Raw genomic sequence first — 115,672 nt, forward strand, 5'->3', positions numbered from 1 at the left:
AAATATTAACTTGTTACCTATCTGATGATGCACCCTCTGAATTTGTACAAAGATAGCTGTTAGTTGGGAAAGTTGAAAGAAGTTTTGAGTCCAATAGTGCTTTTCAATCTGACAGTAGGTTTTCAAAGCTCTGATTATTTGCAATCATACCATTGTGGAAAGGGAACTTCATGAGGACAGTGGTGATACCCAAGCAGGAAAAGCCCAAAGGGAACATCAGGCCAGTCATAAAACAAACTTGCATAGGAAAAAAGATTTAATAAAAGGTATTGAAAGAAGCCCCCTGGACAAAAGCCAAGTCATTAAGAAAGCTAGGGAAACAAGAAAAAGAAATCCCTTACAAACAAAAGGTCATGCCAAATCAGCAAAACAAATAGACAAAAGACACGAGCAGACAGGAGATTGCCAACAAACAAATATAAGAAAACATTAGGATGAAACTGATAATCCAATCAAACCACCCCACAGAGTTTACCCTCTGGCGGAAATGAAGACAACCCCCTGATAGGATTTAAAACATTAAGAAATACAAACACAAGCACTCACACACAAAAGGAGAAAAGGTATAAAAATCAGGAGTTTATTACACAAAGCTGGCTAGCCCCAGGAACGCAGACTTCTTGCTATCTCTTGCCTTCCTGAAAATTAAAGGAACCTGCTTTCCAAGTAGTTGTCTGTGTCCCAGCAGGAAAACTGAATCCTCAAAGGAAAGGCATTTTCCAGCCTTTCAACAATTGGCGACCATGAAGGTTTTCCAGCCAACCCTGCCACCGGACCGGGCCCGCAGATCCAAACCCAGCCGGCATGGACCTTCTTTGTCCAGGGAAAACATCCACGGACCCAGCCCGGAAGGCATAAGGGTAGTAAAGGGAGTCCTTGGGCTTTTCTGCTCAACAGCTACTTGAAAGCAGGTGAGTACCACTTCAAATTTATAATCTTACTAGGGAGGGGTGGAAGCGTGAGTGTACCAGGTGTGTGAGTGTGGGTTTTCTCTGCTGAAACAGTGGGACCTCACCTCCTCTGTGATTGCCAGCCACACCCCAGCCAGCTGCTAGCTCCAACAAGCCGTGACTGGCTGGATTTGGGAACGCAAGGGGTAATCACAGAGTGTGAGTCCTTCTGAAGGACGAAGAAAAACCGAGTGGGCTGAGAAAGGAACTGTTGTTGGGAAATAAATAGAAAGCAGAATAAATAGTCCCAGTGCATCCCGCAAGTAAAGCCCTGTGCATTTAGAAGGGGCCCGTACCGCTGCTGGCAAACAAAATTGGAAATAGTTTGCCTTACAAAGCAGAGCAGGTCCTTCCAGATCCCCACCTTTAAGGGAGATCTGAAAACTGACGGCGGAGTGTAGGAAGGGGCCCGCACCGTGCTGCTAGGGGGCAGACGGTCCTCCAAGATCCCGTTTTTAGGGGGTCTTAAAACTGACGGCGGAGTTTCCCTACGAGAAGGGGCCCGTACTCCGTGTGTAGGGAAACCGGAGTCCTTTCCAGACCTTTTGTCTGAAAACTGACGGCGGGAGCCCGGCTAAACCAAAGTAATCCCCACATCAGGTAGGGAATATGGGAAGTTGTAGCTCGAGGGCAATGGAAGAGACCCCCTTGGATAAATTACTTGAGGTTTGGGACGAAAGGCAAGTGCCTGTCCTAACCGGAATGAATAGAAAGGAAGTGAAAAGAATTTGCAAAGTGGGCTAGCAAAAAGTGGGCTTTATTGCGAGATGACATGGGTAGACAAATTTGGCCTGATAGTGGTACTTTAGATTATAAAACCCTGAAAGCACTTAGAACATGCATTAAGCCCAGCCAAATACCCTATTGGTACTGCTGGGCTGAAATTGTTAGGACCAAAGACCTGACTGAGAAAAATAAAAAAAAGAAAGAAAGAAAAGCCTGAAACCCATTTCAGGGAAGGGAATACTGAGGCACAGATTATGGCTCCCTTTTAAGCAAGCCAGTGCCAGGCAGAAATAGGGACAACTAGAATATGTTTTTACCCACACTCCCTTCTCTGCCTCTGACCTAGTCATCTGGAAAAAGGATACCCCAGCTTTCAGGGCTGATCCTCAAACAGTTATTAAAACCCTGAAATCTATCATAGACAGCTATAATCCATCCTGGGGTGACATGACTCAGCTGTTACAAGTCTTTCTAATGAAAGACGAACTATTAAAATTGTTTGGGGAAAAACAAAAACAGTCCAAATAGCCAAACCACCAACTATCCCTGGTCAGGCAGCCCCAGCCCACATCGCAGGGCCAATACATTGCCCTGACTGGGATTATAATGATACCAATCAATGGGACAAGTACACTAGAGCAAAAGATAATTTACTAGAAGCTCTAGAGGAAATAAGAAAAAAAACTTTTAAACTAGTCTGAATTTCAAAAAAAAAAAAAACACAAAGGGAAAAGGAAAATCCTGATGCCTTTTGGGTCCACTTGTCAGAAGCAGCTACTGCATATGCCCACCTATACCTTAGCTGCCTGAAGGACCAAAGGATTTTAGCTTTAACCTTCGTGGATCAGTCCACCTTAGATATTAAAGAACATTTCCACCGCTTCATCTCTAACTGCCCAACCCTTTAGACATAGCAGAGTTGCAAGAGGATTGCTAACTTTGTCTATGATCAAAGAGACAAATTGAAAGAGGAAGAGAAAGATAGAAAGAGATGAGTAGAAAGACAGGAAGACTTTAAAATGTTTGCTGTAATGAAACATGATGTCAGACAAACGCCAGGTAAAACCCCCTATAATTCAAAGAAATGCTAGCATTGCGATAAAGCAGGATGGTCACAAGGCAAATGTCAGCATTGTTATAGGTGCAGACAGGAAGGTCATTTCAGCAAGCAATGTAGGCAACACCCCCCCGCAACCGGTATCACCCACCACCTAGGAACATGAGGCCAGCCAATAATCCAGTCCATTACACTGAGCAACAAAGTTTCAGTCACCAGGCACCACCCAGTGCTCCCTTTCCTCCAATAAATAATAACAATAGACATCAATGGGAGCAAAGGAGAGAACAAGATTTACCCCCTTCTTGACTAGAACATGACAATGAAAGCACTGAATTCATGGCTACCTTTAACAGGCTGGCTATCCCCCTAAAAAATGGCCCAGAAGGGGAACCCATTGTAACCATTCTTATAGGAGGAAAGAAATACAATTGCTTAGTTGATACTGGAGCCACCTCCTCATTCCTGAACTACCATATAAAGCTTCAGTGGCTGAAGGGGCTCAGGATAGCATAATGGGAGGGGGAGGAATAATCCCTGTAGAATTTACCCACAATGTACCAGTAGAACAAGGACCTTTCACAATAGACCATGCATTTACTATTTGCTCCCAGTCCCCACTGTCTCTACTAGAAAGGGATCTCCTATGTAAAATGGGAGCTACCATAACATGTGAAAAACAGGGGCTGCAATTGGAAATCCCAGGAAAAGGCACACACAAGACAATCATGCTGATAACCAGCAAGACAGGGCTTCATGAAGATTTAAAAGCCTGCCACCCTCCTTATGAGGCTGGGATGCATCAGAAGTGGGGCTACTTAAAGGAGCCATGGAGAGAGCAAACAAAGAGGTGAAGACCCTACTGGGCAAACTCTGTCAGGAGACACACCTCTCCTGGCCACAAGTGCTCCCAATTGCCCTCTTTTATTTCAGAACCAGACCAAGACAAGATATAGGTATTCCCCCCCCCCCTTTGAGATCCTTTTTGGTCACACCCCCCCATACCCTACTAGGATCCTCATTCTCAGCCTAGATCCTCATTCCCTTTGCTTAGATAGGGGGATAGGGTTCTCTCTTCTTATCTTACAGCCCTGCAAAAGAGACTACAGACCCTCTGGACCCAGAGTGCGCTGACACAGACCTTACCCCTGGAAGAAGCCCTGCATCCATATGAGCCAGGAGATTGGGTGTGGATCAAGTTCTTCACCAGAACCTCCCTCTACAACCCAGGTGGAAAGGACCCTACCAAGTTTTACTGACTACACACACGCCATAAAGGTTTGCAGAATGAGACTTTTGGCTACATTGGACACATGCAAAGCCAGCAGTCATAGACCATAGCCAAACTCCACCACAATCAATCCCACCCATCAAACTCAAGAAAGATCGGGACACAGATCAATGGACGCTTGCAGCATTCTTCAACACTGTTGAACCACACCACTGTGAGGAACCAAGTGCAAAGGTTGCATTACACAAAACTGGACTCTCAGGTGCTGAGTTATAAACTTTTTTAAAAAAAATTTTTGCCTCACCTTCTCCATTTTTTCCTTTTTTTAAAACCTTTTTTCATCGTATTTTTTTTTTAACAAAAAGGACTTTAACCATACCTTACTCATAATTTTTTGATACTTGACCTTTTACAGTTTTTTACATTGCTATTAAAAAAAAGGGGGGGGGAGGAAGGGAAGAAAAGGAATCTAACAATGGGGAAAATGAAATGCAATATATTCTATGTATTATTATTATTTTCTGTAATAATTGTAACATTTGTAACACAAGAAACTGCGTTCCTGGAACCAAAGCTTATCCCAGAGAAAGGAAAACATATGGGAATGTTTAGCAAGAGAACTTTTGCTTAGCAGGAGGGAAATCAAAGGAAAGGCATTTTCCAGCCTTTCAATACCATAATACAGTAAAAATAAGAGGTTAGGGTTTTTTTTCCTTATCATGGGACTCATAATCAAAAAGGAGTCTAATTTCAAGCTTAGTCATGGAAGATAAATGTTATTGGTTGCTGTCATGCATCATTTGTAGTGGGATCTGAATAGAAGATATGTGACCATTGCTGTTCTCCTACACCATATCCACCTACCGGGAGGTATATACAGAAAGCTACAGAGATAACTTTGGGAAAGCTAGGCATAGTGACAGTTACATGGGTGGGTGGGGGAATCATATGTTAAGTCTGGGCTTCAACCAAACATGAGAAAGAACTCCTTGTTGATTCCTTACTAATTCCTTATAGTATAAAAAGGGAGGGAGGGAACAATTCAGTCATTCTTTCAAGGTTCTGATTCTGCAGTATAACCAACATCAATAATGTATATTCCAGTCAAATTTGTGAAATGTTTTCTGAGGTGCCTACACTGAAGGGCTGACAATGTGGCAGGAGGTAACTTAGGGGCTAATAGTTTCTGTGGGAGTTCCCCTTCTTCACTGTGGCTCATTTTTAGGGCCTTTCAGAAGCTAGCAAAAACCTTCCTCTTCTTGAGGACTGGAGGATTAGTTGCAGTGCCTATATTAAGACCATCATTATTATAATTATAATTGTTTATTCTTGCTTTGTTGTGCTTTTTATTATCTATAAACCATCTAGAGTCCTCACACTGGTGCAGGGATAAATCACATGAATAAATCTGAGCTGCGATGGCGCAGTGGTTAGAATGCAGTACTGCAGGCTATTTCTGCTGACTGCCAGCTGCCTGCACTTTGGCAGTTCAAATCTCACCAGGCTCAAGGTTGACTCTGCCTTCCGTCCTTTGATAAAATGAGGACTCAGATTGTTGGGGGCAGTATGATGACTCTGTAAAACTGCTTAGAGAAAGAGGGCTGTAAAGCACTGTGAAGTGGGATATAAGTCTTAATGCTATTGCTATTGTTCAGGTGTTTTGGGCCTCCATTATCATTGCAAGGCTATCATCAGATTTTATGGAGGTACACTGTAGCAGTCCTATTCAGATGGCTGATTAAGAAGAAGAAAATATAGAAAGGTCATATCTTGATAATGTATGACTGCTTCCCATCAGCTGCATGGACCTAACACCTCTGAATGTTAGGTGCTGAGCTTCTCATATTTCAGTGGCTATCACCTCCATAAGCATTTGGCTAGCAAGGAATGGGAGGGGAAAATCGAATAAGGTAAGTTTTTGGTATGATCCATCAAGGCTTTTCTTAAAATAAGTTTTGCATTAATGGACCATTCTTTATTTTGCCATTATTGATTTTGTTTGCAAAGCCACTTACGTTAATTTTTATTTCATTATGTATTGTTGGCTTCAATATTAAGCCCTTTGGCCATAGCAAAGATTAAACACTCAAATGTCAAACAATCTTTCACCACTGTCTTTTTGAAAACCTCAAACTTTTCCTAGAAGGGAAGGAGATCAGCATCAGCTTCCCATATGGGATCAGTTTATATCCACGGGCCAATTTTAAACCAGCTCTCACCACCCTTAAGTCATGCAGATGTGTGGAATTATCTTAGTTCCCAGTCAATACAATCACAGGTTACAGGAGCTATAGAACAACTTGAAGTCAACTTGTACTGTCAATATGAGATGCGACATTTTTGCCTTTGGCTATCTTTCTTCATTCTTTCCTTTCTCCTTCGGGTCAGTGCCAAAGCGTAAACTGCAAGCCCTTTGCACGGGGATTTTCCTTTTTCATATGTTCATTCAGCAAAAGGGTCATATATTGATGGTAATTAGTAAAAAAAAAAAACCTTCCCCAAACCATGTAAGAAATCTCACAAATGTACAGTAAATTCTAAACCTGAAACTAATTGACACCACCTACCAGCACCTTCATACATTCAGATTTTAAATACCATGAAGAAAAGCATTGGTCTCTGAGGAATTCTAGACTGGAGTAACCTTGAATAGCTGTTCTTCCATAATTGTAACCTGAAACTGCCCATTCAGGTTAAAAGAGAACCACTACAAAACAATTCCTTCAACTGTTATAAAGACAGCAAGTGTTTAATCTCTCTCTGCAAGATGATTAGGGTTTCTTTCCTAATTTATCTTCACTGGGTACTATTACTTACTGATCCCTAAGATAATATAATATGCTTAAAAGAGGAAAGTTTTCATCCTGCCATTGATAAAATCCATAGAACAAATAGTCTTATCTATTCTTTGAATTGAACCTGATGGAGGCAACAGTAACTATGTTCAAACATTGCAGAAAGACATTATATAGCTTGGTTGTGGCTCAGTGTAAATGTGAATGCAACCATTTTGGTTTATGGAGTGTGTTATATGATCATGTAAGTCATTCATCAAGCAATGATGTAGCTAACAATGCAGGGTATAACTTGAAGCCCCTCCCCAAAGCAGAATATTTTCAGAAGATTCTACTAAAATGTAATGTTTAATGAGAGAAAAAAAGAAAAATTATTAAATATATGGGAACAATTGATTACACTACATTTGATTAAATTATTTTTAATGTTGACCTTAGTTTTTGGAGTCTAATACTTGGACTGGAAAAAAGTTGTCTATCTGAGACTTCAGAATGCATACATTATTTCAAGTTCAGCTGCTATCACAGCCACCAGAGAGATTTCCTTGTGCATATTCTTCAGAAAACCCACTTAGAGCATATAAAAGAATGACCGTAAACAATCACCAGGGATTTGCATTACCTTCATTCCATGCCACAAAACTCTTTCTACTTCAAAACATATTTTTGCTTGATTTGATTGAATAAGTGATTACTATTTGCTGAACGTATTGCTTCTGAAAAAAAAAAAAAGTCACGGATCAGATATGTGGAAGACCAAAGCACTCTCTGTTTAGGTTCAGATAGGGCTGCTATTATCTGATCACCGTACAGAGTTCCTTCTTTGATTTCATACTGCACTGATTGAGTAATGGTAGCATTGTTTGGCATCTCAGGTTTCTGAAAACTATACCAGGCTTGTCACTGATGTCCCTTCAAGGCTTTAATATTGCATAGGGGTACAAATGAGTCATGAGTCGAAGCCCCATTCTGCCATTTGACCATAAATTATGCATTCGTTTTTTAGAATAGAATAGAATATAATTCTTTACTGGCCAAGTGTGATTGGACACACAAGGAATTTATCTTGGTGCAAATACTCTCAGTATACATCAAAGAAAAGATACATTCATCAAGAGTCAAGAATCATAAGGTACAATACTTAATGATAGTCATAGGGTACAATAAACAATCAAATCATACTAGGAAACAGTCAATATAAATTGTAAGAATACAAGTGACAAAGTTACAGTCATACAGTCACAACTGGGAGGAGTGATGAGAAGGAGTGATAAGGAGTGATGAGAAGATTAACAGTAATAGTAGTGCAGATTTTGTAATAGTTGAACAGCAGAGTGATGGCTTTCGGGGAAAAAAACTGTTTTTGTGTCTAGTGGTTCTGGGGTGCAGTGCTCTATAGCTGTGGTTGCCAACCGGTGGGCTGCAAGAAAATTTAGGTGGGCCGCAGAGAAATCTCACCCCCAGAGCACCCCCACAAAGCAATTAATCCAGGCTGCACAGAAACACAAGTCTGTGCCGCCCACATGGCCCACGGGAACCCTCCCCGCCCACTCACTCCTTACCTGGTAAACTTGCCTGCTAAATTGCTATTTTATCTTTTTCCGACCATCATCTGTTCTGCTGTGCCGGGAGATTTAGATTAGCTAGGAAGCAGGAAATGGTTGGATTTCTTGCTTTCTAGCTAGTCTTTTAGATCTTTGGCTCAGCACAGCCGAATCTCCCTTAGGACTGTTTGCTTGCAAGCAAATTTTATGTGACAGACTGAGCTAGCCAATGGCAGATAGATCTCTGAATGAATCTGTGATTCTGTGAGCAACTCAATCTGCCTGCTTTGCCTGATTTTGGGTAAAAGTTGCTCTTTTTTTTATAAAAAATTCAATATTTTTATAAATATTTATAATATTTACATACAAGCCATGCCCAGCCAGTCACATGACCACCAAGCCACACCCACAAATTAGGCCACACCCACAGAACTGGTTAGTGGTCCCTGGGATTTAAAATTATGAGTTTGGTGGTCCCTGAGGTCCAAAAGGTTGGCAACCCCTGCTCCATAGCATCATTTTGAGGGAAGGAGTTGAAACAGTTTATTTCCAGGATGTGAGGGGTCTGTGAATATTTTCACAGCCCTCTTTTTGACTCGTGCAGTATACAGGTCCTCGACTGAAGGCAGGTTGGTAGTAATTGATTTTTCTGTAGTCCTAATTATCCTCTGAAGTCTGTATCTGTCCTGTTGGGTTGCAGAATGAAACCAGACAGATGACCGACTCAATAATTCCTCTGTAGAACTGTATCAGCAGCTCCTTGGGCAGTTTGAGCTTTCTGAGTTGGCACAGAAAGAACATTCTTTGTTGTGCTTTTTTGATGACGTTTTTGATGTTAGGTGTCCATTTTAGGTCATGTGATATAATAGGACCTAGAAATCTGAAGGTCTCTACTGTTGATACTCTGTTGTCTAGTATTGTAAGATGTGGTAGTATGGGAGGTTTTTTTCTATAGTCTACCACCATTTCTACGGTTTTGAGTGTGTTCAGTTCCAGATTGTTCCGGTTACACCACGAGGCAAGTTGTATAACCTCCTGTCTTTTATATTATGAAATAAAATAAAGGGTACCAGTTTTGGAATCTACTGAATCATCTTTCTGTTATGTTAACACTATAGGAGTTGCAAATTATATATTTTAAAATTTCAAAGTTACTGTTTTTAAAGGATTTCAAATAAAGGAAAATTTATTTTTTCCTTGTAGATATTTTCCTCCAAATGTTTTAAGTTTTCTTATCTGTGGTGCCGCCGGCAGCTGGTGCAGACGGCAGCAGTATCGGACAGTGAGGACGAAAGGGAACCAGTCAGGGAATCTGGAGAGGACTTGGACAAGGGTCCTGCGTCTGATGCGGGGATGGGGCCAGGACCATCTGGGAGTGGGGTGCTGCCTTGGGAGCCTTCGGAATCTGGTAGCAGCGAAGCAGAGGATCCAGGGGAGCCTGTTCCCAGTGCGCATGTGCACAGAGGTGCTAGAAGGCGAGAGCAGCTGAAGCAGAAGGGGTGACTCGGGAGTAAGGCTGGGAAGTGATTGCCCCTCCCATAAGGGATAAAAGTCAGTCCTCAGTGATGAAAAGTTTTGCAGGAAGCAAAGCAGTTCAGTAATTTCCGAGTCCGTCCTGAAGCTCTGTACTATGGTTGGTTTTTTCTGGGTTTTGGGGTTGGTTTCTGTTAAGCCTTAATTGGACGTCTGTTTGTTGGCAGCATTCTACAGCACTGAAAAGCATGCTCTTATCTGGAAGAACTGTGTATAATTAGTTTTGGCTGGGAGTGCAAGTAATTCCCAGCGTCACATTAAAATAGGTTTTACTTTTAAAATCAGTTTGTGTTTTATTAAGTTTGGTGAAGCCTGGGTCAGAACATACATATATGTACGTATGTATACACACACACACATACACACACAGTGTTGTGGCTCCAATTCCCGAGCCTGTGCTGTCAGAGGAAGAGGACTTGGAAGATGAGGAGGAACTGGGAATGCCTTCCTCCCCAGGACCTTCCTCTCTGGCAATGCCTTCCTCCCTGATAATGCCTCAGGTTTCATCAGACAACTGAGAGGAACAGCCTGAGATTAATCAGGAGGAAGGCATATTGGAGCAGCTCCTGACAAGGAGTCAAGAGGAAGAATGTTGGCTTGATCCTAAGCAGCATCATAGGAAGAAACATGAGCAGCAACATAGGAGGCGTGGGAGGGTCAGAGAGTGAGCTGAGTCATTGAACCACACCCCACAGGGGATAAAAGTGGGTGTGTTGTCAGCTGGAACTTTGTACGGGACAAAGTTTAATCTTACTTCAGGTTTTCTTTGTGAATGATTTTTGTGGTCTGCCTTATAATTTTCTGTGAGTAGCTTTTTACTTGTTATCAGTTTGGACTTGGCAGGCAGAGCATGTTGGAATGCCAAGGACATTATCAGTTCCAAAGAATTAACTCTGTGAAGTCCGAGCCAGCTTGCCTGCCTGTGTTTGTGTGAGTTTGTACTCTTTCATCTTTTGGGAAAGAAAGGTGAGACAGAACACACAGGTCCATTGCAAAGAAAAAATGCCACAGTTCAGCCTGACATCAATACATGGGAAGATTCTGAAAAGATAATTAAGCAATGAATTTGCAAACACCTAGAGGCAAACCAAGTCATAACCAGAAACCAACAGGGGTTTGTTAAAAACAGATCATGCCAGACAAATAATTCTTTGGCAATGTAACAAAATTAGTGGAGCAACAAAATGCTGTGGATATAATTTAATTGGAGTTCAGTAAGGCATTTGACAAAGTAAACCACAACCTAATACTTGATAAGACAGGAAAATGTGGGTTAGACAGCATCACCACCAGATGGTGTCAGACCTGCCACAACTTAAACCTCTAAGTAAAAACAAAATCCTTTGCTCTATTTATTGAGAAAGGTATAGTTTATTTGAGATCCAGTGTATTGCAATAGTGTAAAGCTGGAACTGAAAATTGTGTGCCAAAATCCCTAAGTTCCAGTTTGTCCTTCTTTAACTATGTCTCATTGGCAACCCCAGTGTAATCATTTAGGCTCGGGCAAGATGTCGCCTAATGGTCAGTCCAAATGTAGGTATGTGATCTTGAAAAAGAGTCACCTCCAGCAACCACCCTTTGGCCAGCTGATCTCCTCCTCGGCCATACAAAACAAACAGGTGGAGAAAGAGAAGCCCAGCTGGCCAATTTGGGGAGGATTTCTGTGCTGCGAAAGAGGTGGCTACTGATCTCCGGCTTCACTCCACTTCTCCAACAGTCCGGTGCAGCCCTGTTGAATGCACCGGCTGTTCAGACTTGCTGGGCCCAGCAAATAGAACAGGGCATGCTTTTTTCAGTGTGGCTGCAATCCAGCAGCCGCACCGAAAAAAACACACAGCAGCTGCAGGCATCTCACAACGCGAAGTCCTGGGGCATGTGGTCACCTGCTGGCTGGCCAGGCCAGGTTGGAAGAGGCAATCCACCAGGAGAAGGAAGAAAGTGTGCTCCGGGAGGAAGGGTGCTGCGCAAGCATGTGGATGTTGAAGGATGACTTTAAGAGCATCCTCATGGAAGAAGCTGAGAACTGAGAGCAAACGTAGTGGTGACGGGGGTGACGGGCTGTGTGTCCCTCCACAAGGAGTGTGAAGGGAGGCAGACACCGTGCCTCTGAGGAAAAGAGGAGGTGCTGAAGCCCTGGCTTTCACCACGGAAGGACCCATCACATGCCCCTGTTGCACTCGCTGCTACTTTTTCCCTCGTTCTTGGCTTCTTCCGTGGGGGCGCTCTTAAAATCTATCTTTAAGAGCTGGAAGACGTTTCATTAGATCGGCGTCAACTCATCATTGGGAGAGGTGTAGCCCCTGAAGCCACACCCAACAAACAAGCCATGCTCAAGAACTGGTAGTAAAATATTTTGAATCCCACCACTGAACTGCACCTACATGGATGGAAGCATGCTGTCAAGTACCTCAATGCCTTAGGCCCTGTACTCTTCAATATTTTCATAAATGATTTAGAAAAAGGGATAGAAAAGGAACTCATCAAATTTGCAAACAACACCAAGCTCCACAGAAATAGCCATCACTTCAGAAGATAAGCTCAAGATATAGAGCAATCTCCACAGGCTTGAACACTGTGCCTATCTAATAAAATGAAATTCAATGATGAGAAGAGATAAATTCTACATTTAGACAAGAAAAACCAAATGTGCATGTATAGAATCAGTGGTACGTGGCTCAACAGTATGGTAATAACTGTGAGAATCTTGGACCACTTTGGTGGGAAGGTGTTCTGGGTGCCTTCAGCATTTAGTCATGCATGACCATGGAGACATCTTTGGATAGCACTGGCTCTTCGGCTTTGTAAGGGAGATGAGCACTGCCCCCTAGAGCCGGAAACAACTAGCACATATACGCGAGGGGAATCTTTACCTTTATAAAGTGATTTGGTTGGAGGGTTGTTTTTTTTTTTAGGGTAATGGATGTGAATATTGCCAAAAAACGTATGAGAGGAAGAAAGGATTTAGTTTGGTTGTGCTCTGGTGCATGGGTGTCAAACTTCCAGTGTCATGTTGCTGTCACGTGACATTTCATGACATTTTCCCCATTCACGGAACTGGGGTAGGTGTGTGATACATCCAGCCCATGGGCCATCAGTTTGACACCCCTGCTCTGATATATTGCGTGAACCCAGACACCATAATTGTGTGAACCCAGACACCATAATTTGTAATGCCTCACCTAGGTTGTAGTCAAACATATTCAGTAAGTCATTGTGAACAAACAATGTAATTGTCTGGCCTTGGACCAGAATTGCTTCTTTTAGACAACTGAATGTTTTATGGAGTCTTACACACACAATATGAGAGTTGTCCAATGTATATAAAATATATGTTATATATAATAGTACCAAAGGGACCTGATTTCTAATTTGTTAAATATACTACAAATTAACATGAGATATTGTAATTCTATAGCAATCACAAGGCTTATGACGAGCAAAACTACTAATACTTATTTCAAATGCTAACAATTCCTACCCACCCTTATATACTAATAAATATAGTGTTGGATGAGGTTCAGATTTTCCACTCAGAAAGACATTAATTTTATTTGTTATGCAAGAGAAATATGCCATTTTAATTCTTTAAAGAGAAAGCTCTCCAATACTAACCTATGACCTTACATATTTTTTTGCACTCATAAGTAAAAGCATTTTGTCCTGTTTTGAGAATTTCATCCAACGAGAAACTAGTGTACTTATTTTCTATTTTAAAATATTAGGTTATTCTTGACATACATGATATATTATGGACTTCTGGTAAGATATCTAAAAGAGATGCATAAAATGTTAAAAGATGATATAAGATTTAAATAGCATTGTACAAAATATTAAACTATCACTGAGGTAATTTTTTTCTACCTCACCCAACTATGAACCATAGACATCTGCACATCTACTTTTTCAGCTATTATTCCAAATGAATTAGGCAGCAATTATTGTTGTACCGCTTACTGGTCCTAATGCCACACCTAAATTGCAATGGTTTGCTATAAATGTACAAAACTCAACATCTCAGAACCAAAACTTTCTGGAGAATACTGCAATTAATATTTATTCTAGAACACATCACTCTGGCCATTCTGGATGCAGATCTATTTTTTTCTGGAGGTAAATTTTTCATAACAGGAAGTCATTTACAGTGCTTTTGTCCCAAAGGTGCTTTTTCAGAAGGGAACTGGACTTTCCTGTTTTTTCTTTTGAAGATGTTTTGCTTCTCATCCAAGAAGCTTCTTCAGCTCTGACAGGATAGTGGGGAATGGAAGGATTTATATTCCTTGCAGACAGCTAGTCATTTTCATCCTTTTAGAGGGTCATTGAAGCACTTGGGAGGTTTATCTCTGTCCTCAGAGTTACCTGAGTAGTGCTCCTGGTTCCTGTAGTCTGCAATTTTTCCTCTGGAAACCATTCCTCCTCCCACACCATTCCAAATTGTATAGCTAAAAGTCTGTAGAGATTCTGAATCATCCAGGTCATGGTTGTCAGTCTTCAAAAGAAAAAACAAGAAAGTCCAGTTGCCTCCTGAAAAAGCATATTTGGGACAACCATGATCTAGATTGAGAATCTCTACAGACTTTTAGCTATACAATTTCTACACACTTACAGTGTTTTAGATATTGTCAAGCCTGATAGGAGCACAGTGGCTTGTGTGGTTAGGACACTGGGCTGACAATGGAGACCCAGTTGCTGCCATGGGATGGTGTGAGCTCCTGTAACATGCTCAAGCTGCAGACTCAACAGTTTGAAAGCAGGCTCCTGTGATTAGATAAATGGTACCCTGTTTGTGGACAACTTAATGGCAACATGAAAGAAGCCCTCAATTGGAGACCCCCAGGCAATGGTGATGTCACTGTTCCATCCTTTCAACTTGGAAGAGCTTTGCCACTCCCAACACAACTGTAGTAGCTGTCTGGATGAATCACACAATTTCATTAGGATCCCAAGAGTGCTGTTTTCAGGATGGACTACAACCAGTATACAGCAAGCTACTTATTTTGAAAGATTATTTCCAGAAAATAATGTAATCATAGTTACAAGGCAGAAATAGGAACATTCTGGAAATAAAATGAAGTGTGTTAGTGTTCACTGGAATGTTCTTCTTCCCAAATGGTGAATTTTGCAGACAACTTGTCTCCACCAACAAGAAGCGGTTCTTATACTAATTTAAACAATGTACACATCAGCAATATGTACTTGACCTTGCTGCTTGGCTAAGTAAACCAGATAGATTTATTGTCAGGCTCTTGGCAGAAATAAAAGTAATTCTTACAAGCAAGGCTTTTACAGAGCCTTCTTTAACAGGATTTATTGAGAGGAAAAAAATAGGATTACAAGAATTTCATCAACCAAATTACTTCTAATTTAGAAAATAAGATATTTGCCAATGCATTAGGACAAAAATGTTTTTAGTTTCTTTCTATATGAATGGCTTTTGTGAATGAAAAAGGAGATAATTCTTTTCACTGATAATAGGAGTTTGCAGATAGCTATTCACAAAAACAGTCTCCTGTATCTTTATCCTCTAGTAATCAGCTGCAACTGAGATAAAGCTGGATAATAATCCTCAAAATGATCAGTTTTTACTACATCTAAAAATCCAAATCTAAATTACATTTAGGAATAGCTAGTAATAATATGATTAAATCTTGACTCATCACAGTGTGCAAAGCCTGTCCTTCTCTCCCTGCCATGGTTCAACAAAAAACATTTATCCGAAACTCCTATTTGCATTCCAACTACCACTGATGTTAATGCAAAAACGGTCTTAATAAGGATTAGATCAGAACCAGATAAGAATGGAATACAAACTTACTTTTTAAAATTCAGATGGCTTTTTAACTATTTTCATATTCGTAAGTGGCATTGCTCATAACAGTTTTTAAAAACTCACACAGAAAAAACTTGCCCAATACCCAATTATTATTGATGGAAATCAAACTGAACAAAATATAATTGCAGAATAGATACAGGGACAAACTAACTTCTTGAATACAGGACAATCCTAATCACCAACCATGGGGTTAATGCAGAGGTTGATTTCATTTGTTTATACTCAGCTGGCAACTGAATATTTTGCCACGTCCAATAAGCAGAGATTTGTGTGAAGAAAATTATATCATCTTAAAGAACTCTGACTTTGTACAATTGCTGTTGCTGGCACAAGGCAATGTTGTACAAAGACAAGTCATATGGTTTTGTTTATGTTTCAGTGTGAAGTCAGGACATTGAATGAACTATGCCATGGGTTGTGCAGTCTAGCTAGAGCAGCCTTCTCGGTGATGGGACTACAATTCGCAGAATTCCTATCCAATATGACTGAACATGTACAAGATTAAGATAATAGTAGTTTTGATCACTACATAGATCTGGACTATATGATTTCTCTTTGACTAAGTTATTCATATCTGATTTAGTAATTAAATTACTTGTTTTGTAGGAGCAGTTCAGGACACCCAGCCTAGACAGGTCTGTTTGACTGCACAATCACAACTCTGTGTGCAAAGGGAGGGCAGATCGTACATAAAACACTCATATGAAGCCTGAGGCAGTACTAACACATGTATATTTATGCATTTATCTCTTTTATGGTGTAGATTTCAAATAATTTAAGCATTTGCTTTGGCCTTCAGCTATCAATATAGAAAATGTTTCTAAAATTGGCATCCATTCAAGATATTATTTCAAGAGAATGAAATGTGAAAGATTTGTAATGAAATCAATATCAGTTGATAAGATGAATTTAAATAGAATTATTTTACTTATTATTTTTATATATTTTCTTTTTAAAATGTTGTGTGCATTTTTAAGAGAAAGTACCAAGCGAAATTTGGTTGATAAGAGTTATATGATATATAATAGATATTAGAAGCTGAATGTTATAATTGTATAATGTATAAATTAAATGCTTAATGAGATTTGAAAGGATAACAATGATAAGATATAAAGGTGACACACTCATTTTGGTAATTATAGGGGAAACCTTGCTTTTTAATGCCTGGAATCTTTTTTTTTTCCTTTTCCCTTTCGGGATGATGATGAAAAAAGAATGTATGAAATTGGAAACAGAAATTGTAAACAAGTATAAGTATAAAGATTAGGAAGATACCGAAATTTAGAAAAAGACATGTAATCAAATTAGAAAGGAATGAGACAATTATAAAATAAGGCCGAGGAAAGTAAGGGAAGGAAAAATTAATGAGAAATTGATAAAATAGTGATGAGATATGAAATTGAATACAAAAGATGAGTATATAAATGAGATTATATGTGTATGGAGATGTGATAACCTGGAATCATGCTGTTCTCTAAAAAAAGATGTCCTACTTTTATTATGTTTTGTAAAAACTCAAAAAAATTTTTTACCAAAAAAAAATTATTTCAAGAGCTTTATTTCTACGGAAAATGTTTTTTCTGCTTTTGGTTAACACTTTTTATGCTCTTAATTATTTTGAAATACTCACTAGTACAATAATAATTTTGAAGTAGAAAAGTGTTCATTAAAACATGCCCCTCAGATGATTGTCCAGTCTCTACCTGCACACATCCAGTGGAGGAAAGTTCCCCATCTTTTTAAATGGTTGGTCTTTCTGTTGAACTGCTCTGATTGGAAGTTTTATGCATGTACATATTACAGATAATCCTCAACTCACAACCATTCATTGAGTAATCATTCAAAGTTACAACTACACTGAAAAAAGTGACTTGTGACTGGTCCTCACACTTATGACCATTGCAGTATTCAGTCTCGTGATCAGAATTTGGGCATTTGGCAACTGGTATATATGGAAGATGCCAGCGTTGTAGGAACATGTGGAAGATGGAAGCATCCTAGGGACATTTACGATGTTCCCAACTGGCTTCTTACAAAGTCAACGAGGAAGTAGGATACCTTTAACAACAACCCTATGACTCACTTAACAACTTCACTACCTCTTAGGCAGTATGGAGGTTTGGGACTATATTTTTGAAAGATTCAAAAGTTGAGCAATGGGAATAATGGCTCAGATGGCATATGCACATACATATCATCATATCCTCAGGTTTCCCAAGGACAATCGAAGCAGAATGAATAAGTAAATAAGTTGGAAGTATATTCAGCAGAGACTTGCCAAACAGAATAAACAACTTTTGCATTTTCTTTTCTTACAAAAATAAAATGAAAGAAATAGCATATTTGCTTGTTTTAATAATTCTTCTGACTCATTTCCTTTAACCACCTCTCTTAAACCACTATCTGGTGCCAATGGAAAGTCTCTAATATACTTTCATGTGTAATTGTTACAAAATATTCCTTTGTGAAACACTGGTCTAAATGTTGTGATGACAGCTTTGTTTGTGTTTAACTGGTAGTCAAACTTCAGAACAAGTTGCACTAGTCAATCTCACCACAGTGCAGGAAAAGAGTTCTGGAAAATAATAAACAATCATCCAACTTTCATAGCCACAGAGGATGATAGAAAAAAACAATTGCTTGAACAATCCTAATTATATTGGTACATATTGGATCAATGCCAAATAAACCTATTTTGCCTAATGTCCCAAAGGTGCTTTTTTTTCCAAAAGGCAACTGGATTTTCTTGGGTTTTTTCTTTGAAAATCTTTCACTTCCCATTCAAGAAGCTTCTTCAGTTCAGAACTGAAGAAGCTTCTTGGATAAGAACTGAAACGTTTTCAAAGGAGCAAGAAAGTCCAGTTGCCTTTGAGACAACCATGACTTGGGTGATTGAGAATATCCATAGATATTTTGCTTAATACAATTTGGTACACAAACATGTTTATTTTCTTTTATATGTTTATTAAATTTAAACATGTTTATTTACTTTTATTTATTAAATTTATATGCTGCCCATTTCAGTCTGTAAAGCCACTGGGAAACTTATAATTAAAATCATAAACATTAAAAGCAATAAAAACATTAGAAAGAGATAAGTTCACTTCAATGGTGGCATCTTCTCTTTTAGTCCACCAGCCATCTCCATCATAGAGTGCCCCCATCAGGACCCCAACCCAACCAGCAGAACCAAGTTTTAATGCCTTTGCAAAAGGCCAAAGTGGGAAGCAGACCTCATTTTAGGCAGCAAGATATTCCAAAAAGTGGGGTCCATGGCAGAAAAGGCTACCCTAGATTTCAGCAGCTGAAACTCTTGACGGATGGCGACACCAGCATGCCTTCTGCTGGATTAAGTGCAGTAGGCTGATACCATTGAGGGGTGGGATGATAACATTGCTCAGCCACCAAAGGATTTATTACTTTTGTATGTAAACATTGCGATATGAAAATGGATTTTAAATGAGTTAACATTATCTAAAATCTGACTTAAAAGAGCCTTCCAAGCTGTAGAGAATCACCTTGTATTAGTAAAAGAGGTGGTTCAGCACAGCCTCTGCTTAGAGAGTACATCTTGCAAATATGCTAGCAATTACAAGTACTCAAAAGCACATTACATTTAGAATGAGGGTTGGCATCATTTTTCAACAACAGAGATAATGGCATTAGCTTGGTTAAGAAATCTTCATTATATGCAGCAAGAAGACATCTTATTTATTCACGTAATTTAAATCTTACTCAATTTATTTATTTGAAAGATTTGTGTGACCACCCATCTTAGTACACATCTAAAATGTGGCTCAAATTACATGAAACTCATGTGCAAAAAGTCTTGACTCTTTTTTTCTGAAGGAAGTAAATTTCTAATTTCAGGTGCTCTGTGTCTCAGGTATCTAGCACTAGTGAAACTCTTGTCACCAAGGCAAGCTGGACAGTGGAAAAATTGGAAAGATGATGAGCATTTAAAGTTGCACGGTATTAGCACAATGGTTTATTCCAAATAAACATGCTCATTCACATTTTCAAATAAAGGGTATTCTCATCACCTAAGATCTTTTTCAGCTGATGGTGGCAAGGAGTGAATTTGCAACTTCCTCAAAGGTGAAAAAAATATTTAATCATGTGGTATAGGTGCATTATGTCCCAACATGAAGAAAGAACATTTGCAGTAAGCCTTACTCTTAAGCAGTGGGAATAACTTTTGGAGGCCACTCTAATTAGGGAAGGTCAATCTAGGCCTTGCCATTCATGATTTCCTGCCCAGCTATACATAGATAGAATTCACTAGAACAAATCAAACTAGGATACAACATGAGTTTCATGTTTTAGGCTTATAACAGCATATTGTTGAATAATCATGTTGAATGTTCCATTCAGCCAACCATGATCTTTCCAAGCATGTTCCATTCCATTCTCTATTCAAGTTCTCTGCTTCTACATCTGAAGTAAAATATGTATTCATTGATACCTAAATATGATTCAATCTTCATTAAATCATTTTTTTTCTTTCACTGGTGCTTCTCTCTCCCAAATCCTCAGTAATTTGTGTAATTCTGCTAAGGGGTTCATATTGTACTGGTCAATTTTGCCCAGTTTAATCAATGCACCACACAGTAATTTTACACCAAATTTACTCTCAGTATTATGTGTCAGCTATTTTTAATCCAAGACTGCCTTGTAAACCAATATTGTGTTGACAACATTCAACTTATTAGGACGTATATGCATTGTACTGATACACACTTAGTTTACTCAGTATATGTGCTCAGGCTATCTCTATCTCTAATACAACCTTTTTTCTTTGTAGAAAAGAAATGTATGCAAGGGGCTGAATGTTCTCTTTCAGAGTTTATCTTTTGGACAGTCAGCATAATTATTCTGAAGGGTTTCTTTACAAATTTCCTATAATAACATGCTTCTAATGTTGTGATCTTTGAACACGTTACACAATGAAAGTCCTAATTCTAAAATTTGATAGCTGTTCTATGTATATTCATGAAGCAATCCTTCAGTGAGCTTGAAAAGAAACATTAAATAGGTCTTTACATCTCTGCTAGATTTAAACCCCCCTGCCCTCGACTAAGGATTAATAAGAGGATTGCTAGAATAAATTTGTCTCAGGAAAGACTTCCGCTTCTAGATAAGGGCTTTCTTTCTAATCAAAGAGGATCTAGAACAATCTTTCTGAAGCCAGTTCCCTCCAGATGTATTCACTATAATTTCCACAGTATTAGGTCCAAATAAGAGTCACATGGAGAACAGACTTCAAAAAATCAGTCATTCAAGACATGAGATGAGAACCTCGGAACAGGGATGGAGAAGTCTGGATCAATTTATACCATTGTGAGAGAGCATTGTAGATATAATTTTCCAGTGACTTACTTACATGTGTTTCTGTTGAGGCAATTTCTACATTTGGCAATGAATCATCACCTTGAGAAATCAAGACATGAAAAATAAAGAGACATATGTATCACAGACAAGATTATTAATGACTGTAAGCTGGTCAGATGACAGCCTGGAATGTATATGGATCAACACTATAGTTGTAGCTCTGGGTCATCTGAAGGAAAAGTCAAAAAGGTCAGGAAGCCAAGAATGACAATGCAGCTGAAGCCCCACCTTTGTGTACATGTGTGTGACATCAAATGCATATAGATATAAGGAAAGTTGACAGCTAAGATCAACATAATCACTTTTAAGACACCCCAAAAGATCATTTTTAGGGCAAGGTGTTTCAGAAAGGAGGAGTTTCATGGGACATGGAAGCTTACTGCAGTGGTTTGCCTCTGTGTGATGCCACCAATTAATCTGCAAGTAATACGTTCTACTGTCAAACTGCTCTTCCGGTTAGGAAAGTGTTTTTTTTTTAATTGGACTATGCCTTCAGTTTCAATTTGCTGAAGTTCATCTAGTCCAGCACCTCATTTAGGCAAATATTTAGGCACACAATAACTCTTTTTGGTGGTTTTTCCGAGAGTTGGTTGTCAGCAACAGGTAATCTAACTCAAATGCTCTCACAAACATGTACCATTCTGCTATAAAGCCACTGAAAATGGTTTACCAATAATGTATTAAATTAGCAATTGTAAAATTTCAACTTTAGAAATTTTCAGAATTTTAGTGAAAATCTCATGGATAGAGTATGGTAATCGTGCCCTTATTTAATTACAATATAGCTAAAGGATGCATGTATGTTCTTCCTTCCATTTACGCTGATCTCTCCAAAGACCTGCAGCCTCCTCTCCCACTCTTCAGTTCATTCCCAAAACAAGACACCTTGGGGGAATTCCTTCCAATGATTTTTTTTTTTAAAGTTGCAAAAAATCCTCCTCTTGCAGAAAAGGTGGTGTAAATGTCTTCTCAAAACATAGAATGGAAATCGGTCTAATAGCTCTTATTTTATGAACCATGAATAATTATGGCAATGTTTGTCATAAACTACTATCCACACCTCGGGAGTGGGGAGAGAAATGCATTAGAGACAAGGAGAAAAGTAACCACCGGATCTAATAGAGTGAATCAACATAGTATAATGGTTAAGGAGTTGGACCTAATTGGGTGACTCAATTTCTAGCCACCCTCCTCCACAGAACCTTCTTGACTTTTGGCCAGTCAGTCCCCTTCAGTTCAATATACGTCATAGCGGTGTTATTGTGGGAAAAGTATCTACCTATACGCTCTGAGCTCCTGAATGAAAGGCAGGATATAAATTGAATAAATAAATACTGGATTTCAAAATAATTATACCAAGGCAGTTTTTCTGAAGTTATGAAAATTAGGACTGCATTGGCTCTGTCCAGATTCAAGAATTCTTAGAGCTACAAAATGCATTGAGATGTGGTATTTATTTCATTATTAAGGTATATGTACAGGACTGTTGACTGTATCATGAGTACACGTGTATATAATGCCTTTTTTTCTTCACAAAGAATACCATTTTAACACCCAAATGAAAACTGAAAACAAATTATTAAACTGGCACGTACATAAGAAAAAGGCCACACGATTAATAAAAACCTATCTGAGTAATTTCCCTACTGTATGTATTAAAAACCCCTCTCACTAAAAAAGCAATCCCCCCACACACATGCACAAGCACACACACACACTTTCCCTAACTCACTAACTGAATAAGACAGTGAAGATCTCTGCCAACATGATTGTAACTCTCCACAATTGTGAGCAAATAATCAGTTGAAAAGAGGCTAAGGCCCATTGCAAAGGGCAATTCCTCTTTTGTTACTACCATTTAAGGTATGTGCCCATCAGTGTTCAGATCCACTGACTTCTTTTTATATCAGCTAGTTTTTATTCATGAAGTAGGTAACACAAGAATCTTCTCAACAGGATACTTATTAAGCCTGTATAAGGAAGAAACTAATAATAGCAGGCAAAGTGCATCCCCTTCAGATTACAGGTTAGCGGTCATGCATTGTCCTTCTATTACTGTTCTACTTTAGAATATATTCTCTTTTTAAGGTGCAGTGCCACCTTCTCAATGTGGATGTTTGTATCACAATTCTCCCATGTTTAGATGCATTATTTTATTTATTTATTTTAAATCCAGATAGTATTATTTTGAGGGTGAGTGGGAGTACTTCCGAAGTATAATGTTCAAAATCATAGAGTAATAAGCAAAATATACAGCAGGAAGTGAGAACTGGATGATTCAAAGAGCTATTATGATTGCAATAAAAAAATCCTTATAGATCTACTTGCTCACTCACCAAGAAGGATTTCTCACAGGCACTGCAGATGGATGAATTGCGATACCAGTCAAAACTAGTCTTATCTCAGGCTCCATAGTGATCTTCATAAAGAAATAATTCAGATAAAATGTTTTTTAAGTAGAACACAACTGAAGAAAGAAGGGAGGAAACTAAAGTGATTGGCTGGGTTATGTAATGCAACGACACTCCAATTCATCAGAAGCACTGAATCTTGGTTAGATGAGCTGCTCTAGCAGAAAGCTATGGTAAGAAGCTTTTAGATAACTTCAGTCCATCCCATTCTTTTAGTGACTGTCAACCCTGTATATGAAACATCACATGAAACTGGGTTTTTGTTGAAGTTCAACTAAGACTTGTATTACATCACAAGGGCAAAATTGTAATGAAGTGAGATGAAGATGATAACTGAAACTTCAAGCAGAACCACTTTACATAACTGGTTTTGCTACATGAATTACCTTAATCTACTTAATCTACTAGTGATCCCACATCATTTCAAAGATACAAATTGTGCTTTAGGAAACAAAGAAGAAGCAAGACTGCTGCTGTTATAGAGGAAGAAATGTGAACCCTGGGGAAAGGAAAAATTTCCAAACAAACTGTAATGCCTTTGACACAGGCCTTGTCATATATGAGAGCTAATAACGGGAGTATGCTGTCCGTGGCTGTGGTTGCAGCTGCTGTGGCTGTTGAGACAGCTGTTGTCCCTGCTGTTGCTGAAGCCGAATCTGCTGGGAGTATGGATCTTCAAGAGACTTAATCAATAGTGTGGTTTTTGGTCCTGTCTTCCATATAATGCCATTGAGATCTCGAACTGAGGACTCCACTGTGATGCTATGGGTGCCAACAACAATGAAGTTCAAGAGGAATTGTGTGCTGAAGTAATCATTGTGAGGCTCCACCATCTGTTCCATCTCATTAGTTAGGTTGTCGATGGGTATCTGTGGAAGAAAACAAGCACCAGGCAACCAAATGCTTAAAGAATAGTTGAGAGTTTCATGTTACTTACAAATACAGACTAGGTTTCCTGAAGGCACTGTTAACCAGAAGTGAATCAAATAAGCAACAAATACTCCCTATATATTTAGCGTGTCTAAACAAAATATATCAATTTATTCGGCTATTTTTCTAAGTTACAGTATTTCAAATTGCTGAGCTTTTCCTACGTCTTCTTGCCCACCCCTGGGAAACAGTCCTCTTTCACTTGGCTTGATTTGTTTCTTGGTGTCAGACAGCTGCACATTTTTAAGCTTGCTGGAATACTAGCAACTATTATCCATTGGTGTTCCTGTCAATGGAGCAACTGAAGACAAGGATTATCTTTCCAGGGATGTGATGCACATCATGGGAATATGAATTTAGCACCAGGATTAGCATCTGATTCAGGTGTCTCATTTTCAAAGGAACCAGAATCATCACAGAAGCTTGCACTCATGTTAAAGGACAAGAACATACTTGAAGTGTAAAAACTTCTTGCTGCCTAGTGGAGCGAAATTCTGTTCTAATTGTGCATGGGTTACAGGAAGCAGAAATGTTAACAGTTCATGCTGTCGTGGTTTTTTTTTTTTTACCTTGTACTCTTGTCCAGGTTTGCTCTGCAAGGTTGATGACACATTTAGACAGATGGATTGAATCTTTCGGAAAAGGCCTGGTTTGGAGCCATGTTGGACTACTCCCTCTATTTTTAATGCCAGTTGCTGGTTATTTTGAACCACAACGGGCTCAGCAGGGTTACGTGGAGATAGGGCAAGCTGAAATAGACAATATTTATATTGGTGATGCCCTATTTAAAAGAAACAGGAGATTCCAATGTGTCAAAACCTCAGCCAAATTTTCATTAGTGTCAGATATGCCATTACATCGCTTCAGCCCTGCTTCACTTGATGACAGCCTGCCATAAACTATGGGAAGGGGGGATAGAGGGATGGGGGGGTTGATAGGAACCAGAAGTGCCAACTGGAGGTAATGGTTGAACTATTCAAGGACACAGGCATGAGAAAGGAATGCTAACCCCCATCAAAGAGGCACCAAAATTTAGAACTGTTACCGAAAAAAACCTAATTTGAACCTCACTGAACACCCAACATGATGGCCAGGTGGGAGGCCCTATGAGAAGGGGAAAATATCAGGAATTCTCAGATCTGACTTTGTTTTGGCTGTAACCACTTGGCATTAGCAAAAGTATACCTTTCACTACAAATGGAGTTCTTTCCTAAATGCCCTATCTGGGACAGGTCTGACATTTAACCAGAATTTCAATAAATCTCTCTATTTCACTGAATATTATCTCAGCCCACACCAGTATGGGAAATAATGAGATCTGTAATCTAGCATGGCTGAGGAGTACTGAGTTGGAGAGATCTGCAATATTTCACATTACAGCTTCCAAAATTATATAATCTATTTCATGAACATTTTGTTGTACGTCCCTTTGGAAACTATTGTTCATACAGAAAGTATACTCTAATATGAGACAGAAAAGTACCTAGGACATTCAGCTTGGATGAGATAGGGAAGAGAAGGATCCTTCTATTAAATTTAACATTTTGCCCCACCCCAATTTTGCCAATTTAAAAAATATTTTTGTAGAAAGTAAGAACTTTAGGAACAGTATATGAGGTATATAAAAAGTATATAAAATAGATTCAAATTTCTATTTCCATAAGTAAAGTATATAATTATATCTTGCCTTGATTTTTTTACAGCTCAAGACACCATACATAATGCTCTGGCCTTCTCTTTTTGCCACAAAAACAATGGGTTGGACTGAGACAAGAGTGACCAATCAGCTTTCATGCCTGAGGAACAACTAGAACTCATAACTTCCTAGTCTAGCACCTTCACCATTACTCCATCTTGATTACCCCCCTCCCCTTTTTTTGGGACAGAAAACATATAATCTTAAGACAGATAAGCAACACAAACTTGTCAATTTCTATGCAGTGAGCAAAATAAAATTAAGTAAATCAATTGTCTTCTTCACACCCTCTCAAGAATTTAGCAAAGTTTTATGACATCGACATGGAAATTGTATGTGAATAGATTCTTTCCATAGTATATTAGTGTCGAATCATTTAAAAGCCCAGCACTACAAAGATGGTCAACTGATGGATCTCTTGTCCCCTAATCGCCATCAAACAAGCCTTCATGTGTGTGAAATCTGGTCTGTGCATATTTGAAGCTTTAAATATTAAGTGCAGCATCATGAAATAAAGCAGCTAGTCTGCTGTTCCTGCTCTGTATAAAAAGTACTTCAAGGATCTCAGCTGCAGGAAATACCTGTGCTCTTAAACATGACTCTTATAGCATTGTACACGGTTTTAAGTAAGCTTCCACAGTTGTCAAAAACCCTTAAGTTTTGATTCTGATAATCTTAAGTAAAGACACTCCAAGCAAATCTAAACTTACATGAACTCAACTGTTATTGACATAATCAACTGATTACCTGAAAGAGACCTCAAGATTTCCTTACTTTCTGCAAATAGTAACTTTTCTGCTTGCAACTGCATTCTGAATTATTTTCTTGAGAGATTTATCAGTTAAATTTTTGAGCAAGATGCAGCAGGGAAGAGCTACCCATTTAAAGGAATCAATCTGAGGAAAATTCTGAATTTTTCAGCACACTACTGGATTAATTTGTTTTGCATAATCTTTTCCGCTTATGCATTGATTTATTTTAATTTTGGTTCTTTTTACAGTACTGAAATATTTATGCCTAACTATCATGGTATTGCCTTTCAGGGAAAGCAACATAATGCAAATACATAAAATGAATAGGAAGTCAAAACCAATAAATAAATAAAGAGATAAAGAAAAAGAAAAGGAAACATGACTAACATTAGAGCACATAAATACTATTTATTATACCTCTCTATTATTTTCTATTATTGCAAACTCTCATTATTTCTACCAAATCCATATACTGTTTCATAAATCTTATCAATTCTATCCAACTTTCTCAATCCTCCTTTTTCTCTCAAACTATATAATTTTCCTTCGTGTATTTCCTTTGTAAATTGATCTTGTTCATTCTCTCTATATGACCATACCAACGCAATTTGCTATTTTCCTATTGCTTTTATATTCCATTTATATTCATTCCTCATCTATTCATTCCTGACCTAATCTCTATTTTACCACATATACTTCCAAGTAACTCATTCTAGTGCATACAACCTTTTTTGCAACCTTAAAATAAAATTAAAACATAAGAGAATATACCTTTTGCCTCCCAAACTAATTGACCAACCAACTTTATTATTCACTTTGATTAACAATGAGGTGTATGCAGATGTTTTATACACCATCTGCTATGAGCCACGAAGTTAGCCTAGAACCTTCTACATTTTGCCATTTACTTCTGAGTTTATCTATTTCATAAATTAAAGCAGTATGTAAAATGTACTGCAAGTATTCAAAAACCAAGCACATAGATCGTTTACACATACTCTTATGGGTATGGAAGATATCTATTAGATCTTTTGAATTCATGGGCGGTTGCTTTTAAATACATCACTAAAACATTCCTAAGATCTCATCCTCTATGCACACCAATCCATAGGCCAGTGACCTATTTATTGAAATTGTAGCAGAGCACAACATGAAATACTTCCTTGGGAAAGCAAATAATCTTTCTCTTGGGTCTACTGGCTGCTCATTTTCCTTAACCATCCTAATGAGACCTGTACACTGACACATTTCTCTCTCTACATATGCAAGCATCAGAGGTACCACAAAATTTAGAAAGAGAACGGAAATGTAGCATTTAAACTGGATGTTAACCTTTACTTATTTATTAGTATACCTTTCATTTAGGAGAAAGATTGCACTGTTTCTCAATAGAAATAACACACAAAAGTCAAATCACACAGAGTAATATTTCATTGTATAATCTTGATAAAATATAGCATGGAAAGTAAGCAGAGCATGACTTCAGGAATTCTTTCCAAACCTTTGACACTGTTTGTGTTTTATGTGTGTCCTGGGAGGCAAGGGCTGCATACTGCATATGCTGTGCTCTGGGTCATATGACCCAAACAGAGGAGATGCTGCTTAGGACGGAGCAGCTGCCAAGATTCCACATTGCTGGCCAACTGTTCCTTCCACAAGAATGCACTGTTGGAATTTTTCAATCATTTTTTCCCTGTAGCTCCTGGCCTGATCTGGCCCCATTTTCAGTATCAATCATTCTTTTGCCAGCTTTTCCCCACACCCATTTGGCCCTCTTTGGTTCAATATCCAAAGAGGTATTTTGTTGACAGACACAGAGTTCTAACCCCAGGTACTTTCTATGCAATCTCATGTAGGATTGGGGGAAAAAATAAATACCTAAATACATCTTTTGCATGTCATGTTTTTCATAGAGAAAGATATGCTCTCTCTGTGACAAAATTACAAGGTGACTAAGGTCTCTACCAAATGTGGAAAACAAGCGTGCATTGACATTAGGCAATAATTGGAAAACATTTTTGGTTATATAGTGTCCAGGTACTCTCCATCAATGAATGATTACCTTTAATGTATGATCCATTTATAGAGAACATATTTGTCTAGTAGCATGATTATTTTATAAGCAGGATATATGGTTAATAGACTAGAGGCATCCGACGCCATCTTATACCAAATGGATAATCAATAAAGCAACCATTAATATGAAGCAGCAAAATAAAGCAGTAAAAGAGACCACAAAAATTTAAAAGATCAACACAAACTATTGGAATCTGTCAAGCTTCCAAAAGATTGTCTAGCAGGCAGAAATCAAAATCATCTGAGAAATGTTGCCAGAAACTGGGTTACTAAAGGAGAAGGAAGGAAGGAAGGAAGATCATGATCCTGTCATTCTTAATTATACAGCAGTCACTAATGTCCCAAAGGTGCTTTTTTTCAAGAGGCAACTGAACTTTCTGATTTTTCTTTGAAGACCTTTCACTTCTCATTCAAGAAGCAAAATGTCTTCAAAGAAAAATCAGAAAGTTCAGTTGCCTCTTGAAAAAAAGCACTTTGGGGACAATCATGACCTGGATGACTGAGAATCTCCACAGATATTCAGTCATTACTGTATTCTATCATTCTTTCTGTGCATCTACTTTCTACTCCATCTCTTTCCTTCACAATAGTTTTCCTGCCATCATCAGCTTGGGGTGACAAAAACCCAGAGACAGAGAGAACCAAGGTAATTTTACAGTTTGGAGGAAGCAAAAACACAATCCTACTGGTGTCTTGCTTTCCCTCTGTTGGGCAGTGATTGAGATGGATTAGCCTTCTGAATTTGTCTTCTCTTAAAAACTGCTACTTATCCTGTGGGCTAAATTGTGAATATTGTATTTTGCATAGGCTTCATTCACAGTCTTTCTCTGCTGATTACTACCAGAGTTTTTTTTTAAAAGTAGGGCAACCCCTCTACTTAAAAAAAGAACAAATTAGAAAGGTGACCTAGACCTGAGATACTCATTCAAGCTAAAGAAACTAAATTGCAAAGTGCTACATTGCTCTATTTATGTAAGATAGTTTTATCTTGTTTTATTTCATCATATACAGTTTTTCAAATAAAAAATACGATAAAATGCATTAGCAAGCTAACGGAAGCAACAAAACAAAAACATCCCCAACATCAATACATTAAGAAAAGCACTACTTGTTTCAAAAGAAATATCTTTATTTGCTAGAAAATGTCTATTCCCATTAAGCCACAAGGCAACAATGAATTGTAACTGAGGCTCTTCATAAAACTGTCTCATAACACAAAACAGAAATCAGACACACTGATTTAGAATTATTTTTTAAATCAAAATCTTATTTCAGGTATGAATTGTAGTTCAAATATTTCAGTAAAAGTCTAATCTAAGATCATTAGTATATCAGAACTTAGGCAGCAATTGGCTGTCCCTACCTCACTCCAGCTACTTCTGCCTGTTTGTCTAGCAGTTATAAATAACATTTCTTCCCCTAAACTGCAATTATAACTAAATGCAAATATAGCTTACCTTAATGCTAGTTGATTGTAGCTTCTGGAAAAAATATCTCTGAAATGACAAGGGAACTTTCAGCAAGGCAATGACTGCACTGCATAAACAAGCGGTATGCTAGAACAAAAGAATGGCAAGTCTGATTAGAATTATTTGTTCTACAAAATGAATATAAAATATCATGAACAAACTCTGGGTGTTAGTACTTTAGTTCCTGGTGCTTAGGAAGCCAAGACACAACATACTGTCGATCCCAAAAGCTCCAGAGATAGGAAACTGGAAATGAAAGAAATCTGACACATTTCTCAGATTTAGAAATCCTAAGAACACCCTTGTCCCTGGGCACACAATGTTAACAGTCAGCATCAATTTGGTGCTTATCTTGATTTATTCTAATAATCCTCCAATTAGCAAAAATTATTTCCTTGTTTGGCTGGAAAATTATAGGAACTGGGGTCTAAAGCATGCCAGCAAGATGAACTGTGACTACTACCCTTGTTGGGTCAGATCCAAAGTCTAACTAATCTAGCATCCTGTTTGGTCAATCTGATGTCTTTAGGAAGTATGCAAACACATCTTGAGATAATGTCCTCCTTTCTGCTGTTCAGGTGTTACTGTAATATCAGTTTTTCTTCAGAAGTCTATGCCCTTTTCCATGAATATAAAAATTCAAATCTACCAGCACAACAGGTTTTAAAAAAATCCTCAATAACTATGCTGTCTTTTCCAAGGGATCAAATAAAAATGGCTTGAAAAACATCCAAACTCTTGGTTTTGTTCCAAGTATGGAAAATAGAGTAAACTCAATGCAATATTGATAGTTTGCCACTTTGTTTTTTGGAACAAATATAAATGGCACTGGTATTCATAGACGATTGAGCAGTAAAAGAAATACTAGACTGATTAAAAGCCATGCTGAAACCCAATCAGTATTACTGAATAAAGCAAAGACAGAATAATTATATAAGGTCTCTGGCATGAACTACAACTAAACCTTTTACACAATGCCCATCACAGCATGAGAGCTTGAAGTATAAAAAGTATTTTATAAAAGTATAAAATTCAGTTAATAATTCAACTTCTGGAAAACGAAATAAAATTAGGCAGAAAAGAGAAGCAGTCTTATTCCTATTTTTCTGTTGAAGAATATTTTGATTAAATATATGTAAATACACATAGAAAACCATATTTAGATTTTCAGTTTGGGGATTCTGTTCCTTATCTCGGGCCAACAGCTGGAGTGTATATTACTTGCCATGTAGGATACTGGTGCATATTTTCGGTTCAAGGCTTCTACTTCTTCCAACACACAACCAAACACAGACATCATTCTCCTTTCATATTCACTTGCAGCATGGGCCACTCCAGAAGAACCATATTCCTGAAAGCTGTTTTTTTTTAAAAAAGTAGATATTCAATGTGTAGTTATTTTATCTTTCCTGAAGAGCACTTTGTGTACAGGCAGTCTTCGACTTACAACAGTTCATTTAGTAATTGTTCAAAGTTACAACAGCACTGAGTGACTTACGACTATTTTTCTCACTGACGACTGCTGCAGCATCCCGATGGTCACGTCATCAAAATTAAGATGCTTGGCAACTGGCAGGTATTTATGATGGTTGCAGTGCCCCAAGGTCATGTGATCATTTTTTTGCAGCCTTCTGACAAGCAAAGTCAATGAGGAAGCCAGGTTCACTGAACAAACACAGTGATCCATTTAACAACTGTGGCAAGACATACAATGGGGCAAAATTCACTTAAGAACTGTCTCACTTAGCAACTGAAATTGTGGCACAATTGTGGTAAGTTGAGGACTACCTGTATTTACACATATTTGAAGCATCCTAGTTGAAAGGATTAACAGAATGAATAATATCAATTACATTTCTGATGTAAAATTAAACACAGAAAACACAATATACCAAGAGTAATATTCTTGGATAGTTTCTTGTATTTTCTTCAATACTGGAGACATTATGTTGCTTAAATCTTCATAATAGTTTCCTATTTCACAGTTAACACCTCTGTTTTACTGAACATTTAAATATTTCCAAACCATCTGGGGTATTTCTCCAAGTTCAGCCTTTTACATTATGAACTGAATAAGTCGTGACTGTTCTTAACTCACCCAGTTTTTAGGCTGAGCACTTAGATTCATATGGATTGATGAGGAAGCCTAACAGGACTAAATCAGCGCTGAATGAAAAGCCTCAAATGTGCTCCAGAATCTTTTCTAATATTGCAAATGTTCACTAGAAAATAATGGAAAAAGCAGTTCCTGAAGGAGGACATTAGAGCTGTGTTTTTCAACCCTGACAAATTTAACATATGTGGGGTTCAGTTCCCAAAATTCCCCAGTTGCTAAGGTTGAGAAACACTACACTACACTAGAGATAGGTTGCTCTTTAGATTCAAGCTGAAAAATTGCTTGTATATGTATAAACTTTGGAAAAAATAAGGCCCATGTCCACTCTAAAGCACCTGTGCAGCTTTAAATAAAAGTACAGCACACCCCCAGAAGAAATATTCATGTAAGACAGCTGTTTTCCATAAATGTACTTGAGGTCCCAGATTGTAGGGCGCAATATGCTGGCATTTATTAACCACTCAAAGTGCTGTAAAGCACCGTGGAGCAGTATATAAGTCTAAGTGCTATTGTTATTGCTACATTGCTTTCATAAAGAGTTCAAGAAGCAGCTGTTGAGTGCTCTTTTACAGAAACTTTGTATATCTTTTATTTTATAACAGATCTGCTCAGATGACCCCTTCCCCAATCTGCTCTTTCCGGACTTTAAATCCCATAATGCCCAGCCCACATATGGAGGGAACATGAATATTAGTGAAAAGATTAGCAAATAAAAGAAAGACAAAAGGCAATCTGAATTAGGTATACCTTGCAGATTCAGGATCTAAGATCAGAGCTTCAATTGCATGTGATATTAATAAGCAACTCTGCTGCTGCCTGAAGTAACGTTAAAGAATATTAACAAAGAAAAGTTGCAACATACGTTTTTTATATTGTCTTACGCATAAAAGGATTTGAATATGATGGGAAACTGGCATTTGTTACACATGCATAACATATCCTATAGCACTGAAAAATCAGTCTATTTATTTGAATGAGACACAAATATTCTTAAAACCTGGGGACATTTTTCTCTTGTAACAGTTCAACAAAACCTCAGAAGAAGTTGGCAGTTGGTGATACAAGACACAAAAGGCCTGAATGAACAGTTCACAGGATATGGCTAGCAGCCCAGGGCAGACATATGTGCAAGCAAGAGAGATCTATGCACAGTTGGAAGTTCATTTGTAGCAGCAGTTTCCCATTGCCAAAAGAATAAATGAACCAACTAAGAGTCTTAAATAACAAAGTGGAAGAAATGGGGAGAGTCCTGCTTTCCCAAAGCAAAATTAAACATATAATATTGCCATTTTTTTAAAAAAAAACTGTAATTTTACACTATTTCCCATTGGGTTAACAGAAAGCATATTTTGCATATACAAAATTTCCTTCTTAATTATTTGCATATGTAACTAAAGGAAAAAGAAACAAATCTCAGAACTAGGAAAGAAATATCTAGGGCTTGTGATATAGGGTAAAGACAACATGGGGGGTGGGGTGGGGAACCCCTTCAGAATAGTTCAGACTTCAGACATTACAATGGAACATTCTGAGTCTTTCATGTTTTGACTGAATCACATTCAAAACAATTTCGAGTATTGTTGTATAAAGTACAATAAAGGGAGCTCTTTCATGCTCTCTTACTTTTTGTCCTGGGGCTACAACAGTCCTGGTAGCTATGCTATGTTGTCTATCAACTTATGTGCAGAAAAACTATCTAGAAGGTGACTTTCTAAAATAATTCAACATTTAAAAAAATATCCAATCAAGCAATAACTTTTTCAGATTCCCATGCAACTGAGCCAGAAATTAAAGCAAGCAACAATAATGGATTCACCTTAACACAACTGCAATTTGCCCGTAACCTGTGTTCCACAACGCAGCAGCAATAGCAGCTCTGTTAATGGGCAATCCCAAAGCCTAATTTTTCACTTGGTAACTCGTCAACAAAACCCCCAATATATAAATGAAAAAAGCAGGACAGTTTTTCTATTTGGCAACTGGAAGAAAACATATGTACACTGTTTGATGTACCTGTACAAAATACATTTTTGCATTCAGCAACTTATCTCAAAAAGAAAGCATGATTCACAGAGAAGATATAGCAAAAGAAGCAAGGCATTACTATCTGTAAACTATTAACTTTCTAATATCAGTAATGGAATTTGTGTCTCAAGTTTTAATGGCTTTTGTACACTCCAACCTTTGGAGAAATGAGAACAACAATATGGAATGGAATGTCTTGCTTTGCTCCCAGCTCAAAACACAGCTTTGAAGTGCAAAGTATTTTGTTCTTGGGCAAAGAAGACACTTGATTTCACAATCCTACTTGTGATAATCAAATACAATCACTAATAGTAAGACAATACGGGATGGGCTACATTAAATGAGACAGAACTTAAATTAAATGGGACACCTTTACATTAAATTAAAAGGTGTACTTTCAGTCATTCTGGCAGGCCAACCATAATTATGCTTTGTTTTTAACTTTAAAAATGAACTTGTATGTGCAAGCTGTAATTATCTAAGAATTGCCTGCACAAATTTAGCTCTACCTAAGCCCCCATAATAGACTCAAGGAAGAGTCTTTGGGGGAAAAACATCCAAGCTCTAGTTGTTTAAGAAACAAGATATAAAATTCAAACAAGAATGGCTTCCATACATACAATACATTATAAGGCAAGGCAAATCCAAGCACTTAGGGTTTTAGGGGGTTAAATGTTTCTAAATATTGCAAGTTGATCAGGGTATAGTGAAGGGGGGAGTTAAGATAGCAAATACCTGTCTACATTTTTCAAGCATTCCTCTTTGTTCTTTTCTTTTAGTATTCATAAATAACAATACCACAGAGGGTCTAGTATTACATTCCAAGATTTAAACTTTTTTCATATTATAAGAAGCAGGATACAGTTCCACATTTCTCAGAGTTTCAGAGTCTGCATCAAAAGAAGACTGATAGAGATCGCCATATCTTGCTGCAAGGTTTCTGAATTCTTCCATGGAGAGTTTCATCTGCAGTAGCACCGAGTGGGGGCAGAACAGAAGAAGAGAAACAAAAGCAAGACACTGGCCATGACTGAACACAATACACAGAAAATTCAACTAAGAGGTTTATAGTATATTGGCCTGTCCTTTTTACTATGCTTATCTATTGCTTATTTTCACGTCCATTATCATAGCATCCCGACACCAAGTCCACCTATTCTTAGATCAAATGCCAGTCTCTGCTGCCGAGACTCCTAAACGCTATGCTAAAATTCTTTCGGTACTTGGCTCTAGTTCTCTTATAGATCCATATAAAATGTAGCAAGATGACGTTATTGGCAGCAGGATCAGACTCAAATCTCAATTCATACTTCTTCCTGTGGCTGAAAGCACCTTACTTTGCTGAAAGTAGCATTTGCCTTGTCCCCTTGTCCTGCGGTTAGTTTGCATATAAGATTTTCTCTTTGTTACAGACTCCACATGTTGCTTTCCTATTTCACATGTCTCCTCCCCTCATTTCAGATGAATAAATAGAAGGAACGGGACTTTTCATATTATGGAACAGCTTTTTTGTAGAGACCTGCTAAGCTACATGCATTATGGCCTTTAGAATAAGTTAGATGGAAACCAATGCAATCTACTGATTCCTGGTATCCAAGAAATGACAATTTTCTGATTATTTGCATGTTTGAATGCCCTAATGTTTCAGTGATATGTTAATATGCATATGTAAAACTATTATTAGGGATATTTCAGGAATCTAATGTTTCTGAACATAAAATAGTTGTTGATTTAAAATATCAGTATATCACTTTTCAGTAAATTCCAAAACAGTTTAATAATTATGTATATAACACCTACTTTGGATTCCATGCAACTTGAAAAATTAAACAAAATTAGATTACACAACTGACAAACAATTAGATTACAATTAGATCACAAAACTATAATGTTTTGGAGTGTTTTAAAAAGTAACTGCCAAAGAGATCCTGAGATGGCTAGAATTAACTTGCCTTCTACAGAAAAATGCACAAAGGGGGAAGAAATATTTTGTAGGAGTGCTCCAAATGTTGGACCTGTACCTGACAAGGTCATGCTTTTTATGGAGGTCATTCCAATTTCCATTTAAGGGGGAATATCCAGCAGGATTTCATTAAAGAGATCTTTAAGTGGTGGTGGAAGTAAAATCTAGTCTGAAACAATAATGCCTAAATAAAGATATGACAGCCCTTTTCACGTACCTCAAGAAGTGTGCCACAGAAAGCAACCATCAGTTTTCTGCTGTCAAAAGCATTGGATATAGAATATTGACCATAAGTTACAAGAAGGCAGATCTCAGTTGACATTAAGAAAAACTTGCAAACAACTGGAATTTTATTACAGAATTACTATAACTCTTTGGGGGCATCTGTCTTAAGATTCCCTTTTTGAGGATCGATTTCTATGACTGGAGAGAAGGTGATGAAGACTCAGACTCAATGAGTTGTGAAACTGGCAGTTACAGATTTGGAGAATGCCAGATCTTTATGGTGGTAGAGATGGATTGGAAAAGTGATAAGACTTTTATCCCTATTTTTCATTTTGCCTTGGTCAGAATGAGGCAAAGCAGGCCTCACAGAACATCTTGAATCCTCAATGTGTCACTTCCTTAGTATCAATAATGACAGCACAGAGACTTAAAAACTCTCTGTGGGCAGTGGAACACTTATTATTAGAGTGATGCATATATCTACCTATCTTGTAAATGTAACTCTTGATTGATCTCTTTAAAAGATATGGAAGCCACTATACAATTTCTGGGACATGGTAGGAAGGTTAAGGAAGTTACAATAGTTTTCATTAAGGCTTGGTCCAACCCGGTTGCTCACAAATTAAAAAGACAATTATGACAAGCCTCTTCAATAAACAAGTAGCAATGGTTAGGTAACTAGTAAAGTACTTTCAGCAAAGAAGAACACTGTTAGTACAAACTACAGGAAGAAAATTTGTTCCTACAATGCTACCACTTGTGAAGGAGACTCTTGGAGCCATTGGGCCAAAGATCAAGCAACTACAGTGGGAAGACAACTTTTCCTTATAAATCACTCAAGAAACCTAAAAAAAGATTTGAGAAAAAAAACAAAAAAAAACCACAAGAACAATCTATTGTAAGAAGCATGGTAACACTTTTGTGGTCTAAAATAAAGTTTAAGAGGTTTAGTGCAGGGGTGGGATTCTACCGGTTCCGTCCACTTCTATAGAACCAGTTGCTCTGAAAAGCAACAAACAGAGCGCATACATAGGACCGGTTCTATGTTTGCTGCTGTTTTGGCCCACCCGCCCACCTGGGCTCTTACCTGACCTTTATTGCCTGTGTTTTCAACCGCAGCTGCTTTGTGCGACATAGCTGCAGTTGAAAAAGCAGGAAAAAAGGACTTTTCCAACCGCTGCGCACTTGCACGCAGCGCTGCTCAGCTGTCTGGGCAGCTTAGCAGGTCGTAAATTGCACTTGCGCAACTTGCGTGAGTCGTGCGCGCGATGCAGAGCAACAGAACCAGTAGTTATGCCAGTTGGATCCCATCCCTGGTTTAGTGGGAACTATGGCTAGTGATGTGATACTTATGGGTGTAAAATTCCTAACAAACACAGGTAATCCTCATTTAGTAACTACAGATGGGACTGGCAACTTGCTTGTTAAGCAGTTGCTATGTAAAACTATGCTTCAGCTTTCCTTTGTCCTACATAATTTTAAAGATTGTAAATGTGAACATTGGTCATAAAGTTACTTTTTCATCACCGTTATAACTAAGAACAGTCATTAAACGGGGACTACCTGCAATTCTCTAGATTAAAAGGTTCAAAGGGGCCTTGCATAGATCATATGAGTAATCACAGAGAATCATGATAAAGAAGTATGTTCCCACAATAATAACACAGGTAGATCAGGTCACTTGCCTGGTTGGAAATACGACCACATCGCTGGAGATCACTGCCTGAAGTCATGGCAATTGTTGTGGCAATGGCAGGTGGGGGACTAGTCTTCAGGCTATTACAAGTGCAAATGAGCTGAGAAAAAGCCTGGAGAAGGTCAATGCGTAGTTTAACAAACCCACACTGAAAGCTCAAAGGGTTAAGTGGTGTGCTAGCAGCCTGGGAGGGAAAAAACACAATCAGGTAAAGGCATAACTTGGAGATTCATAATTTGAGTCCAAAGTAAGCAAGTTCATAACTAATAATCTAGTAAATAGTTGGAAATGATTTTCCAAAGAGGAAAGGAAGGCTTGTCTAGATGGTGAGTGTTAGGAATGATAGTCACCTAACAGTTGGGTTGGAAATATATAAACCAGGATAGACATAGACATTTAATACTGCATCTTTAAGGGAATGCTAAAATTGTAATTGGGTCTGGTTCCTCATAAGATGGAGCCAGAAACCTGGGTTGTTCTGTTGTTGTTAGTTGCTAGTTGCTAGATGTTCTGATGGTCGATGTTCTTGGTTCCTGCATTTTCCCTATGGACTGTTGCTGATCGTCGTTCTTATTGGATTGCTGTGAGTCTGTTTACTGAACTGTTTATGATACTGGACTTTTTGCAATGATGAACATCTTTTCATAACTTTGTTGATGTTGACTGCAACACTTTATTTGCCTAGTTTTTAAATATCCTCTTAAATATCCGCCTGCCAGTTGGGGACCCCTGAATATGATCACATTTTTATAGTTTCATCAAATAAAATGCTCTTACAAGGTTAATAAAGACTCAACCTGACACTTGTAAAAGCCTCGATTTTCATACATTCTTTCTATTCAAATTAGTACATTACGCAATTAAATACATTTTCTGCTCTATATAAACTGTTTCATTTCTGCTTAGCTCAGGTTGACAAATTGCCTTGTTCTGGTCAGAAATGACAATAGTACAACACAAGAATGAAGGAATTTAGCTAACCTAATAAGTAAGCCATTCTTTCCTTTCCATTACACCAAGTGACTTGCTTCAAAGACATAATTTCTACATCCAGAAAATCTGCAGAATATAGACAGCCTATGTTTGTAAGCTCAAAAGGAAATTCTACATGTAGTCCTTTACTTACAAACATTCACTTAATGGTAGTTTGGAGTTATGATAACATTTAAAAAAGTGATTTATGACTCATCCTTTAAGTTTTGACAGTCTTACCACCCCCTATGGTCATGTGATTGCAATTTGGGTACTTGGCAACTGGCTTGTATTTAAAAATGGCTCCAATGGCCTGTAGTCACATGATTGCAATATGCGACCTTCTCAGCCAGCCTTCACCAAGCAAAGTCAATGAGGAAAACCAGATTCACGTAATGACCATATGATTCATTTAAATACTGTGTGATTCACTTAAAGACTGTGATGATTTGCTTAATGACTGCTGTAAAAATAGTTGCAAAATTGAGCCTGGCCATGTGATGACACTTAACAACTATATCACTTAGATATCAAAATTCTGGTCCCAATTGTGATTGTAAGTTGAGGACTACCTCTAACACTTATATCTATAATATGGATTTCAATACTTAATCATCGTATCTGTATCTCATTTTTCTTTCAGGAAACTTAGAGCCCAGTAAAATAGGAAGATCGGAGTAAATTTGGGAATCAAACAATAGGCCCAACCTCAGAGGTAAGTCGGAATTTGACCACAGGGTTCTCTACTTCAAAATTTGGTGTTCTAATTTACACCAAATTGGTTGATGAGTCACTTTGTGAATGAAGCTTTAAAGATATTTTAAACCTCATCTTCATTTCTCTTCCTTATTTCAGCTTTACTAACGCATCTCAAGATGAACTCTAGGTCCCTTCCAGCTCTATTCAGATTGATTGATTGATTGACTGATTGATTATATGGCAAATATATTTCTGAGATGAATAATTATTCATGCCAAAGTATAATTCGGTTGCAAATCTTCTGCCTCATTATAATATATATAGCAGGCAAATTAAACTCTCTGTTTAAATGCTTCAGGAATGTGGAACATAGTTGTATTCCTGCAAAACATTTTTATTAATTAAAAAAATAAGCTTGTGGGAAGAAAGGTCTCTCTTTGCAGAAAGGAACTTTGGCACTTGACTGATTATACAAAGAATCAAAGATTGCTCAAGTTGCAATCAAAAATCTTAGTGTTCTACCTCTGCCTCCTCCATACTCACTCTTAGATGAAAAGTTAATGCATGTATCAAAGCAATTCATGGAGTGCTCACACCTACACTCTTACCAAGCAGTATTTTGTGTTGAAATTACTGTGGGAGTAAACTAGCTGTACAATAAATGAAGTTATTGAGAGACTAAACACTCCTCCCTTCCATATTGCCCACACTGCTAGTTCAATGAGAGAGACATCCTTGAGTTTGTTTCTGCAACAATAAAGAATTTTATTGCTAAAGGTGCAAAGAATTTTTTCCCTGTTCTTTTTTAAACAGTAGATGTATCGGGCCTTCAAATAATCCAGACATGGATTACAGTCTACAAAGAGGCTATCAGACTTCCTATTTGGCCAGCCCCTGGGCTACAGATAAAAAAAGAAGACCGCAGAAACAAAGAAAAGGATATATGAGACAGGATTTTCACATGCACCATTGGAACACTCCGCTAACTGTATTTGGTTCTCCTTCAGAAAGGGAGGAAGCTTATGGGAGCACCTGTCCAGGCCTGGGCCTACCAGAGATCCAGCTCCTAAATAAGAACGCACTGAGTCACTGCTGAAATCTCAGTTCCAGCCAAAACTTTTTCTGAACCATGAGATATAAACCTTCTATTGGTTTTCCAAGGACACCGAAGGCTATAGCTCAAAAGAGAAGAAATAAAAGATTGTTACAGGTAGTCCTCGACTTACGACTGAAACGAAGCCCAAAATTTCTGTTGCTAAGTGAGACATATAAGTAAGTGTTGCCCCATTGTATGACCTTTCTTGTCTCAGTTGTTAAGTGAATCACTGCAGTTCATAAATTAGTAACACAGCTGTTAAAGCGAACCTGGTTTCCCCATTGGCTTCCTTTGTCAGAAGTCCTCAAAAAGTGATCGCATGGCCTTGGGACGCTGCAATCGTCGGACATGTGAACCAGTTGTCAAGCAAATGAATTTTGATCACGTGTTCATGAGGATGCTTGCAAAGGGTGTGAAAAACGGTCATAAGCCACTTTTTTCAGTGCCCTTGTAACTTTGAACAGTCACTAAATGAATTGTTCTAAGCCAAGCTCTGCAAGAAGGGGAAAAAATACTGACCGTTAAAGAAGCTATTCCTTTATGATAAGATTTTAGTGACTCAGCGACGCAAGAAAGGGCAGAGCTGTAATCGTCCTCTTGAAGCCCGGTTAAGCACTGTTCTGCATGGGAGAACTCCTTCAGACTGTTCAGCCAGAAGTAGAAGTGTTCTGAAGCTACCTGAGTCAGCAGGCTTTGATAAAGCTCTTTGGCCATGCCATGGTTGCCCTGCAAAGGATAAACAGATACGATTTGCAGGAAGGCAGCAGAAAATTCTCTATACTTAAGCACAGGAGATAGCAATAAACATGTTATCTGAAGCAGCCTTGCAATAGATAACTCGAGTATACTCAAACTTGCTGGCAATCTTCCCTTCTGTCCTGTAATAGTGCCTGTGCTCAGTTTGTGAGTGTGTGTGTGTGTGTGTGTGTGTGTGTGTGTGTGTGTATGTATACACACCTACATTCCCATCAACAGCTGTCCAAATAGTATATACAGCACATGATACTGCACTGTGCTCTCAGTAACACCACGAACGTTGCATGAAAATAATTTGATTTGCCAAGACAATCAATTTTGACTAACTAGAATTTGTTACCAGAATTTAATCTGGCACATTTAAGCCAGAAGAGATTCTAGTTGCTTAAAAAGAAAAAAGATACATAATGTTGAATGAGGCTTACTTTCTTCCTTGAAGACTGTCTTCACTTTGGATCTGCTCCTGAACCCACTACTGAAACTGAATGCTAAGATTTCAGGAGAGGTCAAGAGGGAATCTCCTCAGGGAAGATTTAGAGTGCCAAATGTATCTTTTCCAGGATATACCTTATAAATTTATAATGTATACACAATACATACACACATAAAAATATATAAAAAGTTACATTACTTATAAACCTAATAAAAGCAGGGGGAAAACTCTAATAATCTGTTCACATCATTGTCTCACACTAATTAAAGTGAGAATATGACTTTCCTGATTCCATAATTACCAATTTGTTTCCAGCCATTGTTATGATTTGTAAAACATGACCAAAGATGGGATGTGGCTGTCTAAAAAAACCCAGGCTTGCTTTAGGCTTGCCATCATTAGAGGTATGGCTGATGGAAAAGTGAGATAAAATTGTTCTTCATGCTGTAGCTACTCCCAGGCTCTGAAGTCTCTTTCAGGCCAGTTCTCCCTTTGCTGCATTCCACCAACAGACAAAGACAATTTCTATTTAGGTCTCTAACACTTAGGTGGGTTTAACTGATAAAGTTGAGAACATGCGCAGAAATATTTGAAAGTGTGTTTATTGTACTTTCAATGACATTGATTTATATACTTGTTAGCCTACTGGGTGTCATCTATTGGGAGAAAGAAGGATTTACTTTATATAAATTATATTACATAAATTATTTGACATCTTCAAGTTTGTTTTAAATCCTTTTTCAAATAAAGAATACAGAGCCATGGTGGCACAGTGGTTAGAATGCAGTATTGCAGGCTAATTCTGCTGACTGCCAGCAGTTCGAGTCTTACATTAGTATATTAGTCTTACAATCCGTATATTAGGGGCAAAGTGCTGACTCTGTAAACCACTTAGAGATGGCTGTAAAGCTCTATGAAGTGGTATATAAGTCTAAGTGCTAACTGCTATTACTAAAGTTCATCAAAAACCCAACAATTTTACATGAGAAGAGTGGGACGGACACCTGCCTCTGCTATATGCATGCACTGTATCAGTGATGGCTAATCTTTTTGGCACCAAGTGCCCAAGGCGCGCAATCACACCCCCAAAATGCAAAACACGCAGGCCCCCACGCATGTGCCCAGCCCAACGTGCATGTGCAAGCCTTACGCATGCATGCACGTCCCCACACATGCATGTGCATCCCTATCCCGTGCATGCACCCCACTCCCTGCACATATTGCCCCCACATGCATGCGCACCCATCCCTCATGAATGCACCTTCCCCCTGTGCACGCATACCAGAGAACCGAAGGCCAGCTGGCCGGCGTGCACATGCATGTATGGCAGAGCTGAGCTGGGGTGACGGCTCGCATGCCCACAGAGAGGGCACCTCTGGCATGTCACCTCTGGGCACCTCTGGCATGTGTGCCATCGATTCGCCATCACGGCTCTATATGATTTCCTCTGAAAGCAATATTTCTATAAAGCATAGAAAAACAACACAAAAAGTTTCAGGTATTAAAAAAAACCCTAATTTATAACTATGGATCACATACCATTCTTGAAGCTTGCCTTGCTATCCTATAAGCTGTCCATCCATTTGAATCATTTTCAAGCTGTTGTTTGATAACAGCTTTCACTTCAGAAGATAATGTCTTCTGACTGGCAACAAATATCACAGTAGCAAGAGAAACCTAATGAGGAAAAAATAATCAAAAGCAGAAGGCTGAATAAAAAGTAATCCACACAACGGCTTGATAGAATGCTGAATTGGATGAACACCTGCAATTTGACTACGGGTAGACCTTGACTTACAACAATTGGGACCGGAACTTCAATTGTTAAACGAAGCAATCATTAAGTGAGTTGCACTCAATTTTACAACCTTCTGTGTTAAGTGAATCACAGTAGTTGTTAAATGAATCACATGGTTGTTAAGTGAATTTGTCACAATCATGTGACAACAGGACATGCAATTGGTTGTAAATCCAAGCCAACTGCCAAGTGCTCAAAGTGCAATCACATGACTGCAAGGGTTGTGTAATGGTCATAAGTGCGAGTTCAGATTTTAAGTCACTTTTTCCAAGGCCATTGTAACTTTGAATTACTATTAAACAAATGTTTATAAGTCAAAGACTACAACTAATGTAACACAAGGGTCCCCTACCCCTGGGCCACGGACCACTACCAGGCCGTCGCGTGAGCAGCAGGCTGGCATCCACATGCATGCTCGCGCAGGTCAACTTGCAGTTGAGCTGCATGTGCATGCACATGGGTGCTGGGCTATCGCTCGCGCAACTCAGTTCCCTTCTCCCGTCCCCAGCTGCACCGCTAAGCTGCACTGATACAACACATTTAGCATTTGCTATCCATTCATCCAGTAATGTTCTTTGCAACCTATGTTCATTTGCCACATACTAAACATCAAATTTATGATGGTTCATTTTTAAGCACTGAGGTAAAAGTTTCCAAAGGACACAGGAAAGAAAATCAGTTAAACTTGTTAACAAATATCTGTATATTTTAAAGTCAGGTACTACAACATGTTAAAAAGAGAATTGAAGAGTCAGCAACAGTGTTTTGAAGTTCTCACATTTTCCACTACATTTGCTAAGGCCTGCCAGGCCAACCATGTAAAATAGGTGCCATCTACTGGGCAGAACAAGAATTGGAAACAGTGATACTATTGCTTGTTTTAGTAAAAAGTTATACCGAAATGGGCTTTTATATTTCCATTGTTGGCTCAGTGAAAAAGTTCATGCAACTCTTATTTTCTACATGGGTATTGCTTTATACCTTCATTTTAAATGCTTTGCAGGATATTATTTTAAACTTTCCGAACACACTTTTTCACTTCTCATTTGCAATCACACCCTCAAGATTTTTTTTTTCTTACACTTTCTCAGACTTTTTTTTTTTTCACTGCTGATTTCTTCTTGGGCTCTTCATTTTGCTCTCTACTGCAGACCATAGGCAATCTTCCAATGATGGAGGCTACTCAGTATGTGAGGAGGATAGAGATAGAAATGGATGGGGCTATTTCACATATTTATTCATTTGAATTTATTAGCTATCCATATCCAATGGACATATATTGGCAAGGATGGGGTGTGTACGTCTCAGTTGTTTTTCGATGATGATTTACTTATGGGGATTGCATTATACATTTCATCTGCTTCGCCCCACTAAAATGAAGTAGTTTTCACTAATTACTGTCAAAGGAAGCATACCCAAAAGATGACTCAGTCTGAATCCAAACAGATTAATTTGTTACCCAGAAGAAATATTCTGAATCACAATTTCTTACCAAAAGCTCTTGCTGTTTATTGGCAGCAGAACAACCAATCACTTTATAGAGATTCATTAGGTCTCCCAGCATTCCATCTCCTAAGACTGGTAATTGCATGGCAATGGCTGCCAAACAATGGCATATGAGAATTTTCGCAGCATCCTGAGCACGAGGCAGCTGTGTCAACAAGGACTCCACAATGGATTGGCTCAGATGGGGGCGACTCTTGGCCAGCTTCACAATACAAGTGAGTACTATCTGTATAAAAACAAACACAAAATGGCACCTTTTCGGCTTTCATGATACCCTAGCTCGGGGGTGTCAAACTCAATTTCACTGAGGGCCGCATCAGAGTTGTGTTTCACCTTGGGGGACCACAATGGGTGTGGCCAGGGTGGGTGTGGCCAGCTCAACGACACTTGTTTCGGGGGTGCCTATAGTGGCCTGAGTGCTCTATCAACAAAAATGGGCTCCCGAGCTCCGTTTTCAGCTGCAACAGCCTCCTGCAACCTCTGCCAGTGAAAACGGAGTTCGGAAGGGCCACGTGGGAGGGTCCTTTGCTGCTTGCAAGTGGGCCCTTTGTGCAGATCTAAGCACCCCGTGGTCCAGACTTGGCCCATGGGCCTTGAGTTGGACACCCTGCCCTAGGTGTTTGTTTTAAAGATACTATCCACTGCAGGTAGTCCTCAACTTATGACCACTATTGAGCCTAACATGCTATGCGAAACCTATGTTAACGTTTTACAAGCTTTCTTGTCACAGTTGTTCAGTGAATCACTGAAGCTGACAAGTTAGTAACATAGTTGTTAAAGTGAATCTAGATTCCCCATTGACTTTCCTTGTCAGAAGTTCATAAAATGCGATCACATGACTCTGAGACATTGCAACCATCATAAATATGACCCAGTTGCCAAGCATCCGAATTTTGATCAGGTGACCATGGGGATGCTGCAATGGTTGTAAGCGTAAAAAATGGTCATAAGTCACTTTTTTCAGTGCTGCTATAACTTGAACAGTCATTAAATGAATGGTTTTAACTTGAGGACTACTATCCACAGTTTTTATAACACAAAATAATCTGAAGCAAACTGCTTAGTAATTCTTAGTATTTGGGAATCAATGTATCAATTTGGATCTAATTTTAAAACACAGGTTAGTGTTATGTTGATAGTTATAAATTGCTATTTTATCTTTTTTCACCTCTGGCTAGTCAAAAGGCAGAAGACTCCATATTTAATAGTTGGTATAATAGCAATGTCTCTGTAGGTATTAATAATAGGTAGGAATGCCTCTACAGACACTTCCTTGGATGTGCACAAACATATTTCCCATCTTTTTTTTTTAAAGATTCTTTGACATGGTCCTCTCATTTCTACCTCTTAAGTCTACCTGACATCAGCCCTTGATTACAGAGGCAGTGCAAGGCAAATGTTGTGGCAAAAGGAACTCAACATGTCTTCGCCTATCTAAGTTCCAAAAGGTAGAAAAGTTTACATTTTTTTATTTGGGCTAGGAGCGGGCCTGATCTGAAGGCTACTTCAAGGACAGAACTTATCAAATGATATGCCCTGACTTATTAAAGATCCATATCTGATATGGTTTCTTTGGCTTTCTCCTTTATATAGAACACAGACAATTCATCAAATTTTCTCTGAGCCCTTTTAAAGCTCTATATCCAAAACTTAACTTTTTACATTGGTTTTACATGTATTAACACAGAGAGAGAGAGAGAGAGAGAGAGAGAGAGAGAGAGAGAGAGAGAGAGAAAGACATACATATGTATATATAACATACATACATACATGCATACATACATACATATATATATAACAACTGAGGAGAGTACAATAAGAAAAATAAACCAGAAAGAGTAATAACACAGTAAAAACACAACAATTTCAAAATGGCAGATTCTACAATTCAGTGTCAACAGAATTACACTGATGTCAAACTACATGATCCCAAAATTTGGATGAAGAGCTAGAACACATCTTGGCATCAAAATAAAATCAATATTGGCATTAGCCAGAGCAACATCACTAATAAGGTTCTCTCTTGTGCTCTGCAAAATATGCTACTCCCATTAACAAGACCTGAAAAAGAATTTCCTTTGGCGATCAGGTTCAGCCTGTATAATGGAAAGACCACATCCTAATATAAAGGACTAAAAAAGCATTAACTGTTTTTTTTTATTTGAAAGCATACTGGGAATAAATGCAATTACTATATTTTCTTCCAAATAATAGTATCATTGCTTGTTCACTAACTTCACCTTTTGTGAATCCAGAACAGCCCCAAATACTAAATATTGTAGTAAAAAATCACAAAGACATCTAAAATAACAAATAACTATCAAAGTAACAGATAATCATAATAAAACAAATACAGAAAAACCCTCTTACATCAATTAGTATGAGAAACAATATAAAAAAACCTTACAATTTACCTTTAAGGTTGCTTTGGGAGATGAACTTGGTTCTTGGCTACAAAGAACAAGAAGAGATTCAAGGCCAAAGACTGCATCTTGCTCCAACGGCAAAAGTTCTAGGGAGAGACAGATTATCTTCAATCAATCTGAATAGAACTGGAAGGGACCTGGAGGTCTTCTATTCCATTTCTGATATATGGCTGTCCAATCTTTTCTTAAAAACCTCCAGTGATGAAGCATCTACAACTTCTGAAGGCAAGCTGTTCCACTGGTTGATTGTCTTCACTGTTAGGAAGTTTCACCTTAATTCTAGGTTGCTTCTCTTCTTGATTAATTTGTAGCCATTGTTTCTTGCCTTGCCTAAGTTGACTGCCTTTTCTTTGTGATGGCCCCTCAAATACTATCATGTCACCCCCTAGTCCATTTTTTCTTTAGACTAGATTATTCTCTAGATACTAATCATTCAAGTCACTATGATACACAGGACTACGGAAAATTACATTTACAATTATGTATATTTAAGGCTCTGCCCTGGAGTATAGAACTCTTATCACCGCAACAGAGCATAGCCAAAATTACTCCAAAAACAAATATATTCTAATCTTTCTAGACTTATTGGCATGTGTTTCCAGTGAAACACAAACAATTTAATCTGTAAGTGTTTTATTGCCTGGCATGCAGCCAAGGTGGTGTAATGAAAAAGGCTATAAGATTTGGTTAGGAACTGGAAAGCAACATTATTGTTTATAATTTCTTTTTCATCAAATTAGCAAAGAGGAAGAAGCAATAGAAAACAGTGGAACTTAGTGGAACATTTACACTGCACTCTCAAATGAGAACATGACATGCTATGCTGAGTGTCACGAACTGTTCTGCAAACCCTACTCCTTCTACACCTTTTGGGATTACCTTTTTCTTGACAAGAAGCAGCTATATTTGTCAGAACACGTACTCCATGTGCTGCAATATTCTGATTATTATGATAACAGCTTTCCTGGGCAAGCTTGACTAGATCAGATGACCTCGCTGTAGTAGCCTTCGTTCCTAGGTGGGAAAGGGTCATTTTTTAATCAGCATGGTACCATTTATTACACTTTTTCTACAGTTTTCAGAGGAAAGGGGAAATTAAGATGTTGGTCGTATTAATAGTAATGGCAAATCTCTAGGGATGAGTAGATGAAAGCATCCAAACTATAACAGTCTCTTGTCAACTGAGAAATGACATGAATCACAATTTTTCAGGGAATGAATGAGAAAAAAAACTGCAAGTGGATTTTCAAAAGTCGACAGGCAGTTGGCAGAGAGGATTTTCTGGGAAGATACAGAGTGAGTAAAAATAATGCTGATAAGTATCCCTGTGTAATGGTACAATTTTTTTTCTTCAAGATAAATTGACAAGAACTGTATTATTGAAATACAGTTATGTCAATCTCTCGGTCACTTATCATCATGTTTTCTGGACATATCCTAATCTCAACTAACTAAGCTTTCAGCTCTGCACGCTGATATGCCTGAACATTACTGGCATGCCAATAGCTATACATATATAAGAGACAGATAGATACACACTCATCCTTTGTGTGTTAGTATGTTGAATCTACACCTAAGTGGTGGAAGGTAGACAATAATATAGTGGCTGGCAGGATAATCTCTAGATTAAAAGTCTTAGCTTAATTGGGATAGCATGAAGTTACTTGGAGAAAAAGTGGACATTGCTTGTATTTGAGTATACCATTCAAAATCTGACAAAATTGGCAAGTATACTTATCAATGTTAGCAGCAAATACATGTCAAATGGATACAACTAAGGCTGGTAACCTACTCTTGATTACTGACATGTGGCTAAATTGGGGAAATGGAGCCGGAAAAAGTATTTTAAAGATTTGTTTGGGGACACACTGAACCTTGAATAATGAAAATAATGCTATAATTATTAATGTTCAAGAAAAAAAGAGATACAAATAAAATAATGCTTTGAGAATTTATGAAAATGCTAGGGGAGCAAGTATGGATGGTACAGCTGGAGAAATATTAAAATATGGATTTGGCTTGCTTATGGATTGGCTGTATAAGTGATGGGAATATGTGGAAGAAGTCTTATTCTAAGGCTGGCAATGGAGAGGATGTTAATTTTATTTTATTTTAATTTTTTTGTTCTCATAAACCCATCTATGGGGAACAGCTTGTAAAGAATGCGGGTTTGGTGAAATTCTGTGTGATTAGATACAAGAAATGCAGGGAAATTAATCTGTCCAAAGGACATATTTCAATATACCCATAGCTTTTGCTAAACGTTGTTGACTGTGGCAATTTCTAATAACAAACAGTGAACCAGAAATGTAATTGAAAATTTCACTCACGAACATGGCTGAAAACACTCCAGCAAGATTAAAATAAACTGGATACTTTTCAAGAAAAACAACTACTCACTAACAGTATTTTTTATGTTAATGCCATAAATAAACACATAAATAAGAACAGTACCCCAGGATTAGGCTGATGTAATCTATTCATACCTGGAGCAATGCTGAAGTACTGTTTGATGGCTATTGTATCTGACAGAGTAGAAAGTACAGATAGCATGCCTAGTTTCAAGCTGTCATAAGGAGTTTGAAGAGCACATTCACACAGGGCCTAAAAGACAGACAAGGAAAAAATGGTTTTAAAGAAAACAGATCTTACATCAAATCCCAAACAATTTACATACACCTATTTACCACCTGACAATTCATAGTTCAGTCAGTGAAGTACCTCTATTGACAAGCATTTTATTGGCCACCTTAAATAATACTTTGAGATCATACAACAACTGAGTGGTCAAAGCCCTTCCTGCACATTATAATTGGGTTTTGTAACAATTACCCTGTACACAAGGCAATATTGCAATGGCAGGCAAAAATGAACAGAGCAAGACAATATGGGTTTCTCTGTTAGGTACAAAGTGTTCTTCTCCATCTTGGTCTCCTCAATGGAATTGGATTACAATTCCTATTCCAAGCTATATTAGAAAAAACTGGCCTGCAGGGCACAGAGTTTTCAGCAAAAAACTCTCCATTTTCAAATCTGAACTCTGCAGAGGTACAAAGCCTATAGATGAAACTGTGCCAAGACATATGAAGGATGAAAGCAATCCACAAATAAATACCTCTTGACAGTTGCATTTTGGAGTATTTTAGGTGAACATCTGAATTTTTTTTAGTGCAAACATTTGTTTAGAAGTATTTAAAATAACCCCAATTAGGATTTTTTTAGGTGTAAAAATCCCTACACTTTTGTAAAACTCTGATGCTTTTTCATATTCTGCTGATCCAAATGCTATAGCATTAACTCCAACATCCTCATCTTAAATACTACATTTTATTGGACATTATTAATTATGACCCAACTTCTACAGTTTACCAAAAGAAGGACTCTATATCTTATTCTCCCTGTTCTCCAAATAAGTTAAAGTAAGATTTCCTTTTTCACCACACACAACTGGTCCATTCAGGTATGTATTTTTCCAACAATGGTCTCAGAAGTTCAAGAGAAGAGTTCCAACAATGGATTCCTACTTTCAAGACCAGAGCCTTCTACAATCTTGGAGTGGAAATAAGCCAATATAACCTAGAGTGCCTTATAGATTTTCCCAGGAACTTCAACCTTACAATATTTTTTAACGATCAGCTGGATATTTTTCATTTTTGCAGTAGCATTCACCTCTGCAGCCAAAATAAATCTCATGGGAAGTTTCAAGGTTTTTACTTATTTTATATCTTCCCTTCCCTTCCTTTTGCTTTTATATAAGCAAACCACATTGCAGATACTTTACTAGAGGGCTATAAATATTTAATAAATCTTCAATATAGTGACCAAAAGACAGAATTACTGAGCTGAGTTACTGAAATTAACAAAATGAAGATGGTATCAGATGGATGTGTTTTTTATAAAACTGATTATGATCTACAAAGTGATAACTAATGTTCCTCTTCAATATTTATTGTCATGAGAAATCAGCTGTCAGCTTTGTTCGAAGCATGCTTGCTTTAAAAATTGTAATCTAATTTGTAATCCTTTCCTGACAAAATTTTCCTATTTGGAAACTTAACACAATGGACTGGCAAAAAGTTCTTTTAAAAACAACCACAATTAAATGATACTGGTTAAGGAACAGATTCCAGAAATAATGAAAGCTTCTTTGATCTCCTATGTATGAATAATGGGAAATACTATTTTAAATAATTGACTTATAAAGGAGAAAAAGGGAAGGCAGTAAAGCACGTTAGGAAACCTTGCACTTTACTTCCAAGATATTCAACTATAGTTGCTTAACTATGGAAGAACAAGACAATGAAACACCGAGTTGAAATGCAATGTCAGGCAACACTTTAAAAAAAAGCAGGCCATATATGTCTTCTTAGTAGGCCAGTCATAACATTTCTAGTCATCCAAAATTTGTAACACCTAAATGTGCCGTATTGAGAATGGTTACATTATATATTTTTCACTAGTTAGGAGCAAAATATGATTAAATAAATGAGTCCTATGTTTTAATTTCAAATGCAGTGACTTAAATATACTACAGAAACTATTCAGCCTGCATAGGAAGTTTAAGCAGAAGTTAGTGGCAAATATCCTTCTCAGAAGGATATGTCCTATCCAGACACTTAAAACTTTCAGGTGCCACATCAAAGACACAAGGTCACCGGAGGAGTATATTATAAGGAAGATTAAAAATAACCATAAAATAATTCAGTCCAATCATAATTCTCTTGGTTACAAAATTCAATCCACGTATTTTAACAATGGCATGTTATCTCTTCATAATAACCCTTACTACTGGAAATAATTCTCACTTGTATACAAATTTAAGAATCACATATTAGGATCTGCATGACAAAGCGTTCCTTTTCACTGTTTTAACTGAACCAATTTACCTCCTCCATGATGCATTCTCTATTACGGTCTATTCCCCCTCCTGTTACAGGCCAGCAGGAATCCATTTTCTGTACTCCTGAGCTCACTCTTTAGACTGTTTCACTGGAATGCACCATTTCACCAGTTTTCTCTATAGCTTTTTATAGTTCTGCAAACCTGTGGATTCCTACTCCCACCTTCTGATTATGATTATCTAGTCTAGTGCACCGACACCTTTTTTTTCTTGTGGTTCTTACAGCTTGAGCTCAGAAAATATTATAAGCACGTTCCAGACTTAACAGTGTATAACAGATGAAAATCAAATCACTTCAGAGCATGTAAGATTTCAACTGAGAGGAAAGGAGCCATCAAATATTTCTACATAATAGTTCACAGAATAAAGAGCTGTTGTAGGAAAAAATAGGAGAATGAAGCATTATGTACATCAATTTGAATCATATGAAATAAAAGTGGAATAAAGGTTTAACAACTAAATAGCTATTTCCTTCAATAGGTAGTCACAACAGCCACAACTGGACCAATAATTGCACCATTAAGCAAAGAGGTTGCAAAGTAAAACGGGAACTGTGTTTATGAGCTTATTTCAGGTTTCCTTTGCTTTGCAGACCCATAAAAGTTGTAAATGAAAGGATTGGACACGAAGTTACTTCTTCATTCCTGCAGCACTTGCAAACAGTCACTAAATGAAGCAGTAACTAAATGAAGATTACTTTTAAGAAAAACAAGACTGAAAGCTAAGAGACCCTTGAAAGAGATAGGTGAAATAAAATAAGAGAGAGACAGTAAAGAGAAAAAAGGGAGAAAGGAAAGGAACAGGAGATGATTGATACACCGTATTTTTCGGACTATAAGAGGCCAAAAATGGGGTACGCAGAGGCAGCAATAGGTGATGGTGATCCCTGCAACCTGATGATCATCGGTATTCCGGGAGGTGGATCCAACCGCCAATCAGCTGCTTGTGCTAAATCAGGCTGTGCTGAAGCTGACCAGGCTGTTTGCTGTTTGCTGCAAGGAGGCAAATTGCTGGGAGGCAGAGGCAGATTTTTTTTTCTTGTTTTCCTCCCCAAAATTTAGGTGCATCTTATAGTTTGGAGCTTCTATTTCACCTATCCCTTTCAGGGGTCTCTTAGCTTTCAGTCTTGTTTTGCTTACAAGCAATCTTCATTTAGTTACTGCTTCATTTAGTAACTGTTTGCAGCAGAGGTGGTATTCAACGGGTTCTGATTGCTTCTGGAGAACCGGTAGCAGAAATTTTGAGTAGTTTGGAGAATCAGCAAATGCCACCTCTGACTGGAGATTTTTCAGTATCCTTTCCCTGCCACGCCCACCAAACCACGCCCACAGAACCGGTAGTAAAAAAATTTGAATCCCACCACTGGTTTGCAGGCAAATTGCTGGGAGGCCGAGGCTGAAGGGTGGGGGCCAGTGGGTAGGCAGGGCTTCGGCAACATTAGCTCTATAAGATGCACAGACATTTCCACCCACTTTTTTTTGGGGGGGGGGAGTGCGTCTTATACATTGAAAAATACCATACATATAAAAGAAAAAAAAGCACTGATATTCATTGTGAGAACAGTAAACTATCATTCCTTAAATAAGCATGGATTCTGAAACTTTTAACAGAGACAACCTATATCCACACTGATACTACTAAATGAGGTTGTACTGTTTATAAAAAAAATGGTTCTGTGAATGTGGCATAAAATATAGTATCCCTTCTATGCTTAACCTATTACATTACACAGAGAAAAATGATTAAGAAAAAATAGTCTGGATCCCTTTCAGTCAGGATTCAGACTTGGGTATGAGAGAGAAATGGCACTGGTCACACTTTTGGATGATCTCTGATGAGAGCAAGATGGGGGTTGTGCATTCATCTTGTCCTACTTGAGCTCTGGGGCTTTCAATATCACCGAAAGCCATGATAACCTTCCGGATTGGCTCAGAGGATTGGGGGGGGGGGGTGGCACTGTGTTGTGCTGGCTTGCCTCTTTTCTCTGAAGCCAATACCAGTTGATGGGGAAAGCGGCAGAAAGATCCTTTTCTCAGCCCCAACTATGTGGATTGCTGCAGGATTCAGTGCTCTCTCCACTCCTATTTAACACCTCCATGAGGCTACTGGGGGAGCTCATGTATTAAAGCTACCATTTTGGATGATGTCAGCAATATTTTAAACTCTATTTATTTAGCCTCCCCTCAAAAAAAAAACCTGTGCCACTTTTGATCAAATAAACTCACTGTCACTATATGCCATCACAGTGCTGAAGTTGTACCATGCAGGACCTCAGAACCTTATAAAATAATAGCTATGGATCAGCATAAAGAAAAAGAAAAGAAAACTCTTTTTTAAGAAAAGACCTACATCAAACATGAGCAAAGAAATAATACATGTCGAATATATTTGAATAGCAGGGTAAGCCAAAACACTATGCGCTGAAAGAACACACAGTTATTTCAAGATTTATATTGATTTGATATATTAAGCAAATCTTCATACACAATTCTATGCATATTTATTTATATGTAAGTCAAATCATTTCCTGCCCAATGCAAGGCCTTAGCAATGCAGCTTTTAATGATCAATCCCAAAGCAAGCACCTCAGCCTTACTAGATGGACCAGATAAAAAACACAATCAGATGAGCCAATTCTACTTTGTTGTAAAACTACATTATAGAAACTTGCAAGTCTGCAGGTATTTCTCCTGCTCCCAACCCCTTTACAGCCACAAAACTAGGGAGGGTCTCTTCTGAGCCTTCTGCTGTCCCACATTCTTGCAATGGGTTCAGCTGCCTTTTATTTGACCATTCCCTTGGCTGCCTCTCTTTGCCCTGTCTCCCAAGGTCATTCCCACATACCATTACAAAACATGATGCTGTTTGTATACCTCAATATTCTCATTGCTCCAAGTATGTGGAGTTTTTTTTGCAAGCAGCTTTAAATCTTGGATAGCAAGCCTCTTTACAGCCTCTCTTGGGTCATTCTTCATGTACTGCAGTAAGAGTTCTATCTGTTAAAAAAAGACTTTAAAATGAAATTTCATTTCATTGGATTTTTTAATAAAGTTGCAAGTACAAGGACGTTTCCCTTTCTTGAAACTCTCCATTATTATTATTATTTTAACTTTATAATGTTGTTTTACATTTTTTATTTTTTAAATGTAAAATTATTTGGTTTTTAATGTTTTATTTTACAGTGGTACTTATTAATTGGTTCCGGGAGGCGTGCTAAGTACTAAAAACAATGAATACCAAACAAAGCACATGACTTAACACATGACCCTTTGTTTCAGCTGGAAAGAGTAGCAAGTCACAAGGCAACCAACAGCGCCACATTCTAGTTTGCATGTCAAGTACCAAAAAAAATGGCAAGTACCAGGACAAAATGATTCTACAGAGAATCATTAAAACTGCCCAGAATATCATTGGGCTCCAGGTACCAGCCCTGTATGACATCTTTGCATCTCGCTGTTTGAGGAAGTTGCACAACATTCTCAGAGATTCTTCCCACCCTACTTACAATCTTTGTGAATTGTTGCCTTCTAGCAGAAGATACAGAACAATTAAAACTTGGATCACACATTTTCTGAACAGTTTTTATCCCAGAGCTATAATTGCACTTAACGATGAACTTAAGGACCACCACCAGTGAGCTGGTGGACAGTATTACTTGGTCTGTTGTGTGGATGCTTGTGTGTTTTTAGGGGGCAGGGAATTTTGGCAGGTGGGGGGGGTGTTTGGGGATTGTCATGAGTGTGCGTGTTGGGTCTGGTCTCTGGGTGTTATGTGAATTTCATTGTATGTCTACTATGTATATACATACAATGACAATAAAGAATTCAATTCAATTCAATTCAAAATGTTTCCATCAAAATGCATCGAATACCAAAATGAATGAGTTTTTACAATGGTTGAGTACCGATGTGCCATTGCATTGATTAAACTGTATGCCATCCAGAACCTTAAAATTTCTTCAACTTACCTATGATAAGTTCATTTATTTTGTACATCTAAACACTGTGTGCTTTCAAAAAAAAAAAACCCACTAAAAAAATAATGGGATTACCTGCTTGGGAATATCAACCAGAGAAGAGGCAGCAAGCAAGGTAAATGTATGCAAAGTCACAATGACCATCTTAGTAGATGGATAAGATGTCACCAATTGTTGGAGCAGCTGTCGTGCACTGGAAGCCAGGTTGGCATCATGGTGCATATGCTGCAGAATAGGGATCAGCTTCAGTTTCAAATCTACCGGAGTGGCTAAACCTGTTTAAAATAAAATAGCTTTTTGAATAAACCACAATCAAATTGGAGGGTACCTGTAGAAGTATTATAGGACATGCCAAAAATATTAAAAATGTGGGTAGCACTGCTATTACAGGATTGCAGCTACAGGGCAGACTATGCAGTTCAATTTTTCAGCCCACTGCTTCCACTGAAATTAGGACCGTAGGGGTGAAACAATAGGTTTCAAGGACATGGCCTACACTGTTGCTTGTATCAACAATGAACCATGTATACACGTTTTGATATATAAAGCAATAATAATGGGTAATATAAACACCTATTCTAAAATGAGTTGGCGGAGTCAGCCACTCAGAAAGCAATATGTTAGCATTAAAACAAAACATTCTATTTTCTATGCTCCCAAGAAATTCAAATGAGAAAGCATTCCTCCTTGGATGTCCTCAGGCTGTGTCTCTATTTAGATACAAGCTGAAATTACCACATTCCCACTGTAATCCAATAATTATTTTACTGATAAGCAAGTTAAGACACAAGCCTTCAACTAAACACAGTATCCACACAATTTACTATTCCCTCATGTGGTGTCAGATAATTTTATCTGTAATTTGTTGAAAGAAGCCAGCGTCATAAGTCATACTTTGAAGCTTAAAATGAATTCCTGTTCGCTCAGATGAAACAAGAAGCTTGCTTAATCAAAAATGGATCATAGCCATACTGGAGGAAAAATGAGCATGTGGAAGTTAATTTCCATTGTAAATGACTTGTGGCATCTGAATCATACTGAAATCTTTCCCTAGGTCAGGGTTCTGCAACTTTAAACACTCAAAAGAGCCATTAGGAGCCATTTCCCACAGAAAACACTGGGAGTCACAAAACCTGGGTGGGTGTGGCCAACTCAATGTCACCCCCACCCAGTCACATGACACCCCACCACCACACCTACCCAGGTTTTGTGGCTCCCAGTTTTTTCTCTCTTTCCCTCCCTCTCATTTCTGGTTTTTCTCTTTTTCCTCTCCCTCCCTCTCTTTCTTTTCCTCCCCATTGTCTCCCATTTGTTTCTCTTTTACCTCTCTCTTTCTCTTCCTCCATCATTTTCTCATTTCTCTTTCCCTCTCCCCCTTCTCTCTCATTTCTCTCACTCTTTTTCCTCTCTCTCACCCTCTCCCTCCATTATTTTCTCATTTCTCTCTTTCTCTCTCTCCTTCTTCTCTATCTCTGTGTCCTTTTGGCTCTTCGCTACTCCTTTCTTCCCTGAAGGTGACACTGCCATGAGCTGCCACCTTTAAAACATGCTGTGCCTTTGAGGAAGCCGGGCAGTGCTGGGTCTGTTGGGGGTGGTGGCCAGTGGAGGCATCAGGGCTGCTTCCTCCCTCCTCAGCAAGCCGGCCCTGGAGGAGCACAAGCTGCCACCGCAGCTTCCCCGAAGACAACCTTACGCAGGACCCTGGCTGGCTGTTTCAGGGCCGGGACAGCGTGCACAAGCAGGGATACCCTCCTCAAGCGAGCAGAGTGGAGCGGAGCGATGATTGAAAAAAGTCCTTCAGGGAAGTTTTAAATCTCATAGGGAAATTTAAACCCAGGGAGCAGGTCGTATGACCAGGTTGGCAGAGAGCTGCAGGAGAGGGGTTAAAGAGTGACTCCTGGCTCACGAGCCTCAGGTTACTAACATCCACTCTAGGTCATGAAACAAAATTTTGAAAAAATAATAAATACAGCTCTAAAAAGGATTACTATACTATATACCCAACTAGGTAATGAGAAGATTTGTGAACCCTTCAATAAGTAACATTATAACCAACAATATCCTTACTGACGTAAAGGACTCCAATGTGTAGGGTTCAGCAACAGGTACACAAAATATTTTGTTGAAACACTCAGCTAAAGGAGGTGCCACAGTTACTAAATCAAAAAAAGTGTTTTCTAGTAAACAATAAATGCTAGCTTGTGATTATTACAGATGTTAACTAAGATATGGTACAGGATACTGTTTCGTATGTTCTTTGTTTAACCAGAATTTACCAGTTGACAGGATTTAGGTGAAGCTATGATCACACGCAGCACTGCATTTTATATTTATAGTTTAAGGAGTTCACAAACTTTCCTTCATTATTATTGTCAACTTTGGCTGATTTTAAAAGACTAGCAAGACTGGCAAGGTTCAGTTGTAGGTTATTGAAAAATTACAAAGACTTTCCAAAAGGCAATACTTCTGTTATGCCTCCATAAAGCCATCAAGAATTTGGCTCAGGTTTTGTCTTTTTATATAACATTAGAAATAAAATATAGATTTCCTTTAATCATAACGAATCTTTACAAACTAGCACATTTTATTAATATTTTATTCATTAATAATGTTAATTTATTCAATGTTTACTATTTTTAAATTTGAAAAGGTGCTATCACATTTTTGATTTTGTTACCATAGATTAACATAGCTATCCTTTCACAATACCTACAATAAGATGTTTCCTTGAAATACCAACCTCAGAAATACTTTGTATTACATCCAAAGAAAATCAAGACATATGATTAAAGTGGACAAAATCTTTACCCAGCAAACTCTCGCCCCTTTGATTAAGCTGGAATTTCCAAAATTTTAGTTCAAAATTGAAATATTTTAAATAACAGAATTACCACTTTTTAAAAACTCTCTCAAAGGCAGGTATAAATATACAAGGAGAAAATCCAAAGAGCACATACCTTGAATCATTTCACTTATTTTGTTACATATTCCTCCTGCAAAATCTCTGTGAAGAAGGAAAAATATCATGAATCAAAATAATAATAAACTGGCAGCATCATATTTTCTTTTGGAGTATACTATTAGAACTGATATTATCAGATTAAAGTTTGTATGTTTCTTTACAAACAAAATCAGTGTACATAAAATAATGAATACATCAAGAAACCAAAGAAAATGGTAAGTCAACCATACCAAACTGTTGCATGAACAGGACTTTGCATGTAGTTTTCCTACATATTTTATTTAATAGTAGTTGACTATTTAGTAACATTATTTGTTCAATCTCCCTCTCTCTCTCTCCCTTTATGCTTGATCTGGGGTAAAAGTCAGAAATTACCAAGCTCCCAAGAATGCTACAATGGTGGGATTTTGCTTGTCAGAAGGTTGTAAAATGGAATCACATCACCCCAGAACACTGCAAGCGTCATAAATATGAGTCAGTTACCAAGCACCTGAATTTTGATCATGTGACTGGGGATGCTGCAATGGTCATAGGTGTGAAAAGCGGTCATGTCACTTTTTTCAGTGCCATTATAACTTTGAACTGTCATTAAATGAACTGTTGTAACCCTAGAGCTACCTGTACTGACATTTTTGTAAAAATTGCCAAATTTTATTTTATTTTATTGTTTATATCTCATATCTCTAAACCACCCATCTCCCTCAGAGAAAATAATGAAAAGAAATGAATAAGAAAATAATGTAAAGTCTATTGAGATATCAAGGATTAATTGCTTGCTAACTAGGAACAAGTAACACATCCCAGGTGTTGTCCTTACTTGGACTGGGCAGAAAAATTGGCTGCAGCAAAAATGGCAGCTTCAACTTCAACATTGTCATGAGAGTCGAGGCTTTGGCGAATACTGTGATGTGCGTTCTTCCTCTCGGGGATAATGGAAGCCATACTGCCTAGCATCCTGGAGAATAAAACAGAAGAATTCAGTATAAAACCTTCATAATAATAAGCAATGCTGGGGAAAAGTATTTTTCTTAATCCTATCTTAATTTTAATGTTAATTTTTATATCTTGCTTTATTTATCAATTACATATTGCACACTGGCCAGAGCACTTCTTTGAGGGAGATGGGTAGTTTAGAATGAATGAATGAATGAATGAATGGGCAGCCTCTGGGCGCCTTCCTTGATAAACAGGCATACCTTAATGTGATTGCTCGAGCAACTGGATCATTGCTATGAATAACTGAGAATATTTTTTTCACAAATTCATCCACGTTCAGGATCTTTTCCAAGTGCTTCTCACTTTGCTGGGTCATTTTCAGAATACACAGCCTCAGGAAGTTGTTACTGTTTCAAAAAATATATTTAACGTGTTTAATTGATTATAATTGTACTGATCAGTTCCAAACTATTAGCAAACATAAAGAGTGTACATCAAATAAAAGTTTCAGAATTAAATATATTTAAAAATAGTCAAAATTGCAAATCTTGCCAATTACACCACTCATAATTTTATGAAAAATACAAGACTTAAAATGAAGAATCTTCCAGCAATCCCAATTCCAAAGCAGCTAAGAAAAGATCACCACGGGTTAAATAGAAAACAATGCAGTTACTAGAGTACTAAAATTAAGAAAGAAAAAACATTCACTCACCCAACTCTGAAAAATTCAGCTAGCTTTAAAAATGCTGAATTAATTAAAATTGGGAATGGATATTTCTGAAAGAGTCTTGGAAAACGGACAGCAGCCTCACACTGTTCTCCCAACTTTCCAGATCGAAGACCTATGACAAATAATAACACAGCACAGCAAAAATATTTGTCTAAGAGACAATATATATGACTTGAGCATGGACTAAAATTATAAAGGAATACATTCAATTCATTTATTTTTAAAATTCTACACAATGCAGTTCATTCACTTGAACAAGCCTGCATAGGACACAATTTTCAGCCCCATCTCCACTGAAGAAGTCCTATGGGAGAAAGTAATACATCAGAAAGACCCTTCCCCTGCTCCTAGAGAGGGCTAGAAATAAAAATCCGGTGTTTCTCCAGCTGCTCCCAACTGGATTTCTGTCATGATGCAGAAAGAATTCAGATAACAAAGTTGCCTCTTATGCCACTGTGTAGTTGTACCGCTGTGATCACTTTATTCTAGTTGGTGCGCTTGTATATTGTTGTTTGGTTTACTTTTTACTCTGCTAGTGTATTCATATTTATTAATAGTGCTAGTGTTAATATTGGTTCTGGATTTTAGTCCAGCACAGGAGCATCTACAGGGAGAGTGAAAACCTGAAGGTCAAAATCTACATAACTACAAATCACCGCATATCAAATGATGGCGCAATCAATGGCATGCCTGGCACCTTGCATATTTTGACACACACACCCTTCCCTAAGTTTATGTTGCTACTCCAGTGCATCCTGGGTATGAGAACGAGAGGGAGATGGAGAGAAAAAGAAAGAAAGAAATTAGATTAAATGCTCCTAATGAAATGATTTCTGATAGTAGTTGGATAAGCATTGACCACATATGGAAGCCTTGGGCTAGATATCTGAAAACTGATCTTTTTATTGTTTATACTTGTAATGAAGGAAAATCATTTATTTATACATTTTTTTCTTTTCTTTATTATATTATTTTTTCTTTCATCTTTTTTCTGCACTTCCTATTTTTCTTTTTCCTAGTTTGTATTAGCTTTTTAATGTAATGTTTAATAAATTATTTTAAAAAGAAAACTATCCAGTTTATATTCTGCTTTATTTTAAAGCTTGGGGCTTAAGAATTTTAAGAATGATGTTATACCTTTAAAGAAGCAGCTCATAAACATAAAAAAAGAATATGAATCCATAATTCAATAACATAAATTTGAAGTGATTCAAATAACCTCTTAAACTGAGCAGTGATCTTTTCTGCTACTCTCCATGCTCAAAAAAACACTTAGCTCTTTCTATAAAGATAAATTCAAGTGTTTAGTCTTTAGCTCAAAGGTAAAAGAATGTATTAAATCTTTTCTATCCATGTAACCAAAGTACAGCTGGCAAGAAATGGTGTGATAAATTAACCATTGCATCCGAATTTATTTATGTAAAACATTTGCAAATTTCTCCCTTCCTTTTGCCACCTGCTACTCAAACAGGAACTGTAAATTTAGTATTGTAGTCAAATTTTGTCTTATACTCCCGTTGCAAAAGATGGGATGGAGTGTAAGCAGCTCCTGCGGTTAAATTTTTTTTTGTCTTTGGGACAAGACAGCACTTGCTTAATTGTATCCAAGAACAGATAATGCATTTCAAGTTATGTATTCAGAGGCCCAATCTGGGATTTAATCTAAATTCCTTCACTGCGGGGGGGGGGGGATGACTTGACTAAATAAGCTCATGCTGTTCTATGGTAAAACAGACGTGACTTAATCGCACTTGCACCACACAGGATATTCGTTGGCTGAGATAATTAGATAACTCGGGACGATCAGTTTAGAAAAACTGGGAATTGCCTTGGATGGGAATTGCAACGGTGGAGAACGCTAAGGCGCGGGAACTGACAGAGAAGCTCGTGGCATCTTAAAATGCACGATAAAACTGGTAATCTTAAGAAATCCCAAGGCTTCCGCTCCAACCAAAAGCAACTCCGTCCTCCTGCAAAACTGGCCCAATACATAGATTGCATTTAAAGCAACACGAGGAGGCGGGACTTCCTTTATAAAGTGCACGCATGCGCACATGTTGCCACGGGACACTCCATCCCCCCCCCCCCCCATTTGACTTACCTTTATCCAGTTCCATGAGTGCGGCATTGGCGTCCAATTCCTGCTCCCCATAGCCGGCATCGGCGAGGAAGGATTTGGAAACGGAAGCCATTCCCCGTTATATAAGGACTTTCTGAAAGGAATTGTGGAATGGCGCTTTATTTTGCTTTACACAGACATGAAAACAAAGTCTTAGTGCTCTCTCTTTTCCGTTTCAAGCAGTAATTATCTGCGCTTGTGCAGAACCCCCAGGTTTAGGCACCTGCGCAGTCGCGCCCCTTGCTAGCACGCGGATTATTACCCTTTCCGGAAGATCGGCTATCGCACGAGCAGGAGGTGGGAAAATTGTTACGCATGCGCAATTCAAAAAAACCCCGGTTGGTTTATAAAAACTAATGTCTCGGTATAAGGGCGGGGTGGGCTCTTGCGGTGGGAGAGGAGAAGCCAATGGAAAAGAGGAGGCGTGGCTTCTTGCCGTCAGGGTAGCCAATAGCTGTAGAAAAATGTCTTTGGCGCGGACTTCGGGTTGGCGGGAGAACTTGTGGAGAAGCTGTTCTTTTTTCCGCGGGCTCAGCGCGCTGGGAGAATAGAGCGTCAGGCTGCCGGCGTTGTTGTGATGCTGTGTCGTTCGTTAGTCCGTCGTTGCCAGGACGGACCGCAGGGTAAGTGTTGGGAAGCCCCTCGTTCCTGATAAGAGCCAGTTTGGTATAAGCGGTTTATAAACCAGGAGACTCCGAATTCCAAGCCGCCCTTAGGCTGAAAACCAGCTGGATAAATTTGGCTCGGCCACTCTCAGCCCAACTCACCTCACAGGATTGTTCTGGCGAAAATAGGAAGGAATATCAGGGTATGCTCTCTGCCTTGAGTTAGAAGACTGGGGGGATCAAAATATAATAACCCTTATTGCTGCTCCACTGGTCTTTTAAGCTCAGCTTTCTTTTTAACTCTTATACTTCCTCGAGGGAATGAGGGAGGCATGCCTGCTCTTCCCTGTTCTCTTTTCCCCTTATGGTCATTCTGGCATAAATAGAAAATCCTTTATCCGTTAATCATACATTTGTCAATTAAGTTTGTATAGCTGCCCATTTCACCAAAAATGACTTTGGGCAGTCAGGACAACACAGCTAAATGGCTCAACTCACAAGCCCCAACCGGCCCCATTGAAATGAAGATAAATAGTAGGCAGAAGTATGTTGATGTCTCAATCCGGATACTGTATATTGTAGACCTTATAATATAAAGCACTTAAAAAAATACAATACTTAGAGGGGCGGGTGAGGTGGATCAGAGAAACATGCTGTTCAGCAAAACCCATGTTTGAACAGTGGGAGAGATAACTTGGCCTATTGGGTGCTACATAAACTAGCATTTCCATAGGACCTGATCAATGGAGACTGAGGACGAGAGAACTAGGTAGTCAGTATACTTTGAAGGCACAGGTAGTTTAGGAGACACATTGAGGGAGAATATAATGTCAAGCAGTGTTTAATGGTGATACATGAAGAAAACTTATAAACCTGATTGCAGAATTCTTGTCAGCTTTTCACATATTGCTTTAAAAAATGCCCTTTGGAATACATTTCAAGCCCCACCTTCCCAAAAGATGTAAATACCTGGCTATTCCTGCAAGTCTTGGGGTTGTACGAAGTTGAAGTTCAGGAAAGCTCTACATCAGGGCTGTCAAACTCACGGCCAGATGCTTCACTTGCTGCGCATGCCCTGTTTAGCAAGGCGGGGAAGTCCCAATACGTTGTGTGATGATACAAGTTTGACACCCCTACTCTACATTTATTTCTACATGTGGATATGTGGTGTTTGGGGAAGTTCTTTGCTGGTGTTTCTGCGTATTACTAATTCATTGTTTTATTACTGCCAGTAAAAAAAAATTAAAATAAAATAAACTTATCTGTCTTATGAACTTTCTTTTTTGATAGGTTTGGCACCAAGATTTTCCTTACACCATCTATTAGGGAAGTATCAGTGTATTAAGGAAGATGACCATCATTCCTATGGAGAAATGGAAATTCCAGTTCCTCCTTTTGGCTGTAGCTTTTCAACAGGTAAAGTAATGCCTCATCTGTAAGGTTTGTCATTATGTTGGTTTAAAGGTAGACTTTTCTAATGTGGTGATATCTAATTTTATTTTTTGTGTGTACTATAATACAAACCCATCATGGTCAATGGAAAAGTAAAAATCTGATTTGTAGTCCAAGCAAACTGGCATATACTAGACTGTGAAAGATTCCCTAGCCAAAAGGATGAAACAACATGCTGGACAACTTTTGGTAACGTTTGGTAAATTATGTAGAGTCAATTACTTTCTGAGTGGAAAACATCCTACACTTTTCCTTGCAATACAGAAGTGGTTTGCCATTATATTTTCCTAGGATGCTTTTTATTTTTCAGCTATCCATAAATATGTATTTCCATGACAAAATGAAAAAAATATACACTATCCACCATCAAATTTGCTTTTGCTCAGCCATTTTCCAAATTCAACAAAGGTAGGAAAGTAAGTAATCTTGGAAAAGTAAAGCAATTAATGCATAAAGAAATAGACTATCCAATCCATTTCTCTTTTGAAAGCAGCTGTCAGAAGGATGTAGAGAAAGAGAACTTGTTTATGTTCATTAGGTGAATTCCCCTTGCCTAGTTATAGCCAGCCTTTCAAAATAGTTTCTTAATTATTACATTAAACTTTCAGAGTAGCTGGTTTGTCTATTCTGAGCAGTGGTGGAATTCAACCGGTGTTACTACTGGTTCAGTGACTACATTTTGCGCGCATGCATGTAAAAAAAACTTTAGCTGTGCTGCCCGGACAGCTGAAAAGCACTGTGCGCAGGTGCGCAGCATTTGGAAAGCCTCTTTTTTCCTGCTTTTTCAACCTCAGCTGTGTCGCGCAAAGCAGGTGAGGTTGAAAAAGCAGGAAAGGACAGGTAAGAGCCCGGGCGGGCAGGTGGGCCAAACAGCAGCAAACACAGAACTGGTTCAGTGTCTGCTGCTCTGCAGAGCTACTGGCTCTATAGAGCCGAGCAGAACCAGTAGCATCCCACCCCTGATTCTGAAAAGGAAAAAGTTGGTATTTACAAGAATACTTATTTTGTGTTTTGTATGATTAACACTTAGAATATATGACAGTAATTTTCTGATGCAGAAAAATTGTATACTATTAAAAAGCATACAAAAGGTTTTAAAATAAAAATATTACATTATTTTTCAGCTCCAGATGTGCAATATATACTTGGTGTTGCCAATGAAGAGGGATTTGTTAGGCTGTATGATACCCGTACACAATTGAGCGACAGAAAAATCGTTAAAGGTAAAAAAAAAGGCTTGTATTTGGACCATATAAATTGGATAATTTGATAAAAGTAGTAGCCTGTAGAGGGTATTTTTTAATACTGTATTTAGATTGTAGTACTGTTCTTTGTAAATTTGATGACAGTAATAGTCTTCATTTTTCATATGTGGATTTTTTTTATTACAAGGAATTTGGTTTATTTAGATCTAATACTTTACTTTCATTTCAGAATGGCAAGCTCATTTAAATGCTGTGTTTGATCTTGCATGGACGCCCTATGAACACAAAATTGTGAGTACTGTAAATCACAACTGTTTGTTTTATTACATGGATACCACTCAATCTTGGGTTATGTTATTCCCTCTAATTGTTTCTGTTACTTGCAATACATTATTATGCTTTTTCTGGCTTCATATTCCAGCAAGATCATTAGTAGACTTAGTAATATAGTATAGCTTGGAAGATAAAAGATATGACAGAATCTAGGCCAAGGGTCTTCAAGCTTCACAGCTTTAAGACTTGTGGACAACTCCAGAATTCTTCCTCCAGTTATGTTAGCTCAGGAATTCTGGGAGTTGAAGTCCACAAGTCTTAAACTTGCCGAGTTTGAAGACCCTCAGTCTAGGCCATGCATCATGAAATATAGAAAGGTTTGGTTTTAGCTCAGGACATATTGAAATATCTATGTTCTCTGGGTTCCATTGGAACAAAACACTAAATACCTTGTGTTTTCTTAATTCAACACAACAAAACATGATCGGAAACTATGGGGAACTTAAAACTAGCTGCTGGTTTGCTTTTTATGGACGTTCATAAAAGCAGTAAATGGATGTTACATGCTGAAAAAAGTTAAGATAATTAAAAAAAAACCTTTGATATTTGGAATTGCTACCAAGCTATCCGTTCACCGTTGCCTCTGGCTTGGTAAAATATTACATTATGTGAATTTAAACTAGATGTTTGTTGTTTTTGATGCAAAAGGCAGAGCTAAAACTAGCAGTTCATTCAGTATAGCAGTGAATTAGACTTCATTGAAAGTTTATCAGTTTTCTTTCACTTTAATGAGAGAAACGGGCTATGAACTGCCTGATAATCTGTGATGTTACAGTTGGATCTTGCATTCTAGACCTGTTTTAAAAATGGGATTCAACAATATAATCCTTCTGAATTTGATTTTTTAATGTATTTGTGTCTGGCACATCTGTTATTGGGAAGCGTTATTTATATTTTAATCTACATGTAGTCCTGAACAGTTCATTTAGTGATCGTTCAAACCTACACAGCACTGAAAAAAGTGATTTACGACTGTTTTTCACACAACTATTATAACATCCCCATGGTAATGTGATCAAAATTCAGATACTTGCCAACTGACTCATATTTATGATGGTTGCTGTGTCCCATGGTCATGTGGTCACCCTTTGCAAAGTTCTGACAAAACAAAGTCAATGGGGAAGACACATTCACTTAACTGTGATGTTAATTTAAGAACTGCAGTGATTCACTTAACTGTGGCAGGAAAGGTGAGGCACAACTTATTTAACATCTGTCTCAGCAATATAAATTTTGGGCTCAATTGTGGTCGTAAATTCAGGACCACCTGTACATCTCTTATACTTTGTATATCTATACTTTGTATACCTAGTATATGTACATGTCTTACATGTATTTAACCATCTATGTACCTGATACTTTCCCCTAAACTTGCAGGAGTTTATTTTTGAGCAAATATACATAATATTGAATTAACACTTCATTTCATATATCTTAAGGTTACTGCTTCAGGGGATCAAACTGCAAAAGTGTGGGATATAAAGACTGGTGAACTCTTGGGAGTGTGCAAAGGACATCAGTGCAGTCTCAAATCAGTTGCTTTTTCTAAATTTGAAAAAGGTAAATATTGCAAAATAAATTTGAAAAAGATGAATATTCTGTTCTTTAATAGATTTGGGGGGGGCAAATTACTGTAAAAACTATGGAGCATAGGAATTTGGGAGTTATATGGAAAACAATACTATTACAGTGCCATCGTTACGGCAATGTTCATAGTTTATAAATTGTAAAGTATGCTGCTATCATGTTCTTAGAGGAACTAGCAAGGATAATTAAGATAGAAATCTCAGTCTAATACTCCATCATTATGTTTACAAAAGCAATCATTTCTCAAAGATATTTTTTTGAAAAACTTAAGATAGAATTGAAAAATCTCTCAAAAATTGCAAAGGAATATAATCATACTACTTTGAAAGAATACAACAGAACATCTGCGTTTATAAATACAAAATATATTTAGTGCTTGAAATAGTATTTAGAGTAATTAAGAGTTTCAAGCCATTTAGCAAGAAAAATCCAGTTGTTTATTAGGAGCACCATGTTGGCACTACCAAGGTGAAGCGCCTTGCCTCTGACCTTGTTTCCCCCTCCCTCCAGAGTTTGTGATCAGTCACATTCCCCAATGAAGCAGTTTTGCAGGTTGTAGAAATTACTCCCCCCAGCCTTGCGGGTTTCTTTGGAGATGGCCTTGGCTTTGCCCAGGTAGGCTGTATCTTGTTTTGACTGAGGTGTGAATTCCTTGGTGTAGCTGCAACGTGCAATTCCCATTCCCCTGCCTATGGCAACTCGGGAGCACGTCAGGAAAGCTTCGCGAGTTGACAACAGGCTGACTGCTCACTACCAGAGGCTCGATCCTCACTGGTTCAGGGTTGACTCAGCCTTCCATCCTTCTGAGGTCGGTAAAATAAGAACACAGTTATCAGGGGATTCAAGAAGGCAAGGTCTGAATAGATCGGCTGTTAGTGGAGTGTGAGTGCCTTCCACGAAGTAAGGCTAAGGTAGCAAATGGGCTCTGGCCTGTGAGCATACTAAGGCTAAAGTAAATTTCTATGGACTTCTATTAGTCCAATTAGGGGTATCAAACTCAGGTTGTCATGGTGATATTACGTGACATCAGGACTTTTTTTCCCTTTGCTAAACTGGGTGTGGGCATGGCCAGCATGTGATGCATCCGGCCCATGGGCCGGGAGTTTGACAGCTCTGGTCCAAGGAATGCATTTGAGGAATTACTAAATTAGGTTTAATCAACATGATCTGTTTTCTTAGTGAAGTACTCTAATTTTGTATTTTATAGCTGTGTTCTGTACTGGAGGAAGGGATGGAAATATCATGATCTGGGACACTCGATGCAGTAAGAAAGGTATGTGATGTGTCTGTTTATTCTCTTGAATCATTGCAATGGTATTATAAGATGGCAGTGACCACTAGATTATCTCCTGAGTTTTGTGGATATGAACCTGGAGTTCCTTGTGCTTTCCGTTACATAATACATATTAATAAAATAAGATATTCAGCTTTTATAAAGTTGAATGAATTTACAGTATGATTGTGGGTCATTTACCATATACGAAAAAGCCAGAAAGGAAGGCCTTTTAAATGTTTCCTGAACCTGTTTTACAGATGGATTTTACAGACAAGTTAAACAAATAAGTGGTGCCCACAACATCATGGATAAAACACCATCCAAACTGAGGAAGAAAAAACAGAATGTGAAAGGACTTGCACCCTCAGTGGTAAGAATCTGGGATTTTAAGGCCATATTTTGTCATGTTCTGTCTTGGCAGCTGTACTAGCTTGAAATTATTAGGGAGATGGTTGCAATTAAGGAAAACAACTGAATTAATTACATTGATTTATGTCAGGGATGTCAAACTCATGGCCCACAGGCTAGATGCATCATGTACTGGCCATGCCCATGCCTGGTTTAGCGAAGGAGAAAAAGTCCAGATAGGTCATGTGATGCCACCCTGATGACATAAGTTTGATACCCCTGATTTATGTGAACCTCTACTAATATCTAGCATGAACCTGGCCTATTTTTTAAAACAAATATAATATTTCCTATGCATTCTTCTGGAAAAAAAAAATTCCTACATTGGGAAACTTCCTGTTCTGACTGGCACTGTATTCTGGATTCTTAAGCAGAAGTATTTTAACTCTTAAGGTTTGAAGCAGATCTCTACTGCAGATGAAACTTACAGGAAAATAATAAGCTGCCTTAAAACTGAGTTAGAGCTTTGGTTAATTCTACCATATCTGGGCTACAAAAATATAGATATCAGAAAGCACCTGTCATTATTTATGTTTCAGATTCAATAGTCTCTATGGAGATGGAGTCATCAAGGTCATGGTTGTCCCAAAAGTGCTTTTCTTTCAAAAGGCAACTGGACTTTCTTGTTTTGCTTGAAGACATTTATTCTTCATTCTCCACTATTCAGTCAGAATTGAAGAAGCTTTTGGATGAGGAGCAAAATGTCTTCAAAACAAAGTCCAGTTGCCTTTTGAAAGAAACATGAGCATGGGCCACCCACACCTAGCTATTCCATATGTAAAACTGCCAATCCCATGATATTCCTATAATGGTTCCATTGAGTCAGGATTTTAGGAAGTTTGTGTAGATATTTCAGAAGATAATTTTCTAGTGACTTTGTCCATGTAAAGAATTTTCTCTGCTATAGCAAGACTTTGTTTATAGTTATTGTACCATTAAAGTAGTCATCTTCTCTCCCCTTTCCACCATCCTTCAGGCTTGGTATTATCACATACTTGTAACTGAAATCAGACGTGTGCTATATCCATTGTATACTCATTTGAAATTGTGGATTCTGAGCACCCAATTTTGAATGCATGCTGCACCTGAAAGCTACCACTGGTCTAGAATGCAATGGTATGATAGATCCATGTTGTTGTTCTGTGAGCTGTACTATACACTAGTCAGCTTCCAGGTGCAATTCACTGGTCATCACCTGTAAAGCCATTCATGACATAGGGCAAGTCATTTGTGGAACTCCCTGTTTGTAATTGAACAATTCCCGGTGGCATCTGTAATGCTTCCATGTTTTATTTTCCCCATAATAGCTATTAGTGAGGTAGTGTCAAGACTGACTCCCGCCCCAGCCACCACCCCACTGGGGAGGCAGGCACTGGCACAAGCAGCCCCAGCGGCAGCTAGTATCCCCATTCAGGCACCCCCTACCAGCAGTCAGGTTGCCGCCTGGATGCATCTTAGTGCAAGACTGACTGCCATCTCCCCTAGCAGTCTAGTTCGATGGGGGAACCTGACAATTTGGCTTCCTCCCTGATCCATGTCTGGAACTACATGAAGTGCTATGGAGCAATGTACCGAATAAGCCTGCCTTGGTCAATGCCATTGCATCAAACCTGGATTGGGATGCAGCGGGATGGCCGGTGTCTGTCCACAACAAGGGGGCTCTGCAAGAGTTTGGATGCTTTCATGTAGATGTTGTGAGACAGATTTGAAGACCCCACAGCAGCCTAGGGTGCAGAAAATTGTATCCGCTCCCTGCGGCAGAGTAAGTTGGCTGGTGGCATCCAAGATTTTGTAGCCTGGAAGTTCTCGAGAAAGATTGGTCTGAGCATATGCTGGTCTACCAATTCTGGGAGGGGCTGAAGAAGCATCTGTATCACAACTGCCTACCCTGGGGTGATGCTCCATAATTTTTAAGCATGTACCAGTTAGCGATGAATGTGGAGTTTGGCCTGATGCACATTGTGCATGAGAACCGATCCCACCGAATGCCCAAGAGACGCCCAGTGCCATGTGGAGGTAGAGGGGGTGCAGCCCCTACCATGGGGGAGAAGCCCCGCAGGAGCCCAGGAATGTGTTTCCTATGTGCCATACCAGCATCTGCACTGTGAGCCCCGGTCCAACCAAACCTGAATAAACCACCCCAAAGCCAAAGGAGAAAACATGGATGGCTCAACAGGTTGCAAAGTCTCTCCCCAATTCAGCAAAAGGGAGGGAACTCTGATCCATGGAAAATCTGGCTAGGTCTTCTATGAAAGCTTCAGCGAATGGGAAGATGACCTGATGGTAAGTGGCACTATCATCCTTATGATGGCCTGGGTGGAGATTTTGGTGGACTTGCACTCAGTGCCTAATTAGCCTTCAGACAGTGAAGTAACAAGGATAGAGGCTGAATAAGTTAAGGTGGCCCATGGGGTTCTCCCAATTAGCTGGCTCATGGGAGGGGCACCAGCAACTTGCCTAAAGGAGCCAGTGAGCCTCAGGGCTGGGATTCAGTAGAGGCTATTTTATTGTGGCTCCTGGAATGACCAAGACCATGGTCCTAGGACTAGCCTGGTTGAAGAAACGGAATCCATCAGTAGATTGGAACAGCAACAAGTGGCGAATGAGGAAGAAAGTGGCTAGCCAGCAGGAGCCAATGAAAAGCCTTGAACGCCAGGCACAAGCTGGCAGTTAGGGAAGTGAAAGTGGAGTCGGGGAGGAGTTAGGGCCACTCGTTCCCTTTGAGTTCTGTGACCTAGCAAAGGTGTTCAGTGAAAAGGAATCAGACATGCTCCCTCCCACAACATTCCTATTGAAATCTTGCTAGGGCTCTGCCCCCTTAAGGACGCCCAGAGCGGATGGCACATTGTGGTCGGCTGGTTCTCATAACAAAATGAACAGAAGTGATTGTTGGATGTAATGTGGGTGGCCTTTGGGGAAAGGGCGGATGAACTATGCATGCGTTTGTGCAGAAAGCCCAGAGCTGGTTTCACCTCTGTGCCAATGTGGATTTATTCAATAAAGTTTATACTCTTGGAAAAATAATGTCTGAGGAGTTAATTTTTCTGGATTTGCCAACTGGACAGTTGACAGGTAGGTTAGATGGAAAGATCTCTGCAACATCCGTCATGCTTTGAGTTTCCTATATGAAATAGTTCCATTTACAGGACTCAGCTTCTCTGTTAAATAGCATGTCCCATGAGATTCAAATAGTCCTAATCCTATTGGCCTTTCTTAAGATATTGAAAATGTAGTTTTCTCTTCAGGGCCCTGAACTAGGGTGTAGGATGAGCCTGTTTACAATGGGAATATGATTGTGTTAGCCTCATGCTCTGTGCTCTTTGTTTTTATTTGTTTGTTGGGGTTTTTTTCTCTCACAGCCCAGAATCCCAATGTGCAAGTGGTGGGTAAATAAATTGATTAAATACATTTTTCTTCACTACTATAAATATTAGGCAGTTTCTTAGTTATGTTATGGCTTACCTTTGGAAGGTAGGCTTAGAAATAAATGCACTAGCTACATCATACAACCTACCTCCCAAGGAATGACTTAGGGAACTTTAGAAAAATTGAATTATTCTAGTTAAGTTGCATTCTGCATCCAGATAAGCATGGATGACATTAAATCTTGAGAAATTAGTTTTAATAATTTGTAAAGCATAAAATCTAATCTCAATTACGCTGACTTAGACATCAATATATCTGTATTCAGTGGGACTCAGTGGATAAATGTGAAGACTGTGGTAATTAGGTTTCCCTTTGTGTGCTTTTCTTTAGGAACAATTGTATCAATTGTTGAGATAGAGCCACAGTTTTTGAAACATCAATAAATAATTACCAACTGGGTCAAATGGGAAACTGTTTATAGGAGATGTAGAAATCAGTACTGAAATTAAGTTTGTTATAATATTAGCCTGTTGAGAAATGACTTCTCTTCCCATTTCTCTTCTTAGGATTTTCAGCAGAGTGTAACAGTGGTACTACTTCAAGATGAACATACCTTAATCTCAGCAGGGGCTGTTGATGGGTAACTTCTATTTCTTCTATTTCCTTTTACTTCTATTTCCAACAATTTTTTTAAAATTCTTTTGAGAAGCTTTTCTCATTTTGGACTGTTTGCTCATGTGAACATTCCTGTAATGAAACTTCATTGAAACTGCATAAAATGCCTCTTACGTGGGGAACAAGGACTTTCTGGGGAGAAAAAACCCCAGCATATTTTCTTATTTAGTTATGTCAATATAAGCCAAGCCATTTGTCAAATGAGTATCCATCCTACATCTGAATCATAGTAGAACTTGGTGAAACACACCCTCCCACATTGTATAGGCTTGAAAGGTATGACGTAGCTGCTGTCTCTCTTAACAATTAAATAAATTAAGAAAATAATGTTGCAATCTTTGGGTACTGTCAATTCTTGAAAGGTGATATCCGGTTAGTAGTAACAAATAATCTTTAATATATTTGTATTGTACATTTAAATCCCTTCAAGGCTGAGTTATATCAGCAGGTGTTATTGTACTAACATAGGCCATTAGGCAGGGTCACATTGCCCCATAAAATGTGATATGTGCCTTGAGGTTGTTCTTCCTCGATCCACAGCTGCTTTTAAATAGCAAGTGAAGGCCATTATTGTGGCACCTTTGCCCAGCTTTAACTGATGCATGAGTTGTAGCCCTCCTTCAATCAGGTTACACTGACTTTGATAATTGACACTTTGATGATTACCTGCCAGGAGTACTGTAATGCACACAGTTGCGGGGTGGGGAGTTTTGTAAATGACCTGGAAGCTACAATTTGTCTACAATGTGTAAGCATTCTTTATACACAATTGTTATATCAACTGTTGAGATAGAGCCACAGTTATTGATAGAAACTGATCAGTTTCTTGCAAGGTAACTCCTGTTGCTGCACTGACCATCACTAAACCTCTGGGCTCAGTGCAGACTGCTGGTAATCTCCTATAAAAGCAATGTGTAATGTAGCACAGGGCTGCATCAGACATTGCTTAATCAGAATTGAGTTGCGCATTTGGGAAGAACATCTTGGGAAGTAACTGTTAATTCTACTTTTGAAGTTAGGACATGAAAAAGTCAACAGGCCTCTGGGCAACCCACACACTTGACCTATTTCCCAGGGTCCACTAAGACCTCTCTCTCTTGGCATTTAGAAAATTACTGAACATAGTTCAATATTTTATTATTGAAAATGGTTTATTTCACTGAGTTGTTGAACCTAGCAAAGTGTTAGTGATATTTGTCTTTGGAGAGAGGTGACTTTTTTAAATATCTTGTAACCCATCCATAATCTTTTGATTTGGGCTAACTATAACTTAAATAAATTAGATAAGTAGACATTCATAGTATGCTTCCTATTTCTCATTGTATATTGTTCCCCTGCTAGCTGAACAAATATGTAGATTAAAGCTATATCCTATCCGTCAATTAGTGTTTTATTCTTGGTCTGAGTATGGTTATCTTCTTTCACATGTTTTGGGACTATGATTCACTGAATTCATATCATATATATTTAGAGAACATCAAACTGAGGAAGGCTTGATCATTGTATGGAATTCTGAAGAATTTTGTTTTCTTAATTTTAGTGTGATCAAAATATGGGATCTGCGCAAGAACTACAATGTATACCGGCAGGAACCAGTGCCCTCCAGAGTTTTCAGCTATCCTGGGAACAGTACCCGTAAACTTGGTATGGCATAACTGAATATTTAAGAAGAAAGACAATCAGGGTCATTACAAAACAAAGCAGATCTTTCTTTGCTTTTGCTGTTTTGTATTCATACATTAGAGTTACACTTTGTGCTGAGGTCAGTTACCAAGATCTGTCTTAGCCTGATTTCAGAACTAGCTTTAACAAACTAATGGAATTAGTGACCCTCTTTGGTTACCTGCTTTGAGAGAATGGGCAGGATGAGCTAATTAGCTAGGTGTCAATAGTGTTCAGTGCTGCCACATTACCTTTTGGGATGGTCTGTGTAAACTGGAATGTTTCCAGGATTGTGGAAAATGATTTTTAAAAAGGTAGTGTTTTGGGAGAGGATACTGTGTTGGTTACTTATGCTATAAGAGGCTGTAAAATTTATTTTCTCGCCCTTGTGAGTTTCAATGTTCCATGATGTCTCTCAGGCAGGTCATTGGGAGTTAAACAACACACTGACAGTATCCAGCTCTTTTACATCTGATTTAATGATAGCAGTTGCCATGCTAGATTAGTGATAGCATTACTAAGGAACTAAATGAATACAAGTGGACTGAATTTCAAACCCCCCCAACAGCAGAATTTCTGTTGGTGAGTGACCTAATGTTGTCATAGTCAAAATCACTCTGTAAAATGTAAATATGACTTGCTATGATGTTAATCAGGACTGAATAATAAGAGCCTGCCTATATGTGTATGTCTTCTCAGTGCTCTGCTCCTTCCTCTGACGTGATGTAGACAGTAGGAGGTGAGGACAGGATTTTGCCGTTTCCTCTTAGGGAATGTTTTTTGGACAGTTTTTTTTCCTGGTGCCAAGCAAAATTTTCCAGTTCCCTGGGCTTTTAATTTTTAAGCAATGATTTAAAACACTTTTAGATACTTCTGATTTCTACCTACTTTTTATATTTTCTATCTGATTTACATGGAGCCAGTTTGGTATGGTGGTTTAAGTAGAAACTGGGAGAGTGAGAGTTTTACTCTACCTTAGAAACAAAGCCAGTTGGATGACTAAGCTAGTCACATTCAGCCCTAGGAAGGAGGCAATGGCAAACTACTTCTTAAAAATCTTTGCCAAGAAAGTTGCAGGGATTTGCTCAGGCAGTCTCTGAAAAATAGTCTCAATTGAATGCAGGAATAGGATCCGATCGGTATAACTACCGATTCTGTTGCTGTGCATCGCGCACGCATGTGCGAGTCGCGCGAGTGCAATTTACAACCTGCTGTGCTGCCCAGACAGCTGAGCAGCGCTGCGTGCAGGTGCACAGTGGTTGGAAAAGCCCTTTTATCCTGCTTTTTCAATCACAGCTGTGCCGCGCAAAGCAGCTGTGGTTGAAAAAGCAGGAAATAAAGGACAGGTAAGAGCCCAGGCGGGTGGGTGGGGCAAAACATCAGCAGACACAGAACCGGTTCTGTGTTTGCTGCTCTTCAGAGCTACCGGTTCTGTAGAGCCGGACAGAACTGGTAGAATCCCACCCTTGAATGAATGTAAGAAAAATAAAATCTGATTTCCAAAAAAATGTTTTTACACTGCAATATCGCATGTGCTAAAATATTTTTTAAAATATCTTTCTCCTTTTATCAAAACCCACAGACTGACTGACAAAGCATAAGAAGTTAGTTTCCCTATAAAAAAAACTCACATGTACCAAAAATGAAAAAATGCATGCTATTCCACCTTCGCAAAAAGGCAAGCCTTCTCTTTGTATTGAAATAACATAAAACGTAGATGAATTTCTCCTCCATACACTGTTTGTACCTTAGTGTTTTATTTGAAAGTGCTTGCTGGAATTTTTGTGTTTAATTACCCTTTAATCTTCCAATAAATACTAATAATCAGATTCCTATTCCTGGGATTAGCTGTTTCTTATCCAGCCTTTAAGAAGGGAAGTCTGACAACAGAATCTTCTGTATTCTAGGATATTCCAATCTTATTTTGGATTCCACTGGTACCAACCTATTTGCTAATTGCACTGATGATAATATATACATGTTCTGTATGCCAAGTCTGAAGAATACTCCAGGTAAGTACTAATGTTTTGGGATACAGGTTATCTGTACAGTACTTAAAAGGTTTAGAAAGCTATGGCTGATGCACTTACTGTATCTCTGGCAGTAGTACCATACGCATTTCCAGGAAAAGTAAGTCCCATATATTTGATATATCTTTTGCCAAGCTGAATGTCCATAGAATTGCAGTGTGTAGTAGATTATACTTTATATACAAATCTATCAGGACAGCTTCTATGAATTGCAGTATGAAAGTTTATAACCCCTACAAATGTCTTCATACTCTGTTTTCCTTTAGACAAACAAGCTCAGTTGTCTGAGGATTACTTGTTTATCTTTTCTCTGTGTTATAGTCATTAGCGACCTTTTATATTAATCTCGAGTGGAACTATTACATCATATGTCAGTGAATTCCTTTGTTAATTGTGTTTATCTCAAGCAAGCCTTGTTGATTTATCATCTTCAGAGTCTGCAAAATTACGTCTCAGACCACAAGAAAACAGCAAATACTGAAAGATTGACTTAAATATGTTTGGAATAGTGGGTATTATTAAGTTTTAATTGCTCTTTTCTTCCTCTTTGGAAGGAAGTAAAATGAACTGTCCATGGAAATCTGTCTACATTCCAACAATCTACCTTTATGCTATATTCTGTAATTCTGCAAGAGTCAGAAGGTTCAGTTGATTTTGGTAAATTGGGTTTTCTGAAGGATAGATGTGGCAACTCCACAATTAGAATATTTTGAAAATGTAGGAAAATGCTTTTTTTTTTTTTTTTGCTATGGAAGTATCACTGATAAGGACTTGGATTTTGAGAAAAGGGGGAAAGTCAGATAAGGAAGGTATTTACATTCATTTTTATTTAAGTGTTTCTAATGGAAGGCTACCAAGCAGAAAGAAAAAAATCCAGACTACACTGGAAAACTGGTTCAATTTTTGCTAGCATCTATAAAGATTTCTAATGCTTGAATTGTAATTTAGCCTAAATTGATTGATATAGTACAAATTGGTGGATCTTAGTTTTTCTCTTGTTCTACCTATTTCTCTATTTTTGTTCAAACAATATTGCAAAATGCTGTATGCATCTTGGGAATTGCAATAGCATCTTGTTTTATCAGAACATTGCACATATATCTACTTGCTTACTCATAGCTCCAAAACTATGCAGTTTTATAAAGCTGCCTTAATAGTAGCACGGAGTTAATTATGAATTACTGTAGGTGAATTGATGTAATTGTAATTTTTCCTCAACCTGATGCTTTCCGTATATATTTCAAATGCAGTCCCCAGAATTTTCAGCCTCGATACACCTAGCAGGTACCAGAATAAAGAAAGCTGCTCTAAATGGTCAAATTCATTTCTTGATTCTGTCACTCTACTCCTACTAGAAGAAGATGATTGTTTTGGATTTCAAGGCCCAGATACAAGAGAGATTAAAAATTAACTTGGATCTACCTATCCTAACTGTCATGATCTCTTTCAAGTCAAGAGCATTCAAACACAGAAGAGCCTGCACTGGACAAATGTCAGCCTGAGGAATTGGAGAGCCATTAACTACCTCTGGTCAACCTTGTCAATCATTTGGGAGAATCAGTATGAATCAGATGACAGAGGTGCCAATCCCAAGCAGTGCTATCCCTGATAACATGCTACAAACTCCAGAGAACTAAGAATGGCATGTTCTTAGAGGAATTCTGCTTAACTCATTGAGATACCAACTAGCAATAGCCTTAATTGAACCTACATTACAACAACTATCAGCAATTGGTTTTTCCATAGGGGGCTACTGCTTAAATGTTCTATATTTTCATGACTTTGAATCCCCAGTAGAATAGAATAGAATAGAATAGAATTCTTTATTGGCCAAGTATGGTTGGACACACAAGGAATTTGTCTTGTACCATCCGAATCTCAATTTCTTTGGTTCCAGAATTGGCTGGCTATCCTGATGCCTAGACCTTTCAACTGCTTCTGGATTTATGATTTACCCATGTTCTGATTTGACTTTGGACTTTTACAGGCAAGACTTTGATTTCCTGTTTAGCACTGCTAAGATGTGTGAGCAATTTCACTCTGCCTACTAAAGCCTGAAAATGCTTGCTTATCCTACTCTGGGTGTGTTCAACCTGAAACAGGACAAAGCAACATGCTAATTGCTCTGACAGATGACAACAAGAAGGCAGATCAAGCATCTCTTATGGTTCCCTTAGAAAAGACAAATGGGCAACTCTTGGTGTTATAAAACAATGGGAAAATATTCTGCTGAATTTGTATGCTGAGAAAATGGTAAAATTAGTGGCCAATCTCCAGAACTAAAGGCGTTTCCATTACTGGTAGCAATTCTGATGCAGGCTTGAAATAACATGGTTTGAAACCATGTTTAGACAGCACTATGTTGGAGAAAGTTAGATTATAATATTTATATCCATAAACATCTATCCATCTACATCTAACAGGTTTTCTTTTCAATACTGATCAGAAGGTCTCTAACTACCTGTGCTGAGTATAGGAATCTGACATCGCACTGTCCATTGCAGAATGTCCATTGCACACAACTCCCTTTGCTGGTGACAACTCAGAGTTCTTTGTGGCTTTAGTTTTAAAGTTTAAAAATAGCCAAGTAACCCATATCTCTATGTCACTGCACATCCTTCTTAACAAAATAAGATACCAGTTTCAGGAAATGAAAAAAGCAATAGTTTCATATAATTGAAACTGGAAACATTTTACACACCTTTGGTGGCAAATTTTATTTTGCTGCATTGATTAAATTTTATGCATCCCATGTTCCTTTTCCTTTGATTGTGAGTATTCCATGTTTGTCCAAATATCTTAGCTGCTGGTACTAGCTCTTTAAGAAAATTGCCTGAGTTGAAAAAGTATCTTAATTATTTCTCATATTACTTAATTGTGGTTATATTTTTAGCCTGTTATCTTATTGTTCCTCTTTTACTTTAAAGCAATGTTTGTCCATTGTGAAGTTATTATAACCATACAAATAGAAACCACAGGCTATTAAATCTAAGCCTGCATAATGCAAGAATCCAAATAACTTTCAGATAGCTCTCTGGCTTCACTGACTTAAATCCAGTGAAGAGGAGCTGTCAGCTCTTTGGGTAATTTATTTCACTTACAAATTGCTCTTACTATTGAAAGATTTTCCTAACATTCAGTTGGAATTTGTCCTGTAGCTTAAAACCATTATTCTGTGCCCTGTACTCTGGGATAAAAGAGATCTTTCCCCTCTTCTGTATTTGCACATATTGATGTGTAAACATCTCAGTTCCTTCAAACTTCTCTTATAGGCTTTAGTTTTCTCGTCCCCTGAGCTTATCGTTAGTCCTGAATGTTTTCTAGTTTTTCTCAATTCTTAAATATGGTTCCCAGGATTAGACAGTGTTTCTCAAGTGGAATCTGATAACACAGAATAAAACAGAAGGATTACTCTAGGATATAAAAGGTATATAGATAGTCCTCGACTTACAACAGTTCATTTAGTGAATGTTACAATGGAACTGAAAAAAGTGACCATTTTTCACACAGCCGTTGCAGCATCTCCATAATCACATGATCAAAATTTGGATGCATGGCAATTGACCCATGTTTATGATGGTTGCAGTGTCCCAGAGTCATGTAATCATCTTTTGCGACCTGACCAAAAAAAGCCCGTGGGGAAGCCAGATTCACCTAAACAACCATGTTACTAACTTAACAACTGCAGTGATTCATTTAACAAGTATGGCAAGAAAGGTCATAAAGTGGGCAAAACTCACGTAACAACTGTCTCACTTGGCAACAGAAATTTTGGGCTCTTTGGAGTTACAATTGTGGTAAGTCAAGGATTACCTCTACTTCCATTGATGCAACCTGAATCAAATACGTATTTTTGTGACCATATCACAGTACTGGCCCATATTCAGATTCGCAGCTAGCTACTTTTCTATTTTTTCCCTTAAGTAATATTAACACATCAGATGTTCATCAAATTGTACTTCTTTATTTTATTTGTTTCCTAATTGAAATTTTTCATTTTTATGTGTAATTTAGTTTTGGAATTTATTTCTACACTACAGTATTAGATCTTCAATATGATTTTGTCTCATTAAAAATTGATAATTGTTCTCTATGTCTCTTCCAAAACATGGAACATGAATAGAAATATTGAAGAGCATAGAACCCAGGTATCTCTCTCAGAACCTTCCCACTTATCATTGTTATCCAAACTCATCAGTACTTTCCAGCCTCTTCTTTTCCCTTCTTCTGAAGTTAGGCACATGTGCTCTCTTCTACTCTGGCACTTCATCAGTTTTCCAGGATAAAATATAATACATGAAGGTGCAGCCAGACAATCAATTACTTTCTTCAGTTCACTGGGATGAAATTAATCTGCCTCTGGAGATTAATATTTATTCAAAATTGAGAAAATTTCTTTACTCCTTGCAGCTTCCTAATAGAATACATATTTGTTGAAGAAAACTGACCCAAAATAGCTGAGTGTGTTTTTTCTTTCTTGTTATGCTTATTGCCTTCTTCACTTAATAACAGGTATATCAATTCTTTACCTTTATTTTGAAATTTAATAATTAAATTGTTAATTCTTGTTAATTGTAATATTCTTTGTTAAGCTCTTTTTTTTGCTTTTCCTTTCCAGTTCAGGGCTATTGTCTATATACTTTTCCTTTGTGATCTGACTTCTTTACATCATCTATATACATCCTATTTATTTTTAATTCTTGACCATTCAAAGGGAGGAGTAATTTGTATTTGAATGTCCTAAAATCTCAATTTATATCCTTTTGGTAATTATGTAATGTATACAAGTAAAGGCCTTGGCAATAAAACTTTGATTAATCTGCTTCTGAGATGGTACTAAATGGTTTAGAGCCTTCTCTATGTAAAATACTATGTGATGTAAAGGATTTATCTTCACATTCAGCTCTAAGTTGAATATGGTTGTTTTTCTTTGTTTTTTGTTGAATTGCAGTGTCAGTTTTCAGTGGACATCAAAATTCCAGCTTCTATGTCAAATCCAGCATTAGCCCAGATAACCAGTTCTTAATCAGTGGGTCAAGTGACCAGTGTGCCTATATCTGGAAGGTAAGCAGTGTTGGCTTTGACCACAACATTGCTATGTTATTTTTATGTTCATTTTGCACAGCAAAGATTGATATGTAGGCACAGAGGGAAGATAATAAGATTCACTGAACCATGTTTCCAGCATACTGTGTCTAAAGTACACAGCTGTCAAACCTGAATACAAGTCCAGACAGAAAACAGAGCTAAGTTCCTACCTTTACCATCTCTGTATTTCTGGTTGCTGATCTTAATCTGGTTTTAATACGCCTTTAAAAATCTCTTTTCAGTTGTTTTTCAGCAACTACAACAAGCTGGAAGTTCTTGCTTTATATTTAACAAGAGTATACATTAACCAAAGTTTAATAGTCATAATTGTTTTTATTTTTTTAAGCTAATCATTTCCCAAGGTTTGTAAACTCCGTCACAATTAGGTTTCTTTCACTTCTCCTATCTCCATGATCCTCAATTTCCAGCAGTTAAGATTTTATTATGATAGTTCAGTTAGAGTTTTTTGTAACATTTGCCAGTATCAGCTGGCAGCTCAGAAACTTAGTTTACATGCCAAGCTTTCTGTGGAGAGATGCATCCAGTGACACATTAAGGTATTTCAGGTTAACCTATCTAATATAAAATAAGCAAAATTAAGTGCTTTATATTAAATTAGATTTCTAAAATAATCCAATACAATTTTTAAAAACTCATTTAAATCAGTAGGCATGTTATTTAATTTTAGAACAACCTCCTTTTGTTTTGCATTTCATTCTCTTGACCTAGTATTCAGGAAGCCTAACTGAGTGCTCCTTAAACATTTTCTAAGAACCTTGAGAAATTGCTTTCTCAATATTTTTGATTCCCTAGGTGTCTTGAATTATTAACATCAAATATTAACATTTTAATGGCTCTAGGATTGTTTCATCACCACCTAGTTACCAATGTTTGCATATTTCTTCTTATCACAAAGTTTCCTCTTCAAAACATTTTCCCCAAAAGGATGGAATTCTCAAAATATAAACATTCAAGGCAAAATATGAAGCATAAACTGTTTCATGCTAACATCTGCATAATTTTTGAGTTATACAATTTGTTTACTTAAAACATTTATATAGTTGCCTATTTTAAAAACAACTCTGGTAGCTTGCAACCAATAAATATATATATTGTAAAACTAACAGCAATAAAACTGAAAACAGGAAAACCTGGTGTCACGGCCACACTTCTCTGATGCATTCACATTCTTGTCCAGTCCTGACTTCACCCTATCGCAAAACTTGGGGGAGAAGCTAGGTTTTAAGTGGAAGGATAGAACGGTAGAGGCTGTCAGATCTTGGGGGAAGGAAGCAATATTCAAAGTGCGGCCTCACTACTGCAGTAAAGAGTAATACCATCAGTTCCGGTGGTCTTAATGCTGTCCCGGTGTTGATGCTACCTAGGACTGCATTGACCTTTTTGTAGCTGCAGCACACTGCTGAGCCATACTTAAGCAGTGGTCCAGTATGACACCTAGATCCCTCTCATAAGCACTACTATTGAGCCAGGTATAGAATTCATGTGTGATAGCTTATCCTGAGAACTTGAAAAAATAATCACAAATTTATGTTGATTTGATTGACATCACAAGATCTGTGTATGTATTTTAAAGATTTTAAATTGAGAAAATATAACAGTCTTAAAGCTCATCAGCTTTACATGTTAGGATATATGTGTAAAAGACCAAGGGAAATGGCTTTAAAAATCAAGGTCAAAATCTGGAATAATGATACTTGGACCATATTACTAGTGGCTGGAAGTAGAGGTTCAGCTGCATAATTCATCAGCTTATAATGAAAAATAGGAAAAACTTAACACTGGGTAAAAAAAATTCAAAATTTGGACTTTATAGTATTGATCTTAGTTTTACCCATAATCTGGATTTAACTTTTGCATATTTTGAATATACAATTTATCTTACAGATGTAGCTACAATGTTTATACATTTCTTCAGGATGTGTTTGGTTTCTCTACTTCCTTTTGTCCTTTAACCAACAATACATGATAGAAGCTCTTTGACAATTTGCATCTGTTTTCTCTAACCTGAATTGTCTATATTTATTACGGTACAGTTTACAGCTAAGAATGACTGCAGAGATCCAGCCAATTTGGGTATCCATCAGGGATGGTTTCTGTAGTAAAAGCAGGGAGTAATGAGAATTCTCCATTGAATGAAATCAATGGTTAGATGTCTAGAAGATCAAGTGTCCTACTTTGAATTGTGTTCATTGTACTAATAATCAAGAATCTTTCCTGATACTTTTTTTCCCCCTTGTGTCTATATATAGGTATCTGAACCACAACTTCCTCCAATGGTACTTCATGGCCACCTGCAAGAGGTCACTTCTGTCGCCTGGTGTCCATCTGATTTCACTAAGGTTTCTTTCTGGTGTTTTGTCATTTTTTGTTTTGTTATTGTTCTATTCCATTTTCTCTTTTTGCAAAAGGAAACCTGACTATTTTCTCTTGTTTTTAAAACATGGATAGCTATTTTTAAAGGTTCTTTATTCCAAGCATTTTTTTCTTCCTATTTCCTTATATACTTCATGCTTTCCCCAGAAATCTTTGGTCCTCAAGTGGCTTATCCTACTCCTTTTTATCATGCAGATTAAACATGTATATAGAAATCAGTTCTTGCTTTATTGTAAAGTGTAATGTAATGAAATGGTTGTCTGATCAGAAGTAAGAACACTGAGTTTGATAGGGCTTCCTAAGTGAATGCAGCATGGCTGATTACTTTTTTTGTAGGCTGAGGCCTTACTTTTTTTGTAGGCTGAGGCCTGCATCGCCTCTGTATATAAGATACATGGGCAATCCTAAGAAAAAAAATTACTTAGCAATATTTAATTCCATTAATGGGTGATACTGATGACTTTTAGGGAGTGTTCCTTAAAAGAGATATCAGTTTCATCCAGTGTGGGTACTGTAAATTGGATAGTAAAATCCATATACAGCCAGTAATTTGCCCACTCTTTTATATTCCATATTTTAAACAGTACAATATTTGTCATGCCATTTTGCAGATTTCCACTTGTTCAGATGACAACACTATCAAAATTTGGCGCTTGAGGCAAAACATCAAAGAAAAGACCTGGACAGACAAAACCAGATTTGTGGGTTGGACTAATCAAAAGACCTTAGCAGAACAAAACAAAATAGGTAAGGCCTTGTGAATTAATGATCACTTTTCTCTAATGTGGATTTAGATCTTAGAAAACTTATTTACAAAATAAATTACAAAATATAATTTATTTCTAATTTTCTCTAAATTCAGCCTATATGAATCATACAATAATCTGTATAAATCATAAAGAACATCACTTTTATGGTGCAATGTATACTAATAATGAGAAGAGCTTAAAAACTGCATAGGCCCTACTGTAATTCTCATACACAACAAATTTGTTGTATATATTTGTCAAAATTAAAAATATACAAAACCAAAAAATGGCAGTAGAAATCAAAAGAATATATAAAATTGGGTTTTATTGTAAAATATTCCAGCAAATAAACCTGTTTCAATTAATATAAAGATTTCTGAAGTAGTTTTCCTAGAAATAGGTTAGTTTAATAATCAGTGCAATATTTCAAATTCTAAATCTATCTGATGCTGAACATGTTATAGATTGTTTCCAGCATCCCAAATATAAAAATTAACACATGGTTCTATCTAAACAAATGCATTAATTTCTTCAAACAATATCTGTCATGCAACAAATGAGATGATATTTCTCTAGTATTTTTTTACTAAATAATCAGACTGCTTTTTATTTAAAAAATGCATCACCACCTGCAAAGATTTTGGGGATATCAACACGCTTCTCTGTGTTGAAGGAAGGTACTGTTTCTCCAAGAATGAAGTATTCTGTTATATTTAAATGATAAAGGAGAAATATAGTGATAAAATGAGATGACCTGTAGAAAATTCAGTCCCTCTTTAAGTGTGTGGAATTCATAAGTGTTTGAAGAACTCCCAGAGTTTCATGTATTTTATATCATAGAATGCCAGATACCTATGATATTATAATAGCAAAAGCTGTATTCTGTACGTGGTTAGTGTTAATGAATTCTTAACTAATCATGTGATATTTGATGAGAAAGATTTATTTATGTATTGCATATCAAAAGCAATCTAAGTATTTAATTGTCAAATATGGTTTCCTTATTCAGACCACACTCCTATAATAATAAAATTGTTTTTAATCTACAGTAATTCTTTGGAGTTTGTCCAAATGTTGGATTATAGTTATATGGCATTGCATTGATCGTCTTAAACTAGACTTCTTTACCATTTCCCTCACCCTCGGTCCCACAAAGGACAGAAATAGAAAAGCTATTCCTGTTATGTATATTTTTGCTACTTTATATATTGCCATTGGTGCATGAATAGCATTTAACAGTTGTGGCAATGATATTTCTTTTGACCTTATGTGCATTGCATAAGAAGAATGTCATTCTTAACTTACTTGCAAAGAGGGGTAAACTTCCAGGGTAAAGAATGTATTGTTAGACATTAATCTTTAAACTTAGTGTTACAAGAGTGTCTTCACTTCTATCTATTGACTGCAACTCACAGCACAATCATATGTGATATAAATCCTTTTTATCTCTCTTTTACAAAGAAGTTCCCAAAAAATGAATTATGGTGATGTATGAGTGAGCTTTGCAAATGGCATATTTCTAGTTGTAGGAATGGCAGTAAATTGTTCTGTAAACATAAAATTCCTATGCAGGAAACTTGCAGAACAATAGGAGGGTATGTGCCAGTTCTCTTTCATGCTGCGAGTATCTCACGTGCACATATACATCATTGTTCCCTTAGGAAACTTAGTATAAAAGAATCACTTCCTATTCCCATAGACAAAGAAGAGTGCTATTTAATCCTTTGGTTTGAAAACTGTGATATGCATTCTGCATCTTTATAAAGTTGGCAGTAGTATTATATATATCCTTCATTTTCTCCTGAAACAGCTTAGAAATGGAAAAGGAAGTCCATGAACTCAGCAAACATAAGCAGGCTTTCTTTTGAAACCTTGGTTTGTTGAATACAAAGCATATGCTAAATACACAAAATAGTTATTTGCACTGATTCATATTGTCTTAACCTCAGTTCTATTTCAGGGCTATCTAGATAAAAGCATGCAAGCTGTTTGTACTTCCTCCCTCCTCCCATTCACTGACAGAGACAGTGCTACTGTGGCTACCTAGGAATTATATATGACCAGATTTTGCTAGCAGGCTTTCTGAAATTTTAATATTTGGAAAAGGGATACAGATATGTTTACCATTTATTTTTATATTTGAGAATGTAAAGGCAAATTCTCCAAGCAATTCCTTGAGCAAGGCCTTTGTTCTTTGTGGAAGTGCCTGATTTCTTCAGATTTATCATTTTGTCTTTTACCACAAAACCCTTGCCAAGATGCATTGAATTTTCCTAGAAATAAAGTATTTCTAAATAACTTTATACACATTTTCCTAAGTAGCAATTCTCAGGTTGTCTACTAAGAAAACACAGGAAAAAAAAAACCCTTCAAATCCGAGTCATTTAGATACTAAATATTTAAATAAGTTTAGTGTGCAACATTGCTATATTTTCCCTCATGTTATTTTATCTTCACTAAAGCTGCTTTATTTTCCTTCTAGAAGTTCTTAGCAGCAGGCATGGTACTCCACCTAAAGTTCTTCCAACAGGCAGCCCTCCTATTTCTTCACCACAGCCAGCTGCTTGTGCTCCAACTTACACGGGAGATCTTCCACTTCCTACCAACACACCAACATCATCTTCTGCCAAGACACCAACCATCTCAATTTGCACCTTCACTTCTGCAAAGCAGAAAGTCACTTCAAGCACCTTATCAAAACTAACACTTTCCTCAACTACGTCCATTCAACAGTGGGCTACGAAGACTCCAAATTCATCTCCACCTATAAAGGAAACAAAGATAGTTTCTCCACAAATAGCTGCAGCAGATATTCCTGACACTGCCTTTGCTTCCACCTCACCACATCCGAGGTCAGAAACACGTGCCAAGAGAAGGTTAGAATCCAGTAGGGAAGAAAATATGATGTGTCTCAAAATTTGTAACTGTATGACTGAACATCATCCAGAGTCTAAGAAATCCAGACAAGAACAGTTCACTTTGGCAGCAAGTTCAAAGCCTTGTAGAGGAAACTACCTTACTCTTAATGGAGAAGTACAGAATATTCAAAGCTTGAAAGAGCCCTTTTCTCCTAGTAGTCCTTGTTCTTCTGCCACTTGTCTAAATTATCCACATCTTATGGAGACACCTTGTGAGAAGATGGTTGACAAGGAGAATGGTTCTACTGACAAAAGAACCTGGCTGTCTGATTTGGGAAATAAACTACGAACTAACAAAACGAATAACTCCAGTGGGTCATCCTCACCATTACGGAATCCAAGCACAAAACGAATGGAAGCTAGGACAGGAGCTACATCACCAGGGCCTGTAAGTAAAACACCTATTTTAATTTGGTCAAAATTCTTCTTACAAGTATTATACATTATAGTAAAAACACCATCCATGCTAACAAGTAGAAAAATAATCTCTGCTATAAAAAGTAGGAAGAGATAAGGAGAGAGGACTAGTTACCAAATTAAGTCAGTATTATATAGCCAAAGAGCATCACTCTGGTGCATAAGAAGCAAAGATGGGGAAGTAGCCCATGCTTGGGAGCACATAAACAGTTTGAAGAATCTTTAATGCTGACTTATGAAGTAGGGATATTCAATTGTCAGAAATTAAGTTTCTCAGTTTCCAAGACTGAGAATTAAAGTATAAACAGAACTTCTGCCTCCCACATAGCTCAATTAGCTCTGCAGGTCAGTTTTTTTATACAGCACATGTTTGTGCATGTAGAAATATGGAGTTTCTAATCTTTATCTACAGAGTTTGGGTGAATTTTATACTTGCTGTCTTTTGTTCTACGTTCTAAAACTAATGGCAAGGCTGTATAGCATAAATCTTTAATGGTATAGAGATGATGTTTTTATTTTCAAGGTGTAAGGCTAGTAAATGTACTATTGTTGGGTTTTTAAATCCTGCCCCCACTCCAAGCAGGAAAGTATACTATGTGATTGAATGTTTTGCTAGATGATTATTTCTTTTGTCCAAGAGGATTGGTTTCTGTCTGTCTCTTTTTGATAATGGATAGATCTGATAGTGATACTGTTTACCACTTTCACATCTTGTTACTAGATGTGTACAAACAAACAACACATAAACTGGGTGTTGCTTTAATTCGTGCACTAAAAAGGAAGTTGGCTTCTATAGTGAAATCTGTTGTATAAGCCAGGCAGGTCCATTAGGTCACGCCATCACCACCTGGAGCACCAGGTCTGCCCAGCCCGAAGGAGGCAAAGCAGCCAGCTAGAAAGGCCGAGTGAAAATGGTAAAAGCACGCCCATTCTCACCAGGCAAAAGGCAGCCACTGCGAGCGGGGAAAGCTCGATCCGCATTGGCTCTGTGGCCGCCCAAGCCCAGCCGGGATCGCATGCCTCCCTCCATCTCTGCTGGGCCTGGGTAACCAGGGCTCCGATTGGGATCTGGCTTTCCCCCTCACGGTGGCCATTTTTTGCCTGCTGGGCCTAGGTGTGCTATACCACTTCTACTCAGCCTTTCTAGTGGCTACTTTGCCTCCTTTGTGCTGGGCAGGCCTGGTGCTATGAGCTGCGCTTTCCAGGAACGCTGGCCAAGCAGGGAATTTGGCTGAAATCCTCAGCTTGCAATGGAGATGCAGTGGGGGAAAGGTGGGGAGCCTGCAAGACAGAAGGTTGCCTTCAGTCCAGGGAAGGGACCACAGCCTGGGGGGCTCCATCTGAAGGAACTGCGTCTGTCAGGCAGCACCCCAAAAGCACTCTGGAGCTGCTGCTTGCAGGGCAGGGCGGGGCTCAGCTTTCCTTGCTGAGCAGTCCCGCTGAAGGAGGTGCATCACTACTCCTGGCAGCTCCTGGGTGGCGACTCTGCCACTACTCGGCAGACTCACCCAGCCCAAAAGAGGCAAAGTGACTAGCTAGAAAGACGCGTTCCACTTACAAACCCGATGCACCGAGGCCACCAGCAGCTCAGGCCCAGGCCCAGGCCCAAGAGGCAAAAAAAGGCCACCGAGAGTGGGGAAAACAAGATTCCCATCGGAGCCCTGGTTACCCAGGCCAAGCAGAGATGTGGGGGGAAGGCATGTGATCCCAGCTGGGCTTGGGTGGCCATAGCGCCGATGTGGATCGAGCTTTCCCCGCTCGCAGTGGCCACCTTTTGCCTGCTGAGAATGGGCATGCTTTTACCACTTCTACTCGGCCTTTCTAGCTGGCTGCTTTGCTTCCTTCTGGCTGGGTGGGTCTGCAAGCTGATCTGGCCCTCAATAAAATTGAGTTTGACAGCCCTGGTGTAAGCCTTCTTAGATTGATTTAGAGTACCCTACTAGACACGACTGCTGATTAACTTCTGGCTACATAAGAAATCATGTATGATAATTAGTTAGCTGCTAATGTAGAGAAATTGATTAGAATGACTTTGGAAAGGACAAAACTAAAGATGAAAACTTTTATGCTGATAATTATATTTGACTAGTTTTTTTGTTGTGTTTTAATCTTACAGATTATAACTACAATAACAATGAGGAAGATTTGTTCATACTTCGAGCGAAAGTCGCAAAAAAACTAAAGAACTATGAGTGTACCTTAATGATGAAACATGCTTTTTATTAACCCAGATGGATGTAGTTTTATTCACAAAAAAGATTCCCATGCATTTTAATTAAAACTAATGCTTCCTGTGTTTTTTTTTTCTATTTACTGTCTTGCATTTAATTCGTTAGGACACGAATTAAATGGAGAAACGGGTTCAATGAATGAAACAGCCAATCCCTTTGATTTAAGATTATTTTTTTATGGTAAATTGCAGAAAATATTTTTTCAAACCTTTTTTGAGTATACTTTTACCTATTTGAATGTACTTTCAATTGTTAAATTAACACATAATGCAAAACAAATCATCCATTCAAGAATGCTTTACTTGATCTGCCTGATACTAAAGGAAATGCCTTTATTTTATGCTTCACAGTTTCCCATTGGTGTAAAATATTTTCTTATAAAGTACACTTTTCTTAACATTGCAGTTCTTTTTCTTCTTTTTCAGTGGAGCAGATAATAAACAGGAGGGACAAAAACATACTGCTCACTCCTGCAGGAAATCTGACACTTGAAGTGGTGAAAGCTAAATTTTTGGCTCCATGATTGTTTTGTATTGAGCATTTTCCTTTTCACAGCATACTGAAGTTGCTAAAATTGACATACGTTGCCATGTAGATCACAGTAGGAATATATAAATTATTAAAACTGTCTAGAAAAAAGTGTAATTTCATATCAAGTGATAATGTAGCATTTCTCTTCAGTATTTCCTTGACATATGAAGTAATCAGCTGTATTATAACTAAATAAATGTATAGTCCTGGTGAAAAAGGGGGAACTTTATTTTTTTTTCTTTGTAAGCCTCCTAGAATCTCTTACAAAGGTGAGATGGGTGGCAAACAAGTCAAATAAATAAATAAATCAACAACTCCCAAGGTCACTCAGTCATTGGCTCACTATAGAAAGTAATTGTATCTTTTAAATCATTTGCTTTAAATATCTTCCTATATGGACTGACTAGTGACTGCTAATTCAGATCATGTCCATATTAATCATCTGCATGGATGTGCTGAGATTCTGTATTCATTCGTTCTTTGCTCTTGCATAATTGCCAGAATTATTTCTGGTTAGCATATTTTGATGTTTTCAATAATTGTTCCTTCTCAGTATTTGGTATGTATTTACCTATTTAAGCTAATTAAGTTGTTAGAAATGGGCCTCTCCTCTCACATCTGCTGTTGGATAAAGGACTTTCCTACTAACAGACCCCAAACTGTTAGGATTGGCAGCTATTTTTCCTCCACTCTTGCTCTCAGCACTGGTTCTCCACAGGTCTGTGTGCTGAGCCCCCTTTTGTATTCACTCTACACCTAGGACTGCACTCCCTCTTGTCCCACTAACTCTATAATAAATTTTGCAGACAACACCACGTTGGTGGGACTCGTATCAGGAGAAGACGAGACGGCCTATAGGTCAGAGGTTCTCAGGCTGGTCTTATGGTGCAAGAGTCATAACCTCACCCTGAACATCAAAAAGACCAAAGAATTGATATAGACTTCAGACGATGCAAAACAGACCCTCTCCCACTATATATCAATGGAGTCTGTGTGGAAAGAGTTCATAGTTTTAAATTTCTAGGAACTCATATTTCCGACAACCTTACTTGGTCAGTCCACACTATGGCCACTGCAAAGAAGGCCCAGCAGCACCTGCACTTTCTGAGGCTGCTGAAAAAAGAGTGGCCTGGGTGAGAAGTTGCCGGTTACTTTTTACCATTCTACCATCGAGAGCATTTTGGCATACTGTAACGGTGTGGTATGCTGGATGCTCTGTAGTGGATAAGAAGATGCTCCAGAGAGTTATAAACACAGCACAAAAAATCATCGCTTGCTCTCTTTCTTCTTTGGAAGAGATTGCGAAGACCAGACTCCTCTCTAGAGCACTAAAACTCTCCACAGACCGTTCTCATCCTGGATATTCATATTTTGAACTTACCATCAGGGAGGCGTTTTGGTGTCTTAAAATGAGGACTAATAGACTGAGAAACAGGTTCTTTTCCAAGGCAATAATTGTCTTGAATCAAACAATGCATATGTGATTTAGCCCTATGTATGTAGTGGCATTTTTAAACTATCTAACTTACTATATGTTTTAGATAGGTTTTAGACTAGGTTTTTGATTATTATTTGATTATTTTAAATTTTAAATACTCTAGTGTGATTGTGATGTGGTGTTTCGGACACTGCTGGAGTAGCTTTCAAATTTCATTGCATTTGTAGAATGCAATGACAATAAAGATATTCTATTCTAATGAATGTACTACATCTGCTTTCTTCAGATTTACTTGGGCAGCAGCGAACTGATATTTGTTACAAGTGATCTTAACACCAGTCATCCTTCTGAAATTCATTTCTGTGTTGCTGCAAGATGCATTTTGCAACTTAGAGCTCTGCAGGCTGTTCCTATTGTGCAGAAAAGAGCAGCAAAGATGATTAGGGGACTGGATGTTAAAATACATGAAGAACAGTTGCTGGAATTGGGTATGTCTAGTTTAATGAAAAGAAGGATTAAGGGTGACACGATAACAGTGTTCCAATATCCCAGGGGTTGCCACAAAGAAGAGGGAGTCAAGCTATTCTCCAAAGCACCTGAGGGCAAGACAAGAAGCAATGGGTAGAAACTAATCAAGGAGAGAACCAACCTAGAACTAAGGAGAAATTTCTTGATAGCACAATTAATCAGTGGAACAACTTGCCTCCAGAAGTTTTAAACACTCCAACACTGGAAGTTTTTAAGAAGACATTGGGCAACCATTTGTTTGAGATGGTATGGGGCAGGGGTGTCAAGCTTATGGCCCACAGGCTGAATGCATCACACGGCCACGGCCACCCCAGCTCCGCAAAGGCAAAAACTTGCAATATGTCACATGATGCAATTGCGTTTGACACCCATGGTATAGGGTTTCTTGCCTAAGCAGGGGGTTGGACTAGAAGACCTCCAAGATCCCTTCCAATTCTGTTATTCTGTTCTATGCTCTGCTATTCTATTCTATGCCATTTTATTCATTTGATTTCTGTGTGTCACTATAAAAGTTTAGTTAAGTATCTATGTTCATAGAAAGAAGATACAATCTGTCCCAAATGCTGATATTTCTTTTGCACATGAAACAAAGTTTCTCATACACCTAATAAACATTAGGAAAATGAGACAAGTTTATCTACCTTTGTTGAATGTTTGGCTTGACAGGAGTGTGCTAGACTATACAATCCCTGATTCAATTGCATTTCTGCACGGGTTTTTTATTTCTCTAATATTACTCCAGGAGTAATTATTCAATTAAATTGCTTAAGTACTTTAGATTAAACATTGATTGACATTGGTATTCTACTGCACCTACAAGGTAATCAGGTAAAAACTCAACTGAGTTTTTTCTCACATTTTCTGTGTGATATTGTTTCTGGCAATTTTTAAGGGCCCTGCTATAAGGCTTATGTCATTAAGTTTAAGAAGAAAGTAGGATATATTTCTACTGTCATTAAAAACCCTGTAAGCATTTGATTCAACCTTATATTTGCCTGGCATTCTCCTAGACATATTCATTTGTCTACCTATAGGAAGTGGCTGGGTGTGACATCTTTATGTGTGCTATTGGATAAATACCGTTGTTATTTTATATAAAGGGAAAATAGTACAAATGATATAAGAACAGGGGAATTAGTTTGCTAAAAGTTGTTTCTCAGAATTCTGATAGGAAGGGTATGAGAGGCGAGTGAAAGCAGGGAAGTAAAATTTTGGGTCAGATAAGGGATGTGCTGACCATATGAAAAAAAGTATATAAGTATTTTAATTGTGTGTCTGTCAGAAAATTCACTATAACTTTAATAGAACTTAATTTGGGAATGTTTTGCATGAACATGGAGTTGGTTGGTTGCTGAATATAAAAAGAATGGAATATGATACAAGTGAAGTATGCAGGAAGGTAAATATAATACTTAGTGAATAGCTCAGTACTGAACAGAGAATAATACAGTGTATGGATTGTGATGGCCTCTTGGTTTAGTTTATTTATGGATAAATGTACCAGGAATGCTTGCAGTAATGTTAATTTGGGACATGAATATATATATGCTTTTTGTCCAGATGATGTATAAAATATATATCTTTAAGCAGATAATACCATGGCTGAGAATCTGAATGATTTTCAGTGAATATGACATTGAGAATTAGAAACAGAAAATTAATGTATCAAAAGCGTCTCATATTTGATAAATATGGTTGATAGTATAGAGTCTTTTGTAAGGAATAACTGTTAACAGTGCAAATGACTATGTATAAGTGATTTGTAAGAGATGTTGGGAGTGAATCACAAAACAACAAATGCATGAAGAAACATCAATAAAATAGGACACTTACTGAATGAAATTGATAAGCTCATCAAAAAAGGTAAGTTGAAAGAAGCAATTGATAAGTGAATTAAGTTTATGGGTCTAGAGAAAACAAAAATGATTTGTAAGCATGGAAATGTATGACAGGTGTTGGTTATAGCTATATTTCTTCCTTGTCATATATCTTTATTCCTTAAACTCATTTTCTGTGCTTCACATAATAATGTTGGTTATTTTGAAAGGGAACAGAATAATAGGTATATTGAAGTTAGAGACGTGAGAGATAAAGACATTTTTTACAAAATGATACTGTCCTTAAAACAAAAATTATGTCCCAAGAAGAGCAAAGAGAATGGCAACATTGCATCAAAATTTCATGAAATATCTAAACTGATTGTGCCATCAAGTTGGCTTCATTTATTTGCATATATTATCTAGAATTCTCTTACCAACCTGATAAATAACTAGTAATAAATAAAAAGCTACAACATAGGGATGGAAAATATTTGCCCTCATACTTTGTTAGCTTAAAACCAACTTCCAGGGTAGTTAATGGGTCAATCATCAGTAACTGGATGTAAACATGTTTGGAATAAATACATGTCTATAATCAACAAAATATAAAATATAAAATAATCATAATTAAAATGTAATAAAAAATAAAACCTTGAAGGGCAGACTTGGAGCAGTGAGTCTTGTTCTGCCATCAGTTTTCTATTTTTCTAGATCAATTCCAGTCAACATGAATTTGCCAGAGCAAATGCAGAATGTAATGTAGAAACGTGCCCATAGTTGCTCAGTCTCTTCTTTAGAGTTTACAGGAACTAAACACATAGGCACCTCCCTTACATCAATTTTATCAATGCCTTTCAGTATTGTCTGTTCCAGCACTCCCTAGCCTTTCAAATATAATACATATCAGTTCCCATAATTTTCTGCCAGGCTAGAATTAGGATACAATCCAGTACATGTATAAGTCAATAGACTGAGGAAAGCTGATGTGGTTCGCTGGCAGGTGGCAGCGGAATCGGACAGTGGAGAAGAACGGACCAGTCAGGGAGCCTGGAGAGGACTCAGATGAGAGTCCTGCGTTTGATGCAGAGATGGGACCAGGACCATCTGGGAGTGGGGTACTACCTGTGGAGCCTCTGGAGTCTGGCAGCAACGACACAGAGGGACAAGGGGAGCCTGTTCCCAGTGCATGTGTGCAGAACTGCTAGAAGGTGAGAGCAGCTGAAACAAAAAGGGGCAACTTGGGAGTAAGGCTGGGAGGTGATTGCCCCTCCCATCAGGTATAAAGGACCGGCAAAGATGATGAAACCTTTGCAGGAAGCAAAGTACATTCAGTTCAGATTCATTCTTGAAGGTCTTTGTACTTTACGGTTTGTTTCTTTTTTTTCTAGTTCATTTGATACTTCTGCTATTGGTAGCACTTCACAGAAAAGAAAGGAGGGTGCTTATCTCAAGGGACTGAGATTAATTCTGGCTGGGAATGAAAAAAATTCCTGGCGTTGCAATAAAATAAGTCTTGTTTTTAAACTAAGCGTCTGCATGGTTACAGTCTAGGAAGCCTTGGTCAGAACAGCTGGCGTATCTCAACTGTCAGAAACTTATCAAGGTCTCAATGGAGCACTTCCCTTTACCTGCTGCTTGATTTCTTTCATGGAAGCTTATGGAGATAAAACAATGGTCCTTGAAGCATATCTTCACTCTGGGATTATTGTCTCTCCCCAGTCAGTTTAATCGCTCTGGTTATCTAACGACCTAGATATCATGAAGTGCCCTTGTATATTATAGCATCAGGGTTTATTTTAGCAATCTGTATTCTGAACTTTTGATATCACTGATTTCAGTGGAAGTGTAACTTTTCTGGCTAGTCTATGCTGAACTTGGGTGATGATTCCAGAAGAGGAATTTTCCAAGGGAGGCTTCAAAAAAGTTTCCAAGAATGAACAATGGTTTTTCTGCAATTGGGAAATAAAGTAGAAGAGAGAAATAAGCTGTTGAATCTCTTTTTTGACTATATTTTTGGGGGTGGGTAGGAGGGAGGTACAATTTGTAGAGGACAAGATTGTGACAGACAAAACAAAATGTTTATTATTTATTAATCTCTTTCCCAGAGCTTAAATTTTTATCAGGCCTCAATCCTATGAAATTAAAAATTCATAATAAATACCTCTGAGCATGTGCAAAATACTTGGAATGTTTCCCACAAGCTATGGAAATTCAGATTCTAATATAGCTTTCCTTAACACTCTTGATGTAAAAAATATCTTGAAAATCAGGATTAGGATTCTGATAGTAGCTTCCTTTTCATCCCAAAACAAGGCAGAATTCTGAATAGAAGATGAGATGAAGTTTGTGCTCGCATCAAGGCAAATATTGCATGTGATAAATGCTAAAAGAAACTAAACCCTGACACCAAGTTCCTCCACGGATATAACATTGTGTGTAAGTCAGGAATGTTGTCCCACCAGCCAGGCAAGACCTTCTTACAAGGCAAGCTATGCAAGTCTGAGTGTTATTTACAGGCTCTATTTTAGATCCTTGAAGAAAGGAACTGAGCTGGCAATGTAGTCTGATGCATCTTATTCTTTTCAATACAGATGAATTTGAAATAACAGCTTCACAGTTACAGTCATGCTTCTATGTTCTCCTCTGATCCATCAATTGCATAATATTTTGTTTATTTTCAATTCAAAGCTAAGACAGTAGATTGTCCTTTCTTCAAGGTATACCTTCCTTATTTCAAGGTTATTGAATGATGTAAAGAAGCACAGGATATGTCAGCAATAGCTCCCCTGGCCAACAGTCCGAGGAGGCCTATTAATTTCTTATGACAATCTTACCCACTATGGTAAAATGCATGATATTTCTGTTTAAATTATTTCTAGCCATCCTTCTTTAAAAATTAATGTTGGGTGAGTATGAAGGAGAAATAAATGAACTTTTTTTGTGCCATGTATTCCTAAATTTTTATCAATGTAGAAATAGCTACAAGTGATACCAACTCAGGGGTCCTTTTTGTCCATTCATAAATAAAGCATTGTTTTCTTATCTATGCCAAAGTCATGTCTCTTGTTTTTTTAAAAAAAAACAGTAGAATAGAACAATAGTAGTGCACAAGGGCATGCACATATCTGCCATTCTTTAAACTTCTTTTACCAGGATCACATGGTTGTTACATGTATGATCCTGGGAAAAGACAAGCTGCTTTAAAGAGTTGTTAACTGCTTCTGTTAATACTCCTTCAGGTTCCAAAGTACTTTTCCATATTATTTTCAAAGCAGTATTTTTTTTATTTGCTTTGGAAACAAACATTTGGTGTAAATAAGGTGCTGGCTTAGAAACCAGAGACTGAGTTCTAATCTCTCTTTAGACATGAAAGCCTGGCTGAGGTGGCTTTGGGCCAATTACTCACACTCTGCCCAATCTACCTCACAGGGTTGTTGTAGGGAAAATAGGAGAAAGGAATATGTTGACCACCTTTGTTATTAATATAATAAATGCAGGATAAAAATAAATACATGATCTCAAATTTTAAGGCTTGACTTGCATTTAAAACACTGACAAACAATCTTAAATGTATAATTGCTATCCAGAAGAATTTCAGGAGAGCAATACTGGATCAAACCAATATCTTTCTCATTAGTTAGCAATTTTTAAATTATAGTTTGATGGCTGCTGTTCACTTTGATATTTAAAATAAAGTACAATTACTTTACTCTTCAGTTTTTTCTAAAGCTAGATTAAATCTGTTGCCATCTAATAAATTGTACAATAGATTTCAAAATATTCACATCTCTCAAAAATGTCTATGTAATGGTACTGACCTTAAATTTTGGTCATATTGCATTATGAATTTTTGTAGGTTAATTATGTGACCTATTTTAAAATTAGGACCAGGAAGAAATATTGCCAAATATATTAACATTTTTCACCCGGATAAAAATCCAAATAACAGTACTGACAGCCATATTTTTAACTATTAATTTTTGTATATAATAGTTTCAAAAAGTTTGTGACAAATACTGTTTTCATTTTTATTTATTATATTATTAAACAATATATATCACATTGGCATGCAAACACAGCAGATTCTTGCTCCATTCCCATAGTCACCTTATGGACTCAACCTATAAGCATGGGAAAGCTATTCCCAAAAGATTCTGATGACAGTATTAGAAATAATCAGCCCATAAATACCTACCAGGCCCTATGTATTATAAAGCTAGCATGTTATGATCAATAGCTTCTGCAAGATCAACAAAACCCTATCTCACTGGCAATAAATTGCCTTTATGGCTGCGAAATATGATTTGGGAGATGAGTAGTCTGGGCTTTGCAGCTACAGATAACAAGGACTTGGCTTTCCCGGAAAAGGCTCAGCACATTGGCAGAATTGGCTTTCTTTCTTCTAAATCCTGTTAATTGCTTTTGTCCTTGATCACAAACCTTTCTACATGAGGTGAGTCTAAATGAGTCACCATTTTTCACTTTATTCAAGCTTCCCAGAATTAGAACAAAATGAAGACAGGGATGAGACCACCCTTGCATAACATTTTGATCGTGTTGGAAGGATGGCTCATATATTTGTCTTGTCTCAAATGAACTTTTCATGAAGTGTTGCCAGAAATAGCCCATAGGGCATTGTAGGCAGACTGTAAAACATTTCATCTGCAATTGCAGGAAATACATATTTTAGTCAGGGAAACTCAGCCCTCCCCACATAAAGAGGCTTTCCTTTATCTAAGGCCTGTCTTGCTTTCCAATACACTTCCTTTTTGTTGCCAGGCAACCATATTCTATGTGGTGAGTGAAAGTTGTGTAACCTCTCCACTTCTGCTTTTGTTAGAAGAATATGCACCTTGGCCAAAAATGATTTCTACCTCTCTTTCTGTAGCAAACGTACTGGAACATAACAAACCCAGGAATACTTTTTTTTTAAACAACTGCTCAATAGAAATTGGTGACTGTCAGAAGATTTCTCAGTTGCTTAGTGGCCATGTTTCATGCCCTTCTGTCAGTCCAAAAGGACATGTGTTTTTCCTAGAATTTGTGAAATTTGTGAAATTAGAATGTTTAAACATCATATCAGTGTGCTTCAGCTCTGTTAATTTTGTGCTTGTAGAGGATATCTTCCCCTTAGTATTAGATGATTGTCATGAAGGAGCAAGTGAATTTTTTTAAAGAATATGTGGAAGTTCTGTGATGGAGAAGAAATTACTTCATATTAAGATTGTGTTTGTAGAACATGCTGGATTAAACTCACAAAAACAAGCACACTCCATCTTTTTAGCTCACATCGTCCATAGATTTTAACCAATGTTTTGATTTACCATATCATTTGAATGTAATTAAAAATTGCTACCATTTGGAGTTTCCAGAAGTGGAGGGCCATGTATCATAAATATAGAGTACATCTCAATTTCCAGGAACCCAGGATGGTAGTCATTTGGCTTAGACAACAAGATAGCTTTAATCACATACCCATTACTCAAGTTTTTAATGCAACATTACTAAAACTGCATTCTAGGATGATAAACTGATATATGATAGCAAAGTACATTAGGAAAATGAAAAACCCAGTTGTTGCAGCCTTAATCATTAAGAATTGAAAAGAAGGGAGACTACCTTGACAAAGATATGCAGAAGTTGTTGATTAGGCAAAAGGTGCTTGAAGCCTTTTAAAGCCCAAAACAATCAGATAATATAATATTCAAAAGCAGATGAGCTATCTCACCAAAGGTGTAAGAGGAGGAAGTATACCATAATCTGAGATTCCAACATTATGCTATTATAGCCAATCTCAGTGTAAAAGTAATTTTAATCTATAGTGTTGATTTCCTACTGTATTCTGTCTAATGGGACTGACACAAATCAGCCTAGTAGATCTGTAGTGGATTATATGATCTTACAGTGAAGCCTATAATGTGCAAAAGCTGCAGACAGTGTGTGGTGTCATTTAATTGGGATTATATAGTGGTTGTGTGCTGCATATTGACACAACAGTAGAAAATATATCCATTGTGTCTAAGAGGGCAATTAAGTATGACGCTGAAATATAGTGCACCATTGCCAAGCTAGCAGTTCTTTTTTTCTATGGAGATCTTAATTGAAATGACAAATGGCATGCAGCTATTTATTATTGTCCTTATATTATGCTCACTTAAAATTTACTATGCTCTGAAAAAGGAACTATGTTGAAAGACTATTTTGTACAAAAGGATATTACAGTGATGTTGCTTCTTGTGTATGCTGGGGAGAGGGACATGATAACCACATCTCCAGTTCAGCTGTTGTGGTTGACTTCCTCTGGATGTTGTGGAGACATCTTCAGCATAACTTCTTTTGATAAACAGGTTGATGCCAGGCACAAGAGAAAAATAGCTGGCATTTTTGCAGTTTTTAAAATAATTCTTTCCATTTGCCTTCTCCTTCCTGGAACAAAGACCATAGAATACTCAATATGAGCACAGAGTTAATTCCAAACCCAGTAGATTTTATTTAAAAAAATTTCAACAGCACATTTCCTATAATATTGTTTCAGACGTATTGTATCCCTTGGGAATAAGTGTGTCCCTGTAAAAAGATTTTTTTTTCAAACACATTGGACTTAGAATAAAACTTTTTCAGCATCTAGATTATCTTATTTTCTGTATGAAACTGGTGGTATCTCATTTTCAGGGTTGTCTCTTTAATCAGTTTAGAGCAAATTAAAATTTTGAATAGATGCCAATTACCAATGGAAAGGATTTTTCTCTTTAATGGTTAGTAATCAATACTGAAAATAATAACTGTGAACAGTGGAATGCGGTATACAATAAATAATTCTATACTGTCTATCCAATTCAGGATTTTAAAAGCTCTTGTGGGCAATGATGGATTATTTTTGTTTCCAGTTTGAATTACATTTCTTTATATATGTGACAAAACTAGTCCATTAGATTACTGACAACTGATTAGATCCCACATTGTTCCTGGCTATTAAATTACAAATGTGGGGAGGTAGCATATTTGTTATGTGCGGATCGAGTGGCCTATTAGACAGCTTGGTAGTTCATATTTTTATTAGCTCACTAACCAATTCCTTTTGGTCATTTTGGGATGGGATTTTCCTTCTTTGAATCTCCCTCCACTCTCTTTTTCCTCTGAATGCTTCTTTAACTGGCATTGTTTTAATATTTTATTTTGTGCTGCATGAATCACAAACATTTACACAAATAAGGCCTAGGTTTAGACATTTATTTTAAGCCAATTGATTTCTAATTTTTGCTATTTTACTGTGCTTGTTAGATGCCAACCCTGGTCATCAGGGTAACTTACTGAAAAATTTTTAAATATAAAAGCTCTATCTCAAAAACTAACACTTCTCTCAGGAGCTTCTTAAAAACCCTTAGCAGTTATTTTTCATTGATGAATGCTTCCTGAAGTTTGTAAATATTTCTTGAAACAGTGTACTTTAGATCAAGTTCCCTATGGTAATGAAATAGTACTGGATTTCCTGCAACTGGAGGACATCAATCAAATAACATACCTGATCTATATTGTACATGGGAATTCCAAATTCTGTCTAACAGCCAACTTAATTCAATTTGTCTGCCTTTTAATCTACTTGCAAACTGTTTCTAACTCTAAATTATGGCTAGGTTCATACATTGTTACAATCAAGCTTTTTCTAACCCTGTGCCCTTCAGATATATTGGGACCCTGGATTCTATAAATCCCAGCCATTCTACTACAATATATGAATATATGATATAGTTTTAAGTTTATGGCTGGGTGCAGTCATAAAGACCACCCAGCTAAATCTGTTTTATTTCTTCAAGAGCTGCCTCAAAGTCCAGATGTCATAATTTAACGACATGATTCTGTGTGGGAAATACACAGAAAAAGAATGGAATTAACATCTTTTTTTAAAAAAAACATAATGTAAGCTCCCTGCAAAAATACTCAAAAGGAAAAAAAATCCTGGCCTTAACCACTGTAGAATGTTGCAGCCCTGTAGAATGTTGTGTGAACTGTCAATTGCAGTTTTGATGACTCATCTCAAATATCACAACAAACTCTAGATGTGGCCCAAATGGTGTAGAAAGAACAAGGACAGTAAAAGAAAAGGGACAGAATACTTGAACATCCTGCATCATCCCAAGGGCCAAACTGAGGTTTGATCAGGATCTCTGAGCAGTGGGATGTTATGATATCCAAAGCATATCATAGCAAAGACTAGCAAAGACAATTTGCCTGCTTATTTACAAAGCTGCTCTGCAGCCCAGCAGTTTAAAAAGGAATTGCTGTAAATAGACGATCAGTTTATAACATATATATAGAGAGAAAATACATATGTAGATTTTTGAGTTCTCCAGAATTCTTCCCCAGGTGTCAAGACAAACAAAAATTAGATATTTGCACTGAGAGAATATATATTCATGAGAATTATACAAATATTAGAAATATTGTTTCTAGAACTGTTTCCTCACAATGGCTGCATTCATAGATCTTACTAGGGAAGATCTTACTAGTCACACTGTTTTAGCATGAGGTATGACCAAAGGGTCAGTCTTGTGACTACTGCAGCTCTGGAATAGGGGACCGTCTTTCTCACCAATGTCAGCAAGCCACCCCGGGGCAGATTTCCCTCCCCCGCCATTGGTCTTACCTTCCAGTTCCACCTCATGTGGCTCTACTCAAGGTAAGGTTTGTGCTTGGCTGAAGGGTGGGGGCCAGCAGGTAGACAGGCCATGTGGGTGGTGCAGCCTTGTGTTCCCATGCAGCCTGGATTAATTGCTTTGGGGGGAGTGTTTTGGGGGGGACATTTCTCTGAGGACCACCAACATTTTCTTGCAAACCACAAGTGGTCCCCGGCCTGCCGGTTGGCGACCACTGCTCTAAAGTCTTTCCAGTATCTCTAGCTGGTGACTTCAGGTGAGCAAATTCATGGAATAGTCTCCACCAACTTTTTTATGGCTGAATGGAAAGTCCTTAAAGACCTAATAAAGCCCAAGACCGAAAGTCTCCCAAGCCTGTTTAAGTTTATAAGCTACTTAAATAATTAAGGCAACAGTCCCCAAACTCTTCAGCTCATTAACTCCTTCATGGGATTTCAGATTGTTCATCAACCCCAAACATTTATTATATAAAAACAAGATAAATAAATACTACCATAATAGTATTACAAATAATAACATCAATTCTTTGGATGGTCCCATCAATTCTTGGAAGTCAATAGTCATATTGGAGAACCCTGAATTAAGAAAGGTGAAACAATATTATTTCTTAAAGAGATTGCAAAACTGAAAAAGAAAATCTTATGAGAAAATAAATGTTTATATTTTCAACAGAAAAGAGTCCAGAATGCATAAAAACAAATTGTGGCATATATTATTTTTGTACCTTTCAATCGACTTAACCAAGATTCCCGGCATTTATTTATTAAATTTATTTGCTTTTTATCTTGCTGTGGAGCTACTCTAGATGGCTTAGAACAAAAATTAGTAATAATACAATAAGCCAGAATTGAGAAGACAGTGACAGATAACAAGTGCCTCCTCTGCAAAGAAGCTGAAGGAACAGTGGGCCACCTGGTTCGCTACTGAAGCAATTGGAGCACCACTTGAACACCATCGGCATTGACAAATTCACCCCCAGTCAATTGCAAAAGGCAGCTTTACTTTGAACAGTTTATATCCTGAGACAATATCTGAAACACCATCAAACATCCACATCCACCTATCCCAGGTCCTGGGAAGGACTCAATAGGTGGACAAAAATACCAAATCCGGTCAGAACATTTGGCTGAATATGTGGCGATCCATTATTATATACATAATAATTTGAACCATAAGAGGTTTATAGACAATCAGGCATCGCAAATCCTCTGGACTAGACTGAGCAAACTAATGGATATTTCTGCATGGAGGAAAACAGATCAAGTAATTTATTTGGCATCTTCTCAGCTTATAGCCAACTGATTATACACATTAACTATTATGACTTTGGTGTGTTCAATGAAGTCTGTGGATATTTGCAGATGGATGTATCAAATTGTGCTAAAAACTTCTCTCTATAAATTTCTATCCTATGCCATAATCTTTAATTGCGTTAGTAAATATGTGATGTGTAATCAAGGCTTTTATCTGAAAAGTATGTAAGAATGACAGAAATTCTCTGAAGTATAAGTATTCCTTCAAAAATCCTTTTATTGAGGCAAAGATCAAGACATGACTATGTGCTTATACTCATATAACCCAGCAAAATTGGTTGATTTTAATCTGTGGTTAGCTTTTTTTCTCAATTCAGTCTACTATGGAAATCATATCAATATAATTAATATATGGTTCACTAAAACCAGCTATATTGTTTTATTAAAACATGTAAACACTATCCAAACTTAATATACTGTATGAAGCAGCCAGTAAAAGGCTTGGAGCGTGGGGTGGGGGATTTGAGATTTTCTTCCAACAGGCAAGGTCACAATACAAAAACGAACAGGGTTTCAATCATATTGTTGTGGTCTCCATCTTAGCTTTTTAACTCCCTTCTTCCCTGTGGACACACCTGCAGTATTGCAGGCACAGTTGTCAGCTCAACTCATTGTACTCTGGAGAGGCACCATTGCTCTGAAAGAATATTGACTTCCTTGTAGATTATCCACGTTTCAATCTCAGGTGAAAAATCTCTTAGGGGATGGCAAGTAGACAATACTTGAAGCAAATCTCTACATATGCTTGCCTCTCTCCCATTTTATTTAGTTCCTTGTTGTTTTTACACACCAATTCACCGAATTATATTAGGAGGTAGCAAAGGATTACTCATCTTTAGCAGAAGGTGTGTTTACGCTGAATATATCTGAAGTTTAAAACCTGTTTCACAAAAAACACAAAACAGCTAATTAGGCACTCTGATGTTCATGAACTTTGAAAGTGCCATTTAAAGGAAAAAAGAAGTGGACCCATTTAATAGTTTTATATATTGAATGTTGTATACTTTATTAAACAAATACTTTTCTGAACAGAGATAATCTATGATTAATCTAATTTTTACTTCAAGATAAAACATAAAATGCAAAGAAGAAAATTATATTAATTTTATGGAATAAAATAATTAAAAGATTAATACAATACTATAACAATAGAACACTAAAACATCTCTATAAAAATCTTAATTATTGGAACTATAGACTAAATAGAGGCCTCTAAATGCCATAAAAATGTAAAAAAGGCAGTCTACATATACACCTTATAAAGTTATAGAGTATTACTTCATTCTGCTTAGTGTCATCTGTAAGTTAAAATTCAGTAATGTTTAATGTTATACTTCAAGTATGCAGATGCAGGTTCAGGAAAATTTAAACTTTTGAATCATTTGATAATTTTTGAATTCTGGCCTTGATTACATTAGTTCAGATACTTTGCTCTTTTGCAGCCAAAATAAAATCTTCAAATTTCTCTTTTTAATGTTTAATTAAAAATTAACACATATATTAAACATATAATTAACACATATAGATTGGGTGAAACCAGGCTTAATAACAGTAACTATGAGAGGGATCTTGGAGTCTTAGTGGACAACCAGCTAAATATGAGCCAGCAAAGTGCAGCAGCAGCCAAAAAAGCTAATGCAACCCTAAATTGCATTAACAGAGGGATACAATCAAGATCAAGGGAGGTACTAATACCACTCTATAAAGCCTTAGTAAGACCACACCTAGAGAACTGCATCCAGTTTTGGTCATCACACTATAAAAAAGATAGAGACTCTAAAGAGTGCAGAGAAGAACAGCCAGGATGATTAAGGGACTGGAAACTAAAACATATGACGAATGGTTACAGGAACTGGGCTTGGCTAGTCTATAGTGAAGAGAAGGACCAGGGGAGACATGACAGCAGTGTTCCTATATTTGAGGGGCTGCCACAGAGAGGAAGGGGTCAAGCTATTTTCCAAGGCATCCAAAGGACAGACAAGGAATAATGGATGGAAACTGAAGAAGGAGAGATTTAACCTGGAAATAAGGAGAAATTTTCTGACAGTGAGAACAATCAACCAGTGGAACACTTTGCCCTCAGAAATTGTGGGAGCTTCATCACTGGAGACCTTCAAGAAGAGATTGGACTGCCATTTGTCAGAAATGGTGTAGGGTCTCCTGCTTGGGTGGGGGATTGGACTAGATGACCTACAAGGTCCCTTCCAACTCTGTTAAGTTTATCTATATTTCAGTTGTAAACTATTGTAATCTTTAATCTTTATCTCCCAGTTTGTAGAAATTGACCATGTCATAATTTTCTTTGCCAGCATTCATGTTTTTATTAAATCATTTTGATGTTTATTTTTGGTTTCCTGTACATTTACATTGTACAATGTACAATGAACATTACAGGTACATTAAGTAATCAATTTTTTAATTGCATCAGTGCTTGTTCTTTGCTATATTTTATGTAATCAGGCAATGCACACTTTTCTCCTTTGACAGTTGGACCTACAGTGAATTTCTGCCTTCGTTTCTGTGAGGTTGGTATAATCTATCAGTGTTGGTACAGGGATGTAATACATACTGAATAGTCATCAGTTTTCTTGTTTTTTGGCCCAAACTGTCCAGTTCATCTCGTGTTCAGTTAATCATTGCAGCAGGTATGGCCCAGTTGTTGGTGGCATTGATGATGTTTCTGCTGTTCAGTTTTGTCTTCAGCACTTTTCTCATTCTTTGGATGTATTGTTTACTATTTTTTTAACTTGTCCATGCTTGATATTATCCAACTGTATCCTGTTGGTTCCTGATGATTTGGTCATTTGGCATTTCAATCCCATTACAGTTTGATGATTTTATCCTGCTTTATTGCTACTGTAGCACCCTTCACTAGGACAAATTCCTTTGCTATATTTGTTCTAAAACCCTTACAGTATTTTTCAGTGACTGAATTTTGATGTCTGGTTTTCCATAAGACTTCAGATCATCTATACAAAGTAACTGTAAGATTTTATTAGCATTTTTGCTGTTTGATAGCCAATATTTATTAATTGATTGATTTGATTTGTATAGTATATTGTAGCTGTTCATCTTCCAAATATGACCTAGGTGATTTGTTATTTGAAAGACTAATATTCCAATATAGTAATACTTCATCTCTATCTTCTGCCTTCATTGATGCCTATTCTAAGCTCCCATAACAACGTTTAACAGTAATTTATTTTTTTCTCCTTTTGTTCATATTGAAATTTTTTTCAGAAAGATTTCTATGGTCTGATTGCTTTATGTTTGTACAAGTGTTTTTTTTTCTTTATGTATAGTGTAACACTCCCATCCTTTCTATTTGATCTTTCCTTTTGAACAAATTGTAGGATCCCAATCCTATGTTCCAATCAGAGTATTATCCATTAAGCTTCAGTGATGCCTGTTATATTGTATTTGTCTTCTCCAGTTTGAATTTCTAGTTTTCCCTCTTTGCTTCCCATACTCTCTGTGGGAAGAACACAGCGTTCAGGTAGAAATATCAGAGGTTTTGAGTAGAACCACCTGTGGACATCTCTTTTATAGAGATTTACAAAACTCTGAATCTCCACAGTGATATCTTACTTCCCCCTTTGTGTTTTGCTTCTTAGGACCCAGTCCTTGACTATTAGTCCTGGATGAGGTTGCACTGTCCCAAACAGACCTAGTTCACAATCTGAGTATTTTCCTGGATTCACAACTCTTGCTCAAGGAGGAGGTGGCAGGCATGGCTAAGAGATCTTTGCTCAACTTCATGTTGTGTGCCAGTTATGCCCTTTCCTGGATCGAGAAGCCCTTCTTTCAGTCACTCACTCTTTGCACTGTTCATCTTCTGTATGGACTACTGCAATGGGCTCTACATAGGACTACCCTTAAAAAGTATCCAGAAGCCATAAGTGGTACAGAATGTAATGGCATGAGCATTCTGGGTACTTCTTAAGAGTTTGCATGTAACACCTCTACTATGCAAGCCGTATTTGGTACTAGTTCCTTCCAAGTCCAATTCAAGTTGTTGGATATTAGCTTTAAAACTCTTTAGGGCAGGGGACCAAGTTACCTGAGGAACCATCTCTTACCAATTACATCTACCCAACCCACTTATGGAGGGTATGTTAAAGATCCCATTGATTAAATAATTTAAACTGGCAGGATCCAAGAAGAGAGCCTTCTTTCCTGTTGCCCCTGCTTTTTAGAACATCTTACTCCAAGACATGAAGAGTTAAAACCTATCTCTGCCAATTGGCTTGAGGGTAAAACATGATATGTGATCATGGGATAGTTGATGATTGGTGGGCACTCCGTCCACATTTTTAAATCTGTAATATTTTAATTTTGACTTTGTTCTTAACTCCATTTTATGTGTGTGTGTGTGTGTGTGTGTGTGTGTTTTAATTGTAAACCACCCAGAGTCATTTAAGTGACATGGGCGGTGTAGAAATTGAATAAATAAATAAAATAATTGGTGTTGGGCTTTTACCACTGACTCCTTTTTAGTAATTTAATACCCTCCTAATGAAACTATCAAAGCACCTATGAACCATTTCCTTCCCAATGTTTATTAACATATATCCTGTGTTTTCCCCCAAGAATTCTTCTTTAAGATAACATATGTCACTGTCAGAACACAAACTCTTTTTTGACAACATTATCTTTGAAGCCAGTTGTTCACTTTCAGAATCTGTTGTTCATTTTGTACCAAGTAAGTTCTAAATATTAAAAAAAAAATCTATTTTTATTTGTGTATCACATTGACCTGTATGCTTCATTAATCATTAAAAAAAATCAAGACAGTTTTTTTTTATCTTCCTGCCCAAGAGCATGTAGAGATTAGAAATTCTTGATAACTGAGGTCAAAACTTTCTCCACACATGATCTTGTCCTCAGCTCCATGACTTCTTAGAGACACTCCAGGATTTTCACATATTTATATAAGTCTATTATAATATCTGTGTCCAAGAGCTATGCAAATTAGCTCTTTGCAAAAAAAAAAAAACAGCCATAATGAATGAATGGAATGTATGTATCATTTATTTAACTGTTTTGTTCATTAATTATGGTATTAAATTCTGGTATGACATTAGGTTAAACTACTTTAAGCCTAGGTATCTGGAATTCAAAATGTACAGCATATTTCAGTTGCTCAAAAAGGTTACATGAGTGCAAATTAATGCAAATAAGGAATAAGAAAGCAAATATTGAAAAAAGCATGATAGATAAAAGTAAACCTGATTACGTTTCTACACACATTGAACAAGATCTATGTCAGAATTTTTTAAAAAATTGAGATTCTATGGGTTGGAACATCAAATAAAAATAGCATTGTCCGTTTGTATTTTTAAAAAATACACTTTGCTTCTCTGTTTTGAACAGAGTCCCAGTGATAACACTGTGGTCTCTTGTTTAAAATGAGAAGTGAAGCTGGGAGACACAATGAAAGGCAATCAGTCTTCAACAGAGCTTCAACACGCTGGACCTGGAACAAAATGTCCTAATACATCTCAAAACAAACCAGCCTCGTTTCTATAAACACTGACTGGTTGTAACAGGTGAGATTTCTCTCCAGTTAAGTGAATGCTTTATTAATTAAAAACAAGGAAGCAGCAGCGTTTGGATTAGCATCAAAGAAGCAACATTGGTTTTTAAAATTTGTATTGTAAACATGAGATTTTATAAAAACTTCAGACATTAATGCCCTTTGATTACAGACTTGTCACATTTTTGAAGGACATAGAGCTAGGAGAAAAATGCAAAGCTAAAGATTCTGAGATGAGACAAATCTGTTAGAAAAATAATGTACGTATGTCCGTCATTTCTCCCATAATCAACCAACTCTCAATCTGTTTTGGCAGAGGAGGACAAAAGAGTCTTAAGAGATGACCTTGAGGATATCTATCTAGCTTACTGCTGATAATTGTTATGTTATTTAATTATGCTTTTTTCCTCAATATCTGTAATAAAACTATTTTATAAAACAGTGGTCTCTTGAACCGCTGTCTGTTGAGTTTGATTAAGGGTCTGGATGAAGCCTGACAAGATTGGAATTAGATTTCTTAAACTCTGTTTTTGAAACAAAATGTTTAGTTTTGTGGAGAACTGGGTGGCATTAACAGAAATGATGATGATTTATTAATTGGATTTTTACTCTTCCCTTCCACCAAAAATGATTATCAAGTTGTTAAATACAGCAAAATTCAATTAAGGAGATCTACAATGTTTAGATATAGTTGGCTCTTTCAGAGAAGGAAGAAACCAAGTGATATAGTGCTTCAGGCATTGGACCAAGATCAGACTTTTCTTTCTAGTCTCATTCATTCAAGTTCACTGGTTGACCTTTGACTATTCAATGTCTCTCATCCAGGCTACCTCACTGGGGAAAACTGGAGAATGAAATGCTATATAGATCTAAAGGAAAGGTAAAGAATCAATCAATTAATCAATCAAATTGTGCATTTAATTCATAAGAATGCTTAACCTAAGAACTAACCAGTTATTCATTTTTTTTATATCTTCTATTTTTATATCATGGCAGGATCTAGCCTGTCTTTGACTAATCTGTCAAAGATTACTAATCTTTGTAGGCTTTTGACAGAATCTACAATAACAAATCTTATAAGCCTTTCTAGCAGCCATTTTCAGTGAACAAGTGAGGTAGCAATGCTTTATGTATGTGTGTGTGTGTGTGTGTTTATTTTTCAGTCAGTGAATCCTGTTCATGTTGCAGCAGAGCTTATTCTATTTCAGTGTAACTTTTTTGATCTGAAATATATGTTAATTAATCAGTTCAGACAAAAGCAATTTTAATAGTCTGTCAAATTTGACTGAAAACAGAGATGCAGTTCTTTTAAAATTTGAGTTATGCTAAATTCAACAAACAAACAGCTAGAAAGCAGAAGTCAAAGGAGAAAACATTTTTAAAACAATTACCATTCTTGTTGGTTTCCTTCAGAAATCTTGGCCACAATATTTTTTTAAAATCCAACCTAGGACGTTTCTAACAGAATATTAGAGTTAGAAGGAACCTTGAAGCTCTTCTAGTCCAACTCCCTGGTCAAGCAGAAAACCCTATACCATTTTAGAGAAATGGTTGTCCAATCTCTTCTTAAAAAACTTCCAGTGTTGGAGCATCCATAACTTCTGGAGGCAAGCCATTCCACTGATTAATTGTTCTGTCAGGAAAATTGTTTTGAAGAATAGGTTGACCCACTCTGTTCTGTGGCAGCCCCTTAGATATTGGAACACTGCTATCATGCTACCTCTAGTGTTTCTTTTCATTAAACTAGACATACCCCATTCCTGCAACTGTTCTTCATATATTTTAGTTTTTAAATATGAGCTGAGACCATGTCAATCTGTTATGAACAGTTAAATATCCATTAAGCCTTCAAGTTATTTAATCTGCAAGAAAATACATTCAGCAAGTACTTGAATTTCTTGTTCAGTATTGCAAATGGAATTTTATAAATAAATCCAGTGAGAGAGAACACTTATTTAAATAGCATTAGATTGTAGCTGCACATGGCCCTTTTGGCTAGGAAATAAGATTTGGAAGACTGAAGAAAGGAAATTGTTATGATAGTTGTTGTTTGGCTATGTGCAAACCCTTATTGTAACTGCATATTAACCAATGAAGAATTAAAATATCATAGACAGAATTTTAAAAGCCTTTCTAAAGAATGGTAAAACACTGAAAAAACAATATTCCAATATCTATAATATATTAAACATACAGAGTTGTCATTGGAGATTGTAATTATCTATAGTAACACAAAGCATGAAATAAGAAAACACCACATCCAGAACAAAAAGTGGAGTTCAGTAATTGATAAACTACTATTTTAAAAATCTTTTTAAAACCATAGCCCTAGCTTACAACTTTTCAAACTAGAACCCAAGAGAAGGATATATGCATACATTACTTTCAAATTATTAAGTATTAGTTGTTACTCTTATTAAGACTGAAGTCAGGAATGCTATATTTACATATATTAACTTTTCGCCAGGAGCCAAAGCAGCATACATCATTCTTTCCTTTTATCTATCTCCTTTATCCTTACAACAGTCCTATGAGGTAAGTTAGAGTGAAATATAATGACAACCTCAACTTTTTCCACTAATTGATCTTATTAAACAACTATAGAAATATAATAGTTAGAGGCCACAGAGTTTAGTGCATGGTGATTGTGTGGAGGTAAGCTTACTTTGTCTCTGTAAAAAAAACAAGTGTTTTTCTAAAGACATACCAGCAATTTCTTTGATTCTGTTTATCTAGCTTATCCATTCCTGTCTTCTGCTTTCCTCAGTCTTGCCAAGCATAATATTTTTTCTAGGCCAGTACCTGCTCGTATCACATGTCCAAGGTATGTTTGCTGATCTTTGCCTCAAGGAGCAATCTGCTTTTATTTGTTCTAGTATTTATGGGTTCTTCTTGCAATCCTTGTTAGTCTTAACAACTTCTACAGTCATAATTAGCACACAACTATCTTTTTTCATTTCCTTGTCAGTGTCCCATTTTCACATTGTGCATTACTTCTGGAAAGACCATCGTTTTAAATATTACAATCTTTGTAGGCTGTGAAATGTTCTTATTCTTCATGATCTGTCTTTCTTGCTGGAATTAATATTTTCTTTATTTCTCCAGGACCTGACTCTCTTTATTCTTCAGTCTTAGAAAACTAAGCTACCTACCAGTTACATCCACATCAACTATGAATTTACCAAGCATGCAAGTTTATATCACCTTAGTCTTCACAATATTTAATAATAACCCAGATTTCTCACTTCCTATTTTTACTTCCACAGTGAGCTCTTATTTTCCCTACTTTAACGAAGTAATAACATCTGTATATCTCAGTTAGTGTTTTGATTCCAATTATTTCTTCCTATCTACCATTCTTATAGTATATTCCCTATAGAAATTAAAGAGGACAACATGGACCTTTGTAGTACTTCCTTTCCCATTTTGAATTTTGTTTTTCTAAATTCACAAGTTAAGGAAACAGATTGAGGGATCCCACAGCTTTGTTTGCCTTCTTCCAAACATCACCTGTCAAGAAAAAAAAGTAACCCCCAATTATTCTCCCTAACGTACGGTGGGGCAAGTCTGGATTAACAGGATGGGTAAAAATTAAATTAAGTAAGTTAAATAGAACAGTCATTACAAACTCTGAGATCCTTTAAGAATCACACTGATTTTCCTCATTGCATGTCCTGAGAACTCTCCATAAAGTCCTAGACCCAGAAAAAAAGGTGTGGTCTCATAGG

The 115,672-nt window shown here is 37.5% G+C and overlaps 2 protein-coding genes across 2 annotated transcripts; one reads left to right on the plus strand and one right to left on the minus strand.

Moving 5' to 3' along the window:
* Window positions 1–22,492: 22,492 nt before the first annotated feature.
* On the minus strand, window positions 22,493–63,960 carry INTS7 (integrator complex subunit 7). The gene is made up of 20 exons (XM_026695788.2): window positions 63,711–63,960; window positions 61,592–61,721; window positions 61,137–61,283; window positions 60,758–60,895; window positions 59,936–59,982; window positions 57,054–57,253; window positions 55,876–55,998; window positions 50,589–50,706; window positions 48,982–49,116; window positions 48,091–48,188; window positions 45,663–45,902; window positions 43,912–44,049; window positions 41,703–41,909; window positions 38,406–38,600; window positions 35,395–35,498; window positions 33,255–33,323; window positions 31,617–31,749; window positions 30,380–30,478; window positions 24,968–25,147; window positions 22,493–24,337 (listed from the first exon to the last, which is right to left on the minus strand). Exons 1-20 carry the CDS (start codon window positions 63,799–63,801, stop codon window positions 24,035–24,037), a joined length of 2,895 nt encoding a protein of 964 aa, XP_026551573.1. The 5' UTR covers window positions 63,802–63,960; the 3' UTR covers window positions 22,493–24,034.
* An 83-nt stretch (window positions 63,961–64,043) lies between these two features.
* On the plus strand, window positions 64,044–92,947 carry DTL (denticleless E3 ubiquitin protein ligase adapter). The gene is made up of 15 exons (XM_026695418.2): window positions 64,044–64,351; window positions 65,624–65,749; window positions 66,910–67,008; window positions 67,220–67,281; window positions 68,763–68,883; window positions 70,118–70,183; window positions 70,444–70,556; window positions 74,527–74,600; window positions 76,176–76,279; window positions 78,205–78,309; window positions 83,279–83,391; window positions 85,686–85,775; window positions 86,421–86,556; window positions 89,041–89,864; window positions 92,010–92,947. The coding sequence occupies exons 1-15, from the start codon at window positions 64,306–64,308 to the stop codon at window positions 92,073–92,075; spliced, it is 2,145 nt and encodes a 714-aa protein (XP_026551203.2). The 5' UTR covers window positions 64,044–64,305; the 3' UTR covers window positions 92,076–92,947.
* Window positions 92,948–115,672: the final 22,725 nt, after the last annotated feature.

The sequence above is a fragment of the Pseudonaja textilis genome, chromosome 1 (genome assembly GCF_049901715.1).
Source record: "Pseudonaja textilis isolate UNSWEBS1 chromosome 1, rPseTex1.2, whole genome shotgun sequence".
Lineage (NCBI taxonomy): Eukaryota > Metazoa > Chordata > Lepidosauria > Squamata > Elapidae > Pseudonaja > Pseudonaja textilis.

What these genes read in the sequence shown, in the direction of transcription:
- INTS7 (XM_026695788.2), bottom strand. Translation starts at nt 63,801, where the DNA reads ATGGCTTCCGTTTCCAAATCCTTCCTCGCCGATGCCGGCTATGGGGAG. An exon ending in CTCCCAAAGCAACCTTAAAG is followed by an intron (nt 45,903 to 48,090) that starts GTAAATTGTAAG and finishes GTTTTTATACAG; the next exon opens with ATAGTACTCACTTGTATTGT. An exon ending in ATAAACAGCAAGAGCTTTTG is followed by an intron (nt 44,050 to 45,662) that starts GTAAGAAATTGT and finishes TTTCCTCATTAG; the next exon opens with GTTTCTCTTGCTACTGTGAT.
- DTL (XM_026695418.2), top strand. Translation starts at nt 64,306, where the DNA reads ATGCTGTGTCGTTCGTTAGTCCGTCGTTGCCAGGACGGACCGCAGG. An exon ending in GAACAGTACCCGTAAACTTG is followed by an intron (nt 76,280 to 78,204) that starts GTATGGCATAAC and finishes TCTGTATTCTAG; the next exon opens with GATATTCCAATCTTATTTTG. An exon ending in AGCAGAACAAAACAAAATAG is followed by an intron (nt 86,557 to 89,040) that starts GTAAGGCCTTGT and finishes TTTTCCTTCTAG; the next exon opens with AAGTTCTTAGCAGCAGGCAT.